This window comes from Microchirus variegatus (assembly GCF_963457635.1).
Source record: "Microchirus variegatus genome assembly, chromosome: 19".
NCBI lineage: Eukaryota > Metazoa > Chordata > Actinopteri > Pleuronectiformes > Soleidae > Microchirus > Microchirus variegatus.
In genome coordinates this window covers 2,904,964-3,024,456 of record NC_139820.1, presented here as the reverse complement: position 1 = coordinate 3,024,456, position 119,493 = coordinate 2,904,964, and the positions used below count along the sequence as shown (strand labels likewise).

Below are 119,493 nucleotides of genomic sequence, written 5' to 3'. Positions count from 1 at the left end.
AGATAGATAGATAGATAGATAGATAGATAGATAGATAGATAGATAGATAGATAGATAGATAGATAGTAACTTTTAGCTAGCAGATAGATAAGGTTAAGCTAACAGATAGATAGATAGTTACTTACCTTTTTAGCACAAAACTAGCAGCTATTTCAATAAATAAGTGCTATAATAAGTACTATAATTTTGTATCTATTTGTATCCGTTTACTGTACATGCAACAACTCTTTAACTGATATTGTCCCTCAAACTGCGTCAACTCGGCTGATCAGAATCAACGCCGAGGAAGTTAGACTTTAAACGAGGAAGTGTCTGCCTCTCCTGACCGTTAAAATACACTTAGAGAGACAGAAGGAGAGCAGGATAATCGTCTCTCTCCAGGGATTGATTGACAATCCCGTCTAATCCAGAGACACAGCAGTGATTGTGTCAGCCCACGTTAATCCAGATGTTATTCCAGCGTGCGTTACAGACTGTCAATTCTAGGTCAGGACTCTCCACCTGGGGGATTCCTCCCAGATGCTTTCAGCTGAATGTGGGTCAGAGACGGTGAGACGGCCAATTAGGACGACACACACAAGTTCCACTGGCACAGAAAACAAGCCCAGAATACCTCACTCCTCTGAGGCGCCGATTGTAAAGTTGCGCTTGCTAAAATAAACAGCAACTTTTTTGCCACATTTAGCAAAAAAAAACTTTTTTTTTTAATGTTAGTCTTGACCAGATTTACAGCAATATTTGTGAATTTTGTGCAAAAATGTTGTGCTAAAATATAATTTCAACGTTTAATCTGAATAAAAAAATCTAAATCTAAATGTTAAATGTTAAATATAAATGTTAAATCTAAATCTTTTGTTTGAAACTAGATAACTTTAAGCTAACAGATTGATAACTTTAAGCTAACAAATAGATAGATAGATAGATAGATAGATAGATAGATAGATAGATAGATAGATAGATAGATAGATAGATAGATAGATAGATAGATAGATAGATAGATAGATAGACAACTTTAAGCTAACAGATAGATAGATACTTTAAGCTAACAGATAGATAGATAGATAGATAGATAGATAGATAGATAGATAGATAGATAGATAGATAGATAGATAGATAGATAGATAACTTTAAGCTAACTGATAGATAACTTTAAGCTAACTGATAGATAGATAGATAGATAGATAGATAGATAGATAGATAGATAGATAGATAGATAGATAGATAGATAGATAGATAGATAGATAGATAGATAGATAGATAGATAGATAGATAGATAGCAGCCTCACTAAGATTAATATCTATCTATATAATTAATATAGAAGTGTGTGTGTGCTGTTTCTATTTCATGAGATACTAAGTCATCATTGCGAGATATAGTATGCTATAATATTCTGCGATACTACGTCATAATAATGAGATATGGGGGAAAAAACCCATTAAATACACGTTTAAGTGAAAAGGGGGCGGTCTACAACCACATGTCTCTTTAACTTGATCGACAGCCTCTGAACCAATAGGAACGGCGTGAGGTAATGGTGGGCGGGGCTTCGGCGAACAGAACTCTGTTGTTTAAAATGTCTCCTTAACAACCGGACTGGGGACAAACGGGAGAAGTTTTCGCAGGACAGACGCCTCGTAAGTAGCACTGACAGTCCGTGTACACTCAGCGACGGCGGAAAACACGCTTCGACGCTGCGTCGGTGGACTTGCGGAGCAAATTGAGTCCGATTTCGGGCAGAAAACACACCGAACCGGTAGCATCAGCTGTTTGCTGCCGAGGTAGCTAGGCTCATTAGCTAGCTAGCAAAACATGCTGAATGAGTGAAAGTTACGCACATTAAAGCCCAGTGAAGTTCACAGAGCAGCCTTAATGTGTGTGTTATGTGTGTATTGTCTGAAGGAGGAATGGTTTTCTCGCGAAGAAGAAGGTCCGGCATTGGCATGCGAGCTTCAGCAAGCTAGTAACTCGGCTAAGTGGTGTTAGCTAACCTCGTCTCCTGGTGTTGTTAGTTACAGACGTGGACGCTCCTTGACCGTAACGGAGGAGATAGAGCTGGGTACGTTTCTCTGGATAACATGGCATTTATTCTGCAGGGGTCGGAATGGCTGGGACTGGCGAGGGGAAGAAGGAAGAGGACTACAAGAGACTGCACAGCTTCCCTCTCATCAGGGTAGGACGAAATAAATGATAACATGTCGTTTAAATGCCTCAAATGTGAGGAAGCTGCTGTTTAAGATGATGTGACTGACTCATTGTGTCAATAATAAGATGATCTGTACTGTCTGTACACAGAAAAGGGATCGGAAACTACAAAGTGCATCAGATTACAAACAAAACATTGTATTATTTATGAGCACGTGTCCTATTTTTTTTTTGTAAAAGCTAACTTTCCATCCATCAATAAAGTTGTACAGTTAGCTTAACAGAGGAGAAAGTGGTAAAGTCCGGTTTAAAGGCGCCATATGTGAGAATGTGGCCAAAAACGGTTACTACATCCAAATTCAAAATACCGAGGTCTTTTAGGTTTCGTTGTCGTCGACGTAACTGGCAACCCGTGGTTGCTCGGCAGCTGAGACTCTACTGACTGCAATGATTGGTAGACGGCGGTAGGTGGCGCCACATGCCGAAACTTGATTTCAAAACATAAACATGATTTGCAGTCTGCAAAAGATTTTTTTTAATGCAAATATTTTGTCTGTACTGTTGTTGTTGGTGAGTTCAGTTTGTTATATGAACATTATTCCTGAGTCTCTGTGACATATTAGGAGGATTTTATGGCTATAGTTGCTTTAGATTTATTACATAATGCACCTTTAATATTGTGGCTGCTTGGTTTATTAGTGCTCTCAAATCTAAGATGAAGATTTTTAAGGGTAGAGCTGCACAATATTGCCACCTTTTTTCCACGATTTCTTAAAAAAATCAACAGCTGTCCGGCAAAAAAAAAAAAACAAGACATACTTTTTTCATTTTTACGGATTTCCTTCAGCGCAGCGGGGAATTCTGCCCGAGCCTAACCATCTGTGTGGTTCTCAGCACACAGACATGCCCGAAGAGATGAGGGTCGAGACCATGGAGCTGTGTGTCACGGCCTGTGAGAAGTTTGCCACCAACAATGAGGTGAGCGTAACTGGAGCGGAAGATCTGTGTTACCGCCGCGTTGTCGTCTACCGTTGTGGCTTCTCGTCATTATGTACTAAATCGCGCTCTTTTGTGCAGGTTTTTGTGTCAGGAATCTGAACTTTGCGAGTCTGGTCTGCTTCTTTCAGCGTTTTCTTTTTTTGTTCTCTCCAGAGTGCAGCCAAAATGATCAAAGAGTCCATGGACAAGAAGTTCGGCAGCTCGTGGCACGTCGTGATCGGCGAAGGCTTCGGTTTCGAGGTCACGCACGAAGTGAAGAACCTGCTCTACATGTTCTTCGGCGGGAGCCTGGCCGTGTGCGTGTGGAAGTGTTCGTAGCACCTCCTCGCCGATCACCGTCCGTCCGTCAAATCCGTCCGTCCTCCCCTGCACCGCCGCTAGGACTGAACCACATGCTGGTCACGCTCGTGTTTTTTTTTTTTTTTGCGGCAGGTCACTTTATTATTCACTCACCACCACGAGCCTTTGTGGCAAATAATAAACCCATCATTTCCAGATCGCGTACATACAGTGGGCAGGGAAAACACAAAAACTTGAAAGGGAATTTTGAGAGTGGCAGTTACTTAGGTATTAACACAGCTTCCTACCTTTTTTTTTTAAATATATATATATATATATATATATATATATATATACACTACCGTTCAAAAGTTTGGGCTCACCTATACAATTTTTGTTGTGTTTTCCGTTAAAAGTCAGACTTTTATTCATCAAGATGAATAGAAAATATAGTCAAGACATTGACGAGATTAGAAATAATGATTTATACTGAGTGTTTTCAGCTGTGCTAGCATCATAGCATGAGGGTTTTCTAATCGTCCAATAGCCTTCTAGCACGATTAGCAAACAATGTACCATTAGAACAGTGGAAATGGGCCTCTATACTACTATGTACATATTCCATTAAAAACCAGACGTTTGCAGCTAAAATACTCGTTTACCACATTAACAATGTATAGAGTGATTCATTTAATGTTAGATTCATTAAAAAACAGTGCTTTTCCTTCGAAAATAAGGACATTTCTAAGTGACCTCAAACTTTTGAACGGCCGCGTACGTCACTTTGCTTTTTTTCCTTCGCAGCTTTGACCGATCGTCGTCAACGTTTGTGAGCCAGCGCGTCCAAATTTTTACAAACAATAACAATCCAACCAGGGTCTCCAAAGTCCTTTATCCCTCGCGGTTGCGTTCACGCCAAACACGACGCGGACGATAACATTTCCGAAGTGGGATTAAACGAGGAAAAAAAACGGCGGACCAAAAAAGAGAGGAACCATAACCCTGGTAAATATATGTGCGTATATTGTCGTCCGTTTGGTTGTCGGGCTGATGGTTAGCGCTAGCGTTAGCTCCAGGCGCGTGGTAGCTAACGGTTTAACGAGAGCGAATGCTCGAGTGTTTGGTGTGAACGCGCCACCATTCCTCTTCAGGGAGCGTGTGTGTATGCGCGTGTGTGTGTGTGTGTTTATATTGTTTGTGTGTGCTGGACACACACAGTGTTTGTTTGGGGAAACTCGTCCGTCACCTCCCTTTGGAATTCCGCGTCACCCGTTAACTTCGTCCGTCGACATTCCACACTCTCTCGGTCACTCTCTCTCTCTCAAGTTGTGCTAGTCTTTTAATAAAATTCGTAAATATTTTTTATGTGTACATAGTTTGATGAACTTGAAGAACTTGTTTTTAAAGACCAGCGTCGTCTTCTTACGAAAAAAAAAAACGAAACAACACTTTTGATCTCCACGTTGAAGGTGTTTGGAATAATCCCACACGGTATCACCCCTGCGGAGTGATATTAGCAATGTGATTGTTTTCATGGTGTTAATGATCCAGCGCAGTGGACCATTATGTGTGAACTGACCTGATTGTACAATAAACTCTGAAATGTGATGAAATGGGAACCTGGGATTGTCACTCGTGTTCTTCAAAAACTGGGGTTTTTTTCGGCGGCAAATGGGTTTTATACGACTCCCCGTGGGGGGAAAGTAATCGCCGCGGAGGTTGAGGGGATTTCTGGTGAGTTGAGAGGAAATTGGAATGAGTAACACAACTGCATCATGTCAGTCGGTTAATGTCGTTATGTTGTCATTAGTGTGTACGAGTCGGATGACACGTTTGTTTTGAGAATCACTCAGTCTTGAATGTCCATATCTGTATGTAAAGAAAAGGCTGTCACGTCTGCAAAGAAAGTACATCTATCTATCTATCTATCTATCTATCTATCTATCTATCTATCTATCTATCTATCTATCTATCTATCTATCTATCTATCTATCTATCTATCTATCTATCTATCTATCTATCTATCTATCTATCTATCTATCTATCTATCTCTCTGTCTATCTATCTGTCTATCTATCTGTCTATCTATCTGTCTGTCTGTCTGTCTCTTAGCTTAAAGTTATCTATTTATCTGTTAGCTTAAAGTTATCTATCTGTTAGCTTAATGTTATCTATCTGTTAGCTTAATGTTATCTATCTATCTGTTAGCTTAAAGTTATCTATCTGTTAGCTTAATGTTATCTATCAATCTGTTAGCTTAAAGTTATCTATCTGTTAGCTAAAGCTATCTATCTGTTAGCTTAATGTTATCTATCTATCTATCTGTTACCTTACTGAATCTATCTATCTGTTAGCTTAACATTATCTATCTGTTAGCTTAACGTTATCTATCTATCTGTTAGCTTAAATCTATCTGTAAGCTTAACGTTATCTATCTATCTATCTGTTAGCTTAAATCTATCTATCTATCTATCTATCTATCTATCTATCTATCTATCTATCTATCTATCTATCTATCTATCTATCTATCTATCTATCTATCTATCTATCTGTTAGCTTAACATTATCTATCTGTTAGCTTAAAGTTTTCTATCTGTCCGTTAGTGTAAATGTATCCATCTATCTGTTAGCATTCATGCTATATGAGCGAATAGCCAATGCCAAATTGTAGCGCAACCCTAAGCAAACAAGGAAATTACTTTAACGTTGGATGTTACAACTTCTTATTAATCATATTCTTGTCAACGTGTAATTTCACGACCAACCAAAGAAAAGGCAGACGTGACGGCCTTAATTTTAATTTTTAATTTAACTCACAATTAAATCCCGGAAAACATCGATTAAATCCCGTCTTCTGTTTGTTAAAGAAGCAAAGAACAGGGAAAACAAATAACACAGTATAAGATCCACTTACCGTTCGTATTTCTGGGTAATTTATTCCAGTGCGGTAATGTAATCCGTGGCAAATTAAAACATAATTGTGTTTAAATTATAATTTAATCATAATTTTAAAAAAAATTAATTATGTTTGCTTGGGGATCGAGGTTATACACACTCAATTCCCTTTGTACTTAACAGTATCTCTAGTAAATGTGTGTTTTACTTGTATATTCTCCATTTCATTCAGAAAAAAACTATCATTTATCATTCAAAATGTCCCTTTTGTACCATATTATCAGTGCAGTGCATGAGTCATCCTCCACCGCCGCTATTGACACAGCGGCTAAATCTGGCAGCTTCATTCAGAACATTTGAGTAACCAAACACTGCGATGACCTCGCACAGAGTCCGTGTGTGCGCCCTTCTGTTCTGCTTTGTCGTTGTTCCAGTGTGTGTGTGTGTGTGTGTGGATCCATCACGAGAAACTGATCTTATTTTTGTTTGTTCCATTGCTTTTGGCTGTCTGCATATTTGATTTGGCAGAGATTTTATTGCCTTTCCCGATGCAACCCCTCACATTTATTACATTGGATGCGTCCAATTAACCCAATCAATGGTTGGAGATCTGAAGACTGGGTACGTTATCTATCTATCTATCTATCTATCTATCTATCTATCTATCTATCTATCTATCTATCTATCTATCTATCTATCTATCTATCTATCTATCTATCTATCTATCTATCTATCTATCTATCTATCTATCTATCTATCTATCTATCTATCTATCTATCTATCTATCTATCTATCTATCTGTTAGCTTAAAGTTATCTATCCATCTGTTAGCTTAAAGTTGTCTATCTATCTGTTAGCTTAAATTTATCTATCCATCTGTTAGCTTAAATCTATCTATCTATCTATCTATCTATCTATCTATCTATCTATCTATCTATCTATCTATCTATCTATCTATCTATCTATCTATCTATCTATCTATCTATCTATCTGCTATCTGTTAGCTTAATGTTATCTATCTATCTATCTATCTATCTATCTATATGTTAGCTTAAAGTTATCAATCTATCTGTTAGCTTGAAGTTATCTATCCATCTGTTAGCTTAAAGTTGTCTATCCATCTTTAAAGCCAAGTTCAATTTCAAGTTCTTCATTTCTGCAAAATCAGAATTCTGACTTTAAAACTTAAAAATTAAGACTAACAATTCTGAGTTTGAACTCCGAATTCTTACTTTATTCTCAGAATTCTGACTTTATATAGTTTAAAGTCAGAATTTTAAGTTAAAAGTCAGACTTTCATTAAATTGACACGATGCGAGCGGTTTATTAGGTATTTATTTCTCGTTGTCGGAGTAAGACTGTAGTGCCTTAGCAGTTCTACATCTACGTTGCAAGTCCAGTCCAGTGACCAAATCCAGTTGCTGGAGGAGACATTCTATTTGTATTATATATATATATATATATATATATATATTTATTTATTTTAAATAGTAGCTTGAGGAAACAGAGACTTAGAGAGCGGTGAAGCCACAGAAGTGAGACAAAGAAACAGTGACAGAGGACGAGAGGGGTGGATGCATTTTTCATCTCAGCGATGCCCGATAGGCTTTTTTTAAAATTGAGAAATGAGAAACTCAATCAAATATTAATTACCGTGTGTGTGTGTGCGTGTGTGTGTGTGTGTGTGTGTGTGTGTGTGTGTGTGTGTGTGTGTGTGTGTGTGTGTGTGTGTGTGTGTGTGTGTGTGTGTGTGTGTGTGTGTGTGTGTGTGTGGGGCGGCTCCCATTTTCCACCATCAGCAGCTGTTTTCAGATCATCTGACTGAAATAAAAGGATAGGTCGTGTTTTTTTTGGAGGGGAAATGGAGCAGAGAGGATAAAAGATGAGTGCTGTGTGTGTGTGTGTGTGTGTGTGTGTGTGTGTGTGTGTGTGTGTGTGTGTGTGTGTGTGTGTGAAACAGCTTGTTTATAATACATCACAGACATGGGGCAGAGACAGAAATAGTGCATTTGACAAAAGCAAAGGCACTTATTAAATTGTAAAAAAAAGGCCCAGGAGGAGGCAGTTATGGGGTTGAAAGTGTCACTGCTTCCATTTGGTGCCTGAATATTTCCACTTGGCTGAAAATATACCCTTAATATATCTGGTTTTTTTAAAGTTTGTTGGTTAAAGTCAGCCGTGTTCGCCTCCCTTTCTTGCGTCCCAGTATCTGTTTTTCGGGGTCACAGAATATGCGGTGAACTCTCTGATTGGATACGAACCTTGAAAAACGGCCTATAATGTGAAGCACATTCGCAGGATTCCTCCTCTTCCTCGGTGTACAATCGAGAAGCGTTTGAGGCATACCGTCATTTTAATTTAAGAAGTCATGAAGCAGCGCTCGGTCCTTTCTGAATGCCACCAGTTCTTGGCCGTAAATGAAAACGCTGGACTTTCGAATTGGAGGGGAAAAAGGTTTGCACTAAGTTAGCTTGAAGTTTTCTGTCTGTTAGCTTAAAGTTATCTATCTATGTTAGCTCAAAGTTGTCTATCTATATGTCAGCTTAAAGTTGTCTATCTATATGTTAGCTTAAAGTTGTCTATATGTTAGCTTAAAGTTATCTATCTATCTGTTAGCTTAAAGTTGTCTATCTATATGTTAGCTTAAAGTTATCTATCTATATGTTAGCTTAAAGTTATCTATTTATATGTTAGCTTAAAGTTGTCTATATGTTAGCTTAAAGTTATCTATCTATATGTTAGCTTAACGTTAAATATCTTTATGTTAACTTAAATCTATCTATCTAAGAAAAGGGTCCTAAAGAGTCTGCAAATACAAGTATGCACACACACACAGAGACTTTAAAGGAGCACATACTTCACAGAAACAGTGTATCCTGCAGGACGCACCAGGAGGTCTGAGGTGTCTGAATCAAAGCGATCGCAAACACACTCAGAATATGAAACGTGTGTCTCACCTCCACTACCTGCTTCTGCCTCATAAAAACCCTCAATATTCAGCATGAAATATGACGTGATAGCTGTTTGGTAGCAGCTGCAGATACGGAGCCAATAAAGGACAACAACAAATATGTATCCAATAACGTCCGTCCCTCTGTTCCATCCGTCTGGTATTTGCATAACTGTCATAACAGTTTCACCCCAACGCAGAAGTGATATATTTTGAATGTCTACTGTAATATGACTGGATGGACAGTTAGACGTGGACAAAATTCTAAGTGTGCAGACAGACAGACAGACAGAGGCAGATGAACTTTATCAGAGATGATACCCAACAACACATTGATCCATGTCCGGATCACGTTGACCTGGCAACGCTCCCAAACCTGAGGGACAGGAAAGTCCAACTGTCATCTGGACGCCGAGCAGAGAGTTTGTGTCACATTTCACCGGGAAGCAAACGACAGCCAAACGGGAGCAATTCAATTGGAAGGAATCCTTGTTGTGAGTCACTTTGTTGTTGTTGTTGTGTTTACTTAAAACTAAACTAATCTATCTATCTGTTAGCTTAAAGTTGTCTATCTATATATTAGCTTAAAGTTGTCTATATGTTAGCTTAAAGTTATCTATGTATCTGTTAGCTTAAAGTTGTCTATCTATATGTTAGCTTAAAGCTATCTATCTATCTGTTTGCTTAAAGTTATTTATGTATCTGTTAGCTTAAAGTTGTCTATCTATATGTTAGCTTAAAACTATCTATCTATCTGTTAGCTTAAAGTTGTCTATTTATATGCTAGCTTAACGTTGTCTATATATATGTTAGCTTAAAGTTGTCTATCTGTATGTTAGCTTAAAGCTATCTATCTATCTGTTAGCTTAAAGCTATCTATCTATCTGTTAGCTTAAAGTTATCTATGTATCTGTTAGCTTAAAGTTGTCTATCTATATGTTAGCTTAAATCTATCTATCCATCCATCCATCCGAGCAGAGAGTTTCTGTCACATTTCCCCGGGACGCAAACGACAGCCAACGGGAGCGATTAAATTGGAAGGAATCCTTGTTGTGAGTCACTTTTTTGTTGTTGTTGTTGTTGTTGTCTTTACTTTGACAGTGACTTTAGTTAAAGTCTAATGAGAATGTGAGCAGAGTGATCTAAGGCTGAACATAAAAGAACATTAACTCCCTTACGGCCATTATTTCACCATCATTTATCTTGGTGTTATTTCTTTTTTAATCACTCTCCACCGTGTGTCTTTGTTTCTCTTCTGTCCTCCTAACGATGCATTTCCCTGCCTTCTCTTCTTCTGCTATGCTCCCACCTCTCGTGACCTCCTGTCTCAGCGGGGATGATTCTGCGTATGCGCCGTCGCTACAGGACAATCTGTCTGTCCTTGGCCTTCGTCACCGTTTCCCTCCACCTCTTCCTGGCGCTGCTCTCTCTTTCCATTTACCACCAGCCGTGTGACCCCCCGCCGCCGGCCAAGACGCCCGCGGCGACTGACCCGGCGCGCACCGGCTTCACCTCGGCGGGGATCGGGGGTTTAGCCGAGCCTCCAGCTGATGCTTCCGATACGGATGCCAATAAGGAGGCCAAAGGTCGCACGCGAACGGCTCCTCCGTCTTCCATCGCCATCGACGCCGGCGTCGAGCCTTTGGAGTCTGGGTTGAAGAAACTGGAGGCGCTGTTTGACCATCCTCTGTACAATATGCCCCGCCCCCCTGTCCCTGAAGAGGACATGCTGCTGAAAGTGAAGTCAAAGGTCAAAGCCGCTCAGGAGAGCTCGCAGATGTGGTGTGTATTATACTCTATACCTGTTTCAGCATCCTGCAGGTGCTATAAGTGATCTATCTATCTATCTATCTATCTATCTATCTATCTATCTATCTATCTATCTATCTATCTATCTATCTATCTATCTATCTATCTATCTATCTATCTATCTATCTATCTATCTATCTATCTATCAGCTTAAAGTTATCTATCTGCTAGCTTAAAGTTATCTATATATCCATTTATCTATCTGCTAGCTTAAATATAGCTATCTGCTAGCTTAAATCTATCTATCTATCTATCTATCTATCTATCTATCTATCTATCTATCTATCTATCTATCTATCTATCTATCTATCTATCTATCTATCTATCTATCTATCTATCTATCTATCTGCTAGCTTAAAGTTATCTGCTAGCTTAAAGTTATCTATCTATCTGCTAGCTTGGAGTTATTTATCTATCTATCTATCTATCTATCTATCTATCTATCTATCTATCTATCTATCTATCTATCTGTCTGTCTGTCTGTCTGTCTGTCTGTCTGTCTGTCTGTCTGTCTGTCTGTCTGTCTGTCTGTCTGTCTGTCTGTCTGTCTATCTATCTATCTATCTATCTGCTAGCTTAAAGTTATCTGCTAGCTTAAAGTTATCTATCTATCTGCTAGCTTGGAGTTATCTATCTATCTATCTATCTATCTATCTATCTATCTATCTATCTATCTATCTATCTATCTATCTATCTATCTATCTGTCTGTCTGTCTGTCTGTCTGTCTGTCTGTCTGTCTGTCTGTCTGTCTGTCTGTCTGTCTGTCTATCTATCTATCTATCTGCTAGCTTAAAAGTTCACCAGCGATCGTTACTCCCTCATATCTTGTGTTTTATTACCTTTTCAGGAGCATTTAGAGGTTCATCATCAGAGTTTGAGACTTCTGCGTAAACACACTGATGTAGAAAGTACGACCCACACCTCATATGTTGCCACTGTGCATTTCTGCAAAAACACAGATATATGTGAGCTCAAGTTTCTGGACCAACATCAAAAATGGAGTAGGTACAGTAGATCCCTGCAGACATGAACATCAATGTGCTGCAGTGTTTCAACCGTGTTTTGAGTCTCCAGGCCAAAAAAGGGATCCAGACCAAAGCAAGCGATTGACATAAAGTTTGGTGAGGGGAAGTTTTCGACCAGAACCAGTCATAACATTGTCATGTCAGGGCACCGCTGCACTCGTCAAGAATGTACCAATTACTGAAATTTAATGATGAATAACACGCTGACTCACGCGTTGTGTTACTGACCTCCCACTCTGTCCGTCTCTCACCTCTCTCTCTCACCTCTCTCTCTCTCACCTCTCTCTCCAGGGTGAGTGCGAGTCGAGGAGGCTACGATGATGTGCAGTGGAACGGCAACAGCAGCACTCATCCGCCCTGGCTGCGTCTCCACCTGAGCATCTCCCGCTGGCAGCTCTACGCTCACCGTGACGCCAACGTGGAGGCTCTGACCCGGCAGATCTCCACCAACCGCATCGTTAGTGCAGGTGAGACACACACACACACACACACACACACACACACACACACACACACACACACACACACACACACTAGAGTGGGCCCCTGAGATTGTTAATCCACAGCAATTATGTGAGAACTTCTGCTGTAACACTATGTATAGCTGCTAGCTTAAAGTTACCTATCAATTACTCTTTTAGCTTATCTATCTATCTATCTATCTATCTATCTATCTATCTATCTATCTATCTATCTATCTATCTATCTATCTATCTATCTATCTATCTATCTATCTATCTATCTATCTATTAGCTTAAAGTTTCTATCTATCTATCTATCTATCTATCTATCTATCTATCTATCTATCTATCTATCTATCTATCTATCTATCTATCTATCTATCTATCTATCTATCTATCTATCTATCTGTTAGCTTAAAGTTATCTATCTGCTAGCTTAAAGCTATCTATCTGCTGGCTTTGTTACTATCTATCTTTTTTAAAGCTATCTATCTGCTAGCTTAAATCTATCTATCTATCTATCTATCTATCTATCTATCTATCTATCTATCTATCTATCTATCTATCTATCTATCTATCTATCTATCTATCTATCTATCTATCTATCTATCTATCTATCTATCTGCTAGCTTAAATCAATCAATCTATCTATCTGCTAGCTTAAATCTATCTATTTGCTAGCTATCTGTCTATCATAATATTCAGGATGCAGGATAACCCTAACCCTAACCCTGGGGTTTAGGTTTACTTCACACTTTTTCCACAATTTTATTGAAATACATTTTAATAAATAAGAAAACAATAAAATAAAATGACGACTTAACCATGACTTCTTTCACCTCTTTCACCTTTTTTAAAAGTTGCATAGTTGCAGCACGAATGTGCCGTTTCCATAGCCAGGAGGAACGTGGTCTTGTCTTCTTCGATCAACCTTGAAAACCTTGTAATTTGAAGACACAATGCCTCGCATTCAGTCTGCGTTCACAATCCTCACGTCCCGATCACTATGACAACAGATAGTTAAAATGGAAATAATCATAACAGACAAGTGATGGAAAAAATTGGGCATTTGCTACACGATGTTGACCCTGTAAGTGCGGTTCATTATGTGAATAAACATGAGCGTCATCTCTCACAACAGGTCAGGCATAGCGTTTTTTATTTATTATTTCTTTCATGGACAAAAATAGAAAAAAATAAAGAATGCACTTTACGCTTCGTGTTGCTGTGGCACAGTGTTGTTGTTGTTTAGCCCTGGTGTGGAAAGTAATTTAGAAAACCTGAGTGAAAGCACGGAGAATTTGATTGAGCTTGAAAGGTCAAGTAAACCACTATGGTCCATAAGAATGCTACTACAACAATAGATACTGTAGGGACAGCGCCAACCATGTGGTTGTGTTGTCAAGGTGCTTTTTCATGGTGAAAAGCTTCCAGTCTTGCAACATTTTCCTCAAGATTGTGAAGAGTTTCTATGGGAATTTGTGCTTCATTCATTCCGTAGAGCATGTACGAGGTCAGGCACGGATGTTGGACGAGAAGATCTCGGTTCCAGTTCATCCCAAATGTGCTCGATGGGGTCGAAGCACAGCGTTGTCCAAAATGTCTTGGTATGAAGAAGCGTTTCGATATATTTTATATATATATACATATATATATATATGTATATATATATATATATATCTCGAATCTAGCATTACTTGTCAAGACTGTATCTGGGAAAATTGGAGCTGCTCAGTGAAGGAACAGCAGCAGCCGTAACTTGCACATGCATGTATAGTCATCATACAGTTGTCTGGGAGCACTTTCTATTGTGTTTAATAGTGAGAAGCCAAAACCCTAGGTTGGGAACCATGGCTATAAATAGGATATACATGGACATAACACACAGGATAAAGGTTTCTAACTTTGATAATTGTGCCACCCAAAAAATTAACAGAAGAGAAAAACACGGAGCGACACTGAATTCAAAATTTCAGCACCAACAGGTTTTGCCCATATAGTGTATTCTTTGGTAAAGTTAGGTGATATACTGCATATCAGTCTTTTAATCTAGCATTACATGTCAAGACTGTATCCGGGAAACTTGGAGCTTCACAGTGAAGGAACAGCAGCAGCCGTAACTTGCACATGCAGGTATAGTCATCATACAGTTGTCTGGGAGCACTTTCTATTGTGTTTAATAGTGAGAAGCCAAAACCCTAGGTTGGGAACCATGGCTATAGATAGGATATACATGGATATAACACCCAGGATAAAGGTTTCTCACTTTGATAAGAGAAAAACACGGAGCGACACTGAATTTAAAACTTCGACGCCAACAGGTGTGGCCAAATACTTTTGTCCATATCGTGTATTCTTTGGTAAAGTTAGGTGATATACTGCATATCAGTCTTTTAATCTAGCATTACTTGTCAAGACTGTATCTGGGAAACTTGGAGCTGCTCAGTGAAGGAACAGCAGCAGCCGTAACTTGCACACGCAGAGCACTTTCTATTGTGTTTAATAGTGAGAAGCCAAAACCCCAGGTTTGGAACCATGGCTATAGATGGGATATACATGGATATAACACACAGGATAAAGGTTTCTCACTTTGATAAGTGTGCCACCAAAATAAATAGCAGAAGAGCAAAACAACAACTTCAACGCCAACAGGTGTGGCCAAATACTTTTGTCCATACAGTGTATTCATTGGTAAGTTAGGTTTTTTACTGCATATCACCATTACTTGTCAAGACTGTATCCGGGAAACTTGGAGCCGCGCGGTGAAGGAACAGCAGCAGCCGTAAATGGCTAATCATACAGTTATCTGGGCGCATGTTCGTTTAATAGTGAGAAGCCTAAATCATGTAAACACTCCCGTGTGCTCTCATGGCTATAAATAGGACATAAATGGATGTAACACACAGGATAAAGGTTTCTCACTTTGATAAGTGTGCCACCAAACCAAAAAAAGAAATAGCAGAATAGAAAAACAGAGGAGCGACACTGAAGTGTTTGAAACGTGTTATCTAACGTCTAACACGATGACGCATGTTCTCCTCACAGTATGCTCGGTGTGTGTTAGGTTGCGATGCCCCGTTAATTGTCAGCTGGGTTCGGTCCCACCATGGTATGTGCACACACACACACACACACACACACACACACATGCTGTGTTGCTATGGTGACGTTCTCCGTTATTATCTTCCAGTGCAGAAGTCCGGGGGGACGCAATTGAAGCTGGTGATGTCATTTCCCAACTACGGACGAGCCATGTTCAAGCCCATGAAGTGAGTCGGGGGCTAATGTGCGTTAAAAGAGACGTTAAACTTTGGATGAGGCAAAGAAAAATACTTTTTTTTTATTATTATTTATTTATTTTAAAGCCTCAGGGCTACAGAGAAACGCTTCTTTCTTTTTCTTTTTTTTCTCCGAGCGAATATCAAAAAGGAAAAGCGTTCAATAACGAATGAAGTGGAAACGTTTGAAAGAGTCGTCACACGCTGTTGTGAAAGGACGGGATTAAAAAAGGGGGCGTTTAGTCGATCTGAGTGAATAAAAGATGCTTTATTTGACGTTAAAACGGTGAAGTTAATGCACGCGTTGAATGATGCACTTAAGTGTGACCTCTCGCCCCCCCCCCCCCCCCCCCCTGCAGACAGGAGCGAGATGATGAAACCAACCACAACCTCTACTACTTTTCAGACTTTGAGAGACACAATGCCGAAATTGCGGCGTTTCACCTCGACAGGTTGAGTATGTTTTTTTTTATCCCAGAAGCATCAACGCGTGAAACAGACGGTGAAATGACAGCGTGAGCAATGTTATGTTACTCTTTCCCTGTACGTTTGTGTCCTCGCCTCCGTACTTTGTGTGTCTGTCCCTGCAGGATTTTGGGCTACAGGAGAGTGCCCCCAGTGGTTGGGAGGCTGGTGGACGTGATAAAGGAGATTAAAGACATCACCACTGACCACAAGCTAGCGCGCACATTTTTCACCTCCCCTGGTAAACGCACCAGCGTATATGTTCTGAAAGCCCTATGTTCCGAAAGACCTATGTTCCGAAAGACCTATGTTCTGAAAGACCTATGTTCCGTAATCCCTATGTTCCGAAAGTGCTATGTTCCGAAAGCCCTATGTTCCGAAAGACCCATGTTCTGAAATTCCTATGTTCCGTAATCCCTATGTTCCGAAATCCCTATGTTCTGAAAGACATATGTTCCGAAATCCCTATGTTCCGAAATCCCTATGTTACGAAAACTCTATGTTACGAAATCGCTATGTTCCGAAAGCGCTATGTTCCGTAATCCCTATGTTCCGAAATCCCTATGTTCTGAAAGACCTATGTTCCGAAATCCCTATGTTCCGAAATCCCTATGTTCCGAAATCCCTATGTTACGAAAACTCTATGTTACGAAATCGCTATGTTCCGAAAGCGCTATGTTCTGAAAGACCTATGTTCCGTAATCCCTATGTTCCGAAAGCCCTATGTTCCGAAAGCGCTATGTTCCGAAAGCGCCATGTTCCGAAAGACTTATGTTCTGTAATCCCTATGTTCCGAAAGCCCTACGTTCCGAAAGCCCTATGTTCCGAAAGCGATATGTTCAGAAAGCGCTATGTTTCGAGAGCGCTATGTTCCGAAATCCTTATGTTCTGAAATATCTATGTTCCGAAAGCTCTATGTTCCGAAAGCGATATGTTCCGAAATCCCTATGTTCTGAAATATCTATGTTCCGAAAGCTCTATGTTCCGAAAGCGCTATGTTCCCAAATCCCTATGTTCCGAAAGCGCTATGTTCCGAAATCCCTATGTTCCGAAATCCCTATGTTCCGAAAGCGCTATGTTCCGAAACCACAATGTTTTAAAAGGCCTATGTTCCGAAAAAGCTATGTTCCGAAAGCCCTATGTTCCGAAAGCCCTATGTTCCGAAATCCCTATGTTCCGAAAGTGCTATGTTCCGAAAGCCCTATGTTCCGAAATCCCTATATTCCGAAAGCGCTATATTTTGAAAACCCTATGTTCCAAAAGCCCTATGTTCCGAAAGCGCTATGTTTTGAAATCTCTATGTTCCGTAATCCCTATGTTCCGAAAACGCTATGTTCCAAAATCCCTATGTTCCAAAATCCCTGTTCCAAAATCCCTATGTTCCGACGGCGCTATGTTCCGAAATCCCTCTGTTCCAAAAACGCTATGTTCCGAAATCTCTATGTTCCCAAATCCCTATGTTCCCAAATCCCTATGTTCCGAAAACTCTATGTTCCCAAATCCCTATGTTCTGAAATCCCTTTGTTCTGAAATCTCTATGTTCCGAAAGCCCTATGTTCTGAGAGTGCTATGTTCCGTTAGCGCTATGTTCCGAAATCCCTATGTTCTGAGAGTGCTATGTTCCGTTAGCGCTATGTTCCGAAATACCTATGTTCCGAAAGCCGTATGTCCGAAAGCACACACCACTCCATTTCACCCCTGCTTCACATTGATCACACATTGATTGTTGCCCTTCTAATCTCTCTGTTCTCCATTTTCACCTTTGTGCTCCACCAACTCCCCCTAGTGGGGAACGCATGTTTCTACGGCCTGTGCTCCTACTACTGCTCCACAGAGCACGCCGTGTGCGGCCGCCCCAGGATCCTGGAGGCCTCGTTGGCCGCCATGCTTCCAGATCTGTCCCTGGCTACGCGGCGGAGCTGGAGGTCGCCGTGGAGACGCTCGTACAGCCGCAGCAAGCTCGCGAAGTTAGTCCGTGGAAACAATGCAGGCGTGTGTTCTTGTTGGATAAGGTTCAGTTATTGAGTCAATAAACCTGCATGTGTTCCAGGTGGGAAACAGACGCAGATTACTGTGAGAGTGTGAAACAGACGCCGCCGTACAACAAAGGCACGAGGCTGCTGGACTTCATGGACATGGTTATACTGGACTATTTGATGAGTATGTTTAAACTGTACATACTGCACTATATATATGTGTGTGTATATGCAAAAAGTATATCGGAATGACTTGAAATTTACCAACTTAATAGTCGGCATCGCCCTAAACAAGGATCAGTTGAAAATATTTGCAAACCTCTTAAGGAATAATTTTAACAATTTTTTGAAATTCAGGAAATGATATATTTGCCCTGATGCACTTTGACAATGAGCTGAGTTTAGTCTCAAAACAAAAAGTATCTCGGAATGACTTGAAATTTACCATCATAATAGTCGACATTGCCCTGAACAAGGATCCGTTGAAAATATTTGCAAACCTCTTAAGGAATAATTTTAATGAATTTTTGAAATTCAGGAAATTATCCATTTGTTCTGCTGCACTTTGACAGTGAACTGACTTTCTTCAAAAAAAACAAAAAGTATCTCGGAATTACTTGAAATTTACCATCATAATAGTCGGCATCGCCCTGAACAAGGATCTGTTGAAAATATTTGCATAACTCTTAAGGAATAATTTTAATGAATTTTTGAAATTCAGGAAATTATCCATTTGCCCTGATGCACTTTGACAGTGAGTTGACTTTCTTCTCAAAAACAAAAAGTATCTCGGAATGACTTGAAATTTGCCATCATCATAGTCGGCATTACCCTGAACAAGGATCTGTTGAAAATATTTGCATAACTCTTAAGGAATAATTTTAATGAATTTTTGAAATTCACGAAATTATCCATTTGCCCTGATGCACTTTGACAGAAGTGACTTTAGTCTCAAAAACCAAAAGTATATCGGAATGACTTGAAATTTACCATCATAATAGTCGGCATCACCCCAAATAAGGATCCGTTGAAAATTTTCGTAAACCTCTTAAGGAAAAATTTAAATGAATTTTTGAAATTCAGGAAATGATCCATTTGCCCTGATGCACTTTGACAATGAGCTGACTTTCTTCAAAAAAAACAAAAAGTATCTCGGAATGACTTGAAATTGTGCACAGTAATAGTTGGCATCACCCTGAACAAGGATCCGTTGAAAATATTTGCAAACCTCTTAAGGAATAATTTTAATGAATTTTTGAAATTCAGGAAATTATCCATTTGCCCTGACGCACTTTGACAGTGAGTTGACTTTCTTCTCAAAAACAAAAAGTATCTCGGAATGACTTGAAATTTGCCATCATCATAGTCGGCATCACCTTGAGCAAGGATCTGTTGAAAATATTTGCAAACCTCTTAAGGAATAATTTTAATGAATTTTTGAAATTCAGGAAATGAGCCATTTTCCAGCTGCCAGTTTTTTACTGTTTTTTTTACAGGGAAATTTCTAACAGTGTATATACATATACATATACATGTCTGTATATATAGAGTATAGTCTGATATTGTTAAATCAATTCATTTTTATTTAATGAGAAAAAATGATTGTAATTATTTTATATTATTATATATAATATTTTTATTGTATAATTATTATATGATATGTATATATATATGCATATATATGTATATATATTTATATAGTATCTGTTCATAAATGACTCTGTTATATTATTTGATTGCAGACAGGATGATATGTTTACTTTACTAACGCCACTTTATGAAGGAACACGGTTAAATACACAGGAAGTGAGTGGATTTATAAGAGGTTATGATTTAGTGGGACAAAGTCACTGTTTTATAATTAAATCACAACAACAATAACAACAACAAAAAACTATAGTAGACCGCGGACAGTGTTTGACCTTCACCGCGGACGCGGACTGGATTTCCTGTGCGTTGCCATGACAACGCGCCGTCGCCGTGGCTGCGCCGACAACTTCACAACCAGGTGAGAAAGTTTTTGTTTTTCAGTTTTTTCTTCGGGCGTTCGTCGATGTAAAAAGAAAACAACTTTATTGAACTTTACTGAATCACACAAACTGTTTCCTGTTTGCGATGCGGGATTAACAAACAGCGTCACGTTTTAACGACTTTGGAGTGAACAGAGACTGAGATTACAGCGGGATTACACTGTCGGAATGAGAATAAATCGCTCTCGTGTGTCATAATAATACAGTATATTTACATGGACACTGACGTCATGTTAAAGCGCTGCGTTTCCTAATGAGTTCATTAATAACGTTTATAACGTGAGTTTATTTATAGTCTCAGCTGCGACAAGTGCGTTAAAATAGAATTAATAAAAAAAAAAAAAAAAAATCATTATTATGTACCTGATATATATGAATAACATCAATAATAATGTTTTTCTTAATGCTGATATTTAATGTTGTTTATTTGTTATATGTGATTTTCTGACTTAAATCCAGGAATGTACTTTTTATTTCATTATTATTATTTAAAAGTGATAACACAGAAACCATGCATGCATACGGTACGTGTAAAATAAAACATAATCCGGGCACAAATCAGCCAAACGGACGCTAATATTTGACCTTTTTTTTAAATTTAGACAGAGATTCAGATGTGCTAAGCCCAGATACTGTCCCATATATTTAGTAAAATAGTCTATTTTTCTATGTTTACAAGGGCAGTAAATTAAAATCTCTTTGTTTTCCTCACAGTAAAACCTTGATGTTGGTCCATGAGCAGCGATGTTTGGTTCCCATGGAGTTTTTAATCCATCTGGACTCAAGGTCAACAAAAAGGCCCCTGAAGAGACTTTACTGCCGCCTCTGTCACCCTCAGCCTGCGCGGTCAAACTCAAACCCGTCCTCCACCACCACCACCATCATCACGTCTCCTCCGACAGATCATCAGCGGTCGTTGGACTTCCTCGTCTCGTTTCAGACGTTGGACCCCGGAGAGCCGCCAACAAATGGACAGAGGGTCATCGACGAAAGGCTTCACCTCCGGGGACTGAAATAGCCTTTAGGAGCCCTGCTGAGGTGACGGCACAAAGGTAAGATGAAATAAACTTTATTGATCCAACGCACGGCAGGGAAATCCACTTGCTGGCTCGGCAAAATGTTGGAAAAGGGCAGACAAAGAGTAAGTGACCGTACAGGGTAGGAATACAAATAAGCAGCATGAGCGTGACTATGTATCTGCATATGCAAAAGTCACAAAATATAAAATGTTTCTTCTATTTTTGTTCATAAGCAAACCTTGAAATGTGACATATTTCCAAATTTCACAAATTCAATCTGATTTTTTAGTAAAATTTACTTTTTGCTCAGATGTTTATATATAAATTCACATCATCAGATTCCCCTGATAATAACTGCTCTCTGTGCCCTATAGATGCCCTAAATTAGCTTTTTTTCCCCATATTTTTCATACATGATGATGAGGTATAATAGCAAAAAGGGAACTTGGATTTTGGCCAAACAGTTGCCAGTTCGAGTCCCGCTGAGATACCCCCCGAGCAAAATGCCCAATCGCAAAAATTCACAATGGCCGACTTCTTGTTGAGTTGACGCCATGGTTACGGTCGACTTTTTTGTTCGTCTTGGTCTATAACATATTCCCGCCAAGTTTCGGGAAATTCGGTGGCACTCAATGCGTGCCGATTTTATAGAGCACTTCCTGTTTCCTGTTTTGTGGCGAACGGTAGAAATTCGCCAAATTGGAGAGGGTTGTCATGGCCACGCTGTTTTGAATCCGATAACGTTTCACCTTTGATGTACCTAATACAAATTGTTGTGAGTTTTATGTCTGTACGACAAACTCGCTCGGACGAGTTCGCTCATTTAAGTAGGGTTGCAAATTGCCAAAATTGACACCAAAATAAAAAAAAAAATTTGACAACTTCCCAGTTAGTTGACGCCATGGTTACGGTCGACTTTTTTGTTCGTCTTGGTCTATAACATCTTCCCACCAAGTTTCGGAAAAATTGGTGAAACTCAATTTTGCCTCTGTTTTCACCTTACCGGGAGCTATAGAGCCCTTGAGCAAGTTTCCGGGAATTATGCCAATATCGTGTTTTCGCCAGTCATGACCTCCATGCAAAGTTTCAAGAGTTTTTATGCACGTTATCCCCCTCAAAATAGACCACAAAACCACAATATTGCAATAATCTGAAGGGAAACTATTCATCTGAATTATGGTATGTTCCTGGCTTGGCTATGTTTCTGTATAATTTAGACAAAAATGTCTGCTGCAGACATTTGTCGTCTGATGTTGACTAAAAGAGAGAAATAGTCGCTTGTTGTTGCAGTGATTTATTTCCCCACATGCACGATTTGACTCCCGCGGGCCGTCGTCTTTGTTGTCGACGACGTCTTTGTTCTTCTTTCCGCTCTCAGAGAGCAGAAAGATGACTTCATAAAATCCACAACAAGTGAGGATCAACAGATAAACAGAGGGAGAGCAGCAAAGCTGAGTAAATCCACTCTCACTGGCGCCGACGTCCTTCAACTCTTTGCCCAGAGACGACACAAGGCCGAGTTTTATTTACTCAAAGAAGTGGACGGGGACCGTCGCAGGTACCATTCTGCATGTGAATCCATTCACAGTGCATGTATTGCACATTGATATATGCTCTGGTTTTAGACCCTATCACCTACGCGTGGTAGATTCCAGTGAAGCCGGCTCCGAGCACTACATCTTCTCCCCTCGCTCTGTCCTCCACGTGACCCAGACGGGTTACGGTGGACTCGTCTCTTTGACCGAGTGGCATCGAGAAGCCGTTTTGTGGACGACGTTGCGGGAAATCCCGTTTTTCAAGGACTTCAGACGGAGGAAAGCTTTCACCCGGTGAGAACACAAACATCGGCCTCGCTGTCGACTGATTCAATGGATTTGTTTCAGAGACTCAGAGAAGTCTTTTCATTTTCATTTTTGGCCTTCAGGTGGCACCGAAGCGTTCGCGCGGCGTTGTTTCAGCGCCGCCGCGAGTCTCTGCAGGACGCGCTGCTGATCGCTGTGCCTCAGTTCAGACGTTCACTTCATGTGTTCGCAAGGTAACGTACAGCAAATGCCAGGAACCCTTTGGGAGGGTTCCATCAAGAACCCTTTTAAAACCCTTTATTCAGGAAAGGGGTTTTAAAGGGTTCTCTGGATCAAAATGGTTACTTACTGGAACCATTGGTGTTACCAAGAACCCTTGAAAATCCCTTTCTTCGGGAAAGGGGTTTTTCAGAAGCAAATGGTTCCAGGTAGAACCTCAGCCCTTGTAGAAGAACCCTTTTGGAACCCTTATTTCTTATTAAGAGTGGACTTACAGGACATCCTCTGGTCCTTTTATGGTTAAAATAAAGTCCAGACATTTTGAAGGTTAGGTGTTGAAAGGGTTAACCCTTTACCGGGCAAAGAAGAACTGTATTTGGTATCTTGGGTTAGGGTTAGGGTTAGCGTTAGACACCAAAACTACGTTAGCATGAAATTTGAGCAATCATTGGAGGCCTGAGACGCTCAGAACTTGAAGTGAAGTGCCAAAAAAGCAAAAAGTACAGCAATATCTCAAAAACCAAAGATAGAAAGTAGACAGCGGTCCCCAAGGACCGGGATTGGGAAACACTGATCTAGAAGGTTCTACAATCACGTTCCTTCTGTTTTTCCTTCTCTATTCTTATACGTATACGGGCAAGGAACCATCCACGGTGCTTCCATTCAAGGAATGAATACATTCTTTATGTTTTACAGACTCATTGAGGATCTAAAGGAGACTCACTGGCTGCCTCAGGAGGAAGCGCAGACCTACACGCTGGTGGAATTCAAGAACGCGCTGAAAACCAAGAGTCAAGAGTGTCGGCACGTTCTGGAGAAGTTGTCAAAATATCGCGCCGTCATCCTAAACTGGGTTTGTAATACAGTACACTTGCGTTTTAGGCTCTCGGTCCTCGTCTCTTCTAATGCTCTTCTATCGCCAGGTGAAGCAGATCCGCTACGAGGAACACCACGAGCTGCAGCTGCACGCGGAATACGCGGCCAAAAAGCCGAACGAGCGCCGCGAGCCCATCCACGTCCACTCGGCTCACCGGCAGGAGCTGAAGGAGCGACTCGCTCGCACCGAACGCGTCCTGCACAAGCTGGGGAGCTTCGGTTCCCTCGTGGATCGCATGATCGCGCAGGGCGTGGCCACCGTCGTCAGTCGGGACGTCCGCCGTTTTCTCGGCGAGGTTCTAAAGGTGATGCGTCACTACTTCCTGTTCATAGAACGCATTTGTTGTGAAGGTGTTTCCTTGATAGAGCGAATGAAAACCTTGACTTCTGTTTTGTTAGAGGACAGATTCACATCAGTGCGGTCTGTTCCGCACTGAGCTGTGCTTCAGTGCTGGGCGTCTGACTGTGGATCCACCAGTGGATCTGTTCAAAGAAGCACTGAGTGAAGCTCTGCTGACTGTTGCCGACTCCATTATTCAGGTAGAATGTTAAAGTTTCCGTCCCTATCTCCAAAATGGTAATAATTCTATATTAAATCTGCTCTTTTGTTTCTGGTAGGTGTGTGAACGTTGTGGATTCTTCTCGGAGATCAGCAGCAGCCTGATGAGCTGCGATTTTGCTCAAGATTTGATGGCTGACCTCAGTTGTGTTGAACTTCCCACTTTACCAGGTAAGACCACGAAGACCTGGGTTCAAGACCCGGTCAGAGCAAGGTCTTTTCTGCATGGAGTTTGCAGATGAAGGGTTCTCCGACTTCCTCCTACAGTCCAAAAGACAGCCAGATTTGGGGATTAGGTAAATTGGTCACTCTAAATTGATGTGTGAATGTGAGAGTGAATGGTTGTTTGTCTCTAATCTGGCCTTGCGATGGACTGGCGAACTGTCCAGGGTGTACCCCCCTATCGCCCTACGATAGCTGAGATAGGCACACCACCTACCGTGACCCTCCGGTGGAGGATAAAGCGGTAAATAATGGATGGGATGGATGTTCCTGATTAGGCCTACGCCACGCGGTTGATGTAGCGGTTAGCAAGAAGACCTGGGTTCAAGAACCGGTTTAAACAAGGTCCTTTCTGCATGGAGTTTGCATGTTCTTCCCGTGGAGGTTTCTCCAGGTTCTACGGGTTCCTCCCAAAGTCCAAAAGACAACCAGATTTGGGGATTAGGTAAATTGCACACTCTAAAAACGACCATATGTGTGAATGTGAGAGTGAATGGTCAATGATCTAGTCTGGCTGAGGGACTGGCGAGCTTTCTAGGGTGTACCCCGCCTATCGCCCTACGTCAGCCGAGATAGGAACACCACCTACCTAGATAGATAGTGGATGGGATGGATGTTCCTGATTAGGCCTACGCCACGTGGTTGATGTAGCGGTTAGCAAGAAGGCCTGGGTTCAAGAACCGGTTGGTTCAACAAGGTCCTTTCTGCATGGAGTTTGCATGTTCTCCCCGTGGATGTTTCTCCAGGTTCTATGGGTTCCTCCCACAGTCCAAAAGACAACCAGATTTGGGGATTAGGTAAATTGGACACTTTAAAATGACCTTGCGATGGACCGTCAGGGACCGCCCTATGTCAGCTGAGACCCCGCGACCCTGATGTGGAGGATAAAGCAGTAGAAAAATGGTTGGGATCTCAAAGTTCTGATGATAATTTGGGGTTCAACGGACGATCACTATGTTGTTTTGCATATGTTTTGATTTTCCAGGGGAGAGTAAGAGCAGCGGTGGGTCATCCTGTGGTTGCTGCTGGCAGACGCTCAGACACCCGTCAGCTCAGCGGCGAACGGCGCTAACGACGCAGGGCAACGCACTGCACGGCTGCTACTCTCCACTCTCCAAGACACAGCTGGAGTGGCAGATCCGCAGCACTGACCCTTCAGAGCACGTCGAGAGAGCGCAGGTCAACATCATGGAGGTAAAAAAACTCTGTTTCAAATCAAATTATGGCTGCGTAATCAGTAAAAATGTGATATTTAGGCTCCGTCCCAATATCTCCCTCTTGGTTTGTTGAGTGCCCTCAACCCGTAAATTCCCCTCGTTGAGGGAAGTGGTATTGGGACTCCATGCAAATTAGCGTAGTGAACGTAACGAACGTGCTAACCTACTTGTCACAGGTTGACAATTCTACCGGTGGAGCGTGCTACTATTTTCAATTCAGGAAAAATGCCGACGGAGCAGCTGTTTTTTTTTTTTTCTCCGTCAATGCCGTTAAACGCGGGTAGCTGCTCGCTAGCTAGTTAGCTAGCTGCTTTCACAAATCGTCACTTATTTTCTGACATTAGTGCTCAAAGCTCAACGGTCCTTTGGACGTGTATCAAACCAACGTATTCCAACACAATTCGACATCGTAATATTGTGCTTATTTGCGAAAAATATATCGCAACGAAAATATTCCTCGGGCAGATGCGGTCGCCACCGGATCGCTGAATTCGCAAAGCATCATGGGTAATTTCATCTTCCACTTCTTTTTAAGCGCGCATCAGAGCTCACTACATTTTGAGGTGTTGGTTATAAGGGGAAAACATCGCATTTCCCCTTGCTACCCACCTACACGTGAACGCGCAAAATGTAGGGTTAGGGCAAAAATGTAGGGTTAGGGCAAAAATGTAGGGTTAGGGCAAAAATGTAGGGCCTAAGTCTTTTCGCCTTTCTCCGGACAGGAAGCCGAAGTAGAAATCCAGCAGCTGTGCGACGGCTACGCGTGGTTGCTGGACGTTCACTTGTTTCTAAGCGAGTGGAGTCGAGCCTCGTTGGAGTCCATGATGGGACGGCCCGCTTCAGAGTACGAGGAGACCGCTGAGAGGATCCGTAATTGGGCTGAAAGAATCGACTCCCTTCCCTCATCAGTGTCGACTTCCAGCCGAGTGTTCGTGATTCACTGCGCCCACACAAAGGAGACTCTCGGTACAGTAAACGCCGGCATTGCCTGAAAGTAATTAAATCTCATCTCCCGTGAGAAAGAGACTCAAAACTTTGTGCTCGGGTAATTATTGTTCCAAGGTTATTTACAATAGCACATTTAAGCTTTACCGCTTTAAATTATCCGTGTTTTCTTTTTTCCCCCCCAGGGCGACGGCTGAGTCTCATCGAAGAGCAAACGCTGAAGCAGCTCGTGGAACAGACTGAGCTTCGCTCGACGAGTCTCGCGTCGGACCTGGAAAAGACGGCGGCTGAACTCCGGACCGATCCAAAAGACTTATTTGACCTCTCCAATTATGCCTCTCGGGTACAGGAACTCCCCGTCACCGAGTGGCATGAAAAAATAAAACGTTACACGGCGCAAAGTGGAAATATCGGTTATGCCCCAGATTTCCGGTGTCTTTACCTGCAACGCTTGATGGAAAATTCAGATCCTCCGAGACTCATCTCTTGGTCACGCACTCGCGTTTAATTGAATTATTCATCCCCAAGGGCTCAGCCTCGTCGGAGCAAGATGTGTTTCCGAATTTAGATTTCATTATCCGAGAATAATCGGGAAATGCATATTCCGTTAAGGGTCCTCGGTGCTTTTATTTGAAGACACACGGGGGGGGGGAATCTGCGCTGGTGTGTACTTAAGTAATTGGCAGACGTAAGCACTAAGAGTTACTGCACAATGCAGATTATTCAGGTCAGAGCACAACTATTTTGTTTGTTTGTGTTGTTTCTTAAGTGGTTTTTTACAGCAGTTGACATCTCTAACTGCCTCATATTAGACTGAATTATCAGTTAGCTACTATATGTCACACGTTTGCAGCATTCTTATGTAAAACTGAAGTTAAAGGCTTTTTAAACTGGTAAAATTATCCTTTTATTTCGTGCAGGTGAGGGAGTCGCTGAAGACGCTGACCGACAGGCAGACGCAGTTGGAGTACATTCGCTCCCTGAAGCTCGTTATTTGCACAAACTATAGACAAATGAATGAGCAGGAGCTGGAGTTGGAACAAAAGGTCTGCATTCAAAATAATATATATATCATTACAGCTCAATGTTGACAGTGAGTCTCTTCCACAGGGGGGTCTGGGGGGGTTAGACCCCCCTGATTAACACTCCAGACCCCCTGAAAGCCTCAAAGGCAAAATTTGAGGGGGGTCTAAACTAGGGCTGGACGATTAATTCATGATTTTGATTTTGGCTTCTCACGATCGTTCAAACAAAAAATTATGGAAAAAATATTTTTTTCTAAAAAAAATTTCTTCATATTTTTTTGGAAACTCGAGGTCTCAACTTTGAAACTCGAGATTTCCAAAAAAAAAAAAAGTTTCTTTTTTCCTCATGTCACTTCGTGTCTATTAATCATGATTTCAATATCAGTCAAAAATAATTGTGACTAATATTTTTGCCATAATGGTCCAGCCCTAGTTTAATGCCTAAGTTAATGGATATTTCGCACACTGGTCTCTTCTCTGTTCTCTTACACTTAGATGCTCGGCTTGTGGGATCGCTTTACGCCCTTCTTGAAGGAAGCAGACGGCGTCGTACGCCAAAGTCTGCCTTCGGCGTCCAACGCGCTCGACAAAATGGTCTCGTTTATGCTCCGGGACCTCAAAAACGTCACCTCTAAAGCGACGTCTGGACCCTACGTGGAGCCGGCGCAGAACGCCAAAGAGATGGTCTCCGAACTGACGACGATGTGCCGACACGTGCGCGCTCTGCACGCGAACCTGGAACAACTTAATACAAACAGGCAAAACCTACAAGGTACGATATACGCTACTGTTCAAAAGTTTGGGGTCACCTATACAATTTTGTTGTGTTTTCCATTAAAAGTCCCACTTTTATTCATCAAAAGAGTTGCAAAACGAATAGAAAATATTATCAAGACATTGACAAGATTGGAAATAATGATTTTTATTCAAAATCAAACTGTTTTCAGCTGTGCTAATATCATTGCACAAGGGTTTTCAAGGGTTTTCTAATCATCCAATAGCCTTCTAACGCCATTAGCAAACACAATGTGCCATTAGAACAGTGAAAATGGGCCCGTTATACACCTATGTACATGTAGAATAGTTGTTTACCACATTAACAATGTATAGAGTGTATTTATGATTCATTTAATGTAAATATTTATTGAAAAAAAAAGTGCTTTTCGGGCTGGACAATTATGTGAAAAATATTAGTCACAATTATTTTTGACTGATATTGAAATCATGATTAATAGACACGATATTCATTGATTTCAGAACTTGAGCATTTATTGAGCCCCCGAAGTGACATGAGAAAAAAAAAAAAAAGTTACAACATTTTTTTATTTTTTTTGAAATCTCGAGTTTCCAAGTCGAGATCTCGAGTTTCCAAAAAAATATGAAAAAAAAATTTTTTTTCGAAAACAAAAAGGCATAAATTTTCGGAAACTCCAGATCTCGACTTTCCAATTATGAAAAAAAAATTGAACTTTTTTTTTTTTTTTTTAATTTGAAAAAATCAAATTATGGTGTTTTTGGAGCATAGGAATTGACATACACTTAAAAAAAATAAGGACATTTCAAGGTGACCACAAACTTTTGAACGCTAGTGTACATAATTATTTTTGATTATAAAAGTGTGATAAGGAGTAAGAAATTAAGCCTGTTGCACCAGAAAAGTGTTAAATGTTCCCTTTTTTTCCCAGAATGTGCAGTGGATACGAGTCTTCTAACTGCAGATATTCAGAAACTCACGGCCAGAAAAGAGCTGTGGGAGCTAACGGTCAAATACACGACATGGATGGACGAATGGAAACGGCTGCTTTTGTGCGAGGTAAACCTGTCGAACCTCTCGCGATGATACGATATACGACAATTTGGCTAACGAGTCATTCATTGTCATTTTTTTTTACCGTCAGGTTGTGGTGTCGGACGCTCAGGAGAAGATCGCTAAGTGGTGGCAGCAAGCTATGGCTTTAACTAGCATCATACCTACCCATGATGCAGTGCTGCAGGAGGCTGTGGGGAAACTGAAAAGCCTCAGCAATCAGCTGGCGGTCATATCCCAGCTCCAGAGCCCCGCGCTCAGACAGAAACACTGGAGAGCGATCGTTGAAGGTCAGACGGTCTGCTCGTGTCGTTAGCATTAGCGCTCTCACTGTGAACCACATTGTCTGTGATGGTAATAATATATTCCTTCTCACAGGTTTGGGTCTAGTGTATATCCCTGAGAAGAAGGTCACCGTCGCTGAATTGATGTCTCAGCCGTTTGAAGTTCAACAAAAGCTCTTTGTAAAGGTAAGAGAACCAAAAAAAAAAAAGAGGCTAGACTGGTCTTATAATGAGCTGACATAACACTTTATAAACTTTGTCAGATTTGCGCCGATGCTCAAGCGGAGAGTAAGATGGAGCAGAGCTTTAGAAAGCTCCGACAGAAATGGGAGAGCACACTTTTAGAGCTGGTCGAATACACGCTGTCACAGCCTGAATTGACCGAGGCAGCGAAGCCCGCAGAGGCCGCGGATTCAAAACTCCAAAGTGCCAGTCGACGCCGCTGCGGTGACGCAAGGTTCGCCATCACCGGTAAGACTGAAGAAACAACACTAGGGATGTAACGACGCATCGTGACACGTTTAAAAAATTGACGGTTGACAGAAAAAATTAATCGCGAGATTAATGCGCCGCATGGCACGACGTGTATGTAAATTCCTACGCTCGAAAAACACCTTGAATGCACCCGTGTTACGTGCAGCTGCAGCAAGCGTGTGACGTGTGGAAAATTATTATTTTTTTTTTTTCTCATATATTTTGGAAAGTTGAGATCTCGAGTTTCCAAAAAAATGACATTTCTTTTTTTTTTTTCAATTTTTTTTTTTTCATATGTTTTTGGAAACTCTAGATCTGGACTTTGAAACTCGAGATTTCAAAAAAAAAAAAGAATTTCGTCATTTTTTTTTTTTTCCTCGTCACTTCATTGAATAATCAATGAATATCGTGTCTATTAATCATGATTTCAATATCAGTCAAAAATAATTGTGACTAATATTTTTGCCATAATCGTCCAGCCCTAGTTTAAACAGTGTCATTGAAAAACAGGTTTTTTTTCCTAAAGATCTTTTTAATTTCAGTTTTACATATATGATCTACATACAAAATAAACTTTGCATGCTTTCTTATCTTTTCTACACTTTTTCTAAGAGGACACAAACTGTTTTACAGAGTTTCTGTAAAGAAAGCACCTCTAAGATTTGAGAAAATCGTATCGCGAACAAAAAAATCGTGAACCGTATCGAGTCGTGAGTTGAGTGTATCGTTACATCCCTAAACAACACAAACGCTCTTACGGTTGTGATCGTTTTAGGAAAGTTCAGCTCAAAAGTTTGTGTACGTTCTCTCTCGCTCAGGTCTTCAGACGCACTTTGCCGAGCTGGAGAACGATCTGATGACTCTGTCTTCCATGCTGAGGTCTCCTCACAGCGCCGAGTTCAGGCAGCAGATGGGAGAGTGGGTGCAGTCGCTGCAGGAGCTCGGTGAATAAATTAATCAAGACAAATAAGACGTATTTTCACTAATTGCTTTCCAAGGTGCATTCACGACGTCTTGTCATGTTAACAGAGAAGCTGCTCGACTTGCTCGAAAGATACCAGCAAACGTGGACCTTCCTGTCGATGAACGAAACGTTCTTTACCGTTCAAAGATCGGATCTGGTACGTGCCGTATTTGTGACGTTCATGTGTTTTACAGCTTTGCTCAAATGTTATGTTTTTACACATGTATGTTTCTTCATAGCTGGAGCAGTTCAAATCAGCCGATGGGACATTTCAGGATGTGATGCACACGATATCGCGCAACGCACACGCGTTGAACTTGGTCCGTTCCCTAAAAACGAACGACGAAGTTCGTCGTCTTTGTCAGAGACTCGGAGACGGTTTGTCGACAATGGAAGCACTTTGCGACCACATGGTGGACGTCCTGGACGTCCTGCGAGAACGATGTCCAAGACTCTGGTTCCTAAGCGACAGGGAAGTGATCCAGCTGCTCTCCTGTCGCTCGGAGCCGTCGGCGCTGGAACCCTTTGTGCGCAAATGCTTTCGAGGCGTACGCAGTCTGGAAGTTCAGGGTAACGCAAGGAAATCTGGAGGCGACAAGCCGACGAAGGTGCTCGGGGTTTTCGCCGACCTCCGGGAGCACGTCGCCTTTCTGTCTCCTGTGGAGCAAAATCTAGACGCCTTGGTTTGGCTGTGTACATTTGAGAAGCAGCTAAAGCTAACCATGGTGCATCTTCTCAATCGACTTGAACCGCAGAGTCGGGATTTGCCACACGAGGCGCAAACTGCGCTGGATCGACTGCGCGCGTACCCTCTCCAGTGTGTGCTGGTGGCCGAAGAGGCGGCGTGGTACAGCGCTCTTCAAGAGGCTTTTCAGGAATGGAGCCCAGCTAAGCTGAACGCGTTAAAGACGCGCAACTCCGACAAACTGCAAACCCTTTGCCGATACCTTCGGGATAGCCTGGCTCGAAGTGAGTCTCTGATTTCTACGTATAGGATCGCGTGTCTCCGCGCCTTGGCGCAGCTGACGATGAACCACGCTCAACAGCTCGCTCGGCTCACGGCGGCGCAGCAGCGCGAGCCGGCGTCGTCCTTCGAGTGGCTGAGTTTGACGAAGTATCGCATCGTCGGTTCGAAAGCTCCGAAAGGCGACGACGGATCGGGGTGTCACGTAGATGTTTTCGACCATCGCTTCCAGTACGGCTACGAATACGGCGGTCCCGAAGACCGGGAGATGGCGCATACTCCCGCTACAGATAGGGCCAAACTGGGGGTCCTCGTTGCGCTGAGGAGCCACCGATGTGGCTTTGTGAGCGGTCCTTGTATGTCGGGGAAGACGAAGACCGTGACCCAGCTGGGGAAAGCGCTGGGGCGGCAGGTCGTCGTCGTGCAGTGTTCGCCAAGCGCGAGACCGGGTGTTGTCCAGCAGATGCTGTTTGGCGCCCTGCAAACCGGAGCGTGGCTTCTGCTGGACTCTGTGGACCTGCTAACACAAGAGGCGCTGTCCTTTCTGGGGCAGCGTCTGTTAGACGTTCACCAGTCCTTGTGCAGATCGACTCCTGATGGAGTCGCAAACGTCGATCTCGCGGGAAAACGTATTTCTGTAAATCCCAACTACGGGTGTGTTCTCGTCTCCTCAACGGGATTCGCATCCGATCTCCCAGAGAGTCTGCGGTTCGCGACAAGACCGGTGGCGTTGACCCATCCAGATTACAGGATCATCGCAGAAGTCATGCTGACTTCCGTTGGCTTCTCAGACGCCGTGTCTTTGAGCCGCCGTCTGGTTTCTCTCCTCAGCCTGTCAAAGGATTTCATCACTAAATACCAGAGCTGCTATCTCGTTGTTTTGCAGAGGATAATCTCCACCTCTGAATTGTACTTCAAACAAAGTTTGAGGCAACAAAGAACTTCAAATGAGGGTAAAAGATCAGCTCAAAATGTGACCGTGGAGCCTGAGAAAGGTCATTCCAGATTGTGCGACATCAAACGGAGCTTAACGGAGGAAACGGCGCTGGTCAAAGCGATCCTTTCCGTCCTGTTTCCCGTCCTCTGCGACCACGGGAAGGCATCGCAGTTCCGCGCGATTTTCAAGGATTCGTTTCCCATCGCGTCCCAGTTTCCTTTCCCCCGACGCAACTTTGAGGAAGAAGAAGAAGAAACGAAGCAGCTTAAAGACGCAGTCGCGGGAGAATTGCGAAGGAACGGGTTCCGCCCCGATTCGGAAACCGCGCGCGACACACTCACGCTTCACCAGACGATGTATTGTCGGGCGGTTTTGCTCGTAGGCCCCTCGGGGAGTGGAAAGACGACCTGTTATCGCTCTCTCGCTGGAGCGCTCAACAGTTTGGCCGCGAAGGAAATGGAATACGCGTTTGAGAAGAACCGTAAGGCGTGTTGTTCAAACTGGAACTCGGTGGACGCCGTGGTTTTATTCCCTAATGCCATGTCCCACAGTGAGCTATTTGGCTTCTTCTGCGGTCAAAGAGGATGGCGAGATGGAGCCGTTCCAAAAGTGCTGAGATGTTCAGAGCGATTTAATAATATGTGTGACATTGAGATGAAAAATCATCACAAACATGCAGTGAAATGGCTTGTAATGGACGGGGAGCCTGTGGGGAAACCAGGATGGTTAGATCACTTAACCACACTCTGCGATTCCGACGATCCGTTCCTCTTCTTGCCGTCCGGTGAAAAACTCGCGCCGTCCCAAAAGCGCCTGAAGCTACTGATGGAGGTCACGGACCTGAGCGACGCGACTCCATCCGCCGTGACTCGCTGTGGCCTCGTTCATTTCACCGGCGCCGACGTGTGGAAGGCTGTTTGGGAGAAAGAATCCGACGCCCTCTCCCGCGATTACGGACTCGACCGAGGAACCGCGAAGATGTGGAATCGTCTCGCCGCGGATCTTTTCTCCAGCACTCTGAGTTTGCTGAGGCAAAACGCTTTAACCTCCGTCACCCACAGCAACGGACAACATCTTACAAGCCCCATGTGTGGACTTGTCGAAATTATGTCACTTGTGCGAATCCTGTACGCCCTCCTACATCACTTTGGGAATGAAGCCGAGGCAACACAAGGAGACGAAAGAGGTAAATCGTCACGATTCACAACTGTTTATAACCTTGTCAAAGCAGTGGTTTTAACATAATAATGTTCTCTACCAACAGATACTAGAATACCAGGTGTAGATAGCAAGCTGCGCACCAGAAACATGTTTCTGTTGGCTTATATTTGGGGATTTGGTGGACACCTTCATCCTTGGTAGGAGAAATACTCAACAGTTATACACTACCCTTCAAAAGTTTGGGGTCACTTAGAAAAATGGAATGGAATGGAATGGAATATAAGGTATATTGGGTGCATAGAGGCCCATTTCCACTGTTCTAATGGTACATTGTGTTTGCTAATGGCGCTAGAAGGCTATTGGATGATGAGAAAACCCTTGTGCAATGATGTTAGCACAGCTGAAAACAGTTTTATTTGGAATGAAAATCATTATTTCTAATCTTGTCGATGTCTTCACTATATTTTCTATTAATTTTTCAACTCTTTTGATGGAAAACACAACAAAAACTGTATGGGTGACCTCAAACTTTTCAACGGTAGTGTATTCAAATACAAACGTAATCCCAGAAGCCTTCACAATGAATATCGCTAACCAATGTCATTCATATTTTTGGTTTCCTTCAGTCACTGGCCACAGTTTGACTCGCTCGTCCGCCAAGTGCTTTTTTCTTGCCGCTACAAAATCGTGGTTCCAGACGAAGAGAGCGTCTTCGAACACTTTTTTAGCATCGACAGTAAGATGCTCCCCAGCAGCGCGCTTTCAATCACTCCCAAGGTTTGTCTTTCAACACCGTCTAATTGTAAAATACAAAACGTTGTGATGACTGACGAACTAACGACGTGTCTTTTGAAAAATGCACAGCGTGGGAGCTACACCTACCTCCTGAACCTCATGTTGGAGGCCAACCAGCCGGTGTTGCTTGCGGGAGAACCCTGCTCTGGAAAAACCACCGTGTGCCGCTCGTTGCTGAGCTTCGACAAACCCCATGTTAGCCTGCCGGGCAGTCCACTTCTGAGCTCCAGAGACCTGCGCGCTATACTGAGTAATGTCGACACTGTCGGTTCTGCGACCAAGCGGCCAAGGCTGCTCGTGTTTGTGGATGATTTGCACGAAGCCCCCTGTGGTGAGTAACGTCATTTCACTTCATTTTTTGAGTCGTGCTTTAACAAACGTCACTATTCCCGCTTGTAACAGATGCCTTTGGAAAGACGTCGTCTGCCTTGGAATCTCTGCGGCAGAGCATCTCAACGGGAGCGATGCTAACATTTGACGGCGACCACTTGGCGTCGCTGAATTCGGGACGCGTCAAATACATGGCTACCTGTTGCGTCGATCGTCGCCGCCGCAGCGACGCCACGTCGACGCGACTTTTACGCCTCTTCTCCACCTTTGTGCTGCCGCTCCGATCCGCGGACGTTATTTTCTCTTCGGGAGTGCGCGTCTGGCTCAAGCGGACGCCGCTTCGCCAGAGCGGACGCGAGGACGCGGCTCGCCGTATCGCAGCCGCGACGAGAGCTTTGTATCGCGACGTACGCGAGCGGTTCCGACCTACGCCGCAGACGCCGTGCTTCGTGTTCTCGCAGCACGACGTGCAGAAGGTGCTGCAGGGCATGTGCTTGTGGAAGCCTAGCGTTCAAACCGCAGGGACGCTGGAAACAGAGGACTGCGGGCTTCCTCAAGGTCTTAACGTAGCGCGTCTCTGGACGCACGAGTGCATGCGTACCTTTGGTGACAGGCTGTGCTCGGAGGACGAACGCGCAGATCTCGTGTCACTCGTAGCCAGGGTTGCGACAACAAACTTTGGATTCAAATCGGTCGGCGAGCCTCACCCTGACATCGAGGCATCCTTGTCTAAAGCCCATTCTGCAGAAGAAGAAAGCCTAAAAACTCACAGTTTACTTCAGTATATGATGAGCTCGCATGTCTACGGACCCGAGTTGGCAAAAGATCAGCGACCCAACGTCAACTTTAGCTCTTCTTACAAGGAGCAAGACCTCGATGCCGTCCTGCAAAAACTGCCTCTTCTTCTCAGAAACGAGGACATCAACAAAATCACGTCCAGATTGTTCGTGCACAGAGAAAGAGTCACTCAGCTCTTTCACGTACTCAGGGCTCTGCTCGTACCAGGAGGTCACGGCGCGCTACTTAGCTCCGAGAGATTCACCGGCCGCAAAACCACCGTGCGTTTAGCCGCCCGCCTTTCAGGCTACGAGCTGCTGGAGGTGCACGCCGGCAACGAGAACAGCGCGCGCGGAATCCTCAAAGAGGCCGGCAATCGCACGAGAGCGGAGGGCGCTAACGTCGTCGTGCTGGTCCACGAGGACGTCGGCGAGGCCGTCAGAGAGGAAGTGCTGGTGGCCATGGCCCACGGGACCTACCCGGCGCCGCGCGCCGATGAGGAGCTCAAGGACCGCGTTTCCAGGGCGACGGCGGCGGAGACGTCCAGAAAATACCAAATGGACAACTGGATGCTTGATAAGTAAGAAATGACGCAGTCTGAACTTGACCGAGAAGAACCCTGAGGCCAAAAAGAATGCTTTATTTACTCGCGATATGGCTGTTAAAATATGCGTGGAGGTTCAATCTATGTTTCTTTTTATTAAAGGTACTTGAGCCGAGTCCACAGAAATGTCCACGTGTTTCTACTGATGTCCTCGACCACCTCAGAAACAGCTGAAGTCATGAATGTAAGTCACTGTGCGAAATGTGTCCCCCTTAGGTTGTCTAACCCCCTGTGGGGGTTGTCTAAGGGTTAGACAACCCTGATTAACACTGGAGACGCCCTGAAAGCCTCAAAAGAAAAATTTGAGGGGGGTCTAAACTAGGGCTGGACAATTAATTGAATTTTATTCATGATTTTGATTTTGGCTTCTCACGATCATGAAAACATTGCACCCGTGTTATGCGCAGCTGCAGCAAGCGTGACGTTTGTATGTATTTTGGAAACTCCAGATCTCGAGTTTCCAAAAAATAATTAACTTCTAAAAAATATTTTTTCATGAAAAAAATCATTTTTTCCATCATTTTTTGGAAAGTCGAGATCTCAACTTTCCCAAAAAAATATGAAAAAAAAAAATCATAATTTTTTGGAAACTCGAGATCTCGACTTTCCAAAAAAGATATGAAAAAAACATATTTTTAAAGAAAATTCTTTTTTTGAAAAAAAATAATAAATTTGAAAAACAAAACATTTTTGAAAAAAAGAAAATTGAAAAAAAAAACATTTCATCATTTTCAGATTTTTTTCTCGAGTTTCCAAAATATATGAAATTTTTTTTTGGAAAAAACCACTTCCACCTTTTTAATTCAAGCCCATGTTGAAGATGTTGTCTTCAATAACCGACATAAATGAACAATGTTTTTTTCCATTTCGTGACCCAGAGACAAATGACGAAGGCGCTGAGACTGTGCTGCTGTGTCGAGGTTTACAGGCCGTGGTCCGGTCCATCTTTGACCGAAGTCGCTGCTCAGTGCCTGAAAACCAGTCGCCACTTAACAGGCGAGTCATTTCTCAAACGTAGACTTTGTTGTTGTTGTTGTTGCTCCACATCTGTTTACCCCTTTTGTTTTTAATCAACAGTGAAGGCAGAAACCTCAGTGGCCGCTCTGTGTGCGGCGATGGCAGGAATCCACCAGTCTGCACGACGGTACGCGTCCGTCCTTCTCGACGCCCGGCAGAGTTTTAGCCCTCAAACGTACACTGAGTTCATCGCACACTTTGACTTCCTCTGCAAACACCTGCACACGACCTGTCAGGACAGAACCAACAGGTAATTAGTCACTTTTTTTCATGATTAAAACAAGATTTCTGCTCGTTTTAGCTTCTTAAATGAACATTTCCTGGTTTGACAAACAATGTTCAACGTTTTTTAACGTTTTCTGACATTTTATGGACCAAACCATTAGTCGAGAAAATAATCGACGGATTAATCGATTATGAAAATCATCGTTAGTTGCAGCTCTACTGTCTATGGAGCTAATAAACACAGAAAGGATTCACATTCAAGAGGCGGGAAAGAGCGAATTAGTAGACGATTCATTTACTAACAATTCAATTACGAGACGGTTTGTGCAATTGGAAAAATCCTAATCCCAAACAGTTTCTTAAAGCTGTAGAAGTTGTGCGTTTAAGCCAACGTGACATGTACATATTTTCCATTTCTGCCCTGTTTTTGGACAAAAGATATCAGAAAATGTTATTTTAAATGTGTTTTATACTGTTCAAAAATCAAAATGAACACGTCACAGTTGTTTTTCTTCACTTTAAATTGTTCAAACACGACTTTAACGTGCAGCAAATTGTCAATAACTGCCACAGATTGCATAATTAATCTGGAAAAATGGGTATAATTAGGGTTCTAACTGGGACCCTTTTGGAGAGTTCCACCAAGAACCCTTCTAAAACCCTTTATTCAGGAAATTGGTTTTAAAGGGTTCTCTGGATCAAAACCATTGGAACCATTAGTGTTACCAAGAACCCTTGAAAAACCCTTTTCTTCGGGAAAGGGTTTTTCAGAAGCAAATGGTTCCAGGTAGAACCTCAGCCCTTGTAGAGGAACCCTTTTGGAACCCTTATTTCTTAGTGTAGATCATATAGATTAGATAAATTTACCACCATTTAATACAAAAAAAATAAAAAATCAGTATCTGTTTTCCAGGATTTCCTCTGTTTTGTCCGCGTCGGATGTTCTGAACGACGCCGCTCTTCACAGTCGGCGACGCGTAGAACGACTGAAGGAGGAGTTTGCCGAGAAACAGAAGGTAATTTTAACAGAGAGATTATTACGATTGACGACTGAGATTAATATTCTGTGTCGCGTTATCGCCTGCTGCAATTTTTTAGTGATTTAAACCACCTTGTACGCAGTATTTTCACTCCGCGGGCTGTTGTTTATTTATGTATTTAACATGATTAACAGTGAAGTGAGTGGAGTATAATAAAGGTTCACCCTCAGTTTATTCATCCTTCAGCTTGAGAACGTTCTTCTCGGAGCGTTAGACGAGCAGAAAGTCAAACTGGAGGAAGCGCGGCAGAACCGTCTGAGGGAGGAGAAGAGCTCGTACGACCTGGAGGAGCAGATCGGTCGCGTTCAGGAACAGGTCGGCGTACGATCGTCGTACTTGTTCGAAGGTCACATCCTGCGGAACAGAATATGAGTTTAATCAATCTGTTTAACCCTCAAAGGTGAGGCCCGCGTTCCTGTGCGGCCTCAGCGTTCTGAAGTGTCTGAATCCGTCAGATTTGGAGGAGGTGCGGCGCTACAGAGATCCGCCCGACGCCGTGGTGACGGTCATGGACGCCGTCTGTCTGCTCTTCGGTCGTCCGCCGGGCTGGGAGAGCGCCAAACAGCTGCTGGGACAGTCCAACTTTTTCCAAGTAAGGGGGGAAAAAACTAGTTTAAAATATGTATTTCATACTGTTTTTTTAAGGTTTGCTCCTGTGGTCTTTCTGAAATCAAAACGATTAAATCCTGATTATTTATCAGATTTAGGAGACGACAGCTATATACGAGTTCGGAAAATGTTAAAATTTGCGTATATAAGAAAAAGGTCAAAAAGACCAATTCAAAGACAATTAAATTTATTAATTTATTAATTTATTAATTTATTAACACAGGTGCACTTTACGTTGCCATAGTTACGCAACAGTTTGTGCTTTTATCGGTGCTAAAATTCCAACGTTTTCTGAAAGCGGAGAAGCTCAACTGTGTGGCTATTACGGTAATTTCGCTAGCGCTGTTAACCTAGTGCTAGCTTAACGCACAACGTGTTTCCATGACTACTGACCAGAAAAAAGACGCGCGTGACGTCATGTTTACGCGCCGCGACACTGTACGCCAGTTAGCCGTGTTAGCTGCATTAGCTCGTTTTGCGTCGTTTAGCGCCGCCTACAGTGGAACTGGAGCGTTCTGTTTATTAAAGGAAAAGTGCAGCGCTAACAAATAACTAGCGTGCCTGTGTACTGCGTATGTGCGCCTCTGTTTTTAAAGTTTAGCGTTACTTTAGAGACTCGCGCGTCTTTTTCGTCAACGTGCGTTAGCGTTGTCGCAGTTAACCGTTGTTATCGCGTTAACGTGCCCAGCACTAGTTTGAAACATTATTTTATATGTTTTGTACTGTTCAAGTTTCAAATGTAACATGTTTGTAACAAACAACTGCAGTGTTTTTCTAAATAAACCTTGTTTTAAATAGTTAAAAAGCTACTTTAACATGCAGTGAATTGTGAATAACTGCCAGATATTGGAAGTTTTTCTGGAAAAATGGGACATATTTTGGTTAAAATAAGCAAAATAATGACTAATAAGCGCATTTTTAAAGAGGTTTAAAGGGCTAAAGAAGTTAAAGCTGCAGTATGTAACCTTTGCCCTTTATGAACTTTAGGATTTGAATGTTTTCAGTCGTCTCACTTTACGAGGAAATTAACACCAAGTAAAATCAGGAAAGGAGTGAAAATCCTGTAAAAAAAAATTACACCGTTAGCATGCATGCTAGCTCTGCTTACTTTTTACTCTTTTTTTTAACAGGAACTGGAATTCTTCGACCGCTTCACGCTGACCGACGAGCAGCTCGAGCAGCTCGCCGCGGTCGTGCACGCTCCCCACTTTGCGCCCGAGTGCGCGCGAGACGCTAGCAAGGCCTGCGAGTCGCTGTGTCGCTGGGCGCGGACGGTGTACGAGTGCTGCCGCGCGCAACGCCGACTGTTGGTCAAGCACCGGCTGGAGGGCCTGGACCGGGAGGCGCGCGGTCGGCTCTACTCGGCCAAGCGGCGCGAGGAGGACGCGCGGCGTCGCCTGGACGAGTTTGAGCGCCGTCTTGGGTTTGCACGAGAGGATTTAGACGAGCGACGGCTGGAGCTGAGCGAGGCCGAGGACGCGGAGAGAGAAGCGGCTGCTAATGTAGAGCAGTTAGCGGCTAACGTCAGAGACTGGAAGGCTGCTGCTCAGGTAGCACACACTCCAGTGTATAGATATAGATATAGAATTTTATCATAATTAGAGCTGCAACTCACGGTTATTTTCATAATCGAGTAATCGATTGGTCCATAAAATGCTGAAAAATGTGAGAAATATGAGAAAAAAAGGTCATAGTCCTGAGAATAAAGTCATATTTCTGAGATTAAAGTCAGATTTATGAGAAAAAAAATTAGATTAGTTATAATTCTGAGGAAAAAAAAGGTCATAATTCTGAGATTAAAATCATATTACTGAGATAAAAGTCATAATTCTGAGAAAAAAAATCTGAGATTAAAGTCATTATTTAGAGGAAAAACGTCATAATTCTGAGATTATAGTCATATTTTTGAGATTAAAGTCATAATTCTGAGATTAAAGTCATAATTCTGAGAAAAAAATCTGAGATTAAAGTCATTATTCAGAGGAAAAACGTCATAATTCTGAGATTAAAGTCATAATTCTGACGAAAAAAATCTGAGATAAAAGTCATTATTCTGAGGGAAAACGTCAGAATTCTGCGAAAAAAATCTGAGATTAAAGTCAGAATTCTGAGAAAATATGAGATTAAAGTTATAATTCTGAGGAAAATAATCTGAGATTGAAGTCATTATTCAGAGGAAAAACGTAATAATTCTGAGATTTAAGTCATTATTCTGAGATTAAAGACATCATTCTGAAATTAAAGTCATAATTAATAATAATAATAATAATAATAATTAATTTAGTCATTGTTTCAGCTCTAGTCTAGATTATTTATTTGTCGTATGGGGCAAAGAAACCTGAAAATATTCACATTGAAGAAGCTGAAACTACCAGAAATCATGTTTTAAAACCGATCTAATATCAAAACAGTTGACGATTAATTTAGAAATCAATGAATAATCGTTATATGTTATTATTCTAATATTCTATATTCTATCATCCCTTCAGGAGGCAGAGACTCACAGCCAAACCTCAGCAGGAGACGCTCTAATCCTGGCTGCAGTCATTGCCTATTTAGGGCCTTTTGAACATCACATTCGCACAGAGCTGCTGAGCAAATGGACAAATCTGTGTCAAACAGGAAGCATCGACTTGAACCCAGAGGATTCCAGAATGTCTCTGTTTACTCAGCCACGCTCTGCAGATCCTCTCCTGCCTCTGGGTTTCCCCGTCCCCGTGTCTGAGAGGCTGCGTCTGGGTCCGGTGTTGGGTTTGAAAGAGTGGCAGCTCCATAGCTCACTGTCCGTCAAACTGGTGGTGGATCTGCTGCTGTGGAGCTACAGGAATCTGCCAGCTCAGCGCTGGCCTCTGCTGGCCGACACGCGGCAGCATCGAGATATCAGGTCCCAGAGCCGACTCAGCACAGGTACGTCCTTCTCAGTGTGCGAAATACACATTAACAATATCAATCAATCAATCAATTATTCATTTAATTCTAAACTTATAGTAGTTATAGTAGTTATACTTAGTATTTATTGAACCACCAAAACTCAACTTTAATTATAATTTAAAAGAACAGCCAGAAATTACAGAGCCCCCGAAGTGACATGAGAAAAAAAATAGACACATTTTTTTTTTCGAAAACTTGAATTTTCAAAAAATGATTAAAAAAAATTGAAGAAATTCACAATTTTTTGGAAACTCGACATCTCGACTTTCCCCCAAAAATATGAAAAAAAAAAAAATTTGAAAAAAAAAAATCATAACTTTTTGGAAACTCGACATCTCGACTTTCCCCCAAAAATATGAAAAAAAAAAAATTTTGAAAAAAAAAAATCATAACTTTTTGGAAACTCGACATCTCGACTTTCCCCAAAAAATATGAAAAAAAAAATTTGGGAAAAAAAAATCATAATTTTTTGGAAACTCAACATCTCGACTTTCCCCCAAAAATATGAAAAAAAAAAGTCATAATTTTTTGGAAACTCGAGATCTCAACTTTCCAAAATATATGAAAAAAAAGGATTTTTTTTTTAAAATCATGAATAAAATTCAATTAATCGTCAGAGCCCTAGTTTAGACCCCCCGCAAATTTTGCATATGAGGCTTTCAGGGGGTCTAGAGTGTTAATCAGGGGGGTCTAACCCCCACAGACCCCCCTGTATTTCGCACAGTGGTCCTTCTGGTCTGTAAATCTTAATCTTAAATCTCTTAATTCTGAATTGTGCTCTGCAGGTGACAGCGTTGAGATTGGTGCAGATTATGGGATGACGGTTCGTGCCGACGATCCAGATCTGATGGATAAGCTTCACGAGGCAGCTCAAAAAGGTGAAGAATAATAATAAAAAAATAATCTCGTTCAGCGTCTGTTTTCACACTTAAATCTTTCTTTGTTTTGCAGGAGTCAGAGTCCGGGTCACTCACGTGGAACAGGCTCTCACCTGCTCTCAGTTTCTGGACACATTGGCGCCCCCTGCTGGCTGTGGCCTTCAGGGGTTAACGCAGCACATTCAGCCAAGCCACCCTGACTTCAGGCTCTTACTGAGCACTGATGTTCCTGTCCCAGTGCTGAGCAGTGGTCAGATTTGAACTTTAAATGTTTTTACATCAGAATTATGAATTTTCTCTTCAGAATTATGACTTTAATCTCAGAATTCTGAATTTAATCTCAGAATTATGACTTTTTTTTCTCAGAATTATGACTTTTTTTCTGCGAATTATGACTTTAATCCCAGAATTCTGAATTGAATCTCATAAATCTGAAGTTAATCTCAGAATAATGACTTTAATCTCAGAATTATGACTTTTTTTCCCTAAGAATTATGACTTTAATCTCAGAATTATGACTTTAATCTCAGAATTCTCAATTTCATCTCAGAATTCTCAATTTCATCTCAGAATTCTCAATTTAATCTCAGAATTCTGACTTTAATCTCAGAATTCTCAATTTAATCTCAGAATTTTGACTTTAATCTCAAATTATGATTTAAATATCGAATTATTACTTGTTTTCTCAGAGTTATGACTTTAATCTCAGAATTATGACTTTAATCTCAGAATTATGACTTTTCTCCTGAGAACAACTTTTTTCTCAGAATTATGACTTTAATCCCAGAATTCTGAATTTAATCTCAGAATTATGACTTTAATCTCAGAATTATGACTCCAATCTCAGAATACTGTCTAAAAATAACACAGAGATAAACTAAGACACAGATCAGTCAGACAGGACACATCTCTTGTGAATAACTGTGAGCACAAACAGTCTGGAAAGTTAACTAAAGAATAATAATGAATTTGAAGCATGAGCTCTTTATGCAAAAGCAGAGATTATTTCTCTAATCTAAAGCTCTTCTCACTTCCTCAGTAATCCATCCGTCCGTCTCGGCTCGTGTGCTCGTGGTCGACGTCTCTCCGAGCTCAGAAGACGTTCAGGAGCTGATGCTGACGCAGCTGCTTCAGTCTGAGAGTAAAGATCTGATGATGAAACACAGACGACTGCAGAGAGACAAACATGTGCTGCAGGAGGCGCTGGACACAGAGAAGGTAACGACACAAACTGACTGTTTAACATTTACCACAACATCCACCAGCTCAACACATACAGAAGTAAAGTCAGCTGCTGTTTTTCTTCTTCTTCCCAATTCTGACTTTAATCTCCGAATTCTGACTTTTTTCCCACAAAATTTTGACAGAATTTGGATTTAAATCTCAGAATTCAGACTTTTTCTTTAATATCAGAATTCAGATTTTTTCTTTAATCTCAGAATTATGACTTTAATCTCAGTTTTATGACTTTCTTTAATCTCAGAGATTTTTACTTTTTCTTTAATCTCAGATTTTTTACTTTTTCTTTAATCTCAGAATTTTTACATTTTCTCAGAATTCTGACTTTTTTCCCCCAGAATTCGGATTTAAATCTCAGAATTCAGACTTTTTCTTTAATCTCAGAATTCTGATTTTTTTCTTTAATCTCAGATTTATTACTTTAATCTCATCTTTATGACTTTAATCTCAGAATTTTTACTTTTTCTTTAAACTCAGATTTCAGACTTTTTCTCAGAATTATGACTTTAATCTCAGAATTATGACTTTAATCTCAGAATTTTGACTTTTTCTTTTATCAGAATTCGGACCTTTTCTCAGAATTTTGACTTTTTCTTTAATCTCAGAATGTTGACTTTTTCTCTGAATTATGACTTCAATCTCAGAATATTGACTTTTTCTTTAATTTTAGAATTCTGTCTATTTTTTAATGTCATACTAAAATTTTTAGTAAAGCAGTTGTGTTATAATCTGTCCACTGTGCACACTCTCGTCTCAGGACGCTCTGATGGACTTCGTCCTGCGCTCGAACGCCTCGCCTCACCTGCGGAGCGATTTCCGCTCACGCGTGATCGTCTTTCAAGAGTCGACGACGAAGCTGCGGATCGAGATCCAGCAGCTGAGCGAGGAGCTGGAATACCACGACGCTGTCGCGGCCGACCTCCGTCGGTCGGCGGCGCTGGCCGCTGCGCTGCACCGCGCTCTCCGCGAGGCGTCCCGCCTTTCCCCCGCGTACCGCTTCTCTTTGAGCGGCTTCGTCGCAGCGCTGCGAGGCGCGTTCGTCGTGAGGGGAAGGCCCTTGGTGTCGTATATCGCCGGAAAGGTCGCGGCGGGGATCGTACCGGAGGTCACGAACCAGATGGTGTCCAGACTGCTCGAACAGTACAGGCCTCGTCTCTTCCAGAGCCACTTCGTCGCGCTGAAGCTGCTGGCGTTTGTCGCCGTGCTCCGTCACGACCGGCTCTGCTCCGAGGGGGAAAGAGCGGCCTTCGTCGGGGGCTTTCGAGACACGGACCGGTCCGTGTTGAGAGCGGAACAGTCCACTGCTTCTCTGCCCGACTGGATCCCACGACACATCCACGCGGATCTCCTCTGCTTGGAGAACATCCCGGCCTTCCGAGGGCTGATTTCCTCTCTTTCCACCTGCCCGGATCGGTGGCAGGAGTACCTGCGCGTGCCGTCCTCCGCCGTCGCGGGCTCCGTTCCCCCGCCCTCGCACTCCCACCTGTCCCTGCTGCAGCGAGCGCTCCTGTGGAAAACGCTGCACCCGCACGGTCTGGAGGAAGTCGCCGACGCCATCGCTTCCTGCCTCGTCTGCCCGATCCCGGCGGCGGCGGCGGCGGCGTCCGAGGCTCCTCACGCCGGGAATCCAGAGGCTCTGTCTCGATTCGTCGCCAAACACGAGGGGCCCGTCGTCCTTATTGGTCCTGGAGGAGATCAGTCCGGGAGGGTGGAGCCTCTTCAGCTCATTAACACACTGGCAGACTGTGGAGCAGGACATGGACGGAAGCAGCAGGTATAATAATGTTCAAGAAATGTCCTTATTCTTGAAGGAAAAGCACTTTTTTTTCAATTAATCTAACATGAAATGAATCATAAATACACTCTATACATTGTTAATGTGGTAAACGACTATTCTAGCTGCAAACGTCTGGTTTTTAATGGAATGTGTACATAGGTGTATAGAGGCCCATTTCCATATGCTAATGCTACATTGTGTTTGCTAATGGCGTTAGAAGGCTATTGGATGATTAGAAAACCCTTGTGCGATGATGCTAGCACAAGCTGAAAACAGCTTTGCTGGTTCTTTGACGAAAGGGTAAAATGATTATTTTGAATAAAAATCATTATTTCCAGTGCCGGGCACGCTTATCGCGTCATCGGCGGTTAGCGGTGTTAAAGGCGCCATATGTAAGAATGTGGCCAAAAACGGTTACTACATTCAAATTCAAAATACAGAGGTCTTTTAGGTGCGGTTTTCTGACGTAACTGGCAACCCGCGGTTGCTCGGCAGCTGAGACTCTACTGACTGCAATGATTGGTAGACGGCGGTAGGTGGCGCCACATGCCAAAACATGATTTGCAGTCTGCAAAATATTTTTTTTTATGCAAATATTTTGGCTGTACTACTGTTCAGAGTTCAGTTTGTTATATGAACATTATTCCTGAGTCTCTGTGACATATTAGGAGGATTTTATGGCCAGTTGCTTTAGATTTATTACATAATGCGCCATTGACGGCGTCAACGTTAGCGCATGACGCGATTCCGTGACGACTGACCAGAAAAAGACGCGCTTACGTGACTCCAGATTGTTAAAATGAGTCTCTAAAGTAACGCTAAGCTTTAAAAACAGAGGCGCACATACGCAGTACACAGGTACGCTGGTTATTTGTAGCGCTAAAGGAGCTAACGCTGCTAACGGAGCTAATGTCTTGACTATATTTTCTATTCATTTTGCAACTCTTTTGATGAATAAAAGCCTGACTTTTAATGGAAAACGCAACAAAAACTGTATAGGTGATGCCCAAACTTTTGAACGGTAGTGATATTTTTCTTATTTTCAGGTCAAGTTTGTGTCTTTCGGAGCTCTGCGTGACGGAGAAATCCTCCCCTCAGCGCTGGAGCAGGCGGTCAGCGACGGTCACTGGTTGGTCTTTCACGGTCATGCGGTCGAACAGTGGGACGACAAAGTCGTGGCTCAGCTCAGTCGCTTCATCGCTCCTTCAAAAGGTGAAGTATACTCCAGTAAGTATATGTATGTTATCACGTGTACGTGGGTGTTTATTTACTCTGTGTTTACGCGTCCGCCATAAACAGAAGAGCCGCGTCGCGTTCACCCATGTTTTCGGTTGTGGTTCATAACGCGAGAGCATGAAATTCACCACGTACCAGGTAAGTGTTTTTTTGTAGAATATCAGTCAAATCATGTTGGTTTTTTTTCTTGTTATTTGCTATTTATATTCATTTAATTTCACCAGGTTTGAATGCGCCTTCAAAAAAGTTGCGTTCGCACACCTGGAGGACAAAAATGTGCTCGAGAAATAATGTTAAATCACCGTTAAATCGCCTTAAATAAGGTTTTTGTCATGATGCGAAAACACAATAAATCAATTTTTGTCAATATACTTCATGGTATATGTGGAAAAATTAGCGCTAACGTTTGTTTATATGCATTTTATTTTTCATATTTCATAAAACACACACAAATTGTATAAATCCTCATCACACACATCAAACATTAATGAATTTTTACAGTTTTTAACCTCTAAATTGAACCTCTAGGTGTCTTAATGCGAGTATTTTCATTAATGTTGTTTACAATAGACAAAAAATCACGAAAAAGGGATAAGATATTCTAGAAATGAAAAGCCAAAACACACAAAAATGTGTCTCGGTGTGTTTAAATTTGAACAAACTATGTAATATCAGTCAAATCGTTTTTGTTTTTCATGTTATTTGCTGTTCTATTCATTCATTTTCAGATTTAAATGACATAATAAATGTTTTTATTATAATTAAACCAGCGACAGTGCGAGCGTGTGCTCTGACGCTGGTCTGTGACTCTGCCGCCGATCTGAAGGACGAGCTAATGTGAGTTATTTAATTTACAGTATTTTATTTTTCTATATATTTATATTCTCTTATAATGTGGGTTCTTTACAATGTAATGTTTATTACTTTTTTTAAGTTATTTACAGTTTTTTATTGTTCTTTAAATTTATATTTTCACATACTTTATTTATCTTTCCGTTCACTATATAACAATATAAAGAGAAAATTAGAATTTTTCTGGCGTATTAACGAACTGTGATTAATCTGATTAATCACAGCTACCCTGTGATTAATCTGATTAGAAATTGTAATCTTTTGACAGCCCTAAAAGTTATTTTACAGATTACAATTACAAATACAATAAAGTAACCTTTAGAGAATTGTCATAATATTATGAGAATAAAGTCGTAATATTGTGAGATAAAAGTCGTAATATTGTGGTATTAAAGTCGGAATCTTTAAAGAATAAAGCCGTAATCTCTCAAGAATAAAGTCGGAATCTTTCAAGAATAAAGTAGGAATCTTTCAAGAATAAAGTCGGAATCTTTCAAGAATAAAGTCGGAATCTTTCAAGAATAAAGTCGGAATCTTTCAAGAATAAAGTCGGAATCTTTCAAGAATAAAGTCGGAATCTTTCAAGAATAAAGTCTTAACCTTTCAAGAATAAAGTCGTAATCTTTCAAGAATAAAGTCGTAATATGAGATTAAAGTCGTTATCTTTTGAGCAAAAAGTTGTAATCTTTAGAGTATAAAGTCGTAATATTTCGAGAATAAAGTCGTAATCTTTCGAGAATAAAGTCTTGAATGGAAGCACTTTTCCAGTGTCTATGAAACGTGTTGTAAATAAAGTTTTGTTCTCCCTGCAGGTTCTGAGTGATCGCACACGTCCGGCCTCGTCACCTCGCCTGGACGCGGTGTATCTGTGTGGGCTGCAGCTCAGAGGTGCATCATGGGACGCTCAGCTCTGAGCCCTGCAGGACACCGTCTCACTTCAGCCGTGCACACTGCCCCCTGTCTGCGTCACGGTGCAACACAGAGACGCAAACTTCTCCTGTTAAAGCTCATATTTAATGGACAAACGAACAATGTCCTGTGTTGTGTAGTCTGAGGAGATTAAGACTCAGTCGTTCTCAGAGAGAAGAACTGGGATATGATGAGAGGAGACAAATCGATAATAACAGACTGTAAAAACACTGTATGCATTAAATATCCATGGACAACATGGATCACAGAGAATGTTAGTGCTCTGAATGTTAGTTTCTTTTCCCCTGGTTCAGACCTTGTTGAGAAGGGAAGTGAAGATTTGGTCAAGTGTGTTTTCCTATTTGCTATAAAGCCATATCGCGGTCATGTTATGATTTAATCTCATAAATGCTTTACATGTAGCCTCTTTAAATAATGATCTGTACGCATTAAATTATATTGACTCTTTCATACCTGTTCACATGCTCTCCGGTTTACCTATTCAAAATATAAAGTTTTACAGAAATGGCAGCGTAATAGTCAGGTAATGGTTTATTTGCACAATATTTCCTCTTTACATAATTCATTTTTTTGGGTCCTGATAGTTTGCCATTTTTAAAAAGTGGCTCTCCAATGTAATACATATATATGTAAATATATATATGTGTATATATGTTTGTGTATATATATATATATATATATGTGTGTATATATATATATGTATGTATATGTACATATATATGTGTATATATGTACATATATATACATACGTATATATAAATATATATATATATATACACATATATACACATATATGTATGTATATGTATGTATATATGTGTATATATATATACACATATATACATATATATATATATATATATATATGTGTATATAAATATATATATATGTGTATGTATATATATTACATTGTTTACACATAATGTCCGTTTCTCACTTTTAAATGATAACAGCATCATTGTTTTTGCTGTTTTTGCAACTTCAGGAACAAAAATATATCAAAGTTACAATATCACCCTTTAATCTTGCATGTTACCTCAGGCTGTTATATATTTATATATCATATTTATATATATATATATCATATTTATGGCTGGAAGTTCCACAAAAAACACTATTTCCCCTCTCTCTCTCTCTCTCTCTCTCTCTCTCTCTCTCTCTCTCTCTCTCTCTCTCTCTCTCTCTCTCTCTCTCTCTCTCTCTCTCTCTCCATAGGTAACATGGACAGACATCACTATGAGACGTTTGAGAAGTTTGGCAATAATACTTTCTTGTTGCACCTTGACAATGGGAGAGGGTGAGTTTGTGTTCCTGTGTTTCTTCTCTTTGGTTTTGTATCATGACTGCGACTGTGACTGAACTTTGGGGTTTGTTGTTGCTGCAGATTTGGTCGTCACTCCAAAGATGAGCTTTCTATCTTAGCTCCTCTGAAGCAATGCTGCAGGTACAAACATTAAAAATAACTATGATAAAATGTAACAGTTCCCTGTCCCCATAGAGTTATAACCTTCTTCTCTTGAATCGGAATAAAAGCTACTGTAAATAATTAAACAACATTAAACAATTTAAAATCAAGCCGAAATTAATAAAACGTTTGAATGTTATTGAAAATTGTTATTTTAAGCTCATTAAAGAATTTAAAATCAAGCCGAAATTAATAAAACATTTGAATGTTATTGAAAATTGTTATTTCAAAATCATTAAACAATTTAAAATCAAGCAGAAATCAATAAAACATTAGAATGTAATTTAAAATCATTAAACATTTTAAAATCAAGCGGAAATCAATAAAATATTAAAATGTAATTTAAAATCATTATTTAAAAATCATTAAACAATTTAAAATAAAGCAGAAAACAATAAAACATTGGAATGTAATTTAAAATCATTATTTTAAAATCATTAAATAATTTAAAATCAAGTGGAAATTAATAAAACATTCAAATGTAATTTAAAATCGTTATTTTAAAATCATTAAACAATTTAAAATCAAGCAGATAAACATTGGAATGTAATTTAAAATCATTATTTTAAAAGAATTTAATAATTTAAAATCAAGTGGAAATGAATAAAACATTAGAATGTAATTTAAAATCATTATTTCAAAATCATCAAACAATTTAAAATCAAGCAGACATTAATAAAACATTGGAATGTAATTTGAAATCGTTATTTAAAAATCATTAAAGAATTTAAAATCAAGCAGAAATGAATAAAACATTGTAATGTCATTTAAAATCATGATTGATTTTGACTGATTTAAACAAAGTCAGCGTCTGTATCGTCTGACTCTTCTCTCTCCTCCAGAATCCGTCGGTCCACGTTGCTGCGTCTGCGTCTCTTATCTCTTCCTGGTCATCGCCTCAGTGACGTGATGCGAGCGTCTCTGTCACGTGACCCTCTTCACCTCGAGGCTCCGCTGCTGTCCGAGCTCCACCTCGTCGCTCTGGACCGACGTCTGAAAACGGTGCTGCAGACGGTGAGCGTTTGTCAGAGGAGCAGCGAGGGCGGAGGTGAGGAGGTCGTCTTTGAAGACACGAGCTACTGAAGAGACAGGAAGTGTCTGTTATTAGAGTCAGACAGACTCACTTTAATCACTTTGACATTTCCACTGTTAACGAGCAGCGTCAACTTTTGCAAATGACAAAAAGAAAAAGTTGTGCTTTTGACATTTCATTTTAAAATAAAATAAGTTAGATTCAAGTTTCAAACGCCTGGGATTCACTTCTCACAATAATGGCTGACCTTATCAGAGCTACTACTATGGAAGAGGATTAGGGCCACACAGGGAAAACAAAAGTGAGTTCTGACTCGGAATAAACTCAGAATTTTGAGGTAAAGTCAGACATTCTGAGAAAAAAGTCATAATCTGAGTTTTAAAGTCAGAATTTTGAGAATAGTCAGAATTCTTAGTTTAGTCAGAATTCTGTGAAAAAAGTCAGAAATTCTGAGTTTAAAGACAGAAATCTGAGAACAAAGTCAGAATTCGGAGTTTTAAATTCAGAAATTCTGAGAAAAAACTCAGAATTCTGAAAATAAAGTCAGAAATTATGAGAAAAAAGTCAGAATCCTGAAAATAATGTCAGAATTGTGAGTTTTAAAGTCAGAATTCTGAGAATAGTCAGAATTCTTAGTTTAAAGTCAGAATTCTCAGAATAGTCAGAATTCTGAGTTTAAAGTCAGAATTCTCAGAATAAAGTCAGAATTCTCAGAATAGTCAGAATTCTTAGTTTAAAGTCAGAATTCTCAGAATAAAGTCAGAATTCTCAGAATAGTCAGAATTCTGAGTTTTAAAGTCAGAAATTTTGAGTTTAAACTCAGAAATTCTGAGAAATAATTCAGAATTCTGAAAATAAAGTCAGAATTGTGATTTTCAAAGTCAGAAATTCTGAGTTCAAAGTCAGAATTCTGAGAATAGTCAGAATTCTTAAAGTCAGAATTCTTAAAGTCAGAATTCTTAAAGTCAGAATTCTTAAAATAGTCAGAATTCTTAGTTCAAAGTCGAAATTCTCAGAATAAATTCAGAATTCTCAGAATAAATTCAGAATTCTCAGAATAGTCAGAATTCTGAGTTTAAAGTCAGAAATTCTGACTGATTTATTGTATGTATTTGTCAGTCTAAACCAGTTTTAATGACTATTTGCATCTTTATCTTTATAATATGTGAATCAGATGAATCTGCATGTGTGTCATTATCTCAACTGTGGTAAATATGATGGTTCAGTACAGTTTAAGGTCGTCTAACTCCCTCAGGTGTGAGTGCACATCACAGCCAGTTGGGCAGCTGACCGTCCTCCTCCTCCTCCTCAATCAATAATTAAAATGGCCGCCTCATATCCATGGCACCTGCCCCCCCCCCCCCCCCCCCCTCTCTTTTCTCTCTCCCATGCTCACTTGCTCGCTCTTTCCACGAAACACCACCGATGACAAGGGAATAAAAGAGGTCACGTAAGAGGCTGAAGAGCGAGGAGAGGAGTTATTATTGCTCTGTGGAAGAGTTTGAATGGGAAATCAGACTCTGTTCTGTCTCTGACGTCCATTTTTTTTCTTTTTTTTTTATATATTAATTTTCTTACCTGTTTTATTTGTGTGATATTTGACTGAAAGTTTGGGCACAATGTCGGGAGCAAACAGTGACCAGCTGCACAGATCCACCCTGACCGTCTACTCGGTGAGTTCTTATCAAGTATTTGTGGCCTGTTTCGAGTTAGATGTGAAAACCTTTTATCTGTGTGTGTGTGTGTGTGTGTGTGTGTGTGTGTGTGTGTGTGTGTGTGTGTGTGTGTGTGTGTGTGTGTGTGTGTGTGTGTGTGTGTGTGTGTGTGTGTGTGTCATCACAGAACCTGATGGAACAGTTCAACCCAGGCCTCCAGAAGCTCGTCGCTCTTGGAAACAGCTACGTCAAAGCTTTTCAAGGTGAGCGATCTTCACGAGTGACTGGAGCGCGAGCTGGCTGAATGAATGAATAAAGTGTGTGTGTGTGTGTGTGTGTGTGTGTGTGTGTGTGTGCACCTGCATGTGTGTAATTGCCATGGTATTGGCTATTGGATGCTGAATATTTAAATGTAACCTGAATTAGAATCATTTACAATAGCTTTTACCTTTGGTTTAGCATTTGTGTGGTTTGACGATATGTTTTTGAAAGTCAGCCTGGTATATGTGAAAGATGAGCAGAAAAAAAATGTGCATTTTTTTTTTTTTATTTGTCAGATTTTCTAAAATACTCACGTTAACACACCTAGAGGACAAAAGTGTGCTCATAAAAGTACACCGCTTTAAAATTTGTATACATTTGTATTTTATGTATTTAATTTTTTTTGGTTTTAGACCAACATCCATCCTTTCCATACATGTAAATTATTAATGATTATTTTTAAATTTTTAACCCTTAAATTGCCAGGTTAATCATGATGCACCGTGATTTTATGATCTAAAAAAACACAAGAAATTAAATATTTTCAATATACTTCATGCAAATTAATAAATTTTTAAATGTATTTTTATTGTAGCCTTGTATGTGAAAGATTAGCAAAAAAAAAGTGCATTGTTATTTTTTGTAATGTCAAATTTCATGAAATACTCACGTTAACACACCTAGAGCACCAAAGTGTGCGTCGCCTTGCATTTGAACTCCAATCTTTTCCCTGTCTATATCACGTGTGCTACACTGGTAACCGGGCGAGTGTAGCATGTATCTTTAATGCAGCTGCAGCGCCGGCTGATAAAACAAGAGCACACCGTCAGTCACAGCGCGGTAAAACTATCCTCACCGGCATGGACTGACATCACCTATCGAGTGTCAACGCCGCGAGGCCTGTGTGAATGAGACGAGTTTAAGTGACTCTGACTTTACTCCAGAGCTAGTATTTAGAACGTGATTAAAATGTGATATTTGTATTTCTGTGTGTGTGTGTGTGTGTGTGTGTGTGTGTGTGTGCGTGTGTGTGTGTGTGTGTGTGTGTGTGCTGCAGCCTTAGCTGTTTGCAGTGAGGCCTACTTCAGCGCTGTGGCTAAGATGGGCGATCAGGCGCTTCACACGCTCTCCTCCCGCTCTCTTGGTAAGTGTGAGCTTTATGTTGCATAATTACACAAATAGGATTATATATATATACATATATATATATATATATATGCGTATATATACATATATAATGTTGTTATGTTCCATTTCTCAGGGATTATTGTGTTTAATTGGGAGAATCCCGATGCCTAAAGCACAAATCTGCAGCAAAAAGAAGCCTCTCGGATCGAAGATTGCTAGGAATTAAAGCAGAATAAAGAGAACATTTTGGCAGCTCGCACAAACGATTGGAGCGGAGCCGAAAAAACGAAACTGACTAAACTTTTTTTTTTATATCAATTACTGGCAGCAACAACAAAATCAGCAAAAGTACACTATTTTGGGAAGAACTTTATTTACTGTAATCCAAACTCTTTTGTTGTGGCTTCACAGATGAGTTAATCCAGATTAATTGGTGTCACTCTCAGTCTTAATCCCCGACTGAACATTTCAATTTAAAAGCAATTGTTGTGGTGTTTCGTAAGTGTGCTGGGAGCGCCCCCCTGTGGCAAGAACCAGCCTGAGACACAAAGGCACAGAAAAGTTGACTTAAATTAGGGCTGGATTATATGCAGTATTCTATGTTCCAATATTGATATTTATAACAGGATCATTGTATTGCTGATAGTTTTAGTTTGAAGAGCATCCAGACTAAAGTATAATGCATTTGTGTCTCTTTAACTTCCCAACTAAAGAGGTGGTGTAGTTCTGATGTAGTAGTTCTGATGTAGTTCTGATGTAGTGTACTGGTGTAGTTCTGATGTAGTGTACTGGTGTGTGTACTGGTGTAGTTCTGATGTAGTTGGTGTAGTTCTGTTATAGTGTACTGGTGTGTGTACTGGTGTAGTTCTGATGTAGTTGGTGTAGTTCTGTTATAGTGTACTGGTGTAGTTCTGATGTAGTTGGTGTAGTTCTGATGTAGTGTACTGGTGTAGTTCTGATGTAGTGTAGTGGTGTGTGTACTGGTGTAGTTCTGATGTAGTTGGTGTAGTTCTGTTTTAGTGTACTGGTGTAGTTCTGGTGTAGTTCTGTTGTAGTTCTGGTGTAGTTCTGGTGTAGTTCTGATGTAGTTCTGGTGTAGTTCTGGTGTAGTTCTGATGTAGTTCTGGTGTAGTTCTGATGTATTGTACTGGTGTAGTTCTGCTGTAGTGTACTGGTGTAGTTCTGATGTAGTTCTGGTGTAGTTCTGATGTAGTTCTGATGTAGTTCTGGTGTAGTTCTGATGTATTGTACTGGTGTAGTTCTGCTGTAGTGTACTGGTGTAGTTCTGATGTAGTGTACTGGTGTGTGTACTGGTGTAGTTCTGATGTAGTTGGTGTAGTTCTGATGTAGTAGTTCTGATGTTGTGTACTGGTGTAGTTCTGATGTAGTGTACTGGTGTGTGTACTGGTGTAGTTCTGATGTAGTTGGTGTAGTTCTGATGTAGTAGTTCTGATGTTGTGTACTGGTGTAGTTCTGATGTAGTGTAGTGGTGTGTGTACTGGTGTAGTTCTGATGTAGTTGGTGTAGTTCTGTTTTAGTGTACTGGTGTAGTTCTGGTGTAGTTCTGGTGTAGTTCTGGTGTAGTTCTGGTGTAGTTCTGATGTATTGTACTGGTGTAGTTCTGGTGTAGTTCTGGTGTAGTTCTGATGTATTGTACTGGTGTAGTTCTGCTGTAGTTCTGGTGTAGTTCTGATGTACTGTACTGGTGTAGTTCTGATGTAGTTCTGATGTAGTTCTGGTGTAGTTCTGATGTATTGTACTGGTGTAGTTCTGCTGTAGTTCTGCTGTAGTTCTGCTGTAGTTCTGATGTACTGTACTGGTGTAGTTCTGGTGTAGTTCTGATGTAGTTCTGGTGTAGTTCTGACAGAACTGTGTAGAACTGAGGTCAGGCAGCCACAGCGTGACCTGAGGTCGTATTAAGTGACAGTACATTATAGATGAAGACGCTCTTTCAGCTGCACTCACTTCATTAGCTCAACCACAGTCTGTGACAACAGACACGGCCGGAGGCGAATGTTAGCGTTTGGCTAAACTTTCCGCGATAATCTTGGAAAGTTCGGAAGATCAAAAGAATCTGTCGCCGTTCCGGAATTGTTATTGTTATGTTATTGACTTTATGAGCTCAAATGAACATTTTGTCTTTACAAATAAACGTATGATACTTTATGTCATGTTAATAATCTCTGACTAGCTTAAATCTTTTTTGTTTCAACCAGGTGACGTCCTGGTCCAAATCTCTGACACACAGAGGAGACTCACTGCAGAGATGGAGGGAGTGGTCAGTACTGTTGTATTATGTTTTCACGCGCTTAAAATATAATAAATATAATATATTATTGTTGTAAATGCTATCAAGAGCTCCCTCAACAGCTGCCTGACCAGGTACCTGCATTTACTGCTGCTGCTGTTTCTTTCACCCTGCAGCTCCAAATCTTTATCAACGCAGTCTGGACAGTATGAGAGAGTAAAATACATTTTTACAGCATCACAAGATAGCATCACCTATTCTGTGTGTGTGTACTGTTTTAGTAATTATTCAGAAGTCCACAGGGGGGCGATATAAATTTAGATTAAATTGAGAATAAAGTCAGAATTCTGAGATTAAAGAAGTCAGAATTCTGAGATTAAAGAAGTCAGAATTCCAAAATTAAAATCAGAATTCTGAGGGAAAAAATCTGAATTTTGAGATTAAAGTCAGAATACAGTCAGAATTCTGAGATTAAAGAAGTCAGAATTCTGAGATTAAAGAAGTCAGAATTCTGAGATTAAATAAATCAGAATTTTGAGATTAAAGAAGTCAGAATTCCAAAATTAAAAGAATTCTGAGAAAAAAGTTAGAATTTTGAGATTCAAGAAGTCAGAATTCCCAAATTAAAAGAATTCTGAGATTAAAGTCAGAGAAAAGAGTCAGAATTTTGAAAATAAAGAAAAAGTCAGAATTCCAAAATTAAAGTAAAAAAGTAAGTCAGAATTCTGAGATTAAAGAAGTTAGAATTCCAAAATTAAAAGGATTCTGAGATTAAAGTCAGAGAAAAAAGTCAGAATTTTGAGATTATAGAAAAAGTCAGAATTCTAGTTAAATTAAAGTTAGAATTCTAAGATCAAAGTCAGAATAAATTCAGAATTTTCAACACGTAACAAAATACATAGTAGTCCACAGGGGGGCGATAGAAATTCCGCACCGGAGCTGTAAATAATATGACATCACTAATAATTCCTTTATTTGTTTCCTGACAACAAATTAATTTCTAACGTAAACACTGAACGTAGCAGATGCTCTCGCGCCGATTCACTCAATAACTTAGTTAAGTTTCTTCCGGCTGCAGTTCCGATGGTTCCAGGTGGAGGTTCTGCAGGCGATGGAGAAGAACGTCAAGCTGGACGAGGAATACATCGATGTAAGTTTACATCGGGGTCAAATAAATCTGTCTATTTTACCATGGAGAGATCTATTGTTTTGTTTCCTGTGCTGCAGGGAAGTCGCAGAGTTTACGAGCTGGAGGTCAGGAATCAGGCGGAGGCTCTGGAGAAGCAGCTCAGACGAGGAACCTTCAGAGACTCTCTGGTACACACTCACCGTACTGCTGCACTATTGTAGTATAATTGTGTATTTATATATATATATATATATATATATATGTGTGTTTTAGGAGAACAGCGATTACATGTTGTACCTGAGGCAGAGTCAGCAGGAGATCCTGAAGGAGGAGGAGAGGAGGTATCGCTTCCTGGCAGAGAAACACTGTGGCCTCACTCAGTCGCTGCTCTTCCTCATCAACAAGGTGCACAAATACAATCAAAACGCCAACTTTATTGATACGGCGCTTTTCGTACAACGGCAACGCGACTCAGCGTGCTTCAAACACCATTTTGGAGGGTTCCACCAATAACCCTTTTAAATCCCTTTATTTAGGAACCCTTATTTCTAAGAGTGTAAAACGTATTTAATTCTGCAACGGAGAAGTGAACAAGTTAGGAAGGGAAGGAAGAGAGGAAAGGAAGCTAGGAAGTGAGGAAACGCTTTCATGGAACTCACAAACAGAGATTAAAAATACTAATGGGTGATCTAAAGGTAAAAAGACAATTAAAAACATAAATACTAACAGATAATTGTAATGAAATCATCAAGTATTAAAGCATTTTACTAATTTAACCACGCTGCCGTAATTTCTACAAGTCTTATTTCCTCATTGTTATTATTATTGTTACTGTTTTTTTTTCTTATATCAGTGGATTATATTTTATTTTATTTTATTTTATTTTATTTTATTTTATTTTTTAAATTATTATTATTAATATTTTTTCATTATTTTTTTTAATTTATTATTATTATTATTATTATTATTAGTATTACCATATTGCTTAAAATGCCTGATTTTATCTGATATGTACTGTTTTTAAATCCTGGTTCAACCTTGTAAAGCATTATTATTATTACTACTATTATTCATAATAAGTAATAATAATAATAATAATAATAATAAATAAATCGGTACTTAATAAATAAAGATCAGATAAACTAGAACATGATAAATTCATAGATGCAGTAAAATAGGAAATGACTGCATATAATAATGATAATAATAATAATAATAATAATACATTATATTTATTAGGTGCCTTTTGCACTTAACACTGGAGCAACACTTTACTAAATCAGCAAATTAAAAAAAAAACAAATAAGAAAACAAATTACTGTAATTATGTAAAATATAATAAAAACAGTGTTTTATTGGTTAACCAGGCGTTAATTGCTCTGCTGTCTGAAACTCCCTGCGCTCTCATCTGCTCTCGTCTTTCTTCTATCCTCCTCTCCACTGTTTTCAGACCGGTGCGTCTCTGCAGCAGAAGGCGGACGGATGGAAGGAGAAAGTCAACGAGACCAGAGGGTCCCGACCTCGCACGCCCACCCACGTGGACCAGGACGCACAGGTAACTATGGCGACGCATCGCTTCGCCGCTCCCACAATCGTTCCTAATGTGGAATTAACGTTTTTCTCTGCAGCTGCGCGGTTCCGTGAGCTCCCTGCTGCAGACGGTCGCCCGAGACGAAGACATGTCCTGGGCCAGGAGGGAGCAACAGGCGCTGGGCAGAGTGCCCTCTAGAGGTGGGAGGTACACAGTATTATTTCACGTGAGAATCAGGACGCGCAAAAAAAACAATATACGATATCTCTGTGTTTTAAATCTCAATTTCTTCTCCTCCAGCGCCGTCTCCTCTGCCGAGCCGCTCGCGCTCCAGCTCGGTGGGTGAATCTCTGGGTCTGGGCGGAGGCCGAGCCATGCGAGCGCTGGTGTCTCATCCGTCCTCGTCCAACCCGAAGCTCCTGCCGTTCAACAGAGGGGAGACCGTCACCGTGCTGGTCCAGGAACCGCGCAATGGGTGGCTGTACGGACGCACCGACAGCAGCCTGCGGTTGGTAGCAGGAAAAACATTTATATAATATGTCTGCAGGAGTTTCTATTTCAAAAACTCTCTGCTGATTTGATCCACAACAAGCATGTCAAAAAAAACCTGCCTTCTGTACCTTAAATAATAAGATGAACTACATCCTGTCGTCGCTTTTTGTCTCCTTCAGTCAAGGTTGGTTCCCTGCCACTTATGTGGCGCCTGTAGAAGACGTCTCCAACACTTTAGCAACAAGGTTGGTATTTACTGTGAATCTGAACAGAAACGGCTGAGAATTTCATTGCCCTTTTGTCTACAGAGTTTTACAGAGTACAAACGCCCGCTGACTCCTTCAACCCACTGAAAACAACTGTGATTACCCGCGAGCATGCTAATGTCCCCGCTAGCAAGCAAAAATGGTCGCGCAAACTACCTTTTCAACAATAACAAAACAATGAGAACGTGCAAAACTCACTGCTGACGCCTTCAACCCACAACAACCGTGTTTACTCTGAACATGCTAACGTCCCAGCTAGCAAGCAAAAAATGGTCGCGCAAACAACCTTTTCAACAATAACAAAACAATGAGAACGTGCAAAACCCACTGCTGAGGCCTTCAACCCACCAAAAACAACCATGTTCACTCTGGAGCATGCTAACGTCCCGGCTAGCAAGCAAAACATGGTTGCGCAAACGCCTGCTGACACCTTCAACTCACCGAAAACAACCGTTTTTACTCGGGAGCATGCTAACCTCCCCGCTAGCAAGCAATAACGGATGCGCAAACAACCTTTACAACAATAACAAAGCAAGGAGAACGTTCAACACTCACTGCTGACGCCTTCAACCCATCGAAAGCAAACATGTTTACTCAGGAGCATGCTAACGTCCTCGCTAGCAAGCAAAAATGGTCCCGCAAACTACCTTTACAACAATAATAAAACAATGAGAAAATGCAAAACTCCCTGCTGACTCCTTCGACCCACCGAGAACAACCATGTTTACTCTGGAGCATGCTAACATCCTTGCTAGCAAGCAAAAATGGTCGTGCAAACAACCTTTACAACAATAACAAAACAATGAGAAAATGCAAAACTCACTGCTGACGCCTTCAACCCACCAAAAACGACCAAGTTCACTCTGGAGCATGCTAACATCCCTGCTAGAAAGCGAAAAAGCTTGCGCAAACTACCTTTACAACAATAAAAAACAATGAGAACGTGGAAAACTCACTGCTGACGCCTTCAACCCACCAAAAACAACCATGTTCACTCTGGAGCATGCTAACGTCCCCGCTAGCAAGCAAAAAATGGTTGCGCAAACGCCTGCTGACGCCTTCAACTCACCGAAAACAACTGTTTTTACTCGGGAGCATGCTAACCTCCCCGCTAGCAAGCAATAACGGATGCGCAAACAACCTTTACAACAATAACAAAGCAAGGAGAACGTTCAACACTCACTGCTGACTCCTTCAACCCATCGAAAGCAAACATGTTTACTCAAGAGCATGCTAACGTCCTCTCTAGCAAGCAAAAATGGTCGCGCAAACAACCTTTACAACAATAACATAACAATGAGAACGTGCAAAACTCACTGCTTACACCTTCAACCCACCGAAAACAACCGTTTTTACTCGGGAGCATGCTAACCTCCCTGCTAGCTAGCAAGCAAAAAAAGCTCGTGCAAATTACTTTTAAAACAATAACAAAACAAGGAGAACGTGCAAAACTCACTGCTGACGCCTTCAACCCACCGGAAACAACCGCGTTTACTCTGGAGCATGCTAACGTCCCCGCTAGCAAGCAAAAAATGGTTGCGAAACAACCTTTACAACAATAACAAAACAATGAGAACGTGCAAAGATATTCAGAAGTACGTCAGGTCGACATCTAGGTCAGTTGAGACAGTCGTTTCCTCTTCTTCGCTTCCTCCGACGACAGTTTTCTCTACTCCGTTCTCTTTGCTAGGCTAATTTCCCGCTAACAGACAGTAGGGGGAGTGGAGACGGCCCAATCCCAATCTCGCCACAACAAGCCATTGAACCATCTCGATGACTCCAAAGATGTTAAATTTGGTCTCCTCTACCGTGTGACTATCCAGTATATCCTGTGTGTGTGTGTTCCCTCAGTGGCGGTTCCCTCAGAAGCCACAGCATGAACAACCTGCTGGATCCCACCGAGCAAACCGAGAGCAAGAGCTACGGCGACGTCCCGCCCCCGGCCACGCCCACCCGCCGAGCCTCCGTGGACGTCCGCCCCGTGTCTCCGCTCCCCGAGAAAAGGCCAGAGCCGGCGACGGAGCTCAAGACCAGTCTGACGAAGAGCTACAGCGAACACCAACCTCCGCCGCCGCCGCCGCCTCCTCCGTCCGCTCTGAGAAGAACCTCTTCAGACTTTCAAACGTCATCCGATTTCCAGGTAAGAAAGACGGCGTTCCTTATACGCTTCACGTTGTCGATTGTTCGTATTAACAGAACTCTGTGTTTCCTCAGAGATTATCACCACAGGGAGCAACTGATAACCGTCTGTTTCCCAGGTAAATTTCACTGTGCAATGCATTTGGATTTCTGAGAATCAGTAACTTTAAATAGGATCAGGTCAGTGTTGTTGTTATTTGTGTGCGCGTACTTTATTTGTTGTCGCCGCAGTCGTGGAAAGCAGCTGATTGCATGCGTTGAGGGGTGTCGAGTAACATTTTTTGGCTAACTTCCTGTCTATTGCTGCCGTTAGCATCCTCAAAGATTGACTTCGTAGTAAGTGCAACAGTAATGATGAGAAAAAAGTCCAAATTTTGAGATTAAAGTCAAGAATTCTGAGATTAAAGACTTCTGAATGCTGACTTTAATCTCAGAATTCCAAGAAAAAAAGTCTGAATTTTGAGATTAAAGAAAAAGTCAGAATTCCAAAATTAGAGTTAGAATCCTAAGTTTAAAGTCAGAATTCTAAGATTAGAGTCAGAATAAAGTCAGAATTCTGATATTAATGTCAGAAAAAAGTAGAATTCTGAGATTAAAGACTTCTGAATTCTGACTTTAATCTCAGAATTCCGAGGAAAAAAGTCAGAATTTTGAGATTAAAGTCAGAGAAAAAAGTCAGAATTCTGAGAGTAAAGAAAAGTTTAGAATTCCTAAATTAAAATAAGAATTCTATGATTAAAGTCAGAAAAAAGTCAGAATTCTGAGATTAAAGAACAAGTTAGAAATCCAAAATTAAAGTTAGAATTCCAAAATTAAAGTTAGAATTCTAAGATTAAAGTCAGAATTCTGAGATTAAAGTCAGAATTCTGATATTAAAGAAGTCAGTATAAAGTCAGAATTCTGATATGAAAGTCAGAATTAAGTCAGAATTCTGATATTGAAGAAAAAGTCGGAATTCCAAAATTAAAGTTAGAATCCTAAATTTAAAGTGAAAATAAAGTCAGAATTCTAAGATTAAAGTCAGAATGAAGTCAGAATTCTGAGATTAAAGTCAGAATAAAGTCAGAATTCTGATATTAAAGTCAGAAAAAAGTCAGAATTCGGCAGTGGTGGAAAGCAGAGTGCATGCGTTGCATGATGGGTGTCGAGTAACATTTTCCATTATCCTCTCCTTTCAGAGGCACAAACCCGTTCGCCACTGTAAAGCTTCGCCCCACGACGACCGACGACAGATCTGCTCCGCGGATCCCCTGACCCCCCGTCAGCGCTCGTGCGGGCGGGGTTTGTAATCCAGGCGGCCGGATCGGGTTGTCGAAGCGGTGTATGGTAATCTCTGAAATATGAGGCTTTGGGGTTTGGTGGCATTTTTTTTTGTACATCATTAGAAATGATTGGGGGGTATTTATTGCACCAAAACAAAAAAAAAGTAGCACTGTAGTGGCTCTAAATGATTAAAAAATACGGCTACGGATGTCATTTTTTTGGCTAACTTCCTGTCTGTTGCTGCCATTAGCATGGTTGATTTCTCCTAGATTTACTATCAGACCTTTTAACTATCAAGTTTCTTTTTGGTTAAATATGTGTTTAATTCATTCTGCTTCATATCAAGTGATAGCGTGCAGGTGGTTAGCTTAGCGTAAAACCTCGTTTTGCACTTTCCCTCCAATTTCTCATCTTTGGATGACTGACGGATGAAAGCTCCGTTTCTTTCGGCTGATTGTGACATTTATTTAATCTATTGTTGTTCATAATTGATTTATTCATTTGAAGAACACGACAGCTGTTGCCCGTCTTTTATGCTAACTAACGTGTGTGTAATGATCTGATTTAACAGATCTAAAAAAATGACGACTCCTTTGTTTTTCCCGTATCTAGCGATTGTACATTTGTAACAGTCTACGTTGTTTTTTGATGTATTTGCATTGATTTCTGCATCATATGTGGTGGGTTTTAATGTTTTGTGTCAATAAGTAAAAACAACAAAAACGCAGTTCTTAATCAACTTTTATTATTTATTATCATTTCTTACTCAGTCTTTACACCTTTTTCGCGTTTCACTTACTATATCATCTGATCAGAGGAGGAGGAGGAGGAGGAGGAGGAAGGTTATGTTAACATCGAGAAAAAGAAAAAAAACAATTAGCACGAGCAGCCGTTTGAAAACACACAAACTATCCTCATCAAATCATAACCACTTGTTCAGCATGACAGATTAAATCTATAGATATATACGAAAAAGAAATGCAATTGGAAAAATCAAAGGTGGGCCGGTCTGTGTCTCCTGATGGTGGCGCTGTCTCTCTGTGTGTGTGTCGGCCTTGTCGTGTTCTGTAGAGAGGAAGTTGGGTTTGACTCCACACTTTTGGGCTCCAGAGGAAGTTTGAAGGCGGCAGGTGCAAAAAAAAAAAAAGACTGTGAATGCAGAGACAAAGAGGAGGCGACAGTGGAGGCAGCGAACGAACGATCATCACTCGTGAACCATGGCCTCAAACTCTGAGGAAAAGGAAACGGGAAAACATCAATAAGTGCAACAGTAATGATGAGCATGAGGACCACATGTCAAATTGAAAGAAAGAAACACAATCAATCAAGACAGCATAAATTATGAGATTAAAGACATAATTTGAGATTAAAGTCAGAATTGTGAGATTAAAGAAGTCAGTATTCCAAAATTAGAGTCAAGAATTCTGAGATTTAAGTCAGAAAAAAGTAGAATTCTGAGATTAAAGACTTCTGAATTCTGACTTTAATCTCAGAATTCCGAGGAAAAAAGTAAAAATTCTGAGATTAAAGAAAAAGTCAGAATTCCAAAATTAAAGTCAGAATTCCCCAATTAAAGTCAGAAAAAAGTCAGCATTCTGAGATTAAAGCAAAAGTCAGAATTCCAAAATTAAAGGTAGAATTCAGAGATTAAAGTCACAATAATGAGAATTATATCATAAGAATTCTGAGATTAAAGAAAAAGTCATAATTCCAAAATTAAAGTTAGAAATCTAAGCTCAAAGTCGGAATAAAGTCAGAATTCTAAGATTAAAGTCAGAATAAAGTCAGAATTCTGAGATAAAGAAGTCAGAATTCCAAAATTAAAGTCAGAATTCTGAGATTAAAGTCAGAATAAAGTCAAAATTCGGGGATTAAAGAAAAAGTCAGAATTCCAAAATTAAAGTCAGAATTCAGAAATTAAAGTCAGAATAATGATAATTCTATCATAAGAATTCTGACATTAAAGAAATCGGAAACCCAAAATTGAAATGAGAATTCTGAGATTAAAGTCAGAATTCTGAGGTAAAAGAAAAAATACGAATCCTGAGATCTGACTTAAATCTCAGAATTCATGCCATCATATTTCTTTTATTTTTTTCAGATTGTTTTTGTGTCAAGGAATAAAACACAACTCCTTATATGGACATTATTTGTACGCTGTGTCATCAGAGGGAGCATTTATATGTATACACCGCCGGTTGCGATGGTCTTTCTGTGTGGAGTTTGCATGTTTTTCTCCAGGTTCTTTGGTTTCCAATAAACTGGACCACGAGCGTGAGAGAGATAACGGTTGTTTTAACGTTATTTCACCATCAGACGCTCGTGTGGAGGATAAAGCGTTGAAGAGTTTCTACATTTTCTTTTAAAATAGAGTCACACGTACGAGCTTCTATAGCCTCCGCGCTAACGCGCTCCCCCGTCACTTCCTCTCACCGTCAATGCCGATCTTGCCGTCTCCGTCTTTGTCTGCCGCTTTCAGGAACTCTTTTGTCTCGGCGTCAGTCAGATCTCTGCCGTCCTTGGAGAAGCCCTTCAGCACAAACCTGCAGAGAAGCAGTTTTTCAGTGTTCGGTTCAGCTCGGGGATTAAATAATCCAGGAGAACGGAGACTCACTTGAGCTCTTCCTCTTCTATAAACCCACTACCGTCCACGTCCAGAACCTGGAAGACCTTCTTGACCTCGTCGGCAGACATGGCCCTCATCCCGACCAGTTCGAAGAACTTTTTAGGATCGAATGTTTCTGCTTCAGAGGGAGGGGGGGGACAAAATGTGTCTTAATCTATTCAGATGATTATAGATTATAGATATTCTGATCCCGCCGTTGTTTTTACAGACCTGCAAAGGCATCAAGAGCGTTCTTGATCTCCTCAGCTTTCAACAGATCGGTCATCGGCATCTTGTCAGCTGCAGAGACGGAGAGAGGGTTGAGTTAGTTTGGATTAGGATTGTAATCCGAGCTGCAGAGTCAATGTTTCCCCTCAAATCACAAGCGCGTGAAGACGCTCCCCTGGGTGCAGTTCACCTCAGCCGCCTGTAGATGTCAGTAGTTGTCAGAGCTGCAGAGTCAAGCTGTCAACGCAGATTACGCTTGTAATCCCCATAAAGCACTCATAGGTCTAAAATTTTGTGTTGAAATTTAGTCCAAATATGGTGTAATTTGAGATTAAAGAAAAAATCAGGAAAAAAAGTCAGAATTTGAGGGGGAAAAGTCAAAATTCTGAGATTAAAGACAGAATTCTGAGATTAAAGTGGAAAAAAAAGTCAGAATTCTCAGATTAGTCAGAATTCTCAGATTAAAGAAAAAAAGAATCTGAATTCTCAGATTAAAGTCAGAATTCTGAGAAAAAAAGTGAGAATTCTGAGATTAAAGAAGTCTGAATTCTGAGATTAAAGTCAGAATTCTGAGAATAAATACAGAATAAAGTGAGAATCTGAGATTAAAGAAGTCTGAATTCCAAAATTACAGTCAGAATTATGAGAAAAAAGTCAGAATTATGAGATTAAAGAAGTCTGAATTCTGAGATTAAAGTCAGAATTCTGAGATTAAAGTCAGAATTCTGAGATTAAAGACAGAATTCTGAGATTAAAGTCAGAAAAAAGTCAGAATTCTGAGAAAAAGTCAGATTTCTGAGATTAAAGAAAAAGTCAGAGCGTATCGTGGACGACACTTTGCATTACCGTAATTACAAAAATTTTACGAAAATCCAGTTAAGGGGTTAACGTGCGGTTATTACGGTAATTTCACGCGCTCTGTTGCCGGAGAATCAGCCAGATATTGGAAGTTATTCTGGGGAAAATGAGCAGAAGCACTTTGTTACAGGGATGAGACGTCGATGATGAGGCCTAATGGGGTCAAAGGTCAAGAGAGAGAGAGAAAGATGCCGAAAAAAACCATGTGGATGGAACGAATTAAACGGAATGAGGGAAAAATAAAGAGTTTGCCGAGGACGAGACGACTGAGAGTAAAACATGAGTCTGAGCGGCTGATAAAACTGTTTCATAACCAAACTACAGAGCTCCTCCCCTTCTCTAGTGCTTCAGGGAACTACGGTGGCCTTCATGGACCATAAAGGACGTGGTTCTTCATTTGCAAAGTAAGCTGTAGAAACATTATCATCGATTATTATTATTATTATGAAAAATTCTTGTTCTAAGGCAACAAATATGAGTTATTTCTGATTCATTTTGCATCACATACTGTTACGTTTTTATCATTTCATACCAAAACAAAGGCTTTTATTTTGAAATGACATGAAATAGCATCATAAATACGATTATTTCGCTACTTTTTTGTGATTTTACACTTAAAATATGAGTAAAAATATGAATACCCTGTCTGTAAAATACTGTAGCAGTATTGGAGGACCTCAAAAAGAGGCCGTGGAAGGAAAAATACATCGATTTTTCTTTGACATTATGATGACAGATGAGCTCTGTGATGGACTGACGAGGGCTGAACTGCAGATATCGCCCTGAGACGAACCAGATTGGAGTCATGTGGACGATAAAGTGGTAGAAAGATGGATGATGGATGGATGATGACAGATGGAGGCAACAGTAACGTTGTTGCTCGACGGCTGCAAACAGGTCAGAGAACGGTGAAAAACACCAGGAAAAGTTATATATATATATATATATATAATATATATATTGACTATATATAGTCAATAATAACTGTAGTTAAAATAGTAACATAAGTTAATATTATGGATTCCTATTTTCACCTTATGTATATTTTCTTTATAGTAACATTATTATTATTATTTATTTGCTAATTTAACATCATTATTATTATTATTATTATTATTATTAACATCGGTTATTTATCTTTTTACGTATTGATTTGATCGTTTATTGTTATAATTCCACTAAAATTGTGACGCTATTTTACAGAAAAACTTTTTTTTTTAAAGTGTTTATATTATATTATATTATAGTATAGTATAGTATAGTACAGTACAGTACAGTACAGTATTATATTATATTATAGTATAGTATAGTATAGTATAGTATAGTATAGTATAGTACAGTACAGTACTGTATTGTATTGTATTATATTGTTTTATAGTATAGTATAGTATAGTATAGTATAGTATAGTATAGTACAGTACAGTATTGTACTGTACTGTACTATACTATAATATAATATAATATAATATAATACTGTACTGTACTGTACTGTATTATACTATACTATACTATATTATAGTATAGTATAGTATAGTATTGTATTGTATTGTATTGTAGTATAGTATAGTACAGTACAGTACAGTACAGTACTGTACTGTATTGTATTGTATTGTATTGTAGTATAGTATAGTATAGTATAGTATAGTATAGTATAGTACAGTACAGTACAGTACAGTACTGTATTATATTATATTATATTATATTATATTATAGTATTGTATAGTATAGTATAGTATAGTATAGTACAGTACAGTACTGTATTGTATTGTATTGTATTGTATTGTATTGTATTGTATTGTAGTATAGTATAGTATAGTATAGTATAGTATAGTATAATACTGTACTGTATTGTATTGTATTGTATTATATTATATTATGTATTTGTATATAAGGAGAAGTGTGTCCAGCAGTGGTTTTGTGTTTTGTTTTCTTTGAATTATCATGATTTTTATTTAGTACATTCATAGTAAATTTATAGTAAATTTATAGTAAATTTATAATAATTTTATAGTAAATGTAGTGAATATACAGGTGTTTTGTCTTAGACACAGAGTTATTAGATCTCATGATCTTTCTCTCAAACACACAACGCCGTCTTTGCTGACATCTAGTGTTGGAATTGAAATTTAATCTTAATTTAACTTTGTTTCACTTTTATTTCTCCTCTGAACACGTTCATCTCTGCAGACGTCGTCGACCGCCGTTATCTGGTCAAAAAGAGTGTGTGTGTTAGTGTGTGTTAGTGTGTGTCAGTGTGTGTCAGTGTGTGTCAGTGTGTACTTAACCTCTTTGAGTGAGATAAGACAGAGTCAGTGTAGAGTAAAGAGGACAAACGTCAGCACACACTTCACAAAAAGACAGATGGAGGAAAGTTTATCTCCTAAATGTAGCGTGAAAGATAAAATCTCTGTGTCACCTGTTTGAAAAATGTGTGTACAAGTACATGCATTCTTTAAAATGAATAGTAAACCCTGAGTCTAACCTTAACCGTCACAACTAAAGATCTGACCCTAAAACTCAGTCTTTTTAAAGTCATTTCTAACTCCACATTTCTAAATTTAGCCTTAAACTGAACCAGTCCGTCAGAAATGCTGCACTTTCCGCCTCATTAGGACCAGGTTTTTGGTCCCGATGACGAAGATCCTGGTCCTGACGATGTCAGCGTTATTATGCCACAACATAAATCCTTATAAATTTATAAAATTCTGTGTTTCCTGTTCACTTTAATGTGCGTTTTTAAGCTTAATTTATGTGTAAAAGTACAATCTGGAGTATTTTTTTTAGTAAAAACAAACAAAAAACCTGCATAAACTCTGGTACGAGACGTGCGTTTCAGAAGCACAGGAGTTACATACTCTAGCTTTAAAGGCGCCATATGTAAGAATGTGGCCAAAAACGGTTACTACACTGAAATGCAAAATACCGAGGTCTTTTAGGTTTTCGTTTTCTGACGTAACTGGCAACCCGTGGTTGCTCGGTAGCTGAGACTCTACTGACTGCGATGACTGGTATACGACGGTAGGTGGCGCCACATGACGCCAAAACGTGATTTGCAGTCTGCAAAATATATTTTTTAATGCAAATATTTTGTCTGTACTGTTGTTGTTGGTGAGTTCAGTTTGTTATATGAACATTATTCCTGAGTCTCTGTGACATATTAGGAGGATTTTAACGGCCAGTTGATTTAGATTTATTACATAATGCACCTTTAATTTGTTTACATTGGGAAGAAATAATTGAAGAAAACAGTGCTGAGTCACTGTGACGCCACGTGATGACGTCATTCGCCGATCAACATCGCGATTAAAACACATTTCCTCCCACCCGCGCCCGCGTCCGCGTCCGCGCTTTCCATAACTTTGACGCGCGACCCTGAACGCACCACTCACTCTCGGCTCTTATTGTGGAAACTCTCGCTTCCTGTTGCCTCGTTTCCGCACCGTTACGCCAGAGTCGGCAGTCGGTGTGTGTGTGTCAGTGTGTGTGTGTGTGTCAGAGTGTGTGTGTGAGTGTGTGTGAACGACTCTGTGTAAAACGAGCGCTTTTTCTGGAGTTTGCGCTGCGCATAAAAAAGAACCATGTCGCTGCTGCAGCAGTTACGCGATGAAAGGTGAGTAAAAATCGACCTTTACTTGCTTTATATACACTTTTTTTATGTATGTATATATATATATTTATATGTTTATATACTGTAAGTGAGGGTAATGTGTGAGTTTTTGTGGTGATGTTATTTTTTTACGCACGAAGAAGAATCCAAGAATCCGCACTTTGAGAGTGAGCCAAAGTGAATAAATACGTAAATAAAAAGCCATAGAAGCAATATATCAAAATACATTAAAAGGATGCATCTCAAACAATTAAAAGACATAAAAACGTGGTTTAAAAACCTCAAATGTGGCCTAAATTGTGTTTTAAATTCTCCTAAAATCTCATAAAAGTTTCAAGTTTCTAAAGGTCTTAAAAATCTATCAACGTTACTTTTATTTAAAAACGTGCATAAACTTCAGTCTCGCGTTGAAATGTGTCTGTTTTTGAGGACGCGATAACAACAATAACTACAACACGGAACTAAAGTAGGTCGCCTGTGTTCCCCGGGGAGAAGTTATCGAGCACCACCTAGCTAGCGTGCTATGCTTACGCGCGCGCCGCGGTGTGTTACAGCTTAGCATGTCTTTTGTACTTTTTTGCCAGTATGGATTTGAAATGGGTCTTAAATTGGTCTTAAAAAAGTCTTAAAAAGTCTTAAATTTGACTTGTGGAAACCCTGTATTTATCTTATACTTATCTTATTTTGAAATTCATATGTGTTTATTTTTCGTTAGCTACGGCTAACACGAAAACCTTTTTTCAAAACCAGTCAATAACTGCTAATTAGCTTTCACTAAAGACGCACAAACTGTTGTTAAAGTCCGTTTTTTGTTGCGTTTTTCTGTCGCAGCGACTTCGATCAGCTGCCCAACGACATCCCCGTCAGCGCCACCATCGCCGACATCGAGGAGAAGCGGGGCTTCATCGACTACTTTGTACGTTGTTTTAAAAACCCGCCCCTCCACAGAATCGTTTAACCGCGTCCCCCGCAAATATTCACCGTTTCCTCGTTCGAATTCAGAAATTCGCCATCGAGGTGAAGACCAGAGGAGGCGGCAGGTACCTGATCTACAGGAGGTACCGCGAGTTCCTGAGCCTCCACCAGGTCCTCGACGCCAAATACTCGCCCGAGGATCCGGAGAAACGCGGTCCTAACACCTGCGTGCTGCCCTCTCTCCCAGGTGAGTGAAAACAGAACAGTTTAAAGGCGCCGTATGTAAGAATGTGGCCAAAAAGGGTTACTACGTTCAAATTCAAAAACACCGAGGTCTTTTAGGTTTCTGACGTAACTGGCAACCCCGTGGTTGCTCGGCAGCTGAGACTCTACTGCCTGCAATGATTGGTAGACGGCGGTTGGTGGCGCCACATGACGCCAAAACATGATTTCTAAACATAAACGTGATTTGCAGTCTGCAAAATATTTTTTTAATGCACGAATAATGTTCATATAACAAACTGAACTCCCCAACAACAACAGTACAGACAAAATATTTGCATTAAAAAAAATATTTTGCAGACTGCAAATCATGTTTATGTTTTGAAATCACGTTTCGGCATGTGGCGCCACCTACCGCCGTCTACCAATCGTTGCAGTCAGTAGAGTCTCAGCTGCCGAGCAACCACAGGGTTGCCAGTTACGTCAGAATACGAAAAACCTAAAAGACTTCAGTGTTTTGAATTTGAATGCAGTAACCGTTTTTGGCCACATTCTTACATATGGCGCCTTTAAACACTAAGCTAGTGAACAGTGGATACTGTGATGTCGGTATTATTAATAAAAACAAGTAGAACCTGAGTGTATCGTACCCAAATGATATCGTCACACACGATGTTGGTGCAATGAGTTCCATGCAAGCGCTTGCATGACACTTCCTTCTTATTTAAAGTTGCGGTGAATAATTATTTTCCGTGCAGAAGTCTATGGAGTTGGATTTGTGTCAACACTTTTTAAGAAGCAAATAAATTAAAAGTCATTAAAGTCAAATAAAGTCATTTTTTATTATTATTATTTAAAGGGCAGGTTCAATGTTTTCATCTCTTCCTGTGTATTTCCTAAAATATGACTTTTATGGCGTTAATTATTGCGTGTTTTTTGGATGGAAAGATAAATCCTAACAGTAATGGGTCATATTTCTTTTTTGTAAAAAGGCTCCTTTAATTTCCTCTAACTTTAACCTTCAGATGCAAACTCATGAAGAGGAAGTGAGCGCATCTGTGGCGACAGCTGTCTGCACATGTTTTTTTTATAAGTTTTTCTCAAAGCAGCTGGAAGAACTGAAACTGTAAAATCACCTAAAGCCTCTGCAGATGTAGCTTTGACTTCATAAATAATGTCTTTGCTCGTTTAAAAAACTCACGAACCACATATTAAATCTGTTTAATTAACGTAATTCCCATTGAAGCACTCATAGGTCGAAAATTTAGTGTTAAAATTTAGCCCAAATTTGTCGTAAATGCTTTAAAACCAAGCGTATCGCGGACGATACGTTAGCATTACCGTAATTAACATGTAGTAAATTGTCGATGCCAGATATTGGAAGTTATTCTGGGAAAAATGGGCAAAATGCTTAGTTACAATACTTTTTTACATTTTTCAAAAAATTTACAAAAAAGTCATACTATACTATATTGTCCAAAATTTGACAAAAAAGTAGTACTATAGCATGTCGTCCAAAATTTGACAAAAAAAGTTGTACATTAGTATATCGTCCGAAATTTGACAAAAAAGTCGTACATTAGTATGTCATCCGAAATTTTACAAAAAAGTCGTACTTTAGTATGTCGTCCAAAATTTAACAAAAAGTCGTATTATAGTATGTCGTCCGAAATTAGACAAAAAAGTCGTACTTTAGTGTGTCGTCCAAAATTTGCCAAATTAGTCGTGCTATAATATGTCGTCCAAAATTTGATTAAAAAGTCGTACTTTAATATGTCGTGCAAAATGTGACAAAAAAGTCACACAAGTATGTCGTCCAAAATTTGACAAAAAAGGTCGTACATTAGTATGTCGTCCAAAATTTGACAAAAAAGTCGTACATTAGTATGTCGTCCGAAATTTGACAAAAAAAGTCGGACATTAGTTTGTCGTCTGAAATTTGACAAAAAAGTCGTACTATAATATATCGTCCGAAATTTGACAAAAAAGTCGTACATTAGTATGTCGTCCGAAATTTGACAAAAAAGTCGTACATTAGTATGTCGTCCGAAATTTGACAAAAAAGTCGTACTATAATATATTGTCCGAAATTTGACAAAAGGCAAAAAGGGCAAAAGTACTTTGTTACAATACTTTTTTAAAAATTCTTTTTTGGTTAAAGTAGCCAAGTCCTGCATACATTTGATTAAAAATAGAAATAAATGTGTTACAGAAGAGCTAATATTACGCCTAAATGTTACTACTTAAACTTCAATATGTCAGGAATGCAAAACACACACACACACACACACACACACCCTTATCTTAATGACTTCCGAGGACGTGACACTGACTCATATCAATTTCTTGGATCACTTCCTCCAGCCGTGACCGTAACTGCTTGGCCGAATACTTTTTTATTTAATCATTGACAGGGACGCAGTGTTTGTGTTTCCCTCAGAGAAGACGACAGATCTGGGTCCTCACAACACCAGCAAAACCCCCCAAAGCCTTAATTCGGCCTTTTAACGGCACAGATGTCAGCGTCCGGCCTCCGATAATCGAAGCGGACGCTGGCGACGGCGGCTCCTCGACAGATGGACTTATGGGAAAAAAGAATGAGCTGAGGACAAAGAAACGACTGAGGAGCCAAATCAACGCCGTCAAGTGAGAACCCTGAATGCCTTGTGACTCGGGAAGATGAGGTTGTCCGATCGACCTCCGTCCATTTAGGATTTTGGTCTCATATCCGTCTGCTCGGCCTCACTCTGAGTCTTAATTGGCTTTTCCCCAGCTCTCAGACTCTATTATATACTTCTATTCTCCCGCCTTATACTTAATCTTCTCTAACAACAGCTCAGTTCCAGACCGACGACTCGTATTCCCGCCGGACCGTAGAACCATCAAATGTCCAAACATGGCGGTGAAAAACACAACTTCATTCTTCGTCCGTTTCCCGGAGAGATCTGATTGCGCGCAGATTCAACCGTTCACACTTGGCAGAACACAACGTGATCTGGATCTGGCATCGTTGTTTTTTTTTCGTGAGGACAAAATAACGAGTGTGTGACTGTGCAGATGTATCTGATGTCGGTGTTTGTTTGTGTGCTGTACGCTCTTAGAAAGTGCTAAGTAGAACCATAAAGGGTTTTTCGGCTTGTCTTCATAAGAAAACCCTTTTATAAATGTTTCACCTGGAACCCATTTGGCAGATTCCACCAAGAACCCTTTAAAAACCCTATATTCACAAAAGGGGTCCTTTACTGGAACCATTAGTGTTACCAAGAACCCTTTTCAGAAGCAAATGGTTCCAGGTAGAACCTCAGCCCTTGTAGAAGAACCCTTTTGGAACCCTTATTTCTAAGAGTGTATCTAACCAGACATTTAATGGAAAACTACAAAACTCTTCAACACTAATACTCTGGGGAATATGAATGGATACACCAAATAATATTTGGGTTAGGGTTAACCCTATTCCGAACCCCAACCCTAACCCTAACCAAGAACCCAAAGCAAATGGTTCCAGGTAGAACCTCAGCCCTTGTAGAAGAACCCTTTTGGAACCCTTATTTCTAAGAGTGTACAGATACAGCATGAAAGGGTTGTTTTTGTCATTTGTTGTAGTCTGAACGTTCCCCAGTGCATCAGGGAACTGGACATTTCATAATAACAGCATTCTAGGTTACGTACTACAGCTTTAACTCAGCTGTTTTGCCAACTTAAATCCATGTTATTTGGTTCTTTGTTGTTATTTTGTAAAAAATTTCTCTAACGTGGCTGGGATTTACGAGGCCCACATTAGGAAGGCGCGGACAGTATTTTACGATCTTCTGAGTTCTCCGGTTCCATTTTGCTCGTCTTCATGGTGCACCTGTGGTGGAGCTCTGCCAAAAACCTGGATCTGATCCGTTAAAACAAGGCATCTACTGTTCTCTGATTCCCCTTCCTCACGCCAAGACATTTTTTAATGTGAATATAAAGTATTTGTTTAAAGTAAATACAATGCATTTTTCTTCTGTAAATACAGTACTAGTTTATACTCATAAGGTGCTTTTCTTCAGAGTAGGGGCTGTGCACGCTTGCATTGAAAAACACCAGGTAAAAGGTAAAAGATATCCTCGTCTTATGTTTGCATATGGAATAACGCCACCTCCTTTGTGCCATAAATTGACATTGTCATTTTTCCATGGAAACCACATCTTATCTTAAGAATAACAGCAAAACAAGAGCAATGCATAGGGTTTGGTTACACATCGGCGTGTAAACGAGAGGAGGTTAGCGGTCGAAACGCCGCCCTATACAGTATATTATGTACAGGTGTGTTACATTGTAATGTGAGCTTTCCGTACTCCAACCTGTTTGCAGATGTCTCGCTTTACTCGCGCAGTGTTGTTGCTGTTGTCGCCGTCGTTCTTTTGGTGAAAAAAAATCACATCCTTTTGTGGGAATGTGACCAGGTAGCATGAGATCTAGTGAGTGCAATGCAGGAAGGTTCGTGTGGAGCAGAGACACTTGATTGTGGTAACTGATGTCATGTAAAGACACTTCATACTACAGTATTTGACAAAAAAGTCAAATTATAGTATGTCGTCCAAAATTTGACAAAAAAGTTGTACTATAATATGTCTTCCGATATTTGACAAAAAAGTCACACATTAGTATGGCGTCCAAAATTTGACAAAAAGTCGTACAATATGTCGTCCAAAATTTCACAAAAAGGTTGTTCTAAACTATGTCCGCCAAAATTTCACATAAAAGTTGTACTTTAGTATTTCGTCCAACATTTCACAAAAAAAGTCGTACTATACTATGTTGTCCAAAATTTGACAAAAAAGTCGTACGATAGTATGTAGTCCAAAATTTGTCAAATAAGTCGTACTATAATATGTCGTCCAAAATTTAACAAAAAAGTCGTACTTTAATATGTCGTCCGAAATTTGACAAAAAAGTCGTACATTAGTATGTCGTCCGAAATTTGACAAAAAAGTCGTACATTAGTATGTCGTCCGAAATTTTACAAAAAAGTCGTACATTAGTATGTCGTCCAAAAATTTCACAAAAAAGTTGTACTTTAGTATGTCGTCCAAAATTTGACAAAAAAAGTCGTACTTTAGTATGTCGTCCAAAATTGGACAAAAAAGTCATACTTTTGTATGTCGTCCAAAATTTGACAAAAAAAGTCGTACTTTAGTATGTCGTCTGAAATTTGACAAAAAAAAGTCGTGCTATAATATGTCGTCCAAAATTTGACAAAAAAGTCGTACTTTAGTATGTCGGCCAAAATTTCACAAAAAAGTCGTACGATAGTATGTCTTCCAAAATTTAACAAAAAAATCAAAATAATAGTATGTCGTCCAAAATTTTTACAAAAAAGTCTTACTATACTATGACGTCCTAAATTTGACAAAAAAGTCATACTTTTGTATGTCGTCCAAAATTTTTACAAAAAAGTCGTACGATGCTATAATTCTGACCTGTGCTTCGTTTCTCATCAGGAAAAGTCTTCATTGGAAACAAGAGGGAAATCGCAGAGAGCAGAATCCCTGACCTCAACATGTACATGAAGGTAATCACACGTCATTCTCTGCACGGTGCACACTGTTGTTTAATTTAGCACCAGGGAGAAAAGGGAACTGTTGGCAGCAGCGCTCTGTATCTTCTGCAGCGCAGCGAAGCCTCCAAACTGGGTGGGCTGAGTGCTGCTGTAGGTGGATGAGCAGCGTTGAGCAGCAGTGTGTTGCTGACGGAGCTCGGCGCGTGGGCGTCGCTGCTCGCCCTCTCTTTCTGCTCTAACCTGTGCCCACATCGCGTCTGACTGACTGTAGTTGGGCGACTTTTGACACGTTTCAGCGTTTCGCCTGCATCGCTAAAGCACACGATCAGGTTCTCCTTCTCCCACTCACTCACTCACTCACTTCTCTTTTCTGCTTCACCACCACAGCCTACATGGTTCTCACTTTGCCACACTCTCTTCTTGCCTCGCACTTGTAATCATCGCTCTCATGCTCCGTTTTCGTCCACTTCTTCCATCCGTCTTAACTCCAATCTCCCACCACTCCCTGACTTATTATTATCCCTCAGGTTAGCGTTAGCGTTAGCGTTCATCCCATCTAAAATTACCCCACTAACTAACATTACTGTTATTATTGAGAGAGAAAAACTGCCTTTTAAAGCAGAACTTTGTACGTCTGGTCGCTTTTACGACTTTTTCTCTCCGGAGCTCCCCCTACAGTTTCGGATAGTGCTACGGCAATGGAAACGCACGTTAGCGCATGGCGCGTTTCCATGACGACTGACCAGGAAAAAGACGCGCGCGACGTCATGTTTACGTGCCGCGACACGGGAGTCCAGGCACCGTTTACCAGTTAGCTCCGTTAGCTCCTTTAGTGCCGTTAGCACGCCTACAGTCGAACTGGAGCGGAGTGTTTATTTGCGCTACAAATAACCAGCATAGCATAAACATGACGTCATACGCGACTTTTTCTGGTCAGTCAGAAACGCGTCATGTGTTAACGCTGTTATGTGCCGTTAGCGAAAGGGTTCTTCTACAAGGGCTGAGGTTCTACCTGGAACCATTTGCTTCTGAAAAAGCCTTTCGACGAAGAAAGGGTTTTTCAAGGGTTCTTGGTAACACTAATGGTTCCACTAAGAACTATTTTGATCCAGAGAACCCTTTAAAACCCCTTGCCTGAATAAAGGGTTTTAAAAGGGTTCTTGGTGGAACCCTCCAAAAGGGTTCCAGGTGGAACCTTTATAAAAAAAAAGGGTTCTCCTATGAGGACAAGCCGAAGAACCTTATGTGGTTCTACTTAACACTTTTATTTCTAAGAGTGTAGAAACCGTCCTACACTCTTAGAAATAAGGGTTCCAAAAGTGTTCTTCTACAAGGGCTGAGGTTCTACCTGGAACCATTTGCTTCTGAAAAACCTTTTTCCCGAAGAAAGGGTTTTTCAAGGGTTCTTGGTAACACTTAATAGTTCCAGTAAGAACTATTTTGATCCAGAGAACCCTTTAAAACTCCTTTCCTGAATAAAGGGTTTTAAAAGGGTTCTTGGTGGAACCCTCCAAAATGGTTCTAGGTAGAACCTTTATAAGAACCTTTATAAAAAGGTTATATAAAAAGGCTCCATCTTCCCTTCATTTTTCCCTCCTCTTTTCCAGAGGTTGCTCAGTCTGCCGACGTGGTTCCTGCTCGACGACGCGCTCAGGATCTTCTTCTACCAGACGGATCAGGACAGCCAGCACCACCCGCAGGCCCTCAGGCGTCTGCGGCCACAAACGCGCAAAGTGTAAGTCCGCCCACCCGCGACCGTCCTGCACAGTCACGCTAATACGCTACTAAACAGAGCCCCTGATACACCCTGATTATTATTAAAACCATGTTTGTGCCACACACTGTTTCTGTGAAGGCTTCACGCACTTGTAAATTTAATCCTGGCCAGAAGCTCCTCATTACAGCCTTTAGAATAACATAATACATTATTGTAGTTAAAGAAGGGTTTAAAATGTAGCTCAAAAAACATCTGATTTCCATACATTCTCTAATGTCCATCTCTCTATAGTACAATAATAATAATAGTAGTAATAATCCACCCATATAACATGCTCTATGTTTCTGAGAACAATGTCAGAATTCTGAGTTTTAAAAGAATAGAGAATAAAGTATATAATTAGTATATAATTTTACTTTAAAACTCAGAATTCTGACATTATTTTCAGAAATCTGACCTTAAAGTCAGAATTCCGAGAACAACATGAAAATTCTGGGTTTCAAAGTCAGAATTCTGAGTTTTAAAGTCAGAATTCTGAGAATAATATCAGAATTCTGAGAATAGAGTCAGAATTCTGTAAATAACATGATAATTCTGGGTTTAAAGTCATAATTCTGAGAATAAAGTCAGAATTATGAGTTTAAAGTCAGAATTATGAGAATAAAATAAGAATAACAATAAATATCAGACCCTCCATTGGGAGTGTCCAAGTAACAGTGAACTATGGAGAATTGGGTACCTTTGCTCAAGGGTACTCTAGCCCTTGTGTCAGGGATGTGAACTGGCAACCCTCCGTCCAATTTCTTTCTGTCCGTACACAGGCTGCCCCAAAAGCTCTTTCAAAATACTATACGTGATGACTATAAACATCCTAAAATGAGGAAGAATCGGAGGACGACCATCCGTAAATTTAGCTTTTGATGAGGATTTGTTATCATTTCCTATGCTCCACTTCCTCTTTCACTACAGCCGTTAATAGTTTCTGACCGACGCCCCCCTGTGGTCAGGTTACGCTAAGCAGGAAATGTGGTAAACGGGAGACCGTCTCGCAACAGGAAGTGATGCAAAGGTCGAGTCTGAGCACTTCCTCGTTGCGGACGTTCAAAGCAACACGTGGACGCCAGTCGTGCGCTGTCAATATTTGCTCATCTGGTTACGGCAGAGTTGCCGTAGTGTTAAATAAATAAACGATAGTGTTTTTCCCGCGATCCTTCTTCCTCGACTCATCTCGTGTGTGTTTTCCGTCGTTGCAGGAAGACGGTCAAGCCCAAGATGGACCTCTTCTCCTCCCCGAGGGCAGAGGTACAGCATGTGTGCAGTTGTAGTTGCTTTGGTAACCGTCTCCATGGTGACCACACCACACTGAGAAACAACTTTTTTTTTTAGTCAAACAACCACGCAGAACGCACCAGAATCATATGATGCTGACACACACACACACACATAGGAGGACATAATGCATCACCTAGCCTAAGCTAAGCTAATCTAAGCCTAAGCCACTGCATTACCTTCAGTGACAGAGCGATCAATGATGATGGCTCGGGGTGTTTTTCACTTTCCTCCTCCTCCTTTAAATTTGACCTTGTGTCCTTTTCTTTACCAGGTCGCTCACATACTTACATACTCATACACTCTCCGTGTGCTGCAGCCCCTTTTCAAACATACTGTTAGCATACTTTTTCAAAACTTTTCATCACAATGACTATTTCAGTGAATATAGCGATGGACAGTGAATGTATGAAACACGGGAACTTAGGGATTAGAGGATTAGGGACACACAGGAAAGAATAACATGAGAATTCTGAGTTTTAAAGTAAAAATTCTGAGTTTTAAAGTTAGAATTCTGAGTTTTAACGTCAGAATTCTGTGATTTAAAGTCAGAATTCCGAGAATAATATGAGAATTCTGAGAATAATATGAGAATTCTGAGTTTTAAATTTAAAAATTCTGAGAATAAAGTCAGAGTTCTGTGTTTTAAAGTCAGAATTCTGAAAATAGAGTCATAATTCTGAGTTTTAAAATAATAATTCTGAGATTTAAAGTCAGAATTCTGAGAACAACATCAGAATTCTAAGTTTTAAAGTAAAAATTCTGAGAATAAAGTCACAATTTTGTGTTTTAAAGCCCGAATTCTGAGAATAAAGTCAGAATTCTGAGTTTTAAAGCCCGAATTCTGAGAATAAAGTCAGAATTCTAAGAATAACGTCAGAATTCTGAGAACATCAGAATTCTAAGAATAACGTGAGGATTCTGAGTTTTCAACTCAGAATTCTTTATTCTTAATTTTTTATTTTTGAAAGTTTAAAGTCAGAACTCAAATATCTTTTTCCTGTGTGACCCTAATCCTCTTCCGTAGAAAATTTCCCAATCACCCGCTTTCTCCACACAACACAAGCTCTGAGGAACAGCATCCGTGTCCTTTTACCGACTTATTGCTGCTGTTTTTACAACAGAGGATTCAATCACAGAACAACGGCTCCTTCCTTCTTTCCCGTAATTGAATCTCGTGTCGTAACGTTTGGCTAAGATTGCGCCTTTGCGTCTAATTTACTCTTTTGCGTTAGCAGGTGTAATAACAGCACGTCTTACCGGATGATGGATGAGAGAGACGCAGTCGGCAACACAACGGTGCACACTTTACCGGACTTTAATTGCCAAAGTAGCAGAAGCAACTCTGTTTCGCTGCGTCCTCCCTCCCTCTCTGCCTCCCCCTCTCTCCCACACAGAAAGTAAAAACATGGGTGAGCTCTACTCTACTAGACCTGCCAGCCTACTCCACGTCTATTTTAGCTCGCTCCCTCCTTCTCTGTGGGCAAAAAAGAAAGAATACGATGTGTGTTTTTGCGCGGCGCGGGGAAGCGGCTGTTAAACTGCATGCAAACAAGCTGCTGCTGCTGCTGCTGATGCTGCTGCTGCTGCTGCCGCTGCTGCAGGCGTCAGTGTTTTCCGATACGCCTCATTCCGCTCCACTTAGCGTTAGCTCAGGCTCAAAGTGCGACGGGTGGCTGTTGGCTTTGGCACTTTTGGGCTTCGAGCAAGGTCGATGCGAGAGGTCGAGCTGAGTGAGCATCACGCACTGCGCTTTTTAATGATGCACAAGCTTGAGGGCAGGCTTCTTTTTTTTTTTTTTTTGGAGTTGCAAAATTAGAGTAGAGGAAGGTGAAGGGATTACAAAAAAAATGATGATATATAATCTGTATTCATCATTCTGAGTTTTAAAGTCCGAATTCAGAGAATAATACCAGAATTCTGGGTTTTAAAGTCAGAATTCTGAGAATTCAAATCAGATTTCTGAAAATAAAGTCAGAATTCTGTTTTTCAAAGTCAGAATTTTGAGGTTTAAATTCAGAATTCCGAGAATTAAAATCAGATTTCTGAAAATAAAGTCATAATTCTGTTTTTCAAAGTCAGAATTTTGAGGTTTAAATTCAGAATTCTGAGAATTAAAATCAGATTTCTGAAAATAAAGTCAGAATTTTAGTTTAAAGTCAGAATTCTGAGAATTAAAATCAGATTTCTGAAAATAAAGTCATAATTCTGAGTTTTAAAGTCAGAATTTTGAGTATAAATTCAGAATTCTGAGTTTTAAAGTCAGAATTCTGAAAATAAAGTAAGAATTTTGAGTTTAAAATCAGAATTCTGAGAATTAAGTCAGAAAGTATACATGTGATATCATGATGCAATATTGTGAACAGTTGTTTTTTTCCCCCACTTTTTCCCCACTTAGTTCTACCTGGAGGGTTCCACCAAGAACCTTTCTAATACCCTTTATTCAGGAAATTGGTTTTAAAGGGTTCTCTGGATCAAAATGGTTCTTACTGGAACCATTAGTGTGAGCAAGAACCCTTGAAAAACCCTTTGTTCGCGTAAAAAGGTTTTTCAGAAGCAAATGGTTCCAGGTAGAACCTCATCAGCCCTTGTAGAAGAACCCTTAGAACCCTTATTTCTAAGAGTGTATGTAAGCCAGTTACAGTGGATCACAATCAGAAAAAAACATAACGGCTGGTTGTGACGCAAAGAGGAACACCTTTGCCTACCACCAGCAGGTGGCGGTAATCTGTATTCATCATAGAAACAGGGAAACCAGGGGGCAGGAGGTGCAAAATTAGCATCTTGTATGTCTTGTGTGGTCACCATGCAGATGGTTGAAGCACATAATAGCACAGCGACTGGGCCAACACACTGTTTTTTACGTCCAAATGTGTGATTCAACATGCCGAATTGGCCCGAGAGCTGGCAGCAGTCCTCTGGACGATGCCAGGTTAAAATTTAGATTCTCAGATTTTAACAAAAATGTAGCTAGCATCAGGCTGCGGGCGTGTGGTACCAATGTCTGCCCTGCTTTTACATCTACCACGTTTTTATTCCATTTTTTTCTGCTCATATCACAATTTGAAGCGGATTTGTACCTTAAAGGTGCGTTATGTAATAAATCTAGAGCAACTGGCCGTAAAATCCTGCTAATGTGTCACAGAGACACATGAGAACAGTACTCATTACTTTCTTTTGAAATCATGTTTCGGCATGTGGCGCCACCTACCGCCGTCTATCAATCATTGCAGTCGGTAGAGCCTCAGCTGCCGAGCAACCACGGGGTTGCCAGTTACGTCTGAGCTACAACGGTCGGAGAAAACGAAACCTACAAGACCTTATGACGTATTTTGAATTTGAGTGTAGTAACCAATCATTGCATTGGTTTTTCTGACGTAACTGGCAACCCGTGGTTGCTCGGCAGCTGAGGCCCTACCGGCTGCAATGATTGGTAGACGGCGGTAGGTGGCGCCACATGCCAAAAACATGATTTCAAAACATGAACATGATTTGCAGTCTGCAAAATATTTTTTTAATGCACGAATAATGTTCATATAACAAACTGAACTCACCAACAACAACAGTACAGCCAAAATATTTGCATTAAAAAAAATGATTTTGCAGACTGCAAATCATGTTTTCGGCATGTGGCGCCACCTACCGCCGTCTACCAATCATTGCAGTCGGTAGAGCCTCAGCTGCCGAGCAACCACGGGTTGCCAGTTACGTCGAAACCTACAAGACCTTATATGTATTTTGAATTTGAGTGTAGTAACCGTTTTTGGCCACATTCTTACATGTGGCGCCTTCGATTTAACAGCTTTGGAGTCATTGTGACGGTTAAATGGCTTGCTGTGCGGAGATCGGAGGCTTTCTGTACTCCCTCTACTGGTTGGTTTGTGGAAAAGCAGCCTTGCAAGATCGGGAGATCTAGATCCACCTCTTGGATCCGACTTTGTTTAGGGCTGTAATGATGCATTTGTTGGCTCCGTTTAGCTGAACAAGTGAAATGGGACAGCCCAGTCACGACGCTAGGCTCTGAATTGTGACACCAGCAGCGTTAGCCTGTCAGTACTAGATTATACAAAGACTCCACTTCTCTATTGTGACAGTGAATTCATTCATTTTTACAACAGCGATGATTATCTCTGCCCCTCAGAATACATGGTACAGTGATGCCTCCTCACAGCTGCATCACAGTCTCAGCTAACCTGCCTCCAGTAGACAGGCGTCCTCAGCTGCAGCCACATTAACACGCTCTACCTGTCAGTCATGAAGCTGCAGAAAGACACATTTAGTTGCTAGTAAAAAAAAAGAAGAAGAAAACTGCGAGTTCTACTTATATTGTAGTTAGACACGTTTTGTTTAGTGTTTATTTGTCCGTGAGAAAGTTTTATTCTGCCTGTCAAAGAAATGGAAATGGAAAAATGGTACTTATCGATAGATAACTTTAAGCTAACTATAGATAACTAGATAACTTTAAGCTAACAATAGATAGATAGATAGATAGATAGATAGATAGATAGATAGATAGATAGATAGATAGATAGATAGATAGATAGATAGATAGATAGATAGATAGATAGATAGATAGATAGATAGATAGATAGATAGATAGATAGATAACGTTAAGCTAACTATAGATAGATGGATAGATTGATAGACTTTAAGCTAACCAATTGATAACTCTAAGCTAACAAATAAATAACTTTAAGCTAACAGATAAATAAATGATAGATAGATAGATAGATAGATAGATAGATAGATAGATAGATAGATAGATAGATAGATAGATAGATAGATAGATAGATAGATAGATAGATAGATAGATAGATAGATAGATAGATAACTAACTGTAAGCTAACCATAGATAATGTTAAGCTAACAGATAGATAGATAGATAGATAGATAGATAGATAGATAGATAGATAGATAGATAGATAGATAGATAGATAGATAGATAGATAACTTTAAGCTAATGATAGATAGATAGATAGATAGATAGATAGATAGATAGATAGATAGATAGATAGATAGATAACTTTGAGCTAACCAGCTAACCATAGATAACGTTAAGCTAACAGATAGATAGATAGATAGATAGATAGATAGATAGATAGATAGATAGATAGATAGATAGATAGATAGATAGACTTTAAGCTAACGATAGATTACTTTAAGCTAACCGATAGATAGATAGATAGATAGATAGATAGATAGATAGATAGATAGATAGATAGATAGATAGATAGATAGATAGATAGATAACTTTGAGCTAACCAGCTAACCATAGATAACGTTAAGCTAACAGATAGATAGATAGATAGATAGATAGATAGATAGATAGATAGATAGATAGATAGATAGATAGATAGATAGATAGATAGACTTTAAGCTAACGATAGATTACTTTAAGCTAACCGATAGATAGATAGATAGATAGATAGATAGATAGATAGATAGATAGATAGATAGATAGATAGATAGATAGATAGATAGATAGATAGATAGATAGATAGATAGATAGATAGATAGATAGATAGATAGATAGATAGATAGATAGATAGATAGATAGATAGATTCCAACTGGAAGATTTGTGTTGCTTTACACAGGAGTTGCAGATCCGCAAAAAAAACATTTCATTTCAATCCTTTATATTCTCCAAAGACTCAAATATATTAAAGAGTGCAACAATTCACTTGAAACCCCCCGTGTCCCTCTAAGCTAAAACCTGGCACTAATGTGCATGTGAAATCCCTCTGATTTTAAAAAATGTTCTTTGAAAGCAGAATCGATCTGCAGGGATGTGCAAACACTGTGTCACAGCACACGAGCAACTTCTGCAATCTGCGCTCGTTCTTCGACACATGAATGTTGTAAAATCATAATTCTTCTCTCTCCAGGCCTTCAAGGAAGTGGGCCAAGTCCTTAAAAATAATACACTTTTATAAACGTCAGGAGAGAGGGGGAAAGACTTCCATCGTAATCTTCTCTTCCCTGTTGCCTGATTAATGTGCTGAAGGTCTAACAAGCTCATTAAGGCGGGTCAGAGTGGATCTAATTGTACTGGATGATTGCTCCTGTGGCTGCATTAACCCAAGGGTTTAGAGAGCTGCTCCTGATAGGACACCTGTGGTCACACCGACGACGCCACGTTCTCGCCCTGGATAAAGTGCAGGACGCAGTGAGAGAGAGGATGTAACGGTCGGGTTGTTACAGTGGCTTTGTATGATGATAAGGGAATTGAGGAAGCTGTTGTACTTGATTTCAAATATTACGGAAGACGAATGTGTCGCTAAACTGTCTGCGACTGCTTTGCATTGTGGTCTATTCATGCTGCTGTCTTCTGTGTTCGGCTAACGGACACTGGTGTTCATTAGCATAGATAGATAGATAGATAGATAGATAGATAGATAGATAGATAGATAGATAGATAGATAGATAGATAGATAGATAGATAGATAGATAGATAGATAGATAGATAGCTTTGAGCTAACTATACAGAGATGGATAGATTGATAGACTTTATGCTAACGATAGATAACTTTAAGCTAACAATAGATAGATAGATAGATAGATAGATAGATAGATAGATAGATAGATAGATAGATAGATAGATAGATAGATAGATAGATAGATAGATAACTGTAAGCTAACGATAGATAACTTTAAGCTAACGATAGATAACTTTAAGCTAACAATAGATAGATAGATAGATAGATAGATAGATAGATAGATAGATAGATAGATAGATAGATAGATAGATAGATAGATAGATAGATAGATAGATAACTTTAAACTAACCAATAGATAACTTCAAGCTAACAGATAGATAGATAGATAGATAGATAGATAGATAGATAGATAGATAGATAGATAGATAGATAGATAGATAGATAGATAGATAGATAGATAGATAGATAGATAGATGTGGTACTTAATTTCAAATATTACGGAATACAAATGTGTCGTTAAACTGTCTGCGACTGCTTTGCATTGTGGTCTATTCATGCTGCTGTCTTCTAACGGACACTGATGTTCATTAGCATGCTCTGTCCCTCCCAAGTAATTACTACATTACAAAGGTGTTAATGAATGAATTAATCAATTACACCTTTAACACCGTTATCAGTCGCAATAGGCAATGATTCAGAGCGTCGCCGTACCTCGTTCAGCCTTAGCCTTCGCTTTCATGGCCAAATTAATTAAATCCTGTTCGTCTGTTCTCCCCACAAATCAATCAGTCGACTAATTGGAACTTTGTTGGCAAGGTTCAGATCAGTCACTAAAACTTAGCTAGTGACAGTTAATAAAAACAGGTTTGCAAGAACTTCTGACAACACTTTAGTACATTTTTTACCTTTTTATGATGGAACTGCTAGTTGAATGGTTAACTGATGCACATCCCGGCACCTTTATCCACTATTTCACACTTATCTCTCAACGCGAAATTGTTCTCTTTGCTTTGCAAGTGCTGCAAAAAGAAGAGCTTAAAAAATATACCCGATGAGCAGATTTCACAAACGGAGAAGGACATGGAATCGGATAAAGAGGTAGAAAGATGATGAGATAGAGGTGAGAATTGTGGAAGGAGGGATTGCTTTGTCACATCAGATTTGTTGTTTGCGTCGCAGCTAGAGCGGCGAATCATCTCCGGCATGTTCTCACGTCATCTGCAAATTACAGCCGGCGTTTGTGTCAACGCCATAATAAAATAAAACATCTAGTGGAATAATTCATTAGGAATAACGCCGGCCATATTATGTGTATAATATCTTTGTGGGGACCTTGTTTGACCTTGTGGGGACATTGTGGGTTGTAGGTTTGGCGCTTTGGTTGTGATGGTTAAGATCAGCGTGAGGGGGCGAGGGAATGTTTCTTCTGTCAGAACATGAGACGGAGACTTGTGGCGCTGTAATGAAGCTGGGGAGTGAGGGAGCAGGCTGGATTAACAATCCACTGAGATTACCTTGACCCTGATGACACACACACACACACACACACACACACACACACACAGCACAGCAAAGCTATCATTTTAAGGACACTGCATTGACTTCCATTCATTTGCACAGCGTAAACAACAGTGTTATCTCTAGGTTTTGGGGCCAATTCCAATTCCAATTCCTATCTTAACCCTTAATCTTAACTGGCCCTCAAAACCAAAGTGTTGAGGGTTATTTTGTCACTTAGAAATGGGACACCCGTTAAATGCAGATACGTCTTCAGACTGTAGGGGGCAGAATAACGCGAAAGCTGCGTCCAGTCTGTCAACTCCAAAAAAGAAGAAGAAGAAGACATTTAAGAACACATTTACGTCACGATTATTTATCACGATCCGTTTGTCGGTCAAGTTATTTTTAGGTTGTCAGTTAGTTATAAGATGATACTCATACAAATACCACAACCACGGACATATTCAGCTGACAGTTAGCGCACACGATAGCAAACGATCGCTTGTCCGCACCAGCCGGCTATTGACAAAAGATCGTAAAAAATAAAAAAATAAATGTTACGCAACAATGACGTCAGTAATCCATAATATGGGCCTAAGCTAAGATAATACAATGGTTTTCATAATTTTTATATCTCGAGAGTACTCGTTTCGCTGCTTTCGGCTTTGTTGTTATGTCGAAACACGCAATGCATTCTGGGTAGCCCTTGCTCCCAAAGGCTTGGTCGGGGAAAATCTCAATATTGAGGGCGATGCAGCCCTTAAACTTGGCCCTCGACTTAATTTTTGCACTTGCACTGGCGGGAGCGCGCATTTTTGAGATTGAGGGTTAAGCAAGGAATTGGAATTCACCCCCGTGTTCTCTCCGTGATGGACTATGCTGGTCCTGACAAGGTCGGTGTTTATGACGGAAAAGGAGAGAGAGAGAGAGAACCTACAGTGTCTTCATCTGAATGGCAAAAAAAAACTAGCGTGAAGCATCTTCAATACAGAGCGTTTTACTCAGTCAGTCGCTGTGAAGTGAGCAGCGATCTTCAGCCCTTCATCGACACCTCTCCTTCACTTTGCTCCCTCTCTTCTTCATCTCACCTCCCACTGCTTTTACTCTGCTCCTTGTTCTTTTACAGGGTGGGCGACAATAGCTTTCTTTTCACACAGCGCAACTAGACTTTAACGTCCTTCTTCAGTTGTTTCGATGATCCTTAAATAACGACGACAACGATCCTGCGGCTGCAGAAACACAAACACTTGTAACTTCTTTCCTGTCGGTCAAAAAGTCTGCAAAGTCTTACCTTTCCGTCTCTTCTTCTCTCTGTGAGTCGGTTGTTTCCGTCTCTCCTCTCGCTGACTCGTGTGTGTGTGTGTGTGTGTGTGTGTGTGTGTGGTTTTGTGTGCGTTTCCCAGGCGATGTTTGACTTTCGTGGCAATGGCAAGGCAGAGTTGAACCTGAAGAGGGGAGAGGTGATCTTCCTGCTGCGACGAGTCAACGCTGACTGGCTGGAGGTAAGAACACACGGAGAGAGAGAGAGAGAGAGAGAGGAAGAGGAGGGAGGGATGGAGAGAGGAAGGTGGAGAAGATGAGAGGGAAATAGTAGTAGAGTGGAAGGCAGTGAAAGATGGATTGGAAAGTGAGAGGGACGGGATGGGAGAGCTACTGAAGAGGTGGAGGGGGAGTAGAGACGTGAGAGAATAAGAGAGAGAGAGAAAATGGAAAGCGAAAAAAAAAAAGGAGAGGGAGGCATCTATATCAGGACTGTGGAGGGGAGGAAAGTGAGGAGGAAGGATGAGAGAGTGGTGGAGGAGAAGACGGGGATGCCGAAGGAAGGGATTGCACTGGAGAGGGGTAAAAAAAAAAAGGAGTAAAAATCATGGTCAAAAATGTATGGATAGATTTATCTGAAGTTTCTGTGACCATGTGACTGAACCAAGTGTCAGTGTGTAGCAAAATGAAACTGTTTATATTTCACTGCCTGGACATTGCTTGTTCAACATTTCATAAGTAAATGCATTTTGAAATACCCGTAAAGGGTCAGTGTAAGCAGTAACGTGCTGTATTTCAGTTGCCAAAAAGTGATCCTGGACTCCCGCTTTGTGGTTGAGGGGATATTTTGATTCAACATCCCTAAGATTCATTGGTGTATGACATATTTTAAACGTTATAGCCCACTCAGCCCCCTTTGACCTCATCATATACCTTTAACGGGCAAATGCAAACAGTAACATGCAGTATTTCAGTTGCCAAAAAGTGATCCTGGACTGGACTGATTCAAAATCACTTAGATTCATTGGGGTATGACATTATATATACATTATAGCCCACTCAGCCCCCTTTGACCTGTTGATATACCTGTAAAGGGTCAGTGCAAACAGTACAATGCACTATTTCAGTTGCCAAAAAGTGATCCTGGACTCCTACTTTGTGGTTGAGGGGATATTTTGATTCAACATCCCTAAGATTCATTGGTGTATGACATATTTTAAACGGTATAGCCCACTCAGCCCCCTTTGACCTGTTGATATATCTTTTACGGGCAAATACGAACAGTAACATGCAGGATTTCAGTTGCCAAGAAGTGATCCTGGACTGGACTGATTCAAAATCACTTAGATTCATTGGGGTATGACATTATATATACATTATAGCCCACTCAGCCCCCTTTGACCTGTTGATTTACCTGTAAAGGGCCAGTGCAAAGAGTAACATGCAGGATTTCAGTTGCCAAAAAGTGATCCTGGACTCCTACTTTGTGGTTGAGGGGATATTTTGATTCAAAATCACTTAGATTCATTGGGGTATGACATGTTTTAAACATTATAGCCCAATCAGCCCCGTTTGACCTATTGATATACCTGTAAAGGGTCAGTGCAAAAGAGTAACATGCAGTATTTCAGTTGCCAAAAAGTGATCCTGAGTGCCCACTTAGATTCTTTGGAGTATGACATAATATTTCAAACAACATGGCTAATTAAAGGTAAAGATAGCAAGTTATGTGAGCCTAACATGCTCATTTTGGTTCAAAATAACTGCTTTTTCACAGAGACTCTTATCTTGCAAGGCTGGTTTTCCGCTAACATACAGATATCGACTATGAAGCTGTTAAAATTGGGTACAAATGCTCCATAGTTCCACAGTTAGTGTGCTTCTTACTAATGGGCACGTTCCTACTAACTTGGAAAAAGAAAGAAAGAAAAAATAAACCACAAAGAACCAGACTTTTCCAGCAGATGTGTGCACGGCTTTATTTATTCAGTTATTTGGCACGAATGAGTGAAAAAAAGCACGTTTTAATCAATAAAGTTTTCCTAAAAAACAAGTTAAAAATAGAACACAGTTACTGGAATTTGTCTTAAAAAAAAAAACTGTGCCATTCCCTCCAAATGGCATCAGACGAGTACAGTGATCACAAACGACTGTCACTGGTGTGATTGGAGGTGTCCTACTCCACTTTCCTTTACGGGCACAATGACTTAATGAGGAAAGTGTCCCAAATTACACCCTGCACAAGTGTCACGCGTCGGGCCGCTCTCCAAAAAAACGGGACGTGGGACATTTTAATTAGCTGCTCGCGACGCTGAAAAAAAAAAAAAGCAACACGGGAACATTTGTGCCAGCAAACAGTTGTAGTAGAAAAGGTCAGTAAATGTGTTTAATAAAGAAATGTGCGAGGTGTTGAGCTGGAGTGTATGAGAGAGAGAAGCTGAGATGGTGGGAGAGCGAGAATCAACCCTGGGAGAGGAGGAGGAGGAGGAGGAGGAGGAGGAGGAGGAGGAGGAGGAGGAGGAGGAGGAGGAGGAGGAGGATGCACTTATCCTGGCTTTCTAGATAGAGATCCTAGAAATCGTCACGGAGGAGACCGATCGTCTATTTATTCTTATGCAACTCTGCAAATGCTAACTTTGCATCCGCCCAAGTGATTTTTATTTAGAGTGGGTGAGGACTAATGCAACACTTAAAAAAAACTTTTCTTTTTTTCTTTTTTTGAAAAGTACAATGCGTTCAATTTAGTCTGTGGGTGTGAAGCGTGACAAGGTGGATGTTTGCAATGCACCAACTCTGTGTCAAGATGCCCAGAAAATATAGAGAAACGATCATTAAAGAGTGATTGAAAGGAGCAGCTTTAAGGTTTTAAAGGTCCACTGTGTAATATTTAAGAGGGTTCATTGGCAGAAATGGAATATAATAATATAGCAATAAATACGTTTGTAAAAGTGTAGAATGTGTTTTAAAAATAAAAATCCCAGTAAATGTCCCGGTATAACAAATACAGAGATTCTCCTCTTCACACGTTACACTCTTAGAAATAAAAGTGCTAAGTAGAACCATTATAAGGTTCTTCGGCTTGTCCTCATAGGCGAAGCCTTTTTGGCTCCAGGTAGAACCTTTTTATAAAGGTTCCACCAAGAACCCTTTTAAAACCCTTTATTCAGAAAGGGGTTTCAAAGGGTTTTCTGGATCAAATTAGTTCTTACTGGAACCATTAGTGTTACCAAGAACCCTGGTTCCAGGTAGAACCTCAGCCCTTGTAAAATAACCCTTTTGGAGGGTTCCACCAAGAACCCTTTTAAAAGCCTTTATTCAGGAAAGGCCTTTTAAAGGGTTCTCTGGATCAAAATGGCTCTTACTGGAACCATTAGTGTTACCAAGAGCCCTTGAAAAACAAATGGTTCCAGGTAGAACCTCAGCCCTTGTAGAAGAACACTTTTGGAACCCTTTTTTCTAAGAGTGTAGGAAGGTTTCTAGACTCTTAGAAATAAAAGTGCTAAGCAGAACCATATCAGGTTCTTTGGCTTGTCCTCATAGGAGAACCCTTTTTGGCTCCAGGTAGCCCTTGTAGAAGAACCCTTTTTGGCTCCAGGTAGAACATTTTATAAAAAGTTTCTACCCGGAGGGTTCCACCAAGAACCCTTCTAATACCCTTTATTCAGGAAATTGGTTTTAAAGGGTTCTCTGGATCAAAATGGTTCTCACTAGAACCCTTAGTGTTACCAAGAACCCTTGAAAAACCCTTTCTTCGGGAAAGGCTTTTTCAGAAGCAAATGGTTCCAGGAAGAACCTCAGCCCTTGTAGAAGAACCCTTGTTTCTAAGAGTGTACATATATATGCAAGAGAACGTTCTCTAAAGGTTGTATGAAGGCTGTAGGAAAGTAGCGTAATGGGAACGTTCTGGGAACCTTTAGAGAACATTCTCTAAAGATTTGTATGAAGGTCGTGACAAAGTCACGTTATAGGAACCAAATGTACAACCAAAAATGAAAGTAAGGAAAAGTTTCCATGGCAACCACCGGAGAACCTAGTGGGGGGGAACCTTCAGGTAACGTTCCCACAACCAAAAGATAACGTTCAAGGGTTGGCTAACTCCTTTATTGAACCCTTTATTGAGCGATGCCTCTTAATGATTCTCACGTTTTCAATTTCGTATCTCATTATAACAGGAAACTGTCGAGTGAAAGCGTGTTTTTGTTCAGACCGAACAAACACCTGGAGTACAGTAAAAAATAAATAAAATAGTGCTTGTAAAATCTGCAGCATATTAAAAATCAGATCGTTAGTGTGTAAAATCTGTCTCCAGACGCACGTCCATGCAGCTCCGAACGCTTTCCTTCCTCTGAATCTTCGTCTCGTCGTCGATACCCCGATCTCACTCTGGGATTCTCTCCATAAAAGCCGTTCATTGTCTTTCTCCATCAAACTTCACCTCCTCTCTTCTTCATCGTCAGGGCACGGTGAACAGCCAGACGGGCATTTTCCCACAATCCTTTGTGAAGATCATAAAGCCCCTCCCAGAGAGCGAGTCAGAGGGGGAGGGCGGAGCCAACACCTACAGCTGCCTGCGCTGCCTCATGCTGACGCCCGACGGCGTCGACACCAGGTAACGGTGGACTTTGTGTGTGGTGCATATGTGATGTAATATCTGGTGCGGATGCATAATAACCTTTAAACGACCAGAAAACCTCTAATTCACTGTGTCACAGAGACGTGTGCGTGCAAGAGGACATCTCCATCCAGCCGACGTACGACGACTTACTGTGTCATATGAGGTAGGCGTGTTTATTTTTCATTTATCTGAACACAGAGACCAACGTGTTAGGTCCAATTCTGCCAACCGTCAACTGTCTAAATTTGCCGGATGGGGAAACCACAAGGTTACGTTGCGGGCCCGTTTCTTTTTATGCATATAGCATATATCGTTCGCACCGTTCCGTTCCGTCATACCTTCCTGTGCGCGTACGTCCTTCACATTTTTGTAGGATTGTTTAGTGGGTGAATATCTCCAGGCGTTTTTTTCGTTTTGTCCAAAAACCTTTTTTTTGGAATTTTTCGTGAATTTTTACGCTGTTTTTTTTGCGGGGAAATGTGAGAAAATGTGTAAACGGCACTTTACGAGCTTGTCAACTCGATAACTTGACAAATATTCGACATATCGATGTCAAACCGGCACTGTCCGTGCCTCTTACAAGTATCTTGAATAAGTTCGAAGATGGGTGACCTTGACCTACTTTTCAAGGTCACGGCTGCACTTGAAACTTGAAAAATAGCCAAAAACCGGCACTTTTCAACCTTGTCAACGCGATAACTTGACAAATATTTATTGCATTGCTGCCAAACTGGCACTGTCCATGCCTCTTACAAGTATCTTGAACAAGTTCGAAGATAGGTGACCTTGACCTACTTTCCAAGGTCACCGCTGCACACCACATGTCCAAAGTGGGCTTCATTGCCTATGCAAATTTTGCTTTAAAATTGGCATAAAAATGTGGGCGCTTGGATTAGTAGTCGTCGACTATCACCCCTCTAGTTTGGTTTATATGCTAATCAATATATATGTTGATCAATATGTATATATATATGTTTATATTAGAGATGTGAATCTTTGTGTGGCTCACGATTCGATTCGATTCCGATTCTTAGGGTCAGGATTCGATTCAAAATTGATTCTCGATTCATACGATTCTCGATTCGAAGGCAAATTATGGCATCAAAACAATAGGGTTTTAATAAGATAATGTGATAATGTGATCACACAAAGGCAAACTTTATTACGTTACCGTCTTTCTCTCTCTCTCTCTCTCATTCCCTGTCTGCCTTTATCTCTCATTATCTGGTCGTTTAGACAGGTGAGCTCTGTGATGATTAGTCCTCTCCATTCATAATCAGTTCATTTCCGTCTGCTTATCGGCTCATTATTGTTTTCAGGCCTGTTTTTCTCTGGAGGAGGATGATGAGACCCTGAACCCCTGAGTTTTAATAATATGGCTTAGTACTGCACTCTTTGGCTTAGTACTACACTCAGTACTGCACTCTTTGGCTTAGTACTACACTGTTTGGCTCAGTACTACACTGTTTGGCTTAGTACTACACTCTTTGGCTTAGTACTACACAAAAACATGCTTTCAGTCAACACTGAGATATGAAACTGAAAACGTTGCCACTCAAGAGGCATCACTCGCAAGGTTTAATGAAGGAGTAACCCAACCCTAGAACATTATCTTTTGGTTGTGGGAACGTTGCCTTCCCCTAACTTTAGTTTTTGGTTGTAAATTTGGTTCTTAGAACTTGAATTTGCCACAACCTTTGTACAAAACGTTACAGAGTGTTCCCCTTACGTTACTTTCCTACGGCCTTCATACAACCTTTAGACAACGTTCTCTGGCATATATATGTACACTCTTAGAAATAAGGGTTCCAAAAGGGTTCTTCTACAAGGGCTGAGGTTCTACCTGGAACCGTTTGCATTGATTTGTACTTAATTGCGTGACTTAATGGGTTAGGACTTGAATTACTATTTTATCCTTAAATCCAAGTGGATTTTCCCTGTTTATTGGGCAAACCATGTTGATGTAGCTTCATGTGTGTTGTGTCCTTGTCCTGTCATTGCTCGGGGGTTCAGGAAGTGGCTAAATATTCCTGTGGTTGTCCTTCATCAGAGGTAATGCTTCATCATCATCGTCCTGCGCCTCCAGGCAGCCATTAGGAAAACTCACAAACTGACTCTGTTTTTGTTATTTTTTTGTTTTATCTCCGAGTTGTTTCTAAATGTTTAATTCCATCTATCATTCGATGAATTCCGTGTCTCCCCTGCGCCCTCGCAGACAGGTTTTCCAGGAGGACGACATCGCCCTGAACTACCGCGACCCCGAGGGCGACCTGATCCGCATCCTGGACGACGAGGACGTCCGGCTGATGGTCAAGGAGGGCCGACGGCGGGGCGGCAAAGTCAAGAGACCCGTCAATCAGTTCCCGTGGGAAGTGCACGTGACCAGGGCGTCCGACCTCTCCGTTTACAACACCGAGGCCTGAGAGAGACGCGCGGTTTCAGCTAATACAGTTAGCGGTTGCTACATTTCAGATTTTTACCACAACTACAACTACTTTTTTTAGGTGCTTTTTGGTAGACGTCGTTCTCAGTTGTTGTTACGCTGAAGAGGCGCTGTGTGTTTACCGTATGATGAAGACATAGTTAGTAGAGCAGGAGTACAGAAGATGCTAAGATGCTAACAGTCAACGTAGAGGTGAAGTTACGACTGTACTTACACTATTCTCTCGTGAATAAAACAATACTAAAATTCTCAAAGCTGATTTGTATATTTCTCCATGATTCAAGTTACTTCGATGCTAAGTATTGCCCTGTGCTAGCCCACACCTGGTGAGGCACTGACTATTAAAATATATATGAATCCCAAAATACAAGCTAATATTTAAATTTTGACCTTAATGTTGTTTTAAAAGTAGTGCTGGGCACGTTAACGGCAGTAAACGGCATCAACGTTAACGCACAGCGCCTTTCCATGACGACTGACCAGAAAATGACGCGCGTGAAGTCACGTTTACGCTATTCCCGAGTCTCTAAAGTAACGCTAAACTTTAAAAACAGAGGCGCACATACGCAGTACACAGGTACACCGGTTATTTGTAGCGCTGCTCTTTTCGTTTGATAAACAGACCGCTCCAGTTCGACTGTAGGGCGCGCTAACGGCGCTAAAGGAGCTAACGCAGCTAACGGAGCTAACTGGTAAACGGTGCCGGGACTCCGGTGCCACAGCACGTAAACATGGCGCCACGTGCGTCTTTTTCCGGCCGGCTAGTCGCCATGGAAACGCATCACGCGCTAATGTGCGTTAATGTTGACGCCGCTAACCGCCGTTAACGTGCCCGGCACTATTTAAAAGCTTTTGAATTGCCAGTTAGTGGGTGAAGATCAAACTTATTTCAGACCACAACAACCTTTTTTAACAGTATCCTAAAATACTGAAGTTACGACTAAACTTACACGCTAACGGCGCTAACTGGTAAACGGTGCCGCGGCACGTAAACACAGCGCCACGCGCGTCTTTTTCCGGTCAGTCGCCATGGAAACGCATCATGCGCTAATGTGCGTTAGCGTTAGCGCTGTTTAAAAGCTTTTGAATTGCCAGTTAGTGGATATAGATCAAACTTATTTCAGACCACAACAACCTTTTTTTTTTAAAAACAGTATCCTAAAATACAGACGGATTCCCTCGACGCGTGTTGGTGTAAATGGTTTTTTGCTCAGGTGTTAATAGATATTTGACGATCGCCGTGATCCTGTGAGGCTCAGCACACTTTCCAACACGACACCTGTGTGTTTACAGATCATCATACTCTCCTCCATCCAGCCATCAAAGTCAATATTAAATGCGTTATATGAGTATTCAAGGTACTATGAGTAACCTAAGGCAGTATCTCTACAATTGACAATATAAAATACTTTATTTTGTTACTTTTTGTTACCCCTAGGTTCTGCTGTGGTTGACACGGAAAGTTTCATACAACCTTTAGGGAATGTTAATTAACATGGCAGCATTCATTATATTACATTGCTATTATTTTAAATGTTGCACATTAGTAGAAATACTACAGTTTTGGATAAAATATTACTTGCACACTTGATAGAATTCTGAAAGTTTTATGTTCAATAAAAATATATTATATATATAGTTTGTTTGAAGAACAAAAAAAGTTTTTGTTCTTCAGTTTTTAATGATTTCTTTGTTATGTGGAGCAAAGAAACCAGATAATTATTCACATTTAAGAAGCTGAAACAATCAGAAATCCTGTTATAATTGTGAAAAAAATCTTCAAAAGGGTTAATCGATTATCAAAATAGTTGACGATTGATGTAGTAATCAATTTATCAAGTAATTGTTTCAGCTCTAGTATTGGGTTTTTGCTTTTCTGACCAATAGGCGGCACTGAGAAGGGGCTTCCTGGTGCTACAGCTCCCCCCAGAGGCACCTGAGTGTCCCAACAGCAGCAACCCCATGATTTTTTTTCTGCCTCATCAGATGTTTTCATATTTATTTCGTATCAAAGAAATGTCACAAATTGTATTATCAATAATCTGAAATGTATTTAATTTGATTAAAAGTTGTTTATTACAAAACCTCCTTGAAGTTGAATATCAACTGTTAAATGACCCGCACGAGCCCGCGCGCGCGCGCGCGACTTCCATGACCCACTTCGGCTGTCAAGTTGTTTGTTAGCCGTCTTTTAGCTAACGAAGTGGAGCGATTCTTAACCCCGAATAAGCGAATAAACGGTCCCCTCATACGCGTTAGGAAGAATCGACAGTGCCAGAAAGCAGTGTGGAGAATACTATCACATTTTACTTCAGGAAAAATGGCCGCAAACGGTCCATGCAGGAGGAGACAGCAGCGAGGCTAATGCTAATGCTAATGCTAACGCCAACGCTAATGCTACCACCGGCAGAAGGTGCTGGTACACCGGAGGATCTTGAGCCTGAGTCCCTGACAGCCATTTTGCACTTTTGGCTGTAAGACACAACCCTGGATGTCAACAACAACAACAACAACAACAACAAACAACAACCGCCGCCTCATTCCTCTGTGAAGCATCTGTTGGTAAGTGGCTGGTGTTATTTCTCTCCCATGGCGACGGGCTTTGTGTTAATTGTGTTATTATGGGATGAACTGGTGTTAATTACCATGAGTTGACCATGATAGTTTGTTTATTGTGTTATGTTGACATGTGTGGGTCATACATGGAGCTGCAGCCAACGATTATTTTCATACCGATTAATCGAGTAATCGCTTGGTCCATAAAATGTTGAAAAATGACGATTGGTGTTTGTCAAACCCGGAAATGATGATGAAGTGTCTCAAACCAAAGTGATTCAGTTTTTCATGATTTCATTGTTATGTGAAGCAAAGAAACAAAGACAATATCCACATTTAAGAAGCTAAAATGACCAGAAATCATGGTTTGATCGTGAAAAATGCTTAAATAGTTGACGGTTAATTTAGTTATCGATTACTAATCGAGTCGTTGCCTTTGTGCTGAGCTAAGCATGTCGCCTGGAGCTATTCTAGTTCACTATTTCTGTCCATGATGACACAATACTATCGGACCTGAACGAGGAAGCGCTTGTGCGTATACATCGGCAGAGCAGGGGCGGGCGGGGACAAGAGTCATTGATTGTTTTAATTAAAGGTTATATACTGGAGTTTTAGGAGTTTGAAGATAATGTAGAGGCTGTACATGTACTATGCTGAATGTTGCACTGGCATGAATATAAATATATATATACACATATATAAACATGTGTATATATGTATATGTATATGTATATGTATATGTATATATACATATACATACATATATACACATGTGTGTGTATATATATATGTATATGTATATGTATATATACATATACATATATATATACATATATATACACATGTTTATATATATATACATATACATATACACGTGTGTATATATATATATGTATATGTATATATGTATACATGTGTGTATATTTATATATACACATGTGTATATATATATATACAAATACATATACATATACACATATATAACACATGCTTTATCAGGCTCTTCTATCTATTCATCCATGTATTTCCATTTCATAGTGGGATATTTCAGTCAGAGCTCAACTGCTATCATGACTAAAATACCTTACTCCAGTTTCCACAGTAACTGGCCTTATTATTATTATTATTATTTAATTTTTTATCAAGCCTGAAATCGTCTCCTCCCCCTGACAGGAGGGTTAGAGCTCGGCGGTGAGATAGAAATCACGTTCATGGAGTTTGAGTTCACATTAACGGGAATGAACAGCGAGCTCCAGTCAGTGGAAGGGACTCCATGACACCTCTGACCTTCTTTTCTTTGTCTCTTTTCTCTAATTTGGTGCCGACCGGTATTTTAAACCCTATTGGGGGGAAACGACTCACTGGAATAAGACGTTTCCATTAACAGCGCAGTGTGTGTGTGTGTGTGTGTGTGTGTGATGCCTCGCTCACAACAGCACGAGTTAAATCATCAACATCATGACAAGTCGCCGTTTCTCACCACAGTCGTGTTGGCGCTGATTGCTTCTCAAAAAGCACATTAGATTCCAATTGCTTTAGGAGGAGCTTCTGCAGCGAGAAGGATCCAATTTAAAAGCTTCTTTATAAGATAAACCGCAGCATTAGTTGGGAGCTATAGCTTTTAAAATAATGGTGAGATAAACATTTACATTTACTGCAGACGTATATAGCACTGGTTCTTTAGCTGCTTATGGTTTTTTTAATAAAATAAGTGTATTTAAAGTCTATTATGCTTGGGTGATTGCTGTAGTTTGAGAGCAGAAGTGATTTCGATTTTACACGACTGTGCCTGATAGTGTTCCTCGCTGCAACTGTGGCTCCAAATGTGTTGCATTTCTTATTATAACATCAAATTACATATGTAGTACGTCATACTATACTATGTCGTCCAAAATGTGACAATTTTTTGAAAAAAAAATTTGGTCCAAAATTTGACAAAAACGACATACTTTACTATGTTGTTCCAAAATCTGACAATTTTTTTGAAAAAAAATGTTTTGGTCCAAAACTTGACAAAAACGTCATACTATACTATGTCTACAAAATGTGACAATTTTTTGAAGAAAAAAATTTGGTCCAAAATTTGACAAAAACGACATGTAGTACGTCATACTATACTATGTCGTCCAAAATGTGAACATTTTTTGAAAAAAAAAATTTGGTCAAAAATTTGACAAAAACGACATGTAGTACGTCATACTAAACTATGTCGTCCAAAATCTGACAATTTTTTTGAAAAACATTTTTTTGGTCCAAAACTTGACAAAAGGTCATACTATACTATGTAGTACGTCATACTATACTATGTGAAAAAACAATTTCGTCCAAAATCTGACAAATGTGGGGAGCCACTTTGCAAATTGAATAGTGACAAGAGCAAATTTATGCAAGTCTGTGTGAAAAAATTGCCAACATTTTATTGTTTATTCGTCATGTTAATAGACATTTATGGTCTGAGTCGCTTGTTTTTTAGGTTAGGTCTTAGGTTCGACGTCTTCTTCGATGCAGCCTGATGTCAAATAAAAGGTCTCTCATCCAAACCTAATTTGCATTATGAGACGTGTTTGAACTCAGGTGAGTGCAGGGACAGATTGAGGTTCGTGCAGGTCAGACCAGAGTGGCAGCGTCTGAAATGGTGACAGTTTAAATAAAAGTAAAAAGAGAGTGATTGACTGTTGGTAATCGTGGCAGTGATCGTTTACCTGTCACATGGGGTCTGACGTGATGATTTAAATAATTTTGGGGGGATTTTAGGATGCAGATTTTGAAGCGTGAAGCTGCACCGATGACAAAAAAAATCATTTTAAAGTCGTCTTTTATTCATGCCCCTGTCTTTATATATATATAAGTGCTGTAGTTCAATCTCAAATCAGACTGATTTGTCACATTTCTTCCACATTCTGCTGCTCCGTTTAGACTCCAGCTGCAGTTTTTTGTCGTTTGCCGTGTACCTAACACGTGCAGATGTTGTGCTGTGAAACGTTGCCCCTCATTGGCCGTTGTGAGGTACTGCATCGTCATCAGACACAGCAGTGTGTGTGTCTTTGTGTGATTTTTTTCCGCTTTCCCATGTTACAAACAGCTGAGACTTCACAGGTTAGATTTGAGCAGCACAACACTGTTGTGATGCTACGTCTCTGCCTGCTGTGATATCATAACGGTGACACGCGGAGGCTAACAAAGATGAATGTGTGAGTGTTGGTGTCTGCACACACACACACACACAGAATGAGAGATGGATCTGTCTCTCTGCTCCTCGTCTTTGGCGATGAGTTCCATCCATCTTTATCTTTTTCTATTCCAGGCACCAGACGTCGTCCACCCTCCTCATCCTCATTTATGATGATGTAGAGGTCTGTCACTCTCTCTCTCACACACACACACGCACACACACGCACACACACACACACACACACACACACAAAGTCGATGTGATACCGTTCAGTTCCAATATTTACTTGATTGCTCTCAAATAAGAACTTAATTCAGCCGTTCATTACGACGACGCTCGATGACTCTGTAGTTCTTGTTTTACAACACAAGGAGGCGATGTTCATTTTCTTATCGCCAGAAATTAAGTTGGATATCACTTTTTGTAAACAAAAAATATATAAATATAATGGATAAGATGTCAAAAGAGGCCTTTATGTCATTTTTTCTTGACATAACTCTATGACACTCTATATATTTTCTACCAAGTGCAATGAAACTGCTATTTTGAGTCGTCATATTGAGTTTAATTGTCAGTAAGTGAACTTTCTGCTCTTTCTTTTTGAATAATTTAGTGTGTATTTGTAATTTCTGTCGTTTTTTTTTCCACACTGCGGTGACAGTAAAGTTTGAACCTCGCTCCGACCTCTACTTATTTAAAGGAAATATACATTGAATTTAACATTAAATGAATCATAAATACACTTTTTACATTGTTATTGTGGTAAACAACTATTCTAGCTGCAAACGTCTGGTTTGTAATGGAATATGTACATAGGTGTATAGAGGCTCATTTCGAGTGTTCTAATGGTACATTGTGTTTGCTAATCGTGTTTTTCAATGAATATAACACATTTTGAGAGAGAAATAACATTTTTGAGAAAAACATTTTTGGGGAAAAAAAATAAAACATTTGAGAAAAAAATTGAAATTTAGGCATTTTGAGAAAAAATAAAAATTTTGAGAAAAACATTTTTTGGGAAAAAAATAAAACATTTGAGAAAAAAATTAAATAATTGAAATTTAGGAATTTTGAGAAAAAATAAAAATTTTGACATTTTGAGAAAAAATAAAAATTTGACATTTTGAGAAAAATATAAAATTTTGACATTTTGAGAAAAAAAAAATATTTGAGGAAAAGAATAAAAATTTTGAGGAAAAAAATGTAATATTTTTTCCAGTGTTCTAATGGTACATTGTGTTTGCTAATGGTGTTAGAAGGCTATTGGATGATTAGAAAACCCTTGTGCAATGATGTTAGCACAGCTGAAAATCTTTATTTTCTAATCTTGTCAATGTCTCGACTATATTTTCTATTAGTTTTGCAACTAATTTGATGAATAAAAGTCTGACTTTTAATGGAAAACACACAAAAAATGCTACAGGTAAACACTAAGCTTTTGCTGATGATTATAAGCATCTCCTTAAATGAACTCACTCCCTCCTCGCCTGTGAAGACTGTACCTGCAGTGACCACAGTGGGGCACTGTTGACCTGCTGGTTTCAGAAGGTGCTCCAGAAGACACTCTGCACATTTTCATCACAGTCATGGTCGTCAGCATCAGGAGTCGTGGGTTAGATAGCGAGAGAAAGTGCTGTACTGTGTTTGCACATTGCAGCATTACCTGCACTACAAACTCGCAGTGTTGCGTTTGTAATACGATAACTCTGAGCTGTCACTCGTCTTAAAAGGTTTGGACACGAGCCGCGTTTTTTGATGCAGAAACGTAACCGTATACTTTGATTGATGCCGTTACTGCAGGTTTTAAAGCCGGAGCGCGATCGCGTCAAAGCTGCACGAACGACACTGCGGTAAAATCTCCCCTCAGGCGGCGCGTAAGAGAGCAAAAGTCATCGATTTCTGTCGACTCCGTTTAGGACTGCAGGGGTTTGATGGGCAGAGGCGGAGAAGGAGAAAGAGAGGGCAAAGAGCAGGGGGGTGGGGAATCACTTGGGACGAGCCAGTGTGCCACACACACACACACAAGGTCAATTATGAAGCTGTGGTGGAGGCAGAGACTGCTTGGAGTCTGTTGTCAAGAAGTTGGCCTGGGATGTTGGTGTGAGGACACAGTGTGTGTGTGTGAGTGTGTGTGTTTTTGTTGCTGCACGGACTTTAAATCTCTGTCTCTGAGAATATGAAGGGGGGGGGGGTAGAGTTCAAAGGGTTAGTAAGAGATGTTTGATGACTGGCGATTTCACCAAATGCAAAGAAATAGCAGGTCCTCTGGAGATTTTTCACTGCCACATGTGTTTTCCTGGATTACAGTAAACCAATCCAACTAGATTATTTTGGCCGTGATGAAGTTTGAGATCACGGACGACTAAAAGAACTTTTCTAAAGGTTGTGTCCACACAGAGTTACTGAGTTAACTATTAAATGATAACATCACATTCGTCCTTCGATTGAGAATAAGCGCTGTCAAGCAATACTACCAGACCTGACTGAGGGAGCGTTTTTGTGCTGGGATTGGGAAAATAAAACTCCATCCATTGGAAATATCATCATTTTAGAGTGAACTGAGCTTTTAGTTAAGTGGATGCCCATTTCATTTTATAGACATATGTTCTTATATTCCACGTTAAAAAATGGAAAAATTTGAATTTTGTTAGATAATTCAGATTTGCACATTTGCGCGAATAAATGTGCATAAGATTTCCCTTTATAGTCATAACTTAGTCATCTTTTCACGAATTGGTAAACTTTTTATTGGCGTTGTTGTTGAGCTGAAACAGTTAATTGATTATTAATCGATTACTAAATTAATTGCCAACTATTTTGATAATTGAATCATCGTTTTTGAAGCTTTTTTCACGATCAAAACAAGATTTCTGATTGTTTTAGCTTCTTAAATGTGACTATCTTCTCATTAAAAGTGAATCATTTTGGTTTGTGGACAAAATGAGACGTTCAAGAACATCGTGGTTTTCAGTTTTTTGTTTTTTTTAACATTTTCTGACATTTTGTGGACAAAACGATTCATCGAGAAAACAATCGATGGATTAATCGATTACGGAAATAATCGTTTGTCGCCGCTCGTCTTTTTAAATGGTTTTGGAGACAAAACCGAGACAGATTTAGAGGCTACAAAGTGCTAATGTCGGAGCGGATAATGTGTGGGAGAAACACCCTTGAACACACACACACACACACACACACACACACATCCCCACACACACACACACGCTCACCTCCACAGGATCTTCAGTGTAAACTGTCTGACAAAACAGGAACACACACATGCACGTGCCAAAAAACACACAAGAATAAACTGTTATCAACATCACACACCGTCCCTGTCATCAGAATAACATCCCCACACACACACACACACACACACATGGAGCAGTGGTCAGACATGTGTGGGTGTGTCAAGTCTCCTGTCAAGTGAAACACAGAATAATAGACCATTGTTAACTGGAAATGACACAGAAAAGACAGAAAAAGTCCCTCATATTTACATTTTTGAACATTTTAACGTCTTTACCGCCCCGTCTGGTGTGTGTGTGTGTGTGTGTACGCGCAGCCCTCCCCTCCCCACATCCATCATTCTTATCATGTTTCCATTTTTTTGTTCATTCTTGTCTGTCTGTCTTGCCATTTTCGTCTACCCCATTGTCTCTGTCCAATTCTCTTTCTCCAAATCCCGTTATCTGTCCCGCCGTTTCCTCCTCGGCGGTGCCGCGCTCCCTGTGCTGCGCTGGCATCTGAAACAAAAGGGAAAAAAAAAAAAAAAATGAAAGCCTTTGTACTTGAGTGACTTTGTATTTGATGTCAGAGCGGAAGCTTTTTCATGACTGTAATTAGGGTTTAGCGACGCAAAGAGCCGCTGCCCTTGATGGTCCTTGTGTGGATAAACTACTGAGAGACTCACACCTACAGTGTTGACCGCGGTGTTTGATTTGGTTCGTGCGGTTTGCGTGACAGTGACACAGCTGAATCCAGTTTCTTTGATCCTGATAAAAGATGACGATGCTCTTTGGTGTGCAAACTGCCGCACACCCACCATAATTACCTCGTAATGCACTACCGTTCAAAAGTTTGGACTCCCCTATACAGTTTTTGTTGTGTTTTCCATTAAAAGTCAGACTTTTATTCATCAAAAGAGTTGCAAAATAAGTAGAAAATATAGTCAAGACATTGACAAGATTAGAAATAATGATTTTTATTCTAAATCAGCTGTGCTAACATCATTGCACAAGGGTTTTCTAATCATCCAATGGCCTTCTAACGTGATTAGCAAACACAATGTACCATTAGAACACTGGAAATGGGCCTCTATACACCATATTCCATTAAAAACCAGACGTTTGCAGCTAGAATAGTTGTTTACCACATTAACAATGTATAGAGCAGAGGTGTCAAACGTACGGCCCGGGGGCCAGAACTGGCCCGCCAGAGGGTCCAACCCAGCCCACAAGATGAATTTGTTAAAATGTCAATGTCAGATACAATATTTTTCACTTCCAGATACCTGTGACTAAATGTCTGTGCCTTTATAGATCCAGTGTGATGTGTACATGGTAAATTTAGGCATAATATTGTTGAAATTGCACGTAAAAAGATACTTCACAAAATTCAAAAAAAATTTTACTGGGCCGGCCCACTTGAGATCAAATTGTGCTGTATGTGGCCCCTGAACACACCCCTGGTATAGAGTGTATTTCTGATTCATTTAATGTTATATTCATTGGAAAGAAAGTGCTTTTCCTTTAAAAATAACGACATTTCTCAGTGACCCCAAACTTTTGAACGCTAGTGTACCACCAAAGGTCAAAGTCTCCTATCTCTGGGCCAGATTCCCCCGTGAGCTGGAAACGAAGCCTTAAAGAGGATGCAGAAGTCGAGTTCTCGCTCAGATTGCTTGATTTAAACTACGCTATGGTTCACGACCTTTCTGCATGGAGTTTGCATGTTCTCCCAGTGTGTGCGTGGGTTTTCCCCCAATCCAAAAGCATGGATTAGCATATTAAACACTCTAAATTGACCATAGACTGGACTGGCAACCTGTCCAGGGTGTACCCCACCTTTTCGCCCTAGGGTTAGGGTTAGGGTTAGGGTAAGTAAGCTGCGCACATGAGCACTTGTGACCCTCATGTGGAGGATAAAGCGGTAGAAGATGAGTGAGTGACTTCACGGTAAGTGTATGTGATCCAGACCCTGCCTACTGCAACTCAATATCAATGGGGGACATGGCGATGAACTGCCATCCTCACAAGGGTCTTCAAGACTTGATAGCATCTACTTTGGGTGTTAGGTTTTCCCGCTTCAGCTCCTGGACAGAGTTGGTCCACTTCAGGAGTCTTACAAACACGGTTGCGAGAATGGTTGCAGTAGCAGACGCTGTCGCTCAGGTGACCCTAACCCCACTCTCTGGCAGCCTTTTGACGCAGGTGAAACGAAACAACCTGAATCTGGGTCAGGGGTGAACGACCTGTATTGTTTAACATAACGGATGTCTAGACACGGTGTCCGGCCCGCAGAGGCGAAACACTGGAATCAGTCAGAGCTGAAAAAGCCTCTTTGATGGACGACTAAGACCCTTCACAGACAGAACATAAAACTTACTTTATTAAATACTTTATAGTGCTTTTTAGTTCTTTAGTACTTTTTGTTCAAAGAGCAAATCATGACAGTTTTTTTTGTGTTCTTTACCGTGGGATTTTGGCGACTCGAAGGCCTGCCTGTTGAACCCATTCCCCTTGTAGCTAGATACGGGTAAACCCCCATTTATGAAAACCGTGTCCTCATCAGCATACGATATGATCTGCTCGGCAAACTGCCCACGGGGGGTATTTATTTTCACCAATTTTCAGTGCGTATCGCATTTCTGATTGATTTTTTGAGGCATTGAGTAACGCAAGTCTTATTCACGTCTCTGCTCTAAGTGACGTGAGTGATGAGAATTTGGCAGCGTTGCTATTTTTTTCTTCTTTTCCTCCAAGAAATCTCATTGTGTGGAAGCTTTCGGTGCGAACCATCAATCATGAACTTTCTCTGCTCTTTTCAAAGCGCTGAGAAGTGCAAGTTATTAAAGTCGCACATGATCAATCAATCAATCAATCAATCAATAGCTTTGTTAGCTGCTGTGAGCTTCTCCAGCACCTGATTTGACCTCTGATAAGGCTCGTGCAGCTGCCAATGGGCTGTCAGCGCAACACAATATAAAGCTGCCAGTTGTTGAAGAAGGAGCCTCTCCTCTTACCTTTCATGTGTGTGTTGTGTGTTTTGTCTTTTCCTTCAAATATCAACGCGCAGCCATGCCTGCACCACTTTGCCGTTTCCACTTAAAGAGGTGACGGGTGCAGTTTAACATGCTGGTGTGTCTGAGGGCATGTGTTCCCGTATACAAGAGGAGACGAAAGTCACAGAAGAGGCTCTACTTTCACTTTTAAAACATCCCGAGGAGGGAAATGGATACACTTGTTCTTTTTTTTGGTGCCCTCCGTGTGTAAAGAGGACAGGCGTCAGCCAAAGTGCATTCAACCCCTATCAACAACATTTCTGTGTTCTGTGTTTATAATGACACTGAATATAAGAAATTTAACATCCAGTTTATGAACTTCCATTTAAATGTATTAAAATGATTTAATTATTTTTAATGTAGTGGTTCGCGCTCTTGACTTTACAGCAAGAAGACCCAGGTTCCAGTCCCGGTTGGAACAAGGGCCTTTCTGCATGGAATTTGCATGTTCTCCCCATGGGTGCTTGGGTTTTCTCTTGGTTCTCGTCTTCCTCCCACAGTCCACAGCGATGGACTGGTGAACTGTCCAGGGTTTCCCCCCGCCTATCGCCCTATCTCAGCTGAGATTGGCACAGCATCTCCCGTGACCCTCTTGTGTAGTATAAAGTGGTAGAAAATGGATGGATGGATGGTTCAAGCTCTTGCATTTGCACCAAGAAGACCCAGGTTCGAGCCCCGGTTGGAACAAGGGCCTTTCTGCATGGAGTTTGCATGTTCTCCCCATGGGTGCTTGATTTTTCCAGGGGTTCTCAACTTCCTCCCGCAGTCCCAAAACATGCAATATGGGGGGATTAGCTAAATTGGTCACTCTATAGGTGTGAACTGTCCAGGGTGTACCCGGTCTATCGCCCTATGTCAGCTGAGATTGTCACAGCACCTCCCGCGACCCTCCGGTGGAGGATAAAGTGGTAGAAAATGGATGGATGGATGGTTCGTGCTCTTGCCTTTGCAGCAAGAAGACCCAGGTTCCACTCCTGGTTGGAACAAGGGCTTTTCTGCATGGAGTTTGCATGTTCTCCCCATGGGTGCTTGGGTTTTCTCTGGGGTTCTCGACTTCCTCCCACAGTCCCAAAACATGCAATATGGAGGATTAGCTAAATTGGCCATTCTATAAGTGTAAACTGTCCAGGGTGTGACCCCGCCAGCTGAGATTGGCATAGCACCCCCGGACCCTCTTTTCGTGGGCTATTTTCATCATAAAAGTGAAGGTGGTGGATAGATGTTGTGCCAAAACAGTCGGAGGCAGGAGATCATTTAGAGATCAGATGCTCACAGTGAGCAGAAGAAGACGCAGCAATGGGAAACCATCAAGCAATCGATGCCAACATTACACTCCCTTACCTATCAACGCTATCTTTAGCCGTTTGACTCCAGAGTGTTTGAATGCTTGTCACAAAGCCAGATTGCGTCCATTTGTTTCCCCCTCCAGGCTCTTGTAGACGTTCAACGACTCTCTGGAGTAAGATGAAGGGAAGTTAATCGGGAAGATGTCAGGACACTGCAGGTCTGGAATGATGTCCTCTCTTGACTGTTTTCCAACCTCATAAAATGCGCGCCGTGGGGCAATATTATAAGGATGAGATATATGTGTTCAGTCAGTCAAGTTTCGCGACGTGTTGCTCGATCTCCTTGGATTTGAAGTGCGCAGTGAACTCTTGATGGGTTGAATCCGACATCGGTTCATTTTTGCCGCATCTTACGCTGCGAACGTGGTGGTTCTTAGAAACCGGGTCACGATATGTAAGATGGAGAATCATCATCGAGAAGGATGATGATGTTGTTTCATCCTGAAATTGTATCCGAGACTGCAAAAAACTACTGCATTCTTCTCCTCTACTATGTAGTATTTAAAATGCATCTCAGCCTTTATTTCCGCAAGCGGCTTGGTCTGTCGACAACTACCGACAATCTTTAAAGGATAGCATATAGGGATTTGGTGAAATGTCATTTCAACAACACCAGTGAATCAGAGAAACATGATACGGGGAAACGGCGAGGTCACATGCGAGTGGGCCAGACAGAATGTGGCGACGCTCGATCAATCCTTTCTCCTTCGCGAGCACATGGAGTTCTCAGATCACAAAGCTGGATTAAACGGTTATGTGTAATTATGAAATGAGGCGTATCACATCCACCTGAAAAGACAATGCGCTCGAAATGTACTTGAATGTCGGGCGTGAGTCACAGTTTGTTTATTAAGTTTTGTTTGCCCTTTGTGCCGACTTGTCTTGTAACACCAGCGATTACATTACACCCTTTGTTGAGTTTGAAGGATGACAAGTGTAAAAATAACATATACATTTAAGCATTTAACAGACTTACAAAAGAGGAATAACAGAGTGCAGAAGGAGATGGGGTAAGATATATATATATATATAAATAATGATAAACATGCTAATATGGAAATAAAATCTGTTCTTCTTACGCATTCTGCAAAAGAATGCAATGATTAATTTTGTTGTTATTTCATGAATCTGTCTTGACAGCTGTGGACACGCATGATGCAAAAAAAATGTCAACCAGGTCACTTTTTTGTTGTTTTTCCTTGTCTTTTGTTTTTATTTGACTGTCGTGATCTTCCATTTAACATTTATCATAACAAAGTGTGAGCCTGAGCTTGCGATGAGCGACAGTTGGCTTCTGTTGAATATGTTGCCGGTGTCAAACAGAGCTGATTCACCGTGTTCGAGTTGATCCGTCTGTTTCAACCGTCAACAATGGGGCTTTTGTATCCAAAACCATCAGCCCATAGGAGCCGTACGAGCAGCTCAAGACGCCAACAAAGGACTGCAACATCGGTATTAATGCGTTAGATTAATTCTCAGCGTACGGGCGATGTGCACTGTCAACATTTTGCGCTTTTTTTTTTTTACGAACAGTGATGGACATGGGATGATGTCTTTGAAAAGTGGTGTGTGCAGCATGCTCAAACCTGAAGGGAGGTGTGGTACGAAGTACCAAAAAACATTAGCAGGCATAACAAGTATAACTTGTAAAGAGCGCAGAATCAAGCCAACACTGGAGACTGAAGGCCTTGAAACTGAATAATATATGCAACTGTTCCCCTTCCACAACATCGGAATCGGTTTAATGGATATTTTTAGGGTTAATCATGATTCGTAAGGGCGCTGAGTGCAGCAGCGTCATTTCTTGAGTCAGGTATCTGGTCTATTTCTGACACTACGATGTAGAACAGAATAGAGTATCGTCCACCAACGTGAACATTCGTTTTTGGCTAGCCAAAGTCCATCCATCCATTATCTACGGCTTTATCCTCCACAGGAGGGTCGCGGAGGTGCTGTGCCTATCTCAGCTGACATAGGGCAGTAGACGGGGTACTCCTTGGACAGCTCGCCAGCCATCGCAGGGCCATGGCTAGCCAACGTTAAACCATAAAAAGACACCAATACGTGCATGGGGGAATAACTTATACTGTATTTTGTTATCGTGCAAAAATAGCAGAAAAGGTCACCACAGCAGATATTTGACCCCATATCGACAGCTGACCGTGTGCGTTTTTGCGCCACCTACCTTTCGCCTCGCCTAACTCCCCAATATTTGCCTTAGCGCAGTTGACGGCACGAGCAGGACGAGCAGGTCGCTGAGTGACAGGCGGGGAAACATAAACGAGCCAATTATTCTCTGCGGTTTCGAATGCAACGATGCGTGGCGTTTGTTACATTCGGGAGCCTTTTTTAACTCCCTTTTTTGAAATGGATCGCTAATAATAATAATAATTACAACAATTATAAAAAAAAACTTGTTTGGGTTATCACAGTTTATGTTGCCTCGACCTCTCCACAGGAATCCACAGCCCTTCCGACGATTTAACCGCAGTGCGGAGGAAGAGCGCGCTCGCTCGAGTTCAAAGTGTTTTCCGATGCGCTCGATGAGTCCTAACGCCATCTGTCGTGTGTGTGTGTGTGTGTGTGTGTTACTCTACTGTCTTTGATGTGTTCAGTATAGGTCTGTGCACGTCCTTTCCACCTTCTCTATGGAGCTCAGTCTCCTCTTCTGCACTGACATCTGGATGGGTGTGAAACAGCTGTGTCTCCTGCAGTCCCCCCCCCCCCCCTTGGGATTTATAGCCACTGTATCTGCACACACACACACACACACACACACACACACACACACACACACACACTGAATACAACACTTCATCCCGCTCGCAATTTAGTTACGTTAAGACATCTCTGACCATTTTTTTTTGCATCGGTGCATTTTTGCATTGTTTGCACTTTTTCACTGTAATTACCACCGCTCTGTTTTATTCCACACGGTGCGCAAGCTCACACATGTGGACCTGGATGGTTTGGAGGTGTGCTCGGTCCTAATGCGACCCCCATGGCAAACATTCCTCAAGCTCTGATCTCTTCTCCTTCCCTCTGTTCTCCTCCACCTCCTCCTCCTCCTCCTCCTCCTCCTCCTCCTCGTCCTCCTCAGGGCAGCCACTCAAACAAGTCCGGGGTTAGAAGATGAGGAGGGAGAGAGAGACGTTTTTTTTATTCTTTTTATCTCCTGCTCCTTCTGCCATTTGGACCGAAGTGTGCTTGTGCTGCGGAAGGATTTATGGGATTAATTTTTTGGCTTCGTGATTCCGTTACGCTGCTATGCCGTGTCTGAAAGATGAAAAAGAAAAAAAAAAAGGTTTCATGTTACTATAAAACAATTTACTTCACATAGAATGTGATGCATTAAAATGCTTGTCTTGATGCAGGTCCTCACATTTATACCTATATGGAATAATATTTGTGTCAATATTTTAAGTCCGTCGGCAACTTATTATTGCAATTATATAACGCTTGTCAGATTATAAACGTTAGATACTTAGTTATTTTGTCGGATTTCGACGGGGAAAACCCGGGGAATGAGTTCCAGACGGACAGCGACAGTAGCCAATCAGGAGGCAGCTTCCTAAGGCCCCGCCCCATGGTCAGAATCGCAATTAATATTTTATTTGCTTCTTAAAAAGTGTCGTCCATCCATCCATTTCCTACCGCTTTATCCCACCCGGGTCCACTTGCTGCAAAGGCAAGAGCGCGAACCACTACGCCAACCGTGTCGCGGCCCCTAATTCCATATATCTTACGCCTAAATCCCCGTTTCCACCGAGTGGTACAGCTCGGTTCAGTTTCGGTTCAGTTTGTCGCAATCATGCATTTATTTGCTTTTCAAGTGTCAAATGTAGAAAAGGGGAACCAACACAAAAGTGCATGTACGCGCTCCTATAGGATGGATCTAGACACACAGTGGCGACAGAGAATCACTTACAGTACGTGACTCAGTCGGGGAAAAATTTCTGTGCACGTTCTTTGCTTCTTGCGTAATCCGTGATCAGGGTTCATTAAGTCGCCCTGGCATGACATTAAGTCGCCCTGGCATGACATTAACTTGTTAACTTGTTGGCCTCCTGAGTTGTTTATGATATTGCTGCAGCAAGGTGTGTTGCAGCGAGGCTAAAAGTAGTTTTGTAAGCTACTTTTGTTATTATGGTTTAAAACATAAAGGAAAAAAAAAAACCAGCAGCGTCTGCACACTTTGGCTGTTCTCGCTTTCATCACTTAAAAGATCCATTATTAAACGGTGCTGTATGATTAAGAGCTCAGTGTGCGAGTCAAACAACTGGAAAATCCATTCTGAAATAATACGGAAGCTAATTAAGACGGGAGATCAATCGCTTTCAAATAACTCAACAAGGAACTTCATTAGTGTACAAGCGTCATTGTGTGTGTAACCCACGTCACATCTACATATTTCATATCATCCACTATTACACAATGCATTGTCTCTGTAATGTATTAAATGGAGCAATAGATACATAGTCCTTAAAGCCTGACTTCAAGCACTCGGTCAGACGTTATCGCCGTTTCCTCTTCCTCGCTTTGTCTGACAACAGTTTTCTCTGCTTTCGTGCAATTTGTGTTTGCGACTTTCCTGATTCTGGGGACTCTGGGTCCGCAGCGCTGCTCTAGCAAGGCTGGTTGTCTGCTAACAGACAGCAGGGGGAGTGTAGACGGGAGTGGAGACAGTAGTCCTCGATCGACTCCGTATTGTCTGGCTTAATGGCAGGATGTGTATTTATGATGACTGTTAGCATAAAGCTTGACGTAGCTTTTTATTTTTTGGCACCAATCACAAGTTTTAGATCTCCGTTGCCAAGTGCATGCCTATTGTGCTCTACAGTAATTGTAGGGTCTCGAACTTACCATGTGAAGTGCCTCGAGACCATTACACTAGCGTTCAAACGTTTTTGAAGCAAAAGCACTTTCTTTCTACATTAAATGAATCATAAATACACTCTATACGTTGTTAATGTGGTAAACGACTATTCTAGCTGCAAACGTCTGGTTTTCAATGGAATATACATAGGTGTATACACTAAGAAGTGCTAAGTGGAACCATATACGTTTCTTTGGCTTGTCCTCATAGGAGAACCCTTGGTTCCACCAAGAACCCTTTTTAAGCCCTTTATTCAGGAAATGGGTTTTAAAGAGTTCTCTGGATCAAAATGGTTCTTACTGGAACCGTTAGTGTTACCAAGAACCCTTGAAAAACCCTTTCCCCAAGAAAGGGTTTTTCAGAAGCAAATGGTTCCAGGGTAGAACATCAGCCCTTGTAGCAGAACCCTTTTGGGACCCTTATTTCTAAGAGTGTAGGGGCCCATTTCCAGTGTTCTAATGGTACATCGTGTTTGCTAATCGTGTTAGAAGGCTATTCGACGATTAGAAAACCCTTGTGCAATGATGTTAGCACAGCTGAAAACAGTTTAGCTGGTTCTTTGACGAAAGGGTAAAATTATTATTTTGAATAAAAATCATTATTTCTAATCTTTGTCAATGATATTGTGTAGGTGTTGTGAATCGGTGCTGCGCAAATATACCCAACATACCCAAAATACCAACATTTGAGGCTGCAAAATGGCCGTTCATTCACAGAGCGCCGGGTGACTTCACAGTGACTCTGCATCTCGTTCAAGTTCCTCATTGATGGATTGTCACGATGATGCGTGCAAGATCCAGACAACTGCGGAGTGTTGGTGTGTAAACAAGGCCATGCCTCAGCCACGCCTGTGAACTCTGATTTCCTCTTTTTTTATTAGACTCACCTAGCGTCTCCCCCCCCCCCCCCCTCCCTCCATTGCATCTGTCCACAACCAACCAGTGTTGTCACCCTCTGCTGTTACAGTTCTCACACCCAACCACCTACTAGTTTTCAAGCTTATCATTAAAAAGTTTATGACACAGTCATTATATAATACTTTCGTTCCCGTTAAATCTCAATGGGACTTCTTTTTGTTTGGGTGCGCAATAAAAAATCTGCTATTAAATGACTATAATAAAAAAGCTACTGTTATGACCCAGAAACTATTTGGAGACAAAACATCCCTTCACTGGCTGTATAATTGAGTCAAGTTAAGGCAAATCAAGCTGGTCTGAAGAATGCAGCCTAAATTATTCAAATATTCAAGCACACCCTCAAATCGGGAAAGCTAAAAATATTATGGTGGCTATTTCTGCACATATCTTAGTTTGGACCCAGATTTCAAAGTTTTCTGGTGCCGAGTTTGGCTTCCATCATTTGCATTTGTTGACCAGCATTAGTTTGCATGAGCGTTAGTCTCTTTCACGCCAAAATGAGTGGGCGTATCCAGTACTTTTAACCTTGCGTGAAGCCTGCTAATGAAAGGTAATTACACCATTCCTGGTGCCTGTGGTTGCCCTGTTTTGTTTTGTTATTTTTACCTGTGTGTGTGTGTTACTATGGATTGTGATGTCACAGATATGCACGAAGGAATTCGAGTCACGGGGAGGTAGTAAATCACCATCAACGTGATAGCGCTCAGGGATGCTACCATGGTAACTGTTTTCCATCTTTTTAATTCAGTTTCCCCTTAAAATCAATTGTTTGATGTCACTGATGAAAACAAATGGGCGTGTGACGTCACGTTTACTTGCCGCGACACCAGAGTCCAGGCATCGTTTACCAGTTAGCTCAGTTAGCTGCATTAGCTCCTTTTAGCGCCGTTTATGCACCTACAGTGGAACTGGAGTGGTCTGTTTATTTAAGGAAAAGAGCAGCGCCACAAATAACCAGCGTACCCGTGTACTGCGTATGTGTGCCTCTGTTTTTGAAGTTTAGCGTTACTTTACAGACTCATTTTAACAATCCGGAGTCACGTGAAACATGACGTCACGCGCGCCTTTTTTCCGGGTCAGTCGTCACGGGAACGCGCCATGCGCTAACGTGCGTTAACGTTGACGTCGCTAACGCGCCCAGCACTAATAAAAACAGTGAAAAGTAACCGTCAAGTACGTCTAAAACTCTCATTCTTGGAGTACAAAAAACCAAAAGATGACCAAAATGAGCAATGATGCACTCATACAAACACATTTATGTGTAGTATATTCAATTTAAACCCTCCTAAATGTCACAACTGCACCTTTTAAGTGTGTTCTCCTCTAATCCTGAAGCAGTTTTCATTCATCAGCTGAAGTGATGCTTATACCACTTCCCATAACTAAGTTACTCCCCTTGAAAACGACGTGAAAAGCCCGAGGTGACGGCTGTTTTGGTGGAAATGATAGCTGTTGCGCTGCTCAAGGGTCACGTGATTCGGTTTTTAAGCCCAACACTAACACCGTTTACTTTGCCTCCTGATTTAATGCCACACATCAGAGTTACGGGATGCTCGACGTGTCGGAATGTGCACGTCATGTGAAGTTTGGAAAGCTTTTCTTGACGAAACTGCTTGTGCCTGTGTGCATCAGTTGTAATAACGGCCCGTACGTGCATGTGCCGAGCTTTGAATTGAATGATTTATATGAACATAATGTTCCGAGTAAGAGAGAGAGAGAGTGTGTGTGGTTTGTACTTGATGGACTGCAGCTCCCGTTATAGCTCCAGAGCGGCGATTAGACTCTGTGAGCTGATTAATATTCTCCAGAGACGCCGGGCCGAGGTGAGGGAAACGATTATGGGATGTACAGATAATGGAAAGATAATGCCCCCATGGATCACACTGTCAAAACAGAGAGGTACACAAGAGTGTGAGGAAGAGAGGAGGAGGAGGAGAAGGAGGAGGAGGTGAACTTCTCCAAAACTTTTAATGTGCACAGGACAGAGACTTTAGACTGAGTCGTTATAGAAGGTGAAGGGAAAAGAAGGGAGGGTTTAAACATGAAGGAATCAACGGATATCGGTGAGCGGAGGATGATGATTTTCCTTCATGTTCTTTGATTTCCTCCCACGGTCCAAAACCACTCTAAATTGACCGTAAGTGTCAACTATTTTGATAATCGATTTAGCGGTTTGAGGATTTTTTTCTCCACGCTTTATGATTGTTTCAGCTTCTGAAATGTGACTATTTTTATGGTTCCTTTGCTCCTAAACGGAATCATTTTGGTTTGCGGACATTTGAGAGAGCGTCGCCATTTCCAAGTTTCTGACATTTTCTGGACCCAACGATAACTCTATGAAAATAGTCGTATAAAAACTGGAGAAATCTTGTTGTTCGTTTAGATAATGGTCCCATTTGTGTGTCAGATAAGTCCCAATGTGGTTACTTCTGGTCTC

The 119,493-nt window shown here is 40.7% G+C and overlaps 6 protein-coding genes across 6 annotated transcripts; 5 read left to right on the top strand and 1 right to left on the bottom strand.

Moving 5' to 3' along the window:
* Window positions 1-1,586: 1,586 nt before the first annotated feature.
* Window positions 1,587-3,460, top strand: LOC310941176 (dynein axonemal light chain 4; the record flags this gene model as incomplete). The annotated part of the gene is made up of 4 exons (XM_083906299.1): window positions 1,587-1,635; window positions 2,095-2,171; window positions 3,038-3,121; window positions 3,296-3,460. The coding sequence occupies exons 2-4, from the start codon at window positions 2,103-2,105 to the stop codon at window positions 3,458-3,460; spliced, it is 318 nt and encodes a 105-aa protein (XP_083762425.1). The 5' UTR covers window positions 1,587-1,635; window positions 2,095-2,102.
* Window positions 3,461-10,217: 6,757 nt separating this feature from the next.
* LOC310940611 (extracellular serine/threonine protein kinase FAM20C-like) lies at window positions 10,218-52,574 on the top strand (the record flags this gene model as incomplete). Its single annotated transcript, XM_083905600.1, has 11 exons — window positions 10,218-10,318; window positions 10,598-11,048; window positions 12,393-12,568; window positions 15,753-15,831; window positions 16,200-16,292; window positions 16,431-16,546; window positions 18,092-18,272; window positions 18,356-18,465; window positions 51,242-51,323; window positions 51,411-51,470; window positions 52,334-52,574. The coding sequence occupies exons 2-11, from the start codon at window positions 10,603-10,605 to the stop codon at window positions 52,572-52,574; spliced, it is 1,584 nt and encodes a 527-aa protein (XP_083761726.1). The 5' UTR covers window positions 10,218-10,318; window positions 10,598-10,602.
* On the top strand, window positions 21,056-50,100 carry dnhd1 (dynein heavy chain domain 1; the record flags this gene model as incomplete). The annotated part of the gene is given in 39 exon segments (XM_083906247.1): window positions 21,056-21,363; window positions 22,709-22,888; window positions 22,956-23,159; window positions 23,255-23,365; window positions 24,048-24,204; window positions 24,275-24,532; window positions 24,627-24,767; window positions 24,846-24,957; window positions 25,994-26,202; window positions 26,948-27,191; window positions 27,356-27,513; window positions 28,091-28,216; window positions 28,691-28,967; window positions 29,881-30,008; window positions 30,094-30,292; window positions 30,381-30,472; window positions 30,550-30,757; window positions 31,579-31,704; window positions 31,790-31,881; window positions 31,964-34,811; window positions 34,890-34,983; window positions 35,413-35,563; window positions 35,651-35,912; window positions 35,984-37,268; window positions 37,395-37,476; window positions 38,171-38,306; window positions 38,370-38,559; window positions 39,448-39,550; window positions 39,761-39,889; window positions 39,975-40,166; window positions 41,314-41,733; window positions 42,673-43,090; window positions 43,900-43,992; window positions 44,066-44,242; window positions 45,032-45,210; window positions 45,989-47,005; window positions 48,055-48,225; window positions 49,909-50,007; window positions 50,011-50,100. Coding segments are annotated over 39 exon segments (11,466 nt in total).
* Window positions 52,575-54,143: 1,569 nt separating the features above from the next.
* baiap2l2b (BAR/IMD domain containing adaptor protein 2 like 2b) lies at window positions 54,144-64,627 on the top strand (the record flags this gene model as incomplete). Its single annotated transcript, XM_083905668.1, is given in 14 exon segments — window positions 54,144-54,197; window positions 54,367-54,442; window positions 55,498-55,584; window positions 57,785-57,846; window positions 58,895-58,966; window positions 59,044-59,133; window positions 59,219-59,350; window positions 60,396-60,500; window positions 60,574-60,676; window positions 60,777-60,984; window positions 61,148-61,245; window positions 63,058-63,425; window positions 63,428-63,492; window positions 64,552-64,627. Coding segments are annotated over 14 exon segments (1,596 nt in total).
* Window positions 64,628-65,840: 1,213 nt separating this feature from the next.
* pvalb7 (parvalbumin 7) lies at window positions 65,841-67,536 on the bottom strand (the record flags this gene model as incomplete). Its single annotated transcript, XM_083906323.1, has 4 exons — window positions 67,473-67,536; window positions 67,251-67,380; window positions 67,070-67,179; window positions 65,841-65,866 (listed from the first exon to the last, which is right to left on the bottom strand). Exons 1-4 carry the CDS (start codon window positions 67,531-67,533, stop codon window positions 65,841-65,843), a joined length of 327 nt encoding a protein of 108 aa, XP_083762449.1. The 5' UTR covers window positions 67,534-67,536.
* A 4,369-nt stretch (window positions 67,537-71,905) lies between these two features.
* ncf4 (neutrophil cytosolic factor 4) lies at window positions 71,906-97,938 on the top strand (the record flags this gene model as incomplete). Its single annotated transcript, XM_083905746.1, has 10 exons — window positions 71,906-71,937; window positions 72,766-72,850; window positions 72,937-73,096; window positions 78,546-78,616; window positions 80,212-80,339; window positions 81,575-81,623; window positions 90,992-91,090; window positions 95,306-95,457; window positions 95,561-95,626; window positions 97,679-97,938. The coding sequence occupies 10 exons, from the start codon at window positions 71,906-71,908 to the stop codon at window positions 97,884-97,886; spliced, it is 1,050 nt and encodes a 349-aa protein (XP_083761872.1). The 3' UTR covers window positions 97,887-97,938.
* Window positions 97,939-119,493: the final 21,555 nt, after the last annotated feature.